Below are 141,954 nucleotides of genomic sequence, written 5' to 3' on the forward strand. Positions count from 1 at the left end.
TATTATTATATATTATGATGGATAATCCATATTTAAACTAAAAATAAATATAATAATATAATTATTATCATTTGTAATTAATAATTTATTAAAAAAATTATATTATTGTTCTTTTTATAAATAAAAATAGTAATAAGTAGGAGTATATTTTTATTTGGTGTTTAAATCAAATAGTATAAAATTAAAAATCTTGATATTTTCCAAACATAGGAAAGTAAAGTTATTATGAATCATATTCCGATGATTTATTTTTTTAGGAATCATTTTCTTTGCGAACTTTACTTTCCCATTAACCAAATATGGCCAAAGGTAATCGTATATTTGCGGGAGCGATATTAAATTTAGAGGATTTCTAGTCTATTTTTTGGATTATAAACTATATTTTGTTAACAATTAACATTATAAATTAAATATTACTACCATCATATTCAATTATTCATATTGTATTATAGTAGTATGTGTTACATTGAACATTTTCTTCATTTCATTCCAATTCCATTGACGTCATCCAGCAAATATCACTGGTTTGCTTCTCTTCCAACTCGCACTCCTACCTCGTTACGCATATTTACGGGTTAATTTTCTCAACATTTTGTGATGTAAACTATTATTGCGTATGTTCTCAATATTTTATTAGGGGATCGGAATCGAGGTGGTTTAGTGGATCTATGGCGATTACTCTTTTAACTTTTACTCCATTTGTTTATTTTAACATGAGTTTATTTGGAGAAGGACCAATTTTCAGCTGAAGTTCTCGGATATTTATGGCTGTGATTTGTTATTTTGGTGCGAGTATTTGATTGTAATTGTTTTTCCCCCAATCCGCAGCGGTGTAGGGTTTCGGTTGAGATTTTGCTGACAAATCTAGCTTATTTCTGATTGAATCATAATTGGCGAATATGATGTCCTTCGAGATGAACGATCGTAAAAGTAAGTTTAATCTGCTCTTGTTGTTGCTGCTTAAATTTACACTGTTTGATTCTGATTGTGGAGTGGTTGGAATTAGCTAAGCATGGTTATGTGTTTCTAAATTCTGCCGAATATATTAACGTGTGATCGTATCTCATTGTGCATTTTTGCGGAAAAATTCTCAGCTCTAATGATTCTCTCGCTTTCCTTTGATTTCTCATTGCCAAGTGTTATACTATCAGTTTTAACTACGCTATAGGAATTGGTGTCTGGCTTTTAAGATCATCATTTGTGAACGAAATTTCTAAGCGGTTGAGCATGATCTGATCTTATTTTGGTTCTAATCAACAGAAATTGGACTTGGTTTGACGGGGTTCGGAGTGTTCTTTTCATTTCTTGGGATCATTTTCTTCTTTGATAAAGGTCTACTTGCAATGGGAAATGTAAGTACTATAGTGGTAGGTTGTCTTTCAGCTAGTAATTGATTATTTTACCCTAATCTTTCTAATATTATTTTGTTCTACTCAAACAGATCCTTTTCTTCTCAGGCGTGACATTAACCATTGGGCTCAAGTCTTCTGCCCAGTTCTTTATGAAGCGTTCGAATTTCAAGGCATATTTTCTTGCTATGATCTGTTTCCCCTAATCAGGGAGTGGTGGTTAAGTTAAGGCTTCAACAGTCCCCGTGTTGCTTCTTCATTTTAAGTTTCTCATGTTTATTGCAGGGAACAATTTCTTTTGGTGTTGGCTTCTTCTTGGTTATCATTGGATGGCCTATCTTAGGCATGATAGTTGAGGCTTATGGATTTATTGTGCTCTTCAGGTAGTGTTGATTATACTTGATGAATCTTTTACTTTAAACTTTGGTTTATTTTCCACCCTAGTGATAGAGGCTTATTAATTATTTCGTTGGTACAGTGGCTTCTGGCCGACACTGGCTGTATTTCTGCAGAAGATGCCTATTATCGGATGGTTGTTCCAGCAACCTTTTGTGAGATCGGTAATGTTGCTTTGGCATCTTTTCTTAGGAGTTTGTTGTCTTCTGTTATGATCTGTGCCATAAAACCCAGGTTCATAAAAGATGTTAAAATTCAGAAACAAGAGAAAGTTTAATTTGTTCTGCTGTCTTTCTTCAGTCACCAACCTTAACATCTGGCCAACCCTAGTAGAATATTGCAGAACAATTGCTTAAGGCTGTAGTATTTTTTTTGTTAGTGGCAAGATATTCTATGCTTTTCAGAGACCTTTGCATGATGATAGCTGTGTGTATTATGCTTTAGTTCCAGTGCTCCAGCAGTTCTACTAGTTCAGTTAGTTCGTAAGTTATGTGGAGTCTGTTTAAAATTACATTTTGAGTACTTAAAGCTGTCTTAAGATTGTCGGAAACATATTATTGCACACATCCCTTCTTTGAAGAGCCTTGACACGCATCCAAAATCGAATATAGAGTGGTATCCATTGTTCCAGTGCTGCTGCCTTGCTTAGTTCAAACCCTATTAGAGTCATATACTTAGCTCCATCAGTAACTCAAAAGTTTAACTTGCAAATTTCATCATTTACAGACATGTAACAATCGGATCAAAATTTCAAATATTTCAAAATTAGTTGCTTTCAGTACTTTATGTCTAAAGGAGAAGGGTGCTGTATGAACTATATATTTTGTCACCTGAGCTTGTGACTTCAATGGAAATTCATTCTATTGGAAAGATGAACCGACTGATCATAGGATTAGCTTTGGATTATATTTTTACATATTACATAATGCACATAAATTATGGAAGTTGTGCTTGTGTACGAAGTACTAGCCTTTTCTTTTCCATGATGACGACCAGTATTTATTACATATTCTGCACCATCCTTTCTTGGTGTGGAATAATTTTTTGGTACATATTCAGTTAATCAGTTTACAGTATATAATGTCTCAGTAGCGAACTGTTTCCCAATGCAGTTTGTTGATCGTTACCGTGGAAAGCGAGTACCTGTCTGAATCTCTTTTTCACAAGAATTGTCACTCACCTATGGCCGGCCTTGTAAGTTTTGTAAAAATGTTTTCCGACAAGCATGTCAGGATATAACCGATACCGCGTGGTACATTTCAATAGATGATATGGGTTTGATTTTGTGTATGGTTCTTGTTACATCACTGGGAAATGAAAGTCCATTCTTTTGAGGTTGATGCAGCTTCTATCATTTTGTGTACCAATTTCATTGATTTTTTACTCTTAGTTCTCTTCTCTGATCTTTTAGACATGGTTATAAGAAAAAAAACCAATTTTTGTAGAGAACTGTTTTTCCATGGATTGATTCAGTCACATTTTGATACTATTGCATTATTGTCGCCAAAAATATATACTCCCCCGTCCCAAAAATAGATGTAACACTTGAATAATGCCATGATATTTTAGGAAATATTATTTTATATGCCAAGTGGAAAGAAAAAATAGTATATTTATATAACGTGAGAGATAACCTTTTCTAAAAAAATAAAAAAATGTGACATTTTTTGCCGGACAAACTAAAAAGAAAAGTGTGACAACTATTATGGGACATAAAGAATATGTATTAGTAAGTCTTTATGTATTAGTAAGTCAGAAGCTGTGAGTGTAAAACACTTGGTATATACTGCATTAGGTTATTTGTATAGGCTGTTATACTTAATTTTACAGTTGAAGCTTAATTTCATTGGAGATTTCATAATATTTTTGAAGGCATATAGATGGAATTTGAAGGTTTTTATTGATTTAGTACTGAAAGTTAGCAGATTTTATTTTTCAGTGAGATCCTTATATCTGTATTTACTTTAAATAATTATTACAAATCAAAACACCTTTAAAGTTTAAACAATACACTCGCGATAGAAATTTGCTCGAAATTTTCTGTAGAGATTAAATTCTACTGTGCGGCAGAAGCTCCTTCTTCAATTGATCTCTCAACACTCTCCGCATCAGTTTATTCGATGCTGTACGAGGAAATTCCGGTAAGATCTTAACGAAGCTCACCTGCTCAGACCAAAAATTAGCTAAGCAACCAACAAAATACAACCCAAACATTCACAACTTATTTTGCAGCAAACCTTAAACAAAGGGTTGAGATTGGTCTGAATGGCCTTTGAGAATTTCAACCTCAGTTCATCTGGTTTGATGTCCAGACCATTCTTGAGCACAACAAAGATAGACAACTGCTCTGGCCCGCCATTTGCCGGTGCAACGCTGATCGCAGCAGTTTCCAGCACTCCCTCGTGGGCCCGGTCACAGATACACTCGATCTCAACTGAACTCGTCTGCACACAAAGCCCTTGGTCGTAAGTGGAAGGCCGACAAAGGAGTGGTTTTCCTAAACCTAAACCTTATACCTTGATGCCTCCGAGGTTCATGGTGTCATCAGCTCTTCCCTGCACCGTGTAATATCCGCCAACGCTTCTCTTCAGGACATCGCCATGTCTCCTAAGTTGCTGAAAACACAACGTTCGATTCATTTGTTGATTCTACTAAAAGCATTGAAAAACTAGTAAGAAAACCATACCCTTCCTTTGTACATAGGCATACCCTTGAAGTAAACCTCTTCATGATCAGCATTCAGCAGCCTATCAGATGCACCCATGTGAAGAGGAAATATGCCCACTTCACCAACACAAGGCTCATCGTCGGGCTGTCAAAGAAAAAGCACTGGAAATTCTCCAACTGCAACGAGTAAAACATGATCGATCCAAATGGAAAGAGTTACTTACATAAGGGGTTCCATTTTCATCCAGTATGACAAAGCCAGCACCCATTGCAGCGGAGCTAAACGCTCCAAAAGCCTGGGGTTGCACAAGGTTTCCATAGATATAGCATGATGCAAGCTCGGTGCCTCCACAACATTCGATAACAGGCTTATAAAATGCCCTTGAGGAGAGCCAGAGGTCATCATCAATGCTGGAGGTTTCTCCGGTGGAACCAAATGACCTGCAGAGTTCGTTATTGTAGAAAGTCTTTGCCTTTCTATAGATTATACATACATGTTGAAAGGGTAAAAGTGGAAATTACTTTATCTTTGTCCAGTCTATGCCTTCCATACAATTTGTACTCTTCCATGTCTTTACTAAGCTCGGAACAGTTCCTAAAACAGTTACTCCAGCATCCTTTTTGATAAAAAAATGTGCATGTATAAGAATAAAAGCTTTTAGAAGCTACATATACAGAATGACACGGTAGCTTAAAATGTTGGCAAGAAGTTACCTGGAAAAATTTTCCGAAAGGGCGGCCTAAAGGAGAACCATGATAGAGAGCTAGACTTGCACCGGTTAGAAAGCACGAATAGAGTAAAATAGGACCCATAACCCATCCTAGATTTGTAGGCCAGCAAACAATATCCCCACTTTGAACATCGAGATGTGTCCATGAATCAGTAGCGCAACGGATTGGAGAAAGGTGAGTCCATGGTATGGCTTTTGGCTCTCCTGTGGTGCCCGATGAAAACAAGATATTGGTGACAGCATCGATGGGCTGGTGAACTGGTTTATAATAGTTCCATCTGCCAAAAGAAGAGTTTTTGATACTGCAATCTTAGGAAAAGAAAGTCTTGTTGATTCTTGAGCAGTTGCATACCTTGGTAGGGCATATGCATTTGAAAGAAAAGTTTTCCAAGACGAGTCTTGGCTTCTCAACTGAACGCCTATATCTTCTCCAGATGCAGGGATGACGATCACTCTTTCTGGGCCGGCTTCTACTACACGACTGCACCATGAGATCAATGCATACAAGATTATCTAAGAAAGTGACTAGCTTAGATATAATTAAAGAACACAAAAGGATCCCCAAATGGAATTTAAACATGATTGGCCAAGTTAATTTCCACTACAGATATTCTCTGTTACTGGAAACGCATGTATTACCTGTACAATGGAAACCTCCGCCCCCCTCTTAAGATGAAATCCTGAATATCTTTAAGTTAGCAATTTCCAAACAAAGAATAACAAAATGCAACACACCAAAGTCTCAGAGACCTAGTGCCTGAGCTGAAGCATCATTAAATTTATTCATAAAATTGACTACTTTCCCTCATCTTTTATCGTCAGTTATACTTCTTATAAGATACGAAGTTTATTTACACACATATTTCTTCTCTTCACATATAAAATGATTGATTCTGCATTTCAACAAATCCTAAAACGCTAGACTAAAAAAATAAACAATCTACGCCTTTCTTTAAGGGGGATTCTAGCAGAAAGGGCATAATTTTGTGATAAATTTCAAATATCTCACTTGTCATGTTGATATAAAGAAACCAAATTAAGATTTATGACCACCTGAGTGAAAACAGCCCTTGTCTTTGATACACGTAAGCGCGTTGCAATTTCCTTAGGGGCAAAGCTGTCGGCAATTGACACGACTACTAGTCCAGCAAGTACAACTGCTAGATATATGATGACCGCAATATTGGTCATGGGCATGTCAATGGCAATAGCATCTCCCTTGCAGAATTCTAAATCCAGTGCATTTGCTACCAACCTGCTCAAAATCGAGGAAAAAATACTTTAGCAAGCTAGAATAATGACCGCCATAACACGCCCCTAAACACACTCACCCCAACACCACTCCTATGCAATACATAACATCACGGAGAGTTATTCATATAACAATTTAATAATGAAGAATGATATTTGTAAAGCCAGATGGCTCAAACCATACATCACTTGTTCACGGAGCTCCTTTAGTGTCATCCTCTCGACATCGTGCTCATCACGACCTTCCTGCCGCCATATAATCGCTAAGCTGTCATCATGCTTCTTATGGTAAGTGCTTGATTGCAGACAGCAGTCGGCTATATTGAGCACCGCACCAGGCAGCCACGTCCCACCATGCTTAGTCTTGTCGGATAAATCAAGAATACATCTCGGTGGCACAGAAAACTGAACAGATAGCTCATTGAGTATAAATTGCCAGTACACCTGCAAACACTCACCAGAAAAGTCGTTCATCGCGAATACACAAACACATTTGCTTGAAAGAGAAATGCAAACAGGCTCTTGCCTCGGGATGATTCACCGAGAAGCGATGGAAGTTTCTGAAGCTCGTGATGGGGTCCTTGTATAACTTCCCTAACGCGAGAGGACCGTGAGCCTCCATAAGCCTCCCCAAGTTTGTACATTTTGCCTTGGATCTTGTAACCAAAAACAATTTGTTCACACGAAGAAAATTGAAGTTCTATGCTGAAATCCTTCAAATTCCATTTTTGAAATCATGTACTAATAGAGATAGAAGCTTACAAGTTACAACCCCTCACATTTGCTCAATCCAACAAGCAATACACTCTTTTAATGAATTCAATAATCAATTTGGGACTTGAGTTGAATCAATTGAAGCAGACTTCCCAAATTTATAATCAATTTGGGGCTTGAATCAAGGTTTTGCAGTAAATGAGAATACAAATTAAGCAACAAGAGAGAGAGGGAGTTACAGAGAGGGAAACCAGTAGGGAGGAGGGCCATGGATGGATGGATCGTGATGGCGGTAGATGGAGTAGTAGATAAGCTGGTGCAGGGCATGTGGATGCCATGGCTTCAGCAGCCTAGCAGCCGTGATCCGAGCCCACACCTCAACTGCTCCGCCGCCAATTGTGCTTACATTATTGAGCTGTTGCTCCAAATCTCTCGCTTCTTCAAGTGGAAGCCCACTTCGCAACAAATCTTCCATTCTCACTTCCCTCATGCTCAACTCTCACTTCCTCCAATTTAGATTTCTATAATAATAAAAGAGTTTAATTCATATAAATTGAAATATAAGCAGCAATTCAAATAGCTGTTGGAGTAAATCGAAGGCCTGAATTTGATTATATAATCACTTCTTTCGTTGTTTATTTTCAAAAGTGAGGTGTAGTTTTGGGTTTAGATCATTAATTTTTAGACTTGGGGAGTAGTTAGGTAAATCGTGAGGTGCATACGATGCCTCGTTATTCCATCGATCAAAAACATGTCACTCCACCTACCATTTATAATCCCATTTTAATTCGGTATACATTTTAAAAAATTATTTGATTTTATGAAGAAAAAAATGAGGAAATAAGTCGGAGTGAGAATTGCACTTTAAGAACATCTCAAAATGAAAAAATGTGATTTTTTCACATACTAAAGGAGTATAATTAATAAAAGAAATATTGGTCGCAAATGTTATTAATTTTGAGTAAAATTTAGTATTTCCTGCAAAGTTAAAATTGGTCTTTAATTGAAACCAACGTGGCATGCCAGTTTATATACGTGTTCACAACGGACTATCCACCTCACCAATTTTATTTTTTATTTAGATTTTTTAAAATTTTAAAATATCAGTCTCGTCTTTCTCACTCCACTCCATCGGGCATCGTCGATTGCCATATCGCTGGACCCAATACACCACCCGCAGCAAACCACTACCGACGACCGTCGACCACCTCTGAACAGAGAGGGAGTTGTAGGTTCATGAATTTTAAAAAGGGAGGCTTCAAAACACATATGTACTGGGAAAGAGAGGACAAGCTTCAAATAAATCTTATTTCATCCGCCCCATAAAAATAAGGACATTTTACTTTTTGGTTCGTTCTCATAAAAATATTTCATTTCCTTTTGTGAAAATTTCTCCCCATTTGTAAAAAAGGGAGATGTAGGTTCATGATTTATCAAGAGTCTCTTGCTGGTAAGAGCATCCACAATTGGGCACTCTATCCTCTGCCACATCAACATTTTATCCTCCACCTCATCCATTTACAGTGGGGGCGCCCTATATCCCGCCCTATAGTTTAAACTACTACTATTTTGTATTTTTTTTTTCTGTTTGTAAATATGTCAATTAGCAAAATAAATACAAAAACACCACAAATTAAAGGCAAACCCTATCGTTAGTATTTATTTATTTTATTTTATATTTTATGTTTGAAAATATGGAAAATCGTCGGAATTTATTCTTGAATTTAGCCAAAAATTGAGATGGGGGAAGAGAGTGGAGTGAATGATGTGAAATGAATTAAAAAGATGGTGATATATATTGAAGAAAATATATAAAAAAATAAAATAGGAATATGTGTTGCATCGTCCAGACCTATCGTCCGGACCCCCGCAATGGGGCGGAGGATAGGCCGGAGGACATGAAAATTAGCTGATAGTGCGCGGATGATGGATAGGGCGCGGAGGATGGGGGGAGCATCACCCGCCCACCTATAGTGGCGGACGATAAGGCGGAGGATGCATTGGGCGGGCTATCCTCCGCCCCACTGTAGATGCTCTATATCTTGTAAGTCCTTACCAAAGCCTCGGCGAATGAACCCGAAACCTTCCGCATAGCGCCAAAGCCTCGGGGATGAATCAGATCTGCCGTTAGGCGTCGCTGCTAGGCCTATCAAATCGGATACCCGTGGATATCCGATCCAAAATTTTCGGGTACCCGATCCCTAAATTCCCAAAAATCAATACCCGATACCCAATCTGAATTTGATTTCGGATACCCAGATACCCGACTCGGGTATCCAGTCCCGAAAAATCGGATATCTAGTCCCAATTGTGATTTTGACCTTTTTTTCAGAAAATTAATTACAAACTTTTAGAATTTATTTAATACTCTTATTTATCCCGAATGGCAAATTTAATACAAAGTTGAATCCTCACCCTATTCCATCTACATATAGATTATTTTTACTGTTAGTTGGATATTAGAATATATGTACAAGAAATTAAACTATACAGAATCAAGACACCTTTTTCTTCAATTTTTCAAAATCCAGACACCATTTTTCTTCTGTTTTAGAATCAAGATCCCATTTTCTTGTGTTTTTAGAATCAATACACTATTTTTAGTTTGTGTTTTTGAATCAAGGCTTTGAATTATAAACTTATTTAATTCTCAAGACATTAAATTTTCCCTTCAAACATAATCTAAGAAACCCAACTAAAATAAGGTGGAGGTGGCAGCAACTTTAATTTGACCTGAGGATTTTATACAATGTTAATAAGAGCCTAAGAGGCAGTGACGGGACTACTATTCCGGCGTCTTCGATGGATTTGGCAGTTGCGGGTGGCGGAAGAAAGGGAGGGCGGCGACCGGGAGGAGAGCACGCGGCGTTGGGAGAGGAGACAACACGGCGGCGGGCGGCGGCGGCGGAGGTAGGAGTAGGCGAGAGAGCAGAGCAGGAGAGGGGAACGGGAGGGAGGCGCTATGAATTTTGGGATATACCTTGATCACTAATAGCCTACGCTAATTATTTACTAAAATGTAATTAAGAATGATAATTACATTTAATTAGAATAAAACCATAGTTTATTAATTTAAAAAAAATCGAATAATTCGGGTATACCCGATCGGTTATCGGATAACTCGATACTCGACAATCCAAATTCTCACTACCCGATCCAGATCCGAAACTCGAAAAATCGGGTTTCGGGTTTGGATATCGGGTATCCAATATCCGATATCCATTTTGACAGGCCTAGTCGCTGCCATCCTCTTGCTCGCATTTCCCTATTCATCTTCGTTGGTGCTGTCGAAAATGGCTCTGTCAAAAATTGCGATGAAAACCTAAAAGAGTGATGACTGGTTGTTATTCTAAGAGTTTTTATATATGAAAATGATTTAATTAGTAGAATGTATTAATATGAAAATATTATACTCCATATGTTTTAAAACTCATGTAGAGTTATAAGAGTGTTCACTATAAGACAGACACTCCAATAGCATGCCCTCTTTTTTATTCATAGCTCCAATTTTTTTGCCCACAGTCCCAAAAATTTGTTTCCGCCACTATAGTGGACACTTCCAATAGCCCCAAATTTTTATAACCAATTATAATCAATTATAATAAAAAAACGTGTATTAAAAAAATTCCTTCTTCCTTCTCCCATCATCTCTCAAAAAATTGTCAAAAATTATATAAAAAAAATCAAGGGGGCAGCCGGCGCGCCGACCGCAGCCCCACTATAGATAGCCCCGCCCCGGACCGGACTGGCGCATCCTCGCCCCGGTTTCGCCGATCGACCGTCCGCCCCGTTTTTTTCGTCTGCCGAGGGGCGGAAGTCCCACCCACTATAACCCGCCCAGCCGTCGCCCCAACCCGCGGCTATAGCCGCGCCAAACCATAGTGGATACCCTAACATGACAAATTTTGTGGGATGAAGTCAGTATTATTATAGGGCAGCTCAAAATGGAAAGAATGTTAATTTTTATGGAACTGAAAAGTATTGATATTTTGTTAATATTTAATTTTTCTTATTAAAAAATAAATTTATCATATTCGTAATATTCGTATGGAGCAAAGATACGAATTACGATATGGAGCAAAGATATGGACTATACGACGACAACAGCCACGATCGCTCTATCAACATTATTGCATTTATTTATTTCGATGGAATGATATAATTAAAGAAAATAGACTTTTCAGTTAGGTGGATTAGTTGAAAAATGATATGATTGGACAATGAAATACGATCGCTTGCGATTCATATGGTTTGATAATATATCAAATTATCAAACTTGATTAAATCTATTTTGGTTTGGTCTTTGCATATACTATGACATGATAAATATTATCTTAATTTAATAAAGAACAAAAGAGTACGAGTACTGATAATTTAATAGTAGTAAATTATTATTCATAAGTAATTATCTCCAGTTAGGATGCAACAGGATTATAAGATACATTTTCTTATTAATATTATAGGATACATCTTTTTATTATTAGTAGGATACAATTTGTCTAGGAGGATAGTGGTATAATATATTGATCACTGCACAAGTTGCGAATAAATATTTTATTGTCTTTTCTAGAGATCCCATATTTTGTCAATTTATTTAACTTGCCATCGACTTTGTGGATAGATCACTGCATAAGTTGCGAACAAATATATTGGTACAATTACTTGTCATTTCTAAAGATCCCATATTTGGACAATTTATTTAACTTGTCATCGCTTTCTTTTACTCCGGATTATATTTTATTTTTTTTCCAAATATAGGTCAATATATGCAGTATTTATTTTCTCACTTTCACATTCATAAATTTTAGTAAATGTAAAAAAAGTGAGTAGTATAAAATTATATGTATATACTATATGAAGTAGAAAAATATGAGTGATAGTATGGGTGTAGAATGTAAAGTTTATATATTAAAATAATAAAAGGAAAATAAGAATATTTAATATTATACATTCCAAAATATATTATTATCTTCGTTTCAATTAATGATAATAGTACATTTTATTTTTAGTTTGTCCCAAATAAAATTACACATTTTTTTAAACAATAAAGTACTTCCTCCGTCCCATTCAAGATATCCATATTCTTGAATGACACAAGATTTTAGGTATAGTAGTTGAATACGGTAAAGTAGAGTGATAAAACTGATTGAATATTTTAACGAAGAGAGAGAAATTTATTTCAAAATATGTAAAGTGGATATTTTTTAGTGTGACTTAAAAAGGAAATTGACATCTTGAGTGAGATGAAAGGAGGGAGTAGTAACCTTTTTTTTCAATTACTACACTCAACTACTTTCAATGTTGACTAACACGTTAACCAATACTCATTCCGTCTCATAATAGATGTCACACTTGGATAATGACACGGGATTTTATGAGAGGTTGTTTTGTGTGTTGAGTGGAGTGAGAAAATAGTAGTATATTTTTAATAATGTGAAAGAGAACTTTTTCCATAAAAAGAAAGTGTGAAATCTTTTATGGGACAAACTAAAAAGGAAAGTATGACATCTATTATGGGATAGAGGGAGTACCTCCTAAAATCTCGTGCAGACTAAGAAATGTGTAAATTTAGCTGGGACGGAAGGAGTACATTGAATAGCGGATAAAGGGATTGATAATTAATGAGTATATATGCTATGATTGTTATCGCATTAAATCGTGTATTGACTTATTTCATATTGATTATATCCCCTTAGGTGTTCGGTTTGCAAGATTGCATCCAGAATTAAATATGTAGTGTGTTTGGTTCATGAGATTAAATCTCACAACTTAATCCTACATGGATAATCATGGGATAATTAGTCATAATTAACCCATATGACTAAAATAATCTCAAAACTCAATCCTAAATTATATATTGATATTATTTTATTTTGGAAACCGAACATCATCCTAAGGTGCTTCAAAACTTAGACCATTAGCAGTGGGGCGCCCTAAGGCGCGTCCTATGGCGCGTCACGTCATCAGTTTTATCCTCCTACCCTCCACCTGCAGTGGAGCGCCCTAAGGCGCACCCTATGGCGCGCCACGTCATCAGTTGTACTATTGTTTTGTTTAATTAATTTAAATGTTTTCAAATATAGTATGCAAACGAAAATTAACAAAAAAAGAACGAGTAATTAAAAACCGGCGAATATTGATTACATAAGAAGTAACACGATTCAAGTTACACTAAAAACCGGCTAATCTACCCAGTTCCTAACTTTCGGCGCAGCTCATCGATCAACGCCCGGAGATATTCGGCTTCGTCGGAGTCCGTCGGGGTCCATTTCGTAGTAATAAAAAATGTGAGTTTCGAGAGTGGAATTGCGAAATGAAATGTTAAAAATGAAGTGTATTTATAAAAAAAATGAAACCGCGTGTCATCGTCCGCGACCATCTTCCGCGGAGCCCACAATGCGGCGGACGATGGCGCGGACGATAGCCTATCGTCCGCGCCATCGTCCGCCGCTCCCACAATGGCGCGGACGATGTGCTATCGTCCGCGCTATACGCCGCGGACGATGTATCGGCCGTGAGCATCGGGCGCGCCCGATGCCAGGCATCCACAATGGTGTTAGGTTTAGTATACTGAAAAACATGTTTCGAGCGAGTTCGCACGAATAGAATCTTGCTTGTGTACGGAAAAACTCTACAATCCACTTTTGACCTGATTCAGTATCATTCGAGCAGTTTGCACGAATAGAATCAATATATTATTACATTGTGTTTGCTTGTGCGTTTATTAGATGTTTTATAAATATTTAAAAGCATAAGAAGTAAACAAAGCCTAAGTCTTTTGCTTAGTAGACCGGTCGTGGGCTGCGCTCACTTTAAGGTACTACAGTCGGTTCTAAGCAATGATTTGCAAAAGAAAAGAAGAATTTCACAACCTAGATAGGCTTTGGCTACCTATCGTGAAAGGTTGCAATGTCAGTCCGATTATTTCTAAGCCTTATTGAAATAAGATGACGTTGGTGTGGTATAGCACTGAATGGATCTAACAGCAAGACGAGTCTTTATGCTATCTACTGAAAGACGAGGTCTTGATAATTAATTTTTTAATCTACATACGTTAGCATTGAGCATACGACATTGAGTATCTACTACTGACTTACCAAAGGTGCGGGTTTTTCGTCACCCAACGATCCAGATATATTGGGTAGTGGTGATCATTATCTAGCGGTGCTAGGATTGCTATTATGTTGAATCGTGCACGAGGTGAGTCTCGTTTGATAATGTCCTCAAGAGGAGCTTGAACAAGGTTTTATTATTCGGAAACTTGCCAGTTGGAATTTAATTATTCCATGAATAATAAATAAGTGTTTCTTGCTAAGTCCACTCTTTGAATTAATAAGATGTTAATTAATTAAGTCCATAGTAGACTTTAATTAATTAATGGACATTTATATCTTAAGCGCGGGAAATAAATAATAAACAAGTACTTGTAATTTCGGATTTGGATGGGGAGGTCAATATTACGTCTGTAGTGGCTGCTCGTAATATTCCAATATAAGCTTGTATAAAATTGTGAGTTCAATTTAATTAGTAAAAAGCTAATTGAGGGAGCCCATATCCAAAACCTTCCATAGATCTCTGACTGGGCCCAATATGAACTATTATAAATAGGAGAATAAAGGAGACAGAAAATTGATTGATTTCATAATGAAATTTTCGTCCCTCTCTAATTAGTAGATGAGATTGAAATTTTCAGCTCTCCTCCGTGAGAAAGTTCTGTCTTCTTTATTCGAGTCCTAGTGTTTCGATAAGATTAGCCCACCCTGATGTTGAGATACAGTTCGGGACACCAGTCAGAAGATCAGTGGTCTAGTATTGAAGATCTTCGTGGAGAAGGCGCGAGCAATCAACGATTCTTTAGAGAATCAAATCGGTAACTCTAAACCGTAGAATTCATGTTTAGGATTTATATTCTATGAGCATGAATTATTTGCGTTTTAGCATGCAATTCTGTGTTAACATGTGAATAGATTAATCTCGTAATCGGTCAAACAGATCACACGTCTGATTTATTTGTTTTGTACAAGTCTTCCGCTGTGCAAGGGGCTTCAAACCCAACAATTGGTATTAGAGTCAATTTTTGGCTCTGATTATGTGGATTAATTTCATGTTATGTGAGTTGCTTGAATGCATGTTTTTGACCGTTGCGTGGTTGGATGAATTGCATTGTCTTTTTCCGTGATTGTTGAAGACATGACATGTGGAATTTAATTCCTACTATTTGTAATCATAACATAATAATTATGTGGTAATGATTAGTTTGACTCCAATGGTATTGAATACATGCATGAGCGAAAACAAATTTCGTGAATTGTGAGTCAATTCAAACGTCGGTTCGACTCCAGAATTGAAGACACCGCAGCAGCGGTGAACGGGCAGCGCCGGCGGAGTGACATCGACGCAGCAGCGTCGGAGACGTCGAGCTGGGAGAGCCCGCGAGTCGAGTGGGAGTCCTTCGTGGGCAGTTCCCAGACTCGACAGTCGACGGAAGCGAGAGAGTTGGCGACGGACAGCAGCTCCGGCAGCAACTGCTTCGTCTTTGGACAGCAGCGTTGACGGACAGCAACAGCAACGAGACAGCAGGTTTCCGGCGGTGACAGCTTTTCGACTAGGAGCTTTTCTTGGGCAGTTTCCGGGCTCGAAGGAAGCTATTGTCACAGCCGTTGCGAAGGCGACGTCACGACAGTGACGACGCAGCAACAGCAGCGGCGCCGGCGAGGCACGGGCTGCCGGAAACGGAGCAGCGGCTGTGGTGCTGAGAGGGCTGTCGGAGGCTACGCGCAAGCAGCGACGAAGACGTCGAGCAGCAGCGGCATCCCTTCGTGAGCAGCCCCATCAGCGGATGAATTTAGGGATTCATCCCATACGACGACGCAAGATTAGGGTTTACCCTATGCGCGAGGTTCGCGCGGGTTCCACCCGCGCGACGTCGCATCGTCTCGTCTCGTGACTTCGCTTTCCAATTTTGATTAGGGTTTCCAAATCCTCGGATTCAATTTTGAAAATAATTTAAGATAAATATGGAAATAAGATTTGAATATATCTTTTGTGGATTTTATATATTATATGAGATTTGATTTTGTAGCAAATCATGGATTAATTAGATTCTTTCCTTATTTAATGGATTTATATGGATTTTATTTCTAGATAAATCCTAGTTATATTTGAAAAATAATAATCTAATATTTTATCTATATTCTATGGATTTATTCCTAGACAAATCCTAGTTGGATTTAGATAATGATAATATTATTTTATTCTTATCCTATGAATTTATATGAATTTATTCATAGATAAATTCTAGATGGATTTGGATAGTGGTAATATAATATTTTATTCTTATCTTATAGATTTATATGGATTTATTCCTAGGTAAATCTTAGATAGATTTGAATAATTATAATATAATATTATCTAATTCTATGGATTTATTCCAAGATAAATCCTAGATGATTATGATAAATATTTATATTAGTTTATTTTATCCTATTGATTTGAATAGATTTAATTCTATTAAGACAAATCTTAGATGAATTAAAATAAACATTAATCCAAGTTATCCTTATCTTTTGGATTTATATCCTAGATAGATTAGGATAAAGATAATATATAAGAAAATCCATATTTAATTGGATTTAGATAAACTTATTTATCTAAGAAATCCTAAGTAATATATGATATATTCTAGATGTCTATTCTAAATAGAATTAAGATTTGTATAAATCTTGGTTGATTGAATTTTATTTATCGTATGGATTATGATGGAATCGTTTCTATCTAGTAATATCCTAGAACGATTTAAATAATGATAATCCTAGATCAACGTTATCTTGAATTAAAGTATTTGATTTTATCGAAATAAAATCTAGAATGATCCTAAATGGATTTAGATAGTTGACACTATCTTGATAAATCCTAAATGAAGTTGGATAATCATTATCCAAGATAAAACATAATTATTTAGTTGATTCTCCCTTGACTAGATTAAATAATTGTCGTTAATTATCCAGTGTGTTTAAATGTCATGCATTAAATGGATTTATCTGTTTATTTGGTGTTTACCTTTATAAGTGGATTATCTGCCTTATCTGCTTATGTGATAATTATGCAAAAACCATATAAAATATCTAAGCGATAATTACAACAAGTGCGTTGTATATGGTCTCCATCAATTGATCTGCAATTTATGAAGCTTTTTTCTAATATTATCGTCACCTGCTCTGTGGGGACAATAATCCTAAGAAATAGCGAGTTCATGAGGGTGGACTTCTCAAAAATAAATAGTATGAATTAGAATGTGGTTTCAAATATTATCACCACCTGCACTGTGGGGACAATAATCCTAAGAAACTCCGAAATTCAGAAGTTCACACAGAATTTATGAGATAGCTTGATCTTGTTAGCAGCACATAAGCATTGTTATGGGAGTGTGTTGTAGAAATGAGACTCTGTAATGCTAAATTCGGTGGTCTTGCTTAGGCAACATTAGGCGGCCATGCCACACTTGTGGTCTCTGGACTATTCGTCGATGATTGTGACCAGTAAAAATGTAAGATTTTAATGCGTATTGACCTCCTCTGGAGGATACAAAATTTTAATTTTACAGTTGCAAGATACATAATCGTTTTGTGGTTATTTGCGATTATGTATCGAGCATAAGTATGTGATAATAAGTTTATTTGCCAAATCTTCATTATGTCATTCAGTATCTTGTCTGCGATCCTTAAAGAAATAAACTCAAATGCCAAAATTATGTAGACTGGAAACGTAAATGGATAAGATTCTCATTGCTAAAACTTAGAGTTTATACTCACTAATTCATGTCCTCCATTTCCTCGACATAATTCCACGGAGATTGTTCGAGAATGCATCTTGCATGTACTTGACAAGTTCTTTGAGGAATAAGGTCAAGCTATTTTTAAGTAGCACGACAAGTCTTGGTTAGTGACGATGAAAGATGGATGTCAATAGAATTTGTCAAGATGATTCGATTGGAATATCCTAGAGGGACAGAATGTTTTGAGGAATCTTTTGATCACTCAAATAGTTTTCTGACTCAAGTCATCGCCTAAAGTAATAAGAAATGACTACAAGAAGGTTTAACTGAAAAGTAGAAAACCTTCAGAATATTAGTCGTTATATTACTGTTAGAGGAAAGTAACATGATAGATGACGAATTCATGAAGGCTGCATTTTTCTTAAGTCCTAGTTCATTTGAACAAAAGACTAGATATGGAAATGGGAGAGCCTGAATTGTCATCAAAGTTTGTCTAAAGCGAGTGAAGATGTTTTGTGAGTTGGATTGACCTCTTTTAAAGATGGACAATGACTTACATGGAAATGCAACTTCTAAGTAACAGATCTTGATCCAGTTAGGTTTTTGTTGCAGTGGGAGCTATTTTTGCTCAATTATTGTTTTATGGTTGATGTTTAAGGCATCATAGTATTGAAACGATAAAAATGCAACAAGATTGAGTATGAAACAACACATCAACTTCTTAAACAATGAATGATAAAGTATTTATGGCTCTTAGTCTTAAGGCCAAGAAAATACTTAGCTATTGTTCAGACTGATCCAGACCATCAAGATTTTAACGATTTGTTTGTTAAATAGCTTGAAAGTCGAGAATGTTTGTTTGATGCACTATAAGTGAGAATCATTCGATTCGGATAGCTTACAGAAGTGCAACATAGAAAGACTAGCAAGTCTCAATGGTTTACACCATAAGGAGACAAGCAATGGGTTATGATCAGTAGTGGGAGCCTAACCTCCATTGACGAATCCAAGCGTTCTTCTGAAGAATGGGATAGTTATGTAAGAAGGAATCGAAGTGTTTCTAAGACAAGTTTGATTAAGTGATGAGCTGTACTCATGAAAATCTTATCATTGATGGGATAAACGTTATATATAACGAGATACACCTTAAAGAAACTACCATCATCAGTACCTTCTACAAAACACGGGTTGTGGATTAGAGCGACCCTAGTCTAGCACATCTCAAGGTGTAATGTTGTTCCAATGCATGTTGGAAATGTATCCAAGTAATTGGAGTTGAGTACTAATCAGGCATGTTTTAAGGTTGTCCCAAATGATGTAAGATTATAAGTTCTGTAATCTTCAAATATAGAACTCTTGTTTGAAGATCAAGAGAGGAACTAAAAGCCTAACAGCGTGATAGCTCTCAGGACAAAGAGAGATATCGAATTTTCCACATTACCAAATAGTCATACCATTAGAAACTTTTGCGCTAATAAAATCAACTTCAACACCTAAGATTGTATGAACCATGTCGTAGTGGGAGTGTTCCTAGGGGCATAACAAGTTCATGGGTCTAGGAGTGTCCTAAGACTCGGTCTTAGATTAACTTGAACATTATCCCTTTACCTACAATGTAGAATTGGTTCATTTGGATATTCGTCCTTGAAAAGGTGATAGATTCCAAACTACAATCTTAGATAGACAACATGTTTTACAAGACTTGCAATACTACCTACAGGCTGTGTCAGTCAGTGGGAGCTAGTATAATTGCAAGTGTAAATATGGATCTCAAATGGCTAGACAGTGACAATGGGCTATGCCCAAAGAGAAATATCATATTCTCGCTGTCGTTGTGCCAAGATTTGTTCGATCCTACTGTCTATCAGAACTTACATAAATTAGAATGTATGTATTATGATTGTGAAGATAGCTTTCTATTAATAGAAGTCTTGAGGAAATCATCTACATGGAACATCCTAATGGGTATGTAATAAAGGGCAAGAAACACATGATTGGAAGCTAATGAAGATCTTTATGGTCTTAGGCATGCATCTAAATCAGAGTATGTGTTTTAGCGAGATTGTCAAATGTTTGGAATTTGACATGTGCCCTTAAGCGTGTTGTAAGCACAAGGAAGTTGAAAGTGCATTGAATATGGTATTATTGGTACTCTACGATGATGAAATCTATAAAAGTTGCAAACAACTAAGATTGGCATCTAGCGTAGGAAACTGGTTGTCTACCCAGTTTAAGATAAACAATTTAAGAGAAACTAATTACATTCTAAGCATCTAATTCTTTAAGATTGCTAGAAACAATGTTGAGATTCTCTTAGGAATCCTATATCTATACATAGCTTGGAACATTTTAGCATTGGAAATTCCATGAAAAAGGTTGTTACCATTCAAGATGGAATTGTCTTGTCTCTAGTCAAGTGTCGTTTGACACTTAGTGAGAACAAGAATTATGAGACTAGTTCTGTAGATAGATGTCTCATGTATGCTATGATATGTACTAAGTTTGATATTAGTTGTGCTTTTGCATAGCAAGTATATATCATTTTAGCCATAGCAAAGGACTTTGATTGAGGTAATGGATATACCATAGTACTTGAGAAAGACTAATCGATATATTCTAGTTTACCAGTCATTCATGTAATGTCCTTGGGGTTACACTGACTAAGTCTCATGACTAATCAGTGATCGAGTAAGTCATCCTCATTATATGTGTTTACATTAGGAGTATACTCCTAGTAGCTTTGATCATAAGTTTGAGTATGCCTATGAGTAATTTTACTCTAGCAAAGGCTAACTCAAGGGACAAACAAGATCATAAGCTAAGAATTCACATAGAGAGATGAAATTAATTAAAGATCTAGTACGCAGCAAAGACATAGTAGTGGAAAAGATATTATCAGAGAACAACCAAGCATACTTTTCACAGAAAATGCCTTTGTGGCAACATGTTTCAAACATGATGTGAAATGAATGGTAGTTCGATATATCAAGCTCCAAGACCTGCTTTGTGTATAAGTGGGAGAGCTTTTGGCAGTGGGTATACTCGAAAGCATGTTTTGAGTATAAGTGGGAAATTGTTAGGTTTAGTATACGTAAAAGGATGTTTCGAGTGAGTTCGCACGAATAGAATCTTGCTTGTGTACGGAAAAACTCTACAATCCACTTTTGACCCGATTCATTATCATTCGAGTAGTTTGCACGAATAGAATCAATATATTATTACATTGTGTTTGCTTGTGCGTTTATAAGATGTTTTATAAACATTTAAATGCATAATAAGTAAACAAAGCCTAAGTCTTTTGCTTAGTAGACTGGTCGTGGGCTGCGCTCACTTTAAGGTACTACAATCGGTTCTAAGCAATGGTTTGCAAAAGAAAAGAAGAATTTCACAACCTAGATAGGCTTTGGCTACCTATCGTGAAAGGTTGCAATGTCAGTCCGATTATTTCTAAGCCTTATTGAAATAAGATGACGTTGGTGTGGTATAGCACTGAATGGATCTAACAGAAAGACGAGTCTTTATGCTATCTACTGAAAGACGAGGTCTTGATAATTAATTTTTTAATCTACATACGTTAGCATTGAGCATACGACATTGAGTATCTACTACTGACTTACCAAAGGTGCGGGTTTTTCGTCACCCAACGATCCAGGTATATTGGGTAGTGATCATTATCTAGCGGTGCTAGGATTGCTATTATGTTGAATCGTGCACGAGGTGAGTCTCGTTTGATAATGTCCTCAAGAGGAGCTTGAACAAGGTTTTATTATTCGGAAACTGGCCAGTTGGAATTTAATTATTCCATGAATAATAAATAAGTGTTTCTTGCTAAGTCCACTCTTTGAATTAATAAGATATTAATTAATTAATTAAGTCCATAGCAGACTTTAATTAATTAATAGACATTTATATCTTAAGCGCGGGAAATAAATAATAAACAAAATGGAAATCCGGATTACTTGTAATTTCGGATTTGGATGGGGGGGGTCAATATTACGTCTGTAGTGGCTGCTCGTAATATTCCAATATAAGCTTGTATTAAAATGTGGGTTCAATTTAATTAGTAAAAAACTAATTGGGGGAGCCCATATTCCAAACCTTCCATAGATCCCTGACTGGGCCCAATATGAACTATTATAAATAGGAGAATAAAGGAGACAGAAAATTGATTGATTTCATAATGAAATTTTCGTCCCTCTCTAATTAGTAGAGGAGATCGAAATTTTCAGCTCTCCTCCGTGAGAAAGCTCTGTCTTCTTTATTCGAGTCCTAGTGTTTCGATAAGATCAGCCCACCCTGATGTTGAGATATAGTTCGGGACACCAGTCAGAAGATCCGTGGTCTAGTATTGAAGATCATCGTGGAGAAGGCGCGAGCAATCGACGATTCTTTGGAGAATCAAATCGGTAACTCTAAACCGTAGAATTCGTGTTTAGGATTTATATTCTATGAGCATGAATTATTTGCGATCTAGCATGCAATTCTGTGTTAACATGTGAATAGATTAATCCCGTAATCGGTCAAATAGATCCCACGTCTGATTTATTTGTTTTGTACAAGTCTTCCGCAGTGCAAGGGGCTTCAAACCCCAACAAATGGTGCCATCGTCCGCGCCCGAGGACGATGGACGCCATCGGGTGCCCCATTGTGGGTGCTCTTAGGGCACGTTCGCTGACAGCTTATTGGCCATATATAATGTGAAATATGGGCATTTATGGCGGTTTGGTGTTGACTAAATATATATGCACAACCCATGATTTGACAGAGGGTCCACACTGTAGCGCACCGTTTTAATTATCTTCTCCGACATGGTTTTTAATTCTGTGTTCACACAGCACACCAAGAAATGAATGCACAATGACTTCGCTGCCCTTGTGAATGGACTCACCCCCAAATCCCAAAAACGAAAATATTTGCATCAAGATGAAGCATTCTTTCTCTCTCTATGCTCTCGCCGATGCACACTAGCCTCGAAGGTATTTGCAGTTGCTGCTCAAATCTTCCGGTGGTGAGATTTGTAGGGATCTGAGAGAGTGGCCTTCTTCCACGCGTGCAACGCTATGTAGGTTATCACAGAGGTGAGGGTTTTTGAAGACAAACGACGGATCGACGGTGACTGCCTCTGTCGCCGAACTCATGTAAGTAATAGACCAGCTACCGCTTCGTGATGTAGCAGACTTGAGCGTCGTTGAGCGGACCGCCGTTGCTGCCGATGTGAGCCGTGGAAGCATCAACGATTCAACGGAGGAGCATGAGGAGAAGAAAAGAGCTAGCAGCAGCAGCAGCGCGACACCGCTCCATGAAATGCAGCGATTCTTTTGCTTCATCTCACACCAGACATCTATATGCAGCAGCTGAGAATGGGGTTTGTATATACCTTATTTCAGCCTACCGCTGCGAAATGCGGCAGAGATCTGGGCGGAGAATGGGAGAGGAAGGGGGCTAGTAGGTGGAATTATGAAAATTTGGTGAGGACATTTTTGTCAAACCCACACCAAAACGTGATGTGTTGCTACTTTGGGCCAACAAAATATTAAGAGCATGTCCAGCGGTGGCGTCCGTCGCCACCGCCGTCCGCGCCGCTGGCACGGACGCCATCCGCCGCCGCTGCGCTCGCGCCGCTGGCACGGCGCTGCTCGATGTATCGAGCACGTCCGTGCCAGCGGACGCACACGTGGCGCGCTCCCATTCGTCAACGGCTCGACCGTTGCATTTAAACATTTTTTTATTTTTTTTTAAAAAAATCGGTTTTTTATTAAAAAAACCGATAAAAAATTTAAAAAAAAATTCACTTCCCCAAAAAAATATATCCGTTTATAACCGTTTTTTACACCTTTTTTATTTTTTTTCCACTTTTTTACCCCAAAAATACACACTCTCATCTATAAATACCCCCAATTTCACCCCAAAAATTCACATCAAACTACACAACTCTCATCATCATTCTCCAATATCCATTCTCATCTCCATTCTCTCATATCCATTTTCATCTTCATTCTCTCATACCCTACAACATCACTATATCCGGCCAAGACGATAACCCTTCGGGCTCCCACGGTTGGAACCCCGAATGGTTCGGTTCACAACCGTTTCCTAGTCCGGAAACGGAATATTCGGCCCTCCTCAAACCCAAGATTCAGCCGTTCCGGGTGGCTATCGTCCATACCCAATCGACGACCAAGGTGCCTCCGAAGGGCGCTACGGGTGGACACCGGAGCCTAGGCCTCGCGCCCCTTCCCAAATGCCGATTCCTCCATCTCGCGCCGGTGTCCGCACACCGTACTCACCGGCGGAGATGGAAAGATTGTTCAAGGCGTACTTGGAAATCTCCGAAGATGCGGTGGTTGGAACGAACCAATCCGGCGATCACTTTTGGTGGCGCGTCTCTAGCCGGTACAATGCAAACCGGCCGCCCGGAACGATCGAGCGCAACGAGAGTATGGTGCGCAACTGCATCGTCCGAGCCAACGAAGAAATTGGCAAGTTCAACGGATATTTCATCCAGGAGTCCCGGAATGCCGGGAGCGGCCGAAGCGAGGTCGACATCATCACCGCCGCGCTGAGCACCTACCAATCCATGAACGGTAAGTCGTTCAAATATCTTAACGTTTGGCAGGAGACGCGGACGCACCCGAAGTATAAGGGAGGCATAACATCCTCCTCTAGCGGCTCCTCCAAACAATCAAGGTAGGTAGCCCTATCCGACTCCGGCTCGGAAGAAGTGGCTAGCCAACTCGCCGGAGCTAACTTGGGTAGCCCCGACGCCGGGCCGAGCGGTTCCCAACGCCGCCCCCAAGAAAGGAAGAAGGCGGCGGCCAACCGTCGTCGCGGCTCGACTCCCGAAGCCGCTCCCGCTCCCTATGTGCCACCTCCACCCCCGAACAACTCGCTGTGGATGCTCTTAAGCCAACTCAACATGGCCGATAGGTCATCTATGACCCCCACGCAACTTGAAACACACGAGACCATGATAAAAAGGTCTCCAAAAACAATTGGGGTTGATCCCGCCGGATGCGTAGTCTTATTAGGAGTTTAATTATGTAATTTTTAATTTTTAGGATTTTAATTATGTAATTTTTAATTTTAAGGAGTTTAATTATGTAATTTTTAATTTTTAGGATTTTAATTATGTATTTTTTAATTTTATTTGTAATTTGTAATATTTATTATGGTTTTTAAATGGATTTTAATATTATGGAAATGTTATTGTTTAATTGAATTTTATATTAATTGTGGTCGTCCTTGCGGAAGAGCACAGTTGTGGGTGTTGTGCTCTTGCCAGAGAGCAGGCATGAATAGTACCGCCCGGGCCCACAACCGTGCCGCTGGCAAGAGCACGGTTGTGGATGCTCTAAACACAGTGAGTTATTAATCAGATTTGGTAGGGCCCACACGTTTCATTTCTTTTAAGATTTGTTTCCTTCCAAATTAAGGAAGACCGAACACGCCCTTAAAGGTTTACATTAATTCCGGCGAGTTGCAATCAATTTCTAGCACAATAAACAATTGTCTTTAACTATAGAACTTTTGGTAAAGCAAGTTAGTTAAATTAAATGAGTAACTTGTTTGGATATAAGTGTCTTAAACTCGAGGGAGTAATTATTAAAGAGGTGGTCCAAATTGTTCGTGATTTGATATTGGGATGAGAGATCGGTATTAATTTCAATAGTGGTATATGTTATTACTCCTATTTGTTTGAGCTTAAACTAAATTGAAACCCGATTTAATATATGGTTAGCACGATGAATAAGTTCGAGCTCAATCCTTTTTGGTCCTTAACTTAGCCGGGTATTATGAGTTAATAAAAATTATTTTGTAGTAGTGATTAATTAATGTAAATACACTGCATAACAAAAAAAAGTTGGTTTTGAAAATTATGATGATGAAAATGAAAAGTTTCAACTAATGCATATTCAATAATCAACAAACCTTCCTAAGACAAAAATCAACATTAATCTATTCATTTCTTCCTAAGATAATCAACATTAAGGCCATCCACAACGCTGTTCCTATACCGTTCCTTAAACCACTATTTGAGGGCCCCACTGTACTTTTTTACTCCATTCCTTAACTAAGGAACGGAACTTGCAACTCTCCGTTCCTTAACCGTTCCTTAAATTACTATTCATTCAATTTCATTTTTTTATTTCCAACCCAATTCAATTTAAATAAACACACTTTAATAAAAAACAAACACACTTTATTTAAAAACACACAACTTTAAAAAAAATTCAACTTAAACTTAAAAAAAATAAAAAAGCACACAATTAAAATCCTAAAAAAATAAAAAACACACAATTAAACATGGGAAAATAAAAAAACTACTCCGCCGGCGAATCATCATCCGGAGGCGGTCGAGGTTTAGGGGGAGGAGGAAGACCAAGTAGTCCTGCCATATGCACAATTCCGTTCCACCAGGCTGTGAATTGGGCGTACGAGAAGCGGGAAATGTACGCCATTGTGGCGGTTATGTACGCCACCATAAGTGGTGTGTAGGAAGAGTAGATGTGTAGTTGTGTGTGAAATGTAATAAATTAGGTGTATTTATAGAATAAGAAAATAAAAATAAAAATAAAATTTTTTTTTAAAAAGTTTAAAAAACGGTAATATTACCGTTAAAAAATCAATTTTAAAAAATTAATTTTTTTTAAAAAAATTAATTATTGCGTCATCTGCTGACGTGTCCCACTCGCGGGCCGGCGAGTGGGAAGCACGCACAAAGCGGGGAGCGCCACGTCGCCCCAGCGCGTGGCGGCACAAGCCGTGTCGCGTTACGTGCCGTCGGCACCCGGCACGGAATGGGAACGGAATGGGAGCGGAATGGTGCGCCACAACGCGTTCCGCGGCGAAACCGTTTCGGCGGAACGGCACGCGGAACGCCGGCGGCACGCGTTGCGGGTGCTCTAACAACCTTCTACCCACATGCGCGTGGTGCAACACACGTCGCAAAACTCTCTCTCTCTCACATACACGCACACACACCCACACCCACACCCACACCCATATATGCAACGTGCATACAACAATAAACCATCAATATTTGGATGGAAAAATCTCAAATTTCAATATATAGTGGCATGAAAATCCAAGAGAGATGAGTGAGGAGAGAGGTGAGAAAAAATAAAATAAAATAAAAAAGTCAGGGGAAATGGGATTTTCTTTTTTATTTCACAATAAAAAAATAAGAGTAAGATAAAGGAAATAAAATATAAAAGGAATTTGACATTTGTATCTTTTGAAATCTTAGAGGATTGAAAAGGAAAGAAAAATAATTTCAAATGGTATTTTGTATTTTTTAGATATTTACAATAATATTCTTTTAAATTTAGAAACTTACTAAATCGCATTTTTCAGTATCAATTCACTCTAAATTAAAAGTATTTACAATAATATTCTTTTAAATTTAGAAACTTAATAAATTGCATTTTTCAGATCAATTCACTCTAAATTAAAAGTACATTTTCAATTAGATTCCCAACGGTAATTTAATTTTTTGAACTTGTTATATAAAAAGGTGCTTTTCTCGATGGATGAACAATGAATTTGTCAACATTGATTTTGATGTTTTAGTCAAATTTTATATCAAAAAGTAATTAGTAAACTGATAAACTCCATTATTCTACGTAAACATCCGACTAGGCCTGCAAATTCGGGTATTAACGGGTACCCAAACTCGAAAATTTGGGTACCCAAACCCGAAATCTCAAAAATATCATACCCAAGACCCGACCCATATGTGAATTCGAGTACCTTAATACCTGATGCGGGTACCCGAACCCAACTAGTCGGGTACCTATAAACCCGAAATCATTATATTTCAAATTTATTCTTTTATATAAATTATATTGTGATGAGAATATAAATTATTAAAATAAAACAATACTACTATTTATTGACTATTATTAAAAGTCTAAACTTCATTCTAAATTTCTAATATTTTAATTTTCTCTATGTAAAATAGATACTTGACAAATAGACACTACTTAATTTTAAAATAAAGAAATTTTTGGCATAAATTGAAACATAAAAGAGATTAAAATATTTTTTAAGACATTAAATTAACATGTAAATAAAATGGAGAAACCATAACTATATATTTTCAAAAAATAACAAGTAAGAATATAAATAATGCAACATGAACATAACACGAATGCAAAGTATTAAAGTCGAGATAATAGAACAATAAAATGTCAAAACAACCTATACTAAATAAAAATATTTATCACAAATACATAATTAATCGGGTTTAATCGGGCATTAGTCGGGTACCCTAATACGGGTTTCGGGTACCCTAAATCCGAAAAATTCTAACATTAACTACCCAAACTCGTACCCAAACCCATAATTTCGGGTTTCGGGTGCCCAAAACCCGTCGGGTATTGGGTCGGGCTCGGGTATACCCGAAACCAACGGATTAAATTTGCAGGCCTACATCCGACGTATCCTATCCTATAGTATACTCACCCCGTCTCCACAGAATATACGCTTTGGATTTGACACGAGTTTTAATGTAAAATTGGTAAAGTAAGATAGATGTAGAGAGAAAAAGTAAATAAAGTATTATTAGTGGAGAATGGATCTCACCTCATTACAGAGAAAAGAGTTTCCAAAATTAGAAAATACATATTCTTGTGGGACATATTAAAAAGGAAAGAGTACATATTTTTGTGGAACGAAGGGAGTATATTATAATTCATTTTTTTGTCGAGATTTAATTGTTAATCCATCTGTCCCGTCCAGCAATAGAAGTCATATTTAATTATAGCATGTGTTTTAAGAAATGTAAAGTAAAATAGATTAAATAAGTTAGTAAAATATAAGTCTCACATATATATATATATATATATATTAGTTTTATAATAAAATTTGAGTGAAACAAGTTGGTGGAATAAGAAGTTTATTTATCATTTATGATAAAAGTGAAATATAACTTTTATTATGGGATGGACTGAAACGATAAAATATGATTCTTAGTGTGAGACAGAGGAATAGAATATTGCTTCATGCCGGGAAATTGACACTATCAAATTCCTCGAATACTTTATGTAGAACTCCCCTCGTTCTATAGTAGTAGAGTCATTTTTTCTTTTCATTTACTTATCCATTCTCTTACTTTGTTATTTTTTCTTTTCATTTACTTATCGATTCTTTTACTTTATTCTCTCTACTTTTTTATTATCTTTTTATTTAATACATTACACACATTTTTCTTAATTTTCGTGCCAGAAAGAAATGCATCTACTATTATAGAACGGAGGGAGTAATAATTTTATTTTGTTATGTGACAAATATTTAAAATAAAAATGACAATTTCCTTATAATCAAGTCTATCAAGTCATATAGTAGTACTGTCTTTAGCTCATATATAAAGGTTCCATTTCAACTCACATGTAGTTTAAAAATTTAAAATGATTTAAGTGAAAAAAATTTAGTAGAATGTAAATATAAAATAAATAAATTAATTTTAGATCTTTTAAAATAGCAATATACTAAGTAAGAAGTGGATAAGTATTTCACAATTCAAAAGATGAAAACATTGAGTTAGTTCATTGTTGAACCAGAAAATGCAACATCATTCTATGTATACTTGCATGAAAAAATACAGAGTTAAAGCATATCGATCGTCATTCCTCTTCTTCATGTTCCTCTTCCCCCAACACTCTCTCAAACTTAAACCACCCCTTCGACTGGCAAAGCCTCATCAGAAAAAACCACGCCACCGCCGCCGCCGTCATCCCCGCGCTCACTATAAACACCGTCTTCTTCGCTATCACCATTATGTACACCAGAAACCCCGACGGCACCACGCACATCACCACCAGTACCCACAGCCCAAACGGCACCTTATACGGCCGCTTAAGCTTCGGCATCTTCACCCTCAGATACAGAAACGCCCCGAATTCCAGAAGCATCCCCAAACTATACAGAAAATTCGCCGACGCCACAATATCCGTGTAGCTCATGAACGAAACCCCCACCGCTATCGCCGTCGACACCGCAATCCCCACCCACGGCGTGCCAAACCACTCCGACCTCACGCCGCACCACCGCGGCAGGAAACCTAATTCCGCCATTCCTAAAACCTGATACGCGCTGCTGCTCAGCTGCGCCTCGAACAGCCCGATCGCGGATAAAACCGCTCCGATCTCGATCCAGAGCTTCAGCCACTGCCCGGAGATCGCCCTCGCCGCGTCAGCCATGAATCCGGTGTCCCAGAGGCTCTGATCGGCTTCGATTGCGCCGGTGACGGCGACGAGAGGGATGATGTAGCCTAAACAAGTGAAAATCACCGCGCAGAATAGCGCTAACGGAAAGGTTTTCCGCGGATTCTCAACCTCCCCTGCCATGGTGCTAACGTTATCCCAAAAATTGAGGTTCCAGAACAGAGTATTGAAGAACAAATTCCAATCCTTATCCACTCCTTTCTGCCCTAGGCTGATCCACCGCCGTGGCTGGATCTGCGGGATCGCGATCCCCGACATGATCAGAAACGGAGCGAGGGAGATCGCGCCTAATCCGACGGCGACATAGCCGACGATTGCTAGGCCGGTGTAGTTTAAAAAGGAGAGAATCGCGGTGGAGATCAAAATCGCGAGGGTTCTAGGTTTTCCAGATCCGAAAATGGGGAAAATCCGCTTTAAATAGTCGATGCAGAGGGCGGGGAAGGCGGCAATGTTGATAACGCCGCTGAGGAATTTCCAAGAGCCCATTAAGGAGCCGAAGAATGGGCCGAAGGCGCGGTCGGCCCAAATGACGAAGCCGCCGTTGCCGGGGAAGGCGGTGGAGAGCTCGGCCGTGATGAGGGCTTCGGGGATGCTCCAGATGAAGGGGAAGATGAGGAAGCCGAGGATGGCGAAGAGGGGGCCGGCGGCTTTCACGGCCGGCTCCTCGCCGTAGGGCCCGCCGGCGACTTCGAAGTAGATGAGGAAGATGAGGGGGATGAGGGTCAGCTTTTTTGACTTGGTTTTGGCGGCCGCGGCGGTTGTTGTTGGGAGCTCGGTTGCGGTGGTGTGAGGCGGCGGCGCCGCTAATGGTTGATTGGTCATGGGAATCTTCGGGATTTGGTAAATTAAATGGGACTTTGATATGGAGTGGATATATATAGATATATACTACTACTATTGATTTTAATTAGAGAGTTTTCACATGGTGATTTGTCATGGTTGAGTATCTATTTGTGGAGAAATTTAGGAAAAAAGGGTTAAATTCGATGACCTTTTAGAATATGGGATCGGGGCATGCGATTTTTTTAGAATAAAGGATTTTTGTATTTTTCTCTTTTTTCTATGCTTTTCTCTTATTATATCTCTTATAACATTTATGAATTGACCAAATTATCCACATAAAATTTATATTTCAAATTCTAAAACTCTTCTCTGCTCGTTTGAAAGTTTTCCAGACAATTGATATAAGAATTCTTTAAAACTAAAAAAAGAATACCCATTTTTTCAAACAAACAGATAAAGAAAAATTGAAAACAGAAACATAATCGAATTAAAGGAAGGAAAATGTCCTTCTTTCTCTCCCTGTCACATAAAGAAGAAATCGGCCAACAATTTCAGGAATTAAAAGAACCAACTATTGTTAGCATTTAAAAAAATACAATTTCAGGAATTAAAAGAACCAACTATTGTTAGCATTTAAAAACATTTAGAGTGTGCAGTAGAACATGTATTTGGGATCTTGTCATAGAAAAATATGAAAATCTGCTCAAAAGAAAAAAGAAAAAAATATATAGACAAAAAGTAATTAAAACTGAATGCAGACATAGACTCCATAGGAAAACGGTAGCAAAAACTAGGGGAGAAGGGGAACAGAACTCTTTTAGTTTTAGATTGTTAGCTCTTCTTCAGAATTACGAAGTACAGAAACATGATCGGTAGAAAAGTTTCAGAATTTGAGATTCAATTTTTAGGTGGGTAATTTGGTCAATTCATAAATGTTATAAGAGATATAATAAGAGAAAAGCATAGAAAAAAGAGAAAAATAAAAAAATCCCTTATTCTAAAAAATCCGCATACCCCGATCCCATATTCTGAAAAGGCAGCGAATTAAATGTCAAATTTCAAAATGTCAACGAATTTAACCCCTTTTTTCCGAAATTTCTCCTATTTGTGCTAGATTCAGTAGTTCTATTTCTAGAAATAGTATCTATATTTTAGTAAGTATTTTTACAAGGAGTATTGATTTTATTCTCAATGTGCATCTAGTTGTGAAAAAAGAAGTCTATTTTGAATGGTTGATTGTGGGGTTTTTAATGAAAGTTTAGTAATTATAATTTCAAGATGGTTTTTCTTGAGCACAAAGTTGATTTGTTTTTAAATGGAATTTTGTTAGTTGGCAAATAACAAAATAAAATAATATAGTACTATGTGGTAAAAGATTGCACATACGCAATTAATTTGAGTATCTATGCCTTTCTGTTATATATGATCTGTAAATGGAAAATGACCAAATATGACGTCATGTCGGAAAGGATTTTTTTTCCGAAAAAGTCGCTATAAAATATAGTAGCACTCCATATTAGAGTTTGCACATTACATTACTCATAATTTAATTTTAAGGATTCACACATGTTACTCGGCGTTGGTAAATGGATCGAGATTCTAGGAACTTTAGATATGACCGTTAACAATACTAAACAAGAGAAATTTATAATTCATAATTTATAATTTAATTTTGAGGGTTCGAGTCATAATTGAATTAGTGACTGAGTTAGTACTTAATACTTGTACTATTTCATATTTAAAGCATATTTACGATTGTTTTTTGATTTAATACTATAAGTTAATATATTACAAATTAATCCTTTGAATGATTGAATATCATTTAGGAAAAGATTCAGTTTTCCAAATTTATTGCTACTGTATATATAGTATATAGACTAATATTTCCTTGTAATTTAAAATTGAAAATATCCACACATTTAATTTTGGATATTTAATGAAGGAAAAATAATAAGAAAGAAAAATATTACAAAAATAAAAAGATAACACAAAAAATGCTTCATCGTTACGATTATATTATTTTATAATGTAGTAATTCACATTTCAATAACAAAAATGTTTACTTATTTTTATTATTTTTAGCATGTTAAGATAAATGATTTTATTGTTGTCGCATTGATAATTTATGTACCTCACCTAAATTTATTTTAGAAAGTTTACCGAAAAAATGAAACAAACTACAGGAGGGTGTGGTTATATGAAATAACTAAATAAAAATTTATTTGAAAATATAAGTTATAAAATTATTTTAGTTTTAAATATATAAATTATTTGAGAATATATAATGCTATCATAAATTCATAGTCTAAATCAATGATTTTTTTCCCATGATAGTGTTACAAACTATACTAAATTATCTTAATTAAGATAGTATAAATAAGGAAAATAATTATGATAACCAAATTTTAGAGGGTAATAATGTACTTATATTATTAATATTTTTTAGGTTTAATATCCAAGACAAGATTTGTACCGTGGCCAAATTGGAAGTTAGAGCATCCACAACCGTGCTCTTGCCAGCGAGCACGGTTGTGGGTCTGACGCCACTATTCCTGCCTGCTCTCTGGCAAGAGCACAACACCCACAGCTGTGCTCTTCCGCAAGGACGAACACAATTCAATTTAAAATTCAATTAAACAAAAACATTTCCATAATATTAAAATTCATTAAAAAACCACAATAAATATTACAAATTACAAATAAAATAAAAAAGACATAATTAAAATCCTAAAAATTAAAAATTACATAATTAAAATACTAAAAATTAAAAATTACATAATTAAACTCCTAAAAATTAAAAATTACATAATTAAAATACTAAAAATTAAAAATTACATAATTAAACTCCTAAAAATTAAAAATTACATAATTAAACTCCTAAAAATAAAAAATTACATAATTATTGGCTAATATTACCCGTGGAAGACTATTGATCAAGCGGCACTAACCCCAATTGTTTTTGAAGACCCAATATCATGGCCTTGTGCGTTTGAAGTTGCGTGGGGTCATAGTTGACCTGTCGGCCATATTGAGTTGGCCTAAGAGCATCCACAGCGAGTTGTTCGGGGGTGGAGGTGGCGCATAGGGAGCGGGTTCGGGAGCGGGTTCGGCGCGACGGCGGTTGGCCGCCGCCTTCTTCCTTCCTTGCGGTCGGCGTTGGGAACCGCTCGGTCCGGCGTCGGGGCTACCCAAGTTAGCTCCGGCGAGTTGGCTAGCCACTTTTTCGGAGCCGACGTCGGATGGGGATACCGACCTTGACCGTTTGGAGGAGCCGCTAGAGGAGGATGTTATGCCTCCCATATACTTCGGGTGCGTTCGCGTATCCTGCCAAACGTTGAGGTACTTGAACGACTTGCAGTTCATGGATTGGTAGGTGCTCAGCGCGGCAGTGATTATGTCGACCTCGCTCCGGCCGCACCCGACATTCCGCTGTTCCTGGAGGAAATAGCCATTGAACCTGCCAATTTCATCGTTGGCTCGGCCGATGGCGTTGCGCACCATACTCTCGTTGCGCTTGATCGTTCCCAGCGGCCGGTTTTCATTGTACCGGCGAGCGACGCGCCACCAAAAGTGCTCGCCGGATTGGTTCGTGCCAACCACCGCATCTTCGGAGGTTTCCAACTACGCCTTGAACAATTTATCCATCTCCGCCGGAGTGTACGGTGTGCGGACACCGCGAGTAGGAGGAGTCAGAGTTTGGGAGGGGGCGGTCGGCCTAGGCTCCGGTGTCCACCCGTATCGCCCTTCGGAGGCACCTTGATCGTCGATTGGGTATGGCCGGTAGCCACCCGAAACGCCCGAACTTTGGGTTTGAGGAGGGGCCGAATATTCCGTTTCCGGACTAGGAAACGGTTGTGAACCGAACCATTCGGGGTTCCAACCGTGAGAGGACGGGTGGTCATCGCCTTGGCCGGACATTGTTATGTTGTAGGGGGGAAGAAAGATTGAGAATGGATATGAGAGAATGAAGATGAGAATGAATATGGGAGAATGAATATGAGAATTGTGTAGTTTGATGTGAATTTTTGGGTGTGAAAGTGGGGGTATTTATAGATGAAAGTGTGTATTTTTGGGGGAAAAAAATAAAAAAAATAAAAAAAAATGGTAAAAAACTGTAATAAACGGATATATTTTTTTTGGGAAGTGAATTTTTTTTAATTTTTAATCGATTTTTTAATTAAAAAACCGATTTTTAATAAAAAATATATATTCAAAGGCAACGGCTATGCCGTTGCCCAATCGCCGTTCGCCACGTGTCCTGCTCGCTGGCACGGCGCTGCTCAATGGCGGCGAGCCTCGTCCTTGACAGCGGCACGGACGGACGTGGGGCCCGGCGCCACCGTTGTGCATGCTCTTAGTTTTCTTGTTAATACATATGTTTTTCATTGCTCTTCGTATTGACCGGATAAAGGACACGGGCTACATAATTACTAAACAGAGTAGTTCAGTTTGGATAAATATCGTTATCTTGCTCTAACATAGCCACCAAATAATGCTTACAGGGTTTAATCTCTATCAATTTTTAATAATTTATCCTTTGTACAATATCATTGATTTTTTTTAATATTATGCAAAATTCCTTACTATAACAAAAAATTTATATGAACATAGATCTTACTAAAATAACTTTATGGACTAGCCTGTCTCCATTTGCAAATACTTAAATACTAGTACTACTATAACTTAATAATTTATCCTTTGTACAATATCATTGAATTTTTTTTTATTATGCAAAATTCCTTACTATTACAAAAAATTTATATGAACATAGATCTTACTAAAACAACTTTATGGACTAGCCTGTCTCCATTTGCAAATACTTAAATACTAGTACTACTATAACTTTTATGGTTAACCATTATGATTTGAATCATGCGACAATCATTTCCACTCCAAATTATATACCAGTATAAAAGTGATGGATTAAATAATTTATTAGACAAATGGGGATAAGTACAAGAGTGTAAAGTGTAAACACAATGAAATATGCGCGCCAAAATCCAAACGAATAAAGAAGAGGCAATGAAAACGAGTAATTTAACTCTATTTATTAAGTGATTATTCGCTACATCACCTTTTCTCAACGCAGACAATAATAGTATGATAATTATGGTGAATAAATAAATAAATGCTACTCCATTAACATGATTAATGTCTGTAATTATTTGCGCGGTGAATAAATAAATAAATGCTACTCCATTAACATGATTAATGCCTGTAATTATTTGCGCGTTTATGAGACGCTTCTTGTTTGCGAGTACTACATATGGTTTTGATATACTTTTCGTTTATATTTTTATGAAAGCTTGTTGAATGGCCAACTATGAAAAATGAACTTATGATAATCAAGACTAGTGCAATAAAATATTTTGGTCATAATTAAAATAAAAAAATGCGTTTGCCGGGAGTCGAACCCGGGTCTATTGCTTGGAAGGCAATTATCCTAACCGTTGGACTACAAACGCTAGTTGAGATATCTTGAAAACTAAGTTATTTTATTCGTATGAGAATGATATGACAAAAATAAAAATTCACATAACTTATGATTGAATATGGTGTGATAATTTATGATTAAAAAGTAGAATTCGGTGAAACGAGAATTTGCTTCTTCGAGTTATTAAGATGATTATGTTGTGTGATTGAAAAAAATACTGAGTATATGAATGATTGAAGGATAATAAGTTATAATCTTTCTTCAATAAATTCAATCAATAGTATAAATTTGAAACCAAATTGATCAAACATTGTTGTATTTACTAGACCATACTTAAATGAGTAAATTAGGGGTGACAAATCATGCGTGTTAGGGTCGTTATCGGGTCAACTTGTTAACGACACGATCCAATAAGGACAAATATGAAAACGACCAGTTAAGAAAAGCCCAAACCCGAACACGAACACGACCTGCTACCCTCAAACCCGAACTCGACACGAACCACTTTTGGTCAACACGACACAACAACAACACGTACATGATACAGCACTATAGCAACACGATAAGAACCTATTACCAACTGCTTATTATTAACAAAAGTTACAAAACCTTGAATCTGATCATTTAAAATCCAATTAAAAATCTAAAATCTGATTACACAATTTGATTTGATGAACAATAATACCAATAAATTCATAGCAACAAAATCCAACAAAAAAAACATCATTTTTAAAATAATGTAAAAATTAATAATATAATAATATAATAATATTATTTCTTATTGGGTAACACTAACCTGTCACGAACTCGACACGACACGAAATTTTCGTGTCCTTAACGGGTTGACTCGATAAGGACACGAACCCAATAAGCTTTGACCCAAAACCATATATTTCGTGCGGATTCGTGTCGGGTTATCGTGTCGTGCCAAAAATTGCCAGCCCTAGAGTAAATCATACTACCCAGGGCTGAGAATTCGGTCATCCGTTAGTCGGTTAATCGATGATCGAACCAAAAAATTCGGTTCTCCATTAACCGAAGAACCGATTAAATATTAGTACTATATTATTATTATTATTCTTTTATTTTACTTTTTTAAAAGAATAATATTAGATCTTAAGTCAGAACCAAAGTGGAGCCCTAATTTCTTCACAGCGATGCAGGGAAGTGGAGCCAGACCAGAGTTCAAGCCACTTACAAAATTTCTTCACACCCACACGACGCCACCCATGCAGACACACCCACGAGGCCACGCTCGCAACTCTGAGTTGGTGCTCGTTCAAGCCCGATCAATAGCAATTTTAGATTTTTAGTTGGTTTTATCCAATTGTGTGAAGCTCTGTGAGAAATTTGTGTTTGTTTATATTTTAACTTTGAAAATGTGTATGTGTAAATTTGATTATGGGACAATGGGATTATATAGTTTGCATTCTTGAAACATTGTGTGAATCATATTACTACCATATAGTTGAAGTTTGCATGCACTTACATATTTAACTTGTGAACCGATTTGACAAGAGACGAGGGAAAGAAAAGAAATTGGTCTTGTTACTCAATGGACTGAACTTTACTTACTACTTCTAACTTTTAATTTTGACTGTAGAATTCCCCCATTTCTATCATAATTTACAAACAAAGTCAAATCATATTCTGTTTGTAACCGATATTGGTTCCCTATTTTGAAGGGATTTATCAACCTTCCATTTTCGCGCTAACGCCCCTAAACTATAACCTGTATCAATAAATTAATTGCTAGTCAACTATAGTCATTTAATCTCACACCACACAATATTAAATAAATCTAAAATCCTTACTCGACATGAAGAAAGAAGTAAAATATGCTTACTTAACAACCGCAAATTGTTGGTCAAAAATGAACTCCAAAGAATCTCTCTCTTTTTTTGTTGCTTTTCAGAAATTCATGTGCTATAATTAAAAATAAAATAAGAGGAACGTATAGAGATAGAGAGCCCCTAACAGCATCCGCAATGACGGATTTCTTGGCGGACGTCCGATCGGAGTGCAGGGTGTCCGCGCGGGACGTCCACCATTAAACATGAGAGGGGCGGATGCGGACGTCCGTTGCGGACACCGTATATCCACGGCCTTCCGGCGACGTCCGCGCTGGATGTCCGCCATTGCAGTGCCATGACGACGTCCCACACGGATGTCCCGATTTTTTTTTTAAAAACTCAATATATATGGCTTGTTGAACTTCATTTCATTCGCACCACTTGTTTTAACGAATTTGTCTCTCTATACTTTCATTTCTATTGAAGATAAATGGAGCACCACGATATTGATTCCCCCGCCACGAGCGAAAGTGGTTGAAATTTTGTTTGAAATAAAGTGGTTGCATTTTCTCAGTATTCGTGTCGAAATTTTAATTCCGTAAATTGTTTAATTTAGTAAATTTGTGAATTTTTATTATTATGGATGTCCGTCGGGATGTCCGCCATTGTGCAGTGGGATGTCCTTATGACGTGGCAGTGCAATGAGATGTCCTTATGACGTGACAGAAGGTGTTTTTCGGAAGTCTGTCGGGATATCTGCCGGGACATCCGCACCTTTGCGGATGCTCTAATAAATACTCCCTCCGTCCCGGATAATTCGTCTAACTTTGACCGGGTACGGGTTTTAAGAAATGTAATGAAAAGTGAGTTGAAAAAGTTAGTGGAATGTGAGTCCTACTTGTATATATTAGTTTTATAGTAAAATGTGAGTAGGAATGAGTTAGTGGAATATAGTGTCCACTATAAAAAATAATAAAAGTGAAATGAGACAAATTATGTGGGATAGATAGAAATGAAAAAATGAGACAAATTATCTGGGACGAAGGGAGTAATGGTGTAAGAGCACCCGCAACGCGGTGCCGTCGCCGTTCCTATGCCGTTCCGGAGGAACGGTTTCGCGGCGGCACGCGTTGCAGCGTGCGTTCCGTCGCCATTCCGTGCCGCCACCGTTCCCATGCCGTGCCGCGTTTCGTTCCTCCGGAACGGAACGAAACGTTCCGCCACGCGCCGAGGCGACGTGGCGGACTCCCATTCGACGCGTGAAGCCCACTCGCTGCCCCGCGAGTGGGCTTCGTCCCGATGACGCAATAATTTATTTTTTTTTAAAAAAATTTCGAATTTAATAAAAAAAAAATAAAATTTTTTTTTATTAACGGTAATGAGACCGTTAATTTTATAGCCGTTTGTTTTTTTTTTATTATTTATTTATTTACTCTATAAATACTCCTATTTCATACTCATTTCAATCACAAACACACATCTATTTCTCTCTATTTCCACCCCAATTTTCATCTCAAATCAACTCTATTTTCCTTCTCCCAAATTTAATCAAACTAATGGATCCTTATGAACAAATGCGTCAAATATTGGAACAATCACTTGAAGAAGATCGACGACGGGAGGCGGAAGAAGCCGCTCCGCCCCAACGTCGCTCCCGTACGTACATCCATCGTAACCGGGAGGAAGCCGCCGCAAGGTTAGTACGCGACTACTTCTGCGATAACCCGGTTTGGGGAGATACGTACTTCCGTCGCCGTTTCCGCATGGGGAAACCGTTATTTCTCCACATCGCGAATACTTTGGCAGCCCGGGAAGAGTTCTTCCAGGAAGGGTTCGACGCGGTCGGACGTCCCAGCCACACGACACTGCAGAAATGTACTGCAGCAATCCGCCAGCTTGCGACTGGACAAACGGCCGACATGTTCGACGAATACCTCCACATCGGAGATAGCACTGGGCGAATGTGCTTGCTCAAATTCTGCAAAGGCGTCCGGGCAGCCTTCACCGACGAATTTCTCCGGAGGCCAAGCACGGCCGATTGTCAGTTCCTTCTCGACCTTCACGAAACAGTGCACGGATTCCCAGGGATGCTCGGCAACGTCGATTGCATGCACTGGCAATGGAAGAATTGCCCGGTGGCGTGGAAGGGGTCCTACACGAGCGGCCACAAAGGTACCCACCCAACCGTTATACTCGAGGCCGTTGCCGACTACCGCCTTTGGATCTGGCACGCGTACTTCGGGGTCCCCGGGTCGAACAACGACGTAAACGTGCTCAACCAGTCCGACCTCTTGACCGAAGTTTTGGATGGTAAAGCGCCGGCCATCAACTTCGTCGCCAACAATCGGCTTTATAAAATGGGGTACTATCTCGCCGATGGCATCTACCCGAAGTGGCCTACCTTCGTGAAGACGTGCAGTGGGTCTGCGAACCCAAAGCAGGCTCTTTTTGCGCAGAAGCAGGAGGCTGCTCGCAAGGATGTGGAGAGGGCGTTCGGGGTTCTCCAAGCGCGCTTCAACATCATCAAAGCCCCGGCTCGTACGTGGTTCATGGAGAACATGGTCGACATCATGTATACGTGCATAATCTTGCACAACATGATTGTCCAAGACGAAGGACCCGAGGCGGGAAATTGGTTCGACCCCGAATCCCCCGGAAGCTCAACCGCAAGTAGTCCGCCTCGAAGTGGAGCGCATCCGTCTATACAAGAACGGTTATCTATTCGTGCAAGGACACACGACTCTAGCGCCCACACCCAACTCCAACATGATCTAATTGAGCACATTTGGGCAAACTTTGGCGGATGAAATTATTAAAATTGTGTACTTTTATTTTTTTATGATTTTAATTGTGTGCTTTTTATTTTTTTAAGTTTAAGTTGTAACTTTGTTTTAATGTTGTGTGTTTTTTAATAAAATGTGTTTGTTTTTTTAATTGAATTGAGTTGAAATTAAAAAAAAATGAAATTGAATGAATAGTAATTTAAGGAACGGTTAAGGAACGAGGGTTGCAGGTTCCGTTCCTTAGTTAAGGAATGGAGTAAAAAAGTACAGTGGGGCCCTCAAATAGTGGTTTAAGGAACGGTTTAGGAACGGTATAGGAACAGCGTTGTGGATGGCCTAATCAAGTACTAGAAGGGAATAATGGTGTAATCAAGTATAGTATTAAGCAGAAACGCAAATTTCCAAGACTATAAATACATTACAAGAAATTTTAGAGAATATCTATAGACCATTTTAGAGAGAGAAAGCGGAAATTCAACAGAGCATCGCACAAGATTTTTTACGCACCAGCGCCTCCGATCGCACATCCTCTGCCCCAAATTAGGGTTTCTTTATCATCTACCTTTAATCATATCGTATGTGCACCAACTCTCTCCGTTTATCTCTCTCTCTCTCTCTCTCTCTCTCTCTCTCTTGACTGCGTTGCTGGCCAACTAATTCTGTGAAATTTTGACGGAATAATGCTGTTTTGGAATTATGTTTTTGTGTGGCTGTTGTTGTATTTCTGTTAATTTTTTTTCTCGATTTCGGTATACGCGTGTTCTTAGGGATGAATTTTGCTTGAGAATTGGGGTTGTTTGTGTATTTTTTTTATGTTTATGAGATTGGTGATGGATTTGCTGCACTTTGCGCGGCGTTTTTTTCGCTATGAGGATTTTGAATTGAAGTTGTGAGATTTTTTTTTCGTTTGTGGTATAATATCAGTGTTTGATGATGGCGATTTTTTTTTGTTTTGTTGTATGTGCAGCGTTGAAAAATATCTCTGCCTGGATAAACCGTTGTGGCATTGGAGGTATTTTTTGACAGGGGAGAGGAATTGTGTGATTTTGCGTGCTTTTGAGTATGCCTGCTACATGGTCTGAATCTGTCGAGAAGGCTCCCACCGGTGGTGGTGTAGGGGCTACTTCTCATGCTTCTAGAAGTACTTATGTTCCCCCGCATCTTAGGAATAGGCCACCGTCAGCCTCTGCAGACCCTCCTCCCTCAGCTACAGTTTCCTATGCTGGGACTCTGGCGGGAAATGAATCCCAGGGACAAGGTGGTCCAGCTGTTGGTGGATTTCAGTCGTATGGCTCTAGAAATGATTTAAGTGGAGGTGGTCTCAGTCGTGGTGGTGGTGGGGGTGGTAGTGCTTGGAACAATAGAAATGGTGGTTGGGATCGTGGGAGGGAAAGAGAGGCTAATCCTTTTCAAAATGATGGAGTTCCAGAACCAGAATTTGCAGTACAGGAAAATTCAGGGATCAATTTTGATGCTTACGAGGATATTCCGGTGGAGACAAGTGGGAAAGATGTTCCGCCTCCTGTGAATACATTTGCAGAGATTGATTTGGGTGATGCTTTAAATATGAATATTAAGAGGTGCAAGTATGTGAAACCTACACCTGTGCAGCGGCATGCCATACCAATATCGCTCACTGGGCGGGATTTGATGGCTTGCGCTCAAACTGGTTCGGGAAAGACTGCAGCATTTTGTTTCCCAATAATTAGTGGAATCATGAAAAGTGGCCAATCTGCTCAAAGACAACCTCGTAAGCCACGTATGGCATGTCCTCTTGCTCTCATTCTTTCTCCAACTAGGGAGCTTTCCATTCAGGTTTGTTCATAGAAAGCTGTTTTTATATATTCTTTGCTTCTTTCGTTGAAAAAAGAATCTGATAGTGGATCTTGCTGTGCAGATTCATGAAGAAGCTAGGAAATTTTCTTATCAAACTGGCGTCAAGGTGGTTGTTGCTTATGGTGGTGCACCAATCAATCAACAGGTACCGTTTTTTTTTGTCACGTCCGTGTCATGGGTTGCATCCCCACTTCTATATAGTAGTCTGATCATGAAGCCTTGCCCCTACTTGTTTTTTAACCTTATGCATGCCACAATATTTACTGCTTCATTTCTGATATGTTGTTGATGATTTCTCGCAGCTTCGAGAGCTGGAAAGAGGTGTGGACATACTTGTTGCAACTCCCGGACGCTTAGTTGATTTGTTGGAAAGAGCTAGAGTCTCGTTACAAAATATTAGGTACTTGGCCCTGGATGAAGCAGATAGAATGTTGGACATGGGTTTCGAACCTCAAATAAGGAGAATTGTGCAACAGATGGACATGCCTCCACCTGGTGAAAGACAGACATTGCTATTTAGCGCCACATTTCCTAAGGAGATTCAGGTCTGTTTTCTATACAAATGACATTGTGTCACCATACTCCAAATAGTGAAATTTAGTTGGCCTTTTTGCCCCTCAAATGTTGACGTGTTGAAGATCTTTCCTAACAATTGGCATGGACATAAATATATGTCTCTCAACTTTGTTGTTAGTTACTAGCTGCCATCAATTATTACATATATGATATTATGGAAATCTCTCTTAACATGCAGAGACTAGCTGCAGATTTTCTTTCGAATTATATATTTTTGGCGGTTGGAAGAGTTGGTTCTAGCACGGAATTGATCCTCCAAAGAATTGAATATGTGCTTGAGACTGACAAAAGAAGTCACCTGATGGACCTTCTCCATGCACAAAGAGCAAATGGTGTTCAGGCCAAGGTAAATTTTTTTGCCACTGTTGCGTAAGGTGGATACTTGTGCTTCTAATTCACTTGCCCCCGACCAACCTCCCAGCTCCCACACCTAGTTTTGCTAGTGTTATTCTTGTTTGTGCATTGTACCTTATTTTGGGGGTGGGGATCGTGGAGTGGAGGGTGGGAGGGTGACATATAAAGAGGACTGGTGACTTAGAAGCTAAATGGGATGTAACTATAAGTGTTAAAGATCTTTGAGTTTTTGGCAGGGTCCCCATTCTGTGAAGCATAATTAAATACTACTACTATGTATTACTCCTAAGATTTTGAAAGGAAAAAATGTGGCTGTTTTTTCAATCAGAACAAGAGATATCCTTTTAGTACTGTATGCAGATTTATGTTTAGATTTATGTTTTGAACTTGACAAAAAGTAATTAAGCTTAGTTGTTGGAGAAATTATGCCCCATAGTATCTATATTTTGTTTTATCCATATTTCCTCACTTGGATCAACTTCCATGCTATTTTTATTCTATTTAGTTTACTAATCCAGATTTTGCTATGTGATTTGCAGCAAGCTCTAACATTGGTTTTTGTTGAGACAAAGAAGGGAGCTGATTCTCTTGAACACTGGCTTTGTATTAATGGCTTTCCTGCCACCTCCATTCATGGTGACCGGACACAACAGGTCTTACAATTTGTCTATTTTCCTAGGACTAGATCTTATCTGTCATCTTATAACAAAATGGGAACAGCATGGCTCTATTAAATTTTTGAGTTGTTTTACCCTGATTAACTGGTTCCCAAGAATTTGTAGATATTCTTGTATTTCTATTTTACCTGGGTTTGAATCGTTTGATTATACGGAGTATCAACTTATTTCTCTCTATTATCTCCCTCTTTCTTCCAATTTAATGTGTTTGTACGTAATATCCCTTGACAATGGAGATTCTATGCTCTGATTCTATGTTATTAATGCAAGCTTTTTGTTTCTGGCTGCAGGAGAGAGAATATGCATTAAGATCTTTTAAAAGTGGCAAAACTCCAATTCTGGTTGCAACGGATGTGGCAGCTCGTGGCCTTGACATCCCTCATGTTGCACATGTCATCAACTTCGATCTTCCTAATGATATCGACGACTATGTCCACCGTATAGGACGCACTGGGCGTGCTGGTAAAACAGGACTGGCCACTGCGTTTTTCAATGATAGTAATGCTTCATTAGCGAAGTCATTGGCTGATTTAATGCAAGAATCAAATCAAGAGGTTCCTGCTTGGCTGACACGCTTTGCAGCTCGGTCTAACTTTGGTGGTGGTGGTAGGAACCGCCGAGGGCAAGGTGGTGGGGGGAGATTTGGTGGTCGTGATTTCCGCAAAGATTCTTCCTACAATAGAGGTGGAATGGACATGTATGGTGGTGGAAGTAACATGAACAGTGGTTACAACCAATCTGGTGGATATGGTGGAGGCTATGGTTCTGCTGTGACTAGCGCCTGGGACTAACAACCTGGTGAGTGCATAAACGCACTTGAGACTGTATTACCGAATCATCTCACTTCCTCGTATTCTGAAACTCATCGTTTTCTATAGGAACCCTTCTGCTCCATCATCAGCTGCGGCGGTAGCTGCGGTGTGGCCATATACAATCTGGGATGTGGGACGTATGCTACACAATACTCTACTGCTGGTACTTGCGTTTACCCTTCCGATACTCGATACTGACATGCGTATTCTTTTTGAGCATGACCTTTCGGCAGATACGATTCAGTGATGAAAATCCTCAAAACATTGATGCTGTTGTTGTATTGTTCTAGGATTAGGATCTAGGTTTCTTGAGCGACCTACCAACTCATTTTTATTTACTGTCTCACTTGTAGACTTGGATTATTGTAAATATGCCTTTGACTGCCTTTCATCGAGTTTTTACCTTGTTTTTTGTTTTTGTTGTCATGCAGTTTTAATACTGATTCATGTATGTTGTGTGTGTGTGAGAGAGATTAATGTTTTAGAACAAAAATATACTACTTTTCTCTATTTTTAAAGCTACGGAATTATAGTTTTCATTGACATAGAAAAAAACTATATTCAACAAATTAAAGTTACGAAATTATCATACACTAATAACTAGATAGGGAAATGCTAGAATTGCCTGACGCTTGATGTCTATTGAAAAGAACAATAAGAACAAACAATAGAGAAAGCAAGATTAAACATTGCTGCAAATCGAAAGCTCGAGCTATTGTTTTTTTATTGATTAACTTGTAGCCAGATCCTATTACATATAGTACATATTGGAAAGATCTAGAATTTCTCCTTAATATCCATACTTTAACAATGTTAATCAAAACTAACTCTGTTAATCAAAACTAACTGTGCAACGATTCCTTCTTATTTAATCCATGCATCAACACCTCTCTCTAAGTACAAGTGTGGTCCTCCAACTTAGCTGTCTTGCTTGGCTTGTCCTTAGCTTCAGCTCGTGGCTCTCCTTGCACAACACGTGCTTCAATCTTCCTTGGCGCATTCGCATCGATGCAACGTATAATGAGGTCCAATGGCTTGGCACCTCGGTACACAGCTTGATCAACTTGGCCATTACGACCATGATTCATGGCTTGATCAAGTTGGCCGCCATTACGACCACGATCAACACGCTTGATCGATAACGTGATCAAGCCATCTCGTTCAACACACTTGATCGATGGCTTCGCCATCTCCTTCAACACAATTGATCGATGGCTTGATCAAGCCATCTCCTTCTTGGTTGATCAAGCCAATCTTGAGACTTCTAACATCTATGAGAAGTACAAACACCAATAAGACTAGAAAATTGAACGAAACCCGTTGCATGATTATTGTCATATTACACTCACAAAATTCATTATTATCATCACAGATTAAAAATAAATAAATGATGCTATACCACTGGTAGTAGTAATTGAAAGCGAACTTGTCTCTTCTGTCCTCGCTCATGCCTGCCCTTGCTTCCTTCGAGCCCGAGTTTCACTCTTACGCTTGAAGGTCTCTTCGCGCTCGAATTTAAGCCACTGCCTGAAATTCTTGATGAAATCATCAGCTTTCTTGTTCACATCCTCCACGACAGACTGCCTTCGTGATGTCTTCTCCTTGTAATCTTCTTTCCTCTCAGAATTGTCTATGTTTATTATACGTCTACCCTTGGAACAGTCTTCTTGATGATGCTCCATCTACGGTGTTCCTCTCTACTTTTCTTGGTTTCTGCTGTGAAAGCAAGTTCTAATATAGTGTAAATTTAGTTATTAAACACATTTTCCTGTGATGGGAAGCAAAGAAAGAAAGTTGAGTTGAGTATAAGGAAAACATATGCAGATGAGTACAAGGCAATTCTGGTAGGTGAGTTCCAGGAAAAAAAGCTCTCTCAAGACAAAATAACATCGCGAAGAATAGCAGTGGATGAAGAGAAATTCATTGCCTAGTTATTCTTCAAGTCAGTACATACATTGTTAAACAACTTGAACAATCTCGAATTGTATTACAGCATAACAATGCAAAGTGGGATACACAGACAGAAGGAGGGAAATGTACACGACTCATAGTTATTCAATCTTAGCCCAAGAGAGTATCTGTCCGCAATGAGTCCTGCACAATTACGCGTTCAAAATGGTGAGTCTGACGCTACTCATCTGTGGGAGTATTTGGAGCATAATAGGAAAGATAAATACACAAATGGTTTTATCTACATTGTTATAGACATTGGTGGAGAGTGTAGGTAGGCAATAAACAATGCAGTCATAACATTTTCTACTTGTATTTGCACACTGCATTGGAGGTAGCATCGAATCTACATATAAAAAACCGTTAGATACAAAGATACATGCATAGTTGACTGTGCTTCCCCTAATATGAGTTTTTGCAGAAGAAGTTCATATACCAAATCAAGGCTTCTCTTAATCAACCTTCAACTGTGGCACACACCGTAGTACTCAATCCAGAGTTCATAGTTCTCAGCCAAAGTCCCACGCATTTCACATAACTTGGAATATTCTCACCCCATTTGACTTTAGCATAATATTCCAATCCAGGGGCAAAATTATGTACTATGACCAGGCTACATATTCAGTGGTTTGGCAATAACTGAACCAATTTAGCCAGTTAACCGAATCAAATAGCAACCCTAATAGATAACTGGAACTCAATCGATTAAGAAATCAGTTAACTATATAATTGATCGGTTATCCGGTTATAAATGATTAGTTATTTAGTTGATCGATTTCTTAGTCGGTTCGGTTCCAGTTATTGAGTGGCAAGATTTTGACCTATGACAATGCATTCACCACAATGAAAAACTAAACTTCTTGGATCTCAAAACGGGCATGGTTCAACCGTATTTACCTAGCAACTATAGTAAAAGCCTTATACAGTACCATTTTGAAACCCTGTATTAGTCAATAAACCGAAATTACCAACCAACAACACATTTAGAAAATGAAATTGCAGCAGTTTCTAAGGTTAGTAAGCTTTCTTGAATGCAATCACCCTATACTTATATCAGCTTATTGTTCTCACTTTTTTAATTTTCAGCTACAGTTAACCAAGTCCTAAAACCAGTCAGTTAGAACTCAATTTGATAATTTTCTAGTGAGAGAGATAAGAAAACTAAAATGCAACAAACTCAGCTGAAAATCAGGAAAATAAGATTAATGCCTATGAAATGAAAACTAACATTCTCAACGAAATTCACACTCATCAAGCAATCGAAACAACGAATTTCAGTAAACGAATCAGATCAATTAAGGCCAAGATTCAAAAATCAAAACACCAAATTCACCTCAAATCGAAGCTGCCATCGAAAATGCATCGCGCAGCCCTGTCGATTTGCAGGTAGGAACATCCTGAAAATCCGAAGCAGGCAGCTTCTTGGACAGAGCTCCGACGTGAAATTCGATCATATCGTTTTCCTGGTCGACCTCCATGCCGGTGACGGCTACCCAGAAGAAGAATTTCTTAGCCTGGATGCCTGAAACTTGGGTGACTTTGCCGAATTCGAGTTTCCCCTTGATGATCGTGTCGTAGTAGACGAGCTGATCGTCGAATTTGACATAGCAAGGGTTTGCGCTGAGCTCGATGGTGAAGGAGCTGTCGGTGTTGGAGAGAGAATAGGACTTGATCTCCCGTGGAATTATGCCCTTGGGGATATTGAAGTGAGGGAGGAGGTCGTGGACGTCGGCCGTGGAGAGAGACAGAGAGGCTGAAGCCAGGAAGATGAGAGAGAAAATTGCTATGGTGAAGTGAGAGAAAGCCATGGCTAGAGAGAAGAGTGAGGTGGTTGAATATAACTGATTTATGAGAAGTTTATTATTTTTACACTCCGTCCATCCCGACTATGATATACAGTACATTTCTTATCTGAAGAATTGTTGATTAATGTGATTAATTATATAGAGAAATATCAAATAGTGTGTGTAACTATTAAAACTTTCTTAGAATAAACAAAAAATGAATACCCAAACCCGGCTTTAACAACTTTCATCCAAACCCCGACCCATTTGACTTTATTAATTATTCACAATTATGCTTTGAATTATTTGGTCTACAATTGAATGATTTGTTGTGTTTCTTCAAAAGTTAAGAGATGGATATTAACATGTTTAACATAGAAATTATTTATATCAAGTCAATAATAACCAATGATGTTTGAAACTATGTGCGATACGATAATTCGTAATAGTGTCAAATTTGCAGTAAATGATTTTAATGAGAGATAAATGATATTTTTTCCATTCCACAAGAATATGCACTCTTTCCTTTTTAATCTGTCTCACATGAATATGTATTTTTTAATTTTGAAAACTTTTTTTTATCTCTTTTCCTAATAAGGGGTGACACATTCCCACTAACAATACTTTAATTACTTTTTCTCTTTATCTATCTTTTATTTTACTAATTTTACATTAAAACTCATGACGAACCTAAACCCAAAGTGCATATTTTTCTAAGGAGGAGGAAGTACTAGTCACCGTCCTTTTAAAATCAGAGTGTAAATGGATGTTGGATTTATGAAGGGAATTACATGAAGATTCAGTGAAATAAAAACCCAAGAATTCTCTCTGTCTGATTAAACCTCGATATTTTTATAATATCTTTATTTAAACCTCGATATTTTTATAATGTGTAAATTGGTTATATAACTAATTTAAATCTATATGGTCTGAATAGTGTTTAAAGTTTGCTTTGCAGTACTTTAAGTCTGAATGTTACACCCTCCGTTCACCATTAATTAGGTCATTTTGCTATTTTTTTCCGTTCACCAATAAATATCTCATTTGTTTTTTTCACTACTTTTAACAATGAACCTCACGTTCCATTGACTTTAACTCACTCACATTTCACTATATAAAAATAGTTTCCACCTTACACTAACTTTTTTCACTACATTTCTTAAAACTCGTGTCCGATCAAACTTGCCCTTGTATTGGTGGACGGAGGGAATAGTATTTGTGGATACGATGGTCATATTAACCATTAGCTAAAAAATACTCCCTTCATTCCTCATTAATTATCCACTTTTACCATTTTCGTCCGTCCCCCATTAATTGTCAATTTTCAATTTTTACTCATATTCTACTAACATTTTCAATCCATTTTTCTTTATATTTCTTAAAACTTGTGTTAAAGTGGACAATTATTAGGGAACGCATGCAGTAACATTGTAAACTTGTAGTTTGTGTTGGTGCTAATAAAAAGTTCATTAAAGAGTTACTTTCATTTTCATCTCTTAAGATATGCATGAGCTTGTCATTATGTTGTAGATTGAGAGCCACAAAGTTATCCTTCTAACTTCTTTTCATTTTGGATTTGGAATTGAATTACAATTCCAATTCATTCCACAATTTTAATTCTATAGCAAAAGTAGATAATTAAAATTCTAGATAGTTATAAAATTGGATACATACTACACACACAAATACACACTACACACACTATACATACAAACACACACTACACAAACTACACACACAACACACAATTGCACATACAATGGCACACACTATAATTTTTCTTTAAGTTCAATTTCATATTAGTTACTATCTCCGTCTCTGAAAATTTGTTACTTATTTCCATTTTCGTTCGTCCCTAAAAATTTGTCACCTTTTATTTTATCATTTTTGGTAGTGGACCCCGCATTCCATTAACTTATTCACACTCACATTTTTATTAATGACAAACTATTAGGGACTAAAAGAGTATACTCCCTCCGTCCCCAAAGAATATGCATTTTGGGTTCGGCATGAGTTTTAATGCAAAATTGATAAAGTATGAGAGATGTAGAGAGAAAAAGTAAATAAAATATTGTTAATGGAGAATGAGTCTTACCTCATTAGAGAGAAAAAAGTTTCCAAAATTGGAAAGTGCGTATTCTTGAGGGACAGATTAAAAAGTAAAGAGTGCATATTCTTGTGAGAAGGAGGGGGAGTATTATTTTTAGCAAAAGGATTTCAAGTTAAATACCATACCATTCTAGTTCCAATATAGTTCAATTCAAATTAATGTACCAAAAAGACTCTTTGTAAATTTCATTCATTAAAGAAAAGTGTTCGTACTCATGCTTTTATTAACAGGATGACAATTCTGTTACAACTAAAATGCCATGTCATCGTAATGAATTAAATTTTAAAATTCTGTATACTACGTTTTCCTATTGAATTAAAAAAAATCTAATAAACATAAATGATATTTTACGCATGGGAACAAAAGATCTATGTACTCATTACAAGTATATTTTTTTTCAGAGTATAGATGAATGTTGTCATAATTTTCGGGGAATATTATTTCTCATTATGTTTTTATTTGTTTGTCGTTTATGGTCATATATTTGCTTGAGAAATGTATAGTATAATGTTCTATACTTTCTGTTCTAGGTAGTAGTACCAATTATTCACACAAGAATTAGCTTGAAAGATAAGATATAGTCTAGGCTTGCACGTTGTGGGCGGTAGCAATGATTTTGATATGGAATTTATGAATTTGCACATATTTCGTGGTGACTTCCTTTTTCTCCAAGAAATTAAAAAAACAATCATGACAAGAATTTGATTTGATATAAGGTGGTGACAATAAATACTAGTGCTAAAAAAAATATACTCCCTCCGTCACAGACAAGAGGCGTTTCTTTTCAGCACGGAATTTAAGAAAGTTGTGTTTAATGAGTTAAATAAAATAAAATAAAGTAGAAAAGAGAATAAAGTAAGAGAGATGAAAGAAAGTAAAGTAAGAGAAAAAATAAAATATGTGTGATTAGATATTTTGTTTTTAGCTAAAAAGGGAAATGACTCAAGTAACTTGGGACAACCCAAAAAGTAATACATCCCACGTTACTTGGGACGTTTTTTTCGGCACGAGAATTAAGAAAGTTGTGTTTAGTTAATTAAATAAAGTAGAGGAGAAAATAAAATAAAGAAAAAGAAAACTAAGTAAAGTAAAATAAAGAATAAAGAATAAAGTAGATGAGATTAGATGTATTATTTTTAGCCAAAAAAAGAAATGACACAAGTAGCTTGAGACAAATCAAAATAGAATACAGACTTAAGTAATTTGGATAAAATATATTTAAATTATAAAAAATACCCACTACAAATATCTCTCCCAAAAAGAGCAAAGAATTTCAAAACCTCCACCTCCTCTCAAACTCTATTTAAGCACAAACCTAGCCCATAATTTCATCAAATAACACACACTCCAAAATGAACACCTTCTCAATTCTCCTTGCTCTCTGTCTCTCTATCACCATCCTCCTCCTACACTTGGCGCAATGTCACATCATTGATGAGCGCACCGACATCAATCTGGTCGAGCTCGAGCTCGACCAGACTGCTCTGAAGCAGAAGCAAAGCCGCTTCCGCGTCTATTGGCACGACATCCCAACCGGGAACCCCCATTCATCGATACCCATCGTGAAGCCCGTTACTAAAACGGGGTTCGGGCAAGTCAACATGATCGACAACATGCTAACCCTAGGGCCCGGAATTAGCTCGAAGGCCGTGGGAAAAGCCCAAGGTTCTACGGAATGGCTTCACAAGTGTTGCATGCATAACTATAGCCATATGATCACATGCATGCAACAATATCACAATGCGCATGCATGGTAAGGAGTTAGTTGAGAAGGTGATGACGTGGAGTTAGTTAAGAAGTTGCCAGCCAATGAGTTAGGACTATGAAGTGTTACGACCAATAGGAGTGAAGCACGTGGATGTTAGTTACTTCTTTGAGGAGATTGAGCTAAGAAAACAGAGTATAAATAGTGTTGTTGCTCTTTCTTTTTCTTTGTCGATAAGATTGTTGTGTAATCGTGAGCTTAGGTCGTGGACCGAGAGTTCCCTTTGTTCTTACTTCTATCGCGTAATTCTCATTGTTCATTCAATAAAAACGTTCCTCTTTGATCATTCAAGCGTTGAAATCGCGTAATATCGCTGAGCTCGAGTGCCTGCGAGCTAAGATAGGGAAGTTGCGGGGAAAGGTCGTAACAATTGGTATTCAGAGCAATCGATCTCCGGGCGTTGGAACGGTGACTCGAGGCGCAGAAATGGAGAAGAAAATGATGGAGGCAATGGAGCAGAAAATGCAGGAGATGCGAGAAGAACATAAGATTGAAATGATGCAGCTCTCGCAATCTATTGCTGCACTTAATTTGCAGAATCAAAGGAATAAGGAAATGGAGACTGGTGAAGGTAGTAATAGAGCTAATCGGTATGAAAATGGAACCGATTGGGGAAGATCTACGCGCTATGAATTTCCAAAGTTTGACGGTGACGGCTATGAAGGATGGATGATGCGAGCTGAGTATTTCTTCCAAGTAGCTAAAGTACCAGAGGAAGAGAAGGTTAGGGTGGCTGCAATCCACCTAGAAGGAAAGGCATTACAGTGGCATCGAGGTTTTGAGAGCTTACATGGAGATATGGCGTATGCGGATTGGTCGTGCTATAGCTCCTCCTTGGCTGCTCGCTTTGGTGCTCACGCATATGAAGATCCATTGGCTGATCTCAGGAACCTCAAACAAAAAGGTACGCTACAAGATTACATGGATACTTTTGATGAATTATATCCTAGAGCTGGAATTAGAGAGGATCAAGCCTTGAACTTCTTTTTATCTGGATTAATTGATGAGCTACAAATGCCTGTGCGTATGTTTAGACCTAAGGCATTATCTGAAGCTTACTCTCTAGCTAAACTACAAGAGTTGACTGTAAGAGCTTTAGGTGTTAAGACTAAGATGAATCAGAGCCAAGTTCAGTCGAGCAGTAGCTACTACTCCAATAGTAAACCTATGTCTGTGACTGCTACTAATAAGGTTGGAACCTTGAGTAATTGGAGTGGAGGTAATAAGGATGGTAATAAGTATGGAGGAGTTAGAGCTAGTGCAAACTTAACCCCTAAAGAAATGGATGAGAAGAGAGCAAGAAAAGAATGCTTTTGGTGCACTGAGAAGTTTACTTCAAATCATCAGTGCAGCAAAAGGAAATCGTATGTGGTGCAGCTGCTTGAAGTAGGAGAGGTAGAGGAGAAGGCAGAAGAGGAAAGTGATGAAGAAGAGACAGAGGAGAAGTCTGAGCTGCAACTCTCCTTACATGCTGTGTGGGGAAAAGATGGACCTCAAGTTATGAGGATTCGAGGAAAATGTCAAAAGAAAGTCTTAAGAATATTGATAGACACTGGAAGCACTCATAATTTTTTAAGTGCTAGGGTGGCACAAAAGCTTAATTGTCAGTTGCTTCCCGTTAATTCAAGAGCTGTGGAAGTAGCTAATGGGCAGATCCTACAGTGCAATCAGAAGTGTAGTAGATTGCAGTGGGAGATGCAGGGATCAAAATTCCAAGGGGAAGTTTATCTCATAACTCTAGAAATATATGATCTCATACTAGGTGGGGAATGGTTGTCCACTTTGGGTGAGATTAAGTGGAACTTTAATAATCTCAGCATGGTTTTTAATATCAATGGTGAGTAAGTGAAGCTTCAAGGGGAAAGATGGTTACCAAAATCTGATCAATTAAACTTTATACATATATTGAATCCTGATGATGAAGATGTGAATGAGAGGAAATGGAATCAGTGGATACCCTCAGTAGGAGTGGATGCAGGCTTCTGCTATGAGATTAGTGTGGAGGAAATTTGGCCGAATCTTAATTTGATTCTTAAGGAATTTGCTGATATATTTGAGGAACCTAGAACACTGCCTCCACAAAGAAAGCAGGATCACAAAATTATTTTGAAGGAAGGTGCTGATGCAGTTAATATGAGGCCTTATAAGTATGCTGCACACCAAAAAGATATCATTGAAACTATGATAGATGAGATGCTTAAAGCTGGAATCATCAGGCACAGTGAGAGCTCCTTTGCAAGTTCTATTGTGCTAGTAAAGAAGAAGGACTCATCTTGTAGAATGTGTGTTGACTACAGAGCCTTGAATGCCATAACCGTTAAGGATAAGTATCCTATTCCTGTGATTGAAGAGCTATTAGATGAGTTGGGAAGAGCAGTCTGGTTCTCTAAAATTGACTTGAGATCAGGGTATTGGCAAGTCAGAATGAACTCTGCAGATATTCACAAGACAACATTCAAAACTCACTCTGGACATTATGAGTTCTTGGTTATGCCATTTGGCTTGACAAATGCTCCAGCTACATTTCAAAATTTGATGAATACTATCTTCAGAGCTTACTTGAGGAAATTTATATTGGTTTTCTTTGATGACATTCTCATATATAGCTGCAATCAAGAGGCTCATGAGCAGCATTTGAGAATAGTTTTGGAACTGATGAGAGAGCATAGCTTGTTAGCTAAAAGAAGTAAGTGTACTTTTGGGGGTAAAAAGGTGGAGTATCTGGGACATGTTATCACTGAGAATGGAGTTTCAACAGATGAGGGAAAAGTCGAAGCAGTTAAAAATTGGCCTCAACCAAAATCTGTTAAACAAGTGAAGAGTTTCTTGGGGTTAACTGGATATTACAGAAGATTTGTGCAACATTATGGAGTGATATCAATGCCCTTGATAGATGTAATCAAAGGAAATGTGTTCAGATGGACAGTGGAAGCACATGAAGCTTTTGAGAAGCTCAAAACTGCTATGATCACAGCTCCAGTTTTAGCCTTGCCAGATTTTTCCAAGGAATTTGTGGTAGAGACTGATGCATCTGGGGTAGGTATTGGAGCTGTGCTAATGCAAGATAAGCATCCATTGGCTTTTATAAGTAAATCCCTATCTCCTAAATATCAGAAATTATCAGTTTATGAGAAAGAATTATTGGCTATTCTAATGGCAATTAAGAAATGGTACCATTACTTACAGAGCAAGAGGTTCATTATATGGACTGATCATCAGAGTCTCAAATATTTGATAGATCAGAAGTTGACTACTCCTACTCAACAAGCTTGGATGACTAAGCTCATGCAATTCGATTATGAAATCAGGTATAGAAAAGGGAGTGAAAATTCAGTAGCTGATGCCCTATCTAGAGTGCCTGAAGTGTTGACTTGTGCTCTGACTTCGTTTGTAATTCCCTTGGAGTTAATTGCAAAAATCAAAGACTCTTGGAAGCAAGATCCTCTGATACAGAAGGTGATAACTTGAAAACAAGAAAATGCAGATCTTCATCCTAAGTTCAGCTGGAATAATGAAGAATTGAGAAGGAAAGGGAAGTTAGTAGTGGGAAATGATGTGGTTTTAAAAGCTCAGGTACTATCTCTCTTTCATGGCTCTGCTCTAGCTGGTCATTCTGGAGTTTTGGGTACCTTTAAGAGAATATCTTCTTTGATATATTGGCCCAAGTTAAGGAAGGATGTTAAGGAGTTTGTAAGAGTATGTGTTACTTGTCAGAGATACAAACCGAGCAATACTTCTCCAGCTGGATTATTGCAACCCCTTCCAATTCCTGCTGCTATTTTTACAGATATCTCCATGGATTTTATTGAAGCTTTGCCTATCTCCCAAGGGTTTGACACTATATTTGTGGTTGTAGACAGGCTGAGTAAATATGCGCATTTCATGGCTTTATCTCATCCTTTTACAGCAAAGAAAGTAGCTGAGGTATTCTTGGATACAATTTTTAAACTTCATGGGATGCCTACGAAGATTGTAAGTGATAGAGGATCTATTTTTGTGGGAAATTTCTGGAAGGAACTGATGAGTCTGTTAGGAGTGGAACTACTATACTCCACAACATATCATCCGGAAACAGATGGTCAGACTGAGATTGTGAATAGAAGCCTACAATGCTATCTAAGGTGTGCTATGGGTGAAAAACCGCATACTTGGTTTCAGTGGCTAGGTTTGGCCGAATATTGGTATAATACTACGTATCATTCGAGTATCCAAATGACACCTTTCGAAGCCTTGTATGGTTTTGAACCTCCTATACATGTTCCATACCTGCCCGGTGACTCAAGTGTTGAGGCAGTAGATATATCTTTAAGAGATAGAGAGGAGATGGTAGCTATACTCAAGAGAAATGTGCAGAAAGCGGCGAATAGGATGAAAAGGCAGGCAGATCAGCACCGTAGTGATAGAGAATTTGCGATTGGAGAATGGGTTTGGTTAAGGCTGAGGGAGTATAGACAAAAATCAGTAAGAGGGAAGCATCACAAATTCGAGCCGAAATATTTTGGACCTTATCAAATTCTGGACAAGATTGGTGCTGTTGCTTACAAGTTAAATCTGCCTTCTTCAGCTACAATTCACAACGTGTTTCATGTCTCTCTGTTGAAACCGGCGTCTCCACCAACCGAGCATATCGTGGATATTCCAGACATATCTCACATCAACGACGCCATTCCTCAAGCTATTTTAGACAGAAAAATGGTGAAAAAACATAATCATGCGGCGACAAAATGGTTGATTCATTGGGAAGGAAGATCGCCGGCTGATGCCTCTTGGGAGTTCGCTGATATGATCACGGCAAGATTTCCATGGTTCCTTGCGGACAAGGAACCCTAAGAGGGGGAATTTGTTGCATGCATAACTATAGCCATATGATCACATGCATGCAACAATATCACAGTGCGCATGCATGGTAAGGAGTCAGTTGAGAAGGTGATGACGTGGAGTTAGTTAAGAAGTTGCCAGCCAATGAGTTAGGACTATGACGTGTTACGACCAATAGGAGTGAAGCACGTGGATGTTAGTTACTTCTTTGAGGAGATTGAGCTAAGAAAACAGAGTATAAATAGTGTTGTTGCTCTTTCTTTTTCTTTGTCGATAAGATTGTTGTGTAATCGTGAGCTTAGGTCGTGGACCGAGAGTTCCCTTTGTTCTTACTTCTATCGCGTAATTCTCATTGTTCATTCAATAAAAACGTTCCTCTTTGATCATTCAAGCGTTGAAATCGCGTAATATCGCTGAGCTCGAGTGCCTGCGAGCTAAGATAGGGAAGTTGCGGGGAAAGGTCGTAACAACAAGAGAGGTTGGGTTTTTGATGGCTATGAACTTCTTCTTCACAACCGGGAAGTATAATGGAAGCTCCATTACTATTTTGGGAAGGAATGCTGCGTTTGATCATGTGAGAGAAATGCCCGTAATTGGCGGTTCCGGGCTTTTTCGGTGGGCTCGTGGCTATGTGCAGGCCCAAACCCATGATCTTGATCTTAATAGTGGGAATGCTTCGGTTGAGTACAGTATTTATGTGATGCATTATTGATTTAAGTTTTTTTTTTTACCATATTTTGGTATTTTGATTTTGAATTTTTTTTTAATTTTACGTTGTAGTAGGGGGGTGTGCTATGATTAAATTATGTGGAATTTGAAATGTTAGTATCTGGAAAATTTGTTTTTTATTGTTAGGTGTGATATGTTTGGGGTATGTTATGATTAAATTATGTGGAATTTAAAATGTTTAGTACCTTGAGAATTATGTAAATTACTCACTTCATCCGTGAAATGTTGTCCACATTTCACTAGATACGGGTTTTAAGAAATGTGAAGAAAAGTAAGTGGAAAAAGTTTGTGAAATGTTGGTTCCATATTTATATATTAGTTTTATTTATAATAGAATGTGAGTGTAATGAGTTAGTGGAAAGTGAGCTCCATTTACCAAAAATGAAAAAAAAATTGAAAACAAAGTGGAAACAAAACGCGGACCGACCAAAATGGTAAAAGTGGACAACATTTCACAGACGAGGGAGTGTATAATGCAATTAACAAAATTATTAGTACAATAATCAAAATTGTCATTAAGAACAAATTCCTGTTCGGGCTCGTCGTCGTCAATCCCGTCGGGTCGTCGGATTGGTCAATGTACGAAATCAGTGACTCACCGACTTTGTTATGCAATTCAGGACACTTCAGGCAAGTCACTAGGTTCCCGTATATGGTGTGAACTCGACGACTGACCGACTCTATTCAAAATTTTCCTCATTTTCAACTTTAGATGCTCCCTTTCACCTTTTATACCATTTTCTACACATTTTTCACAAAATTATCAAAAATCGGGGTTCCAAATTCAACGATGGCAACTAAACACGAGGGTTGCGCTAGTTGCGGGCCGTACTCAGTAATAGACAAAATATGAAATATGATCTAAGTAATGTAAGACTACCCTCTAAAATCATGCATAATCCAAGCATATCATAATCTTAAATTTGTTTCTTTTTCAATCTCTCGTAAAATGCTCCTCCTTAGAGCACCCCATCCGTGCTCTTGCAAACGAGCATGGATGTGGGCCCGGATCCACTTTTACTCCTTGCTCTTAGGCAAGAGCACAACACTCACATCCGTGCTCTTCCGCAAGGATAAGCTCAAGGGTCCCACCATTCTATTATTCAATTTAAATAAAAACATTTCCACAAAATTAAAATGCATTAAAAATATCCGGAATACTATTACAAATTACAAAAAAATTAAAAATTACATAATTAAAATCCTAAAAATTTAAAAGTACATAATTAAAATCCTAAAAATTAAAAATTACATAGATAAATTCATAAAATTAAAAAAACCCACTACTCGTGGCCGAATTTCACCCAAATGTGTTTGATTAGGTCTTCTTGTAGCCTAATGTGGGCTCGGGTATCGCGCATTGTGTTCCTTGTTTCGATCCTCTCACCCACCGTCGTATGCACACCTCGGCGTGGGGGAGACCTCGCGGTTGAGCTTCCGGCTTCATCCTCATCGTAAAAGCTAGCTACCATCGGTCCTTCGTCAGCTATAATCATGTTGTGCAAGATAATACACATGATGTCGGCGATATTTTTCACGTACCACAACCGAGACAGTGCCTTCACAATGTTGAATCGGGCTTGAAGGACCCCAAAAGCTCTTTCGACGTCTTTCGGAGCGGACTCTTGACGCTGCGCAAAAAACTCTTGCGGGTTGCTGAGCGTCTTCACGAAAGTCGACCACCTTGGGTTGATACCATCGGCGAGATAGTAACCCATGTGGTATGCATTTTCGTTGACGGTGAAGTCGATCGCCGGTGCTACATCATTCAAAACATCATTGAAGAGTGGTGAAGAATTGTCCAAGCAGTAGGACAATTCTTCCACCTTCAATGCATGCAGTCAATGCTGCCATGCATACCGGGAAAACCATGGACTGTTTCGTGAAGACAAAGCAACCGTTGGCAATCATCGGTGGTGGGTGCCCGAAGAAATTCCTCACCGAAAGCTGAACGAACGCCGTCGCAAAAATTTTTAAGGCAAAAGGATTCCAGTTGACTCACCGACATGCAAATACTCGTCGAAGTGGTCAGCCGTTTTCCCAGTAGCAAGTTGTCGGATGGCACACGTACACTTCTGCAACGCCGAGAGACTTTTCTGGCCGGTTGCGTCTGTACTTGCTTGAAAGTATTCAACACGGGCGGATAATGTGTTGACAATACGCATAAACAAGCGTTTTAACATGCGAAAACGGTGCCGAAAGTAATCTTCCGGAAACCGCGGCTGGTCGGAAAAATAGTCGGCAACGAGCCTTTCATTGGCTCCCTCCCGATCACGATGGATGTAGCGGCGAGTTGATCTAGTTGGTCGAGGAGGAGGGGCGGGAGTATTCGCGGTGACATAGGCTTCATAGGCGGCACGATATTGTTCATAGTATTCTTGTTCTTCGCGCTCCGCTTCCGCAATGAGATTGGTGAAATCCATTTGAGAGATTTTGAGTGACAGAGGAAGATGTAGATAAATTGTATGGAAAAATTTGAATGAGAGATGAATGAGAGATGATTTGATGTGAAAAATGGATGATAAATGTGTGTATTTATTGATGATTTTGGGAATAAAAAAAATAAAAAAATAAAAAAATTCCAGGAAAACGGTAAAAAAACGGACATATTTTTGGGAATCTGATTTTTTTTTAATTTTTGATATTATTTTTATTTAAAAAAATGAATTTCCAAAGGAAAATGTCGTTGGCCAATCAGAACGCGCCACGTCAGTTGCTCGCTGGCACGGACGTGCTCGATGCATCGAGCAGCGCCGCGCCAGCTGCAAGAGCGCAGCGGCGAGCAGGCTGTGCCGCGCCGCTGGCACGGACGGACGCGTGCCTACTCACCGCTGCGGATGCTCTTAAATTCTTAAAATTCATTCTTATATAAATTTGCCCCCTCACTATAAATTCCTAGTGCGACGGCGGATAATTTTCCGGGATAGGCTAACAAGAAAAATCAAATAGTCATAAACTCAACCCATTAAAAAAAAATCAATTTCTTCTATTATGTGCTTTGGTTATTGTTCCTTGCTTCCATTCAGCGTTGTCATATGCACTTGATTTCTTATGTTTGTTGCGTTTTTTATATCTAAAGGATGTAATTACTTCTATTTCTATTGAATTCTTGTGTTTACGCAAACTGCGCATAGATTTAATATTTACTACTAATATTTAAAATTTTGAGTACCACATACTCCTAATAAATTTAAAAAATCAATAAACACAAATGATATTTTACGCATGGGGGCAAAAGATCCCTGTACTCTTCACGAAATCTTTTTTTCATAGTGTAGATGAAGGTTGTCATAACTTTCGGGGAATATTATATTATAAAATATTATTACTATACCATAATACTCTATATTATTTTGTTGTATTAGCGTTAAAGAAAAGATAGGTTTAGGCTTGCACGTTGGGGGAGATTGCAGTGATTACCCCCTCCTTCGTAAATTTCTCATGATCTCATCATCACTATGTTTTGATTAGGGCCGGAAAAAATACTGAAATATCGAAATATTAGCCTTATCGTACTGAAAAAATACCAAAAATATCTAATTTTTGATATACCGTGGTTTTTGGTACGGTATAATACCTTACCGAAAGATTACGATAAAGTAACAGTATAATTTTTCAAATACCGCGTTATATCGTAGTATACCGAATATTCGGTATACAGTGGGTGAGTTCCCTTATCTCCAAGAAATTGAAAAAGTAACCGTATTGACAAGGTGATCACTTCCATTTTCTCCAAATAAGAATATCACATAACCTTCCTCAATTAGTTTTATTGTTTTGCAATTTAATTATTTTTAGCAACGAACAATATCAACATTTATAAAAAAAAATTTAAAATATAACAAAATACTAACGCTCTGTTTAGTAGTAATGTTTCATTATAATAATAACAATAATAATATTTATTCTAGTTCTATTTGATGTTTGGTATGCGAGTAAAATAGCGTATATTTGTTTTCTTGCCCACTTTGTTATTCATGTTTTGATGTGTTAAACTAATCCACCAAATTAGATGGGTTAATTTATCACATTGAAAATCCAATCACGATATAACTAACTTAAATTATCTTATTGCACTCGAATTTTTCACCTTTCCTATTTGATTGAAATTTTTACTAAATTGCATTTTGGTAAGATTACAATTTAAACTTAAATATAAACTATAAACTAATCTATTAAACGTAAGAATCCAAATATACTTGCTATATTTATCTCATATTCCAAACACTCATTCATACTTATTAATATATTCACACAAAACAAATTTTTTTTATCTCATTTATTAACTAGAAGGATCTCGAATATCGTTAAAATTTTTAAAGAGCATAAATAACTGTCAATCTCTACTTTTCAAGCATTCTCATATCAAATTCAAAAATTAAAGACAGAGAAAGACTTTGACTACATAGATTTCCAAAATGTGGTCCCTTGGATATAGGGTGTAATCATAACTTTGTAATTAAAATATCATGAGGTACAAAGACATTAATAAAATCATTTGTGTTCATTATGCAAACTCTTCATGTCGTATATTTTACGGAAACAAAATTTATCAAATACTATATCTCTTCCAAAAAAGAGCTAAGAATATTAAAATTAAAAAACCCCACATAACCACATTACTCTCAAAATCTATTTAACCATAAACCTAGCTCCAATAATTTCATCAAATTACAATTCTTCTTTCTCTCTCCATCACCATCCTCCTACGATTGGTGCAATGTCACATCTGTTGGAATCGGTTTTGGTCAATGGACTTTGATCAATAACAAATGTGACGAGACATTTAATTTTGCAATAGCGACGATCTACTTTCGGAGTAGATGAGCTTGATATATTCATTTTCTCAAAATCGATTCCCGGTGAGTGAGAAATTATGAATTAAAGTTTGTCACAATTGTGAGCTATAAAGGAGCTATGAGATAAAACCAAGGGATTAATTAAAAGATTTAATTATCCCACATTGATGGAGAGAACATTATTAAACATGTATTTAATAAGATGAATTATTGCTTGTGGACTAAGATGGGCAATAGAGCCCACGCGTGCACGCTGCCTCTTCACGAGCCGCGAGCCGTGCTCAGTGCACCGTGTCCCATGACCCATGCCCGGTGCCCCATCTGCCAGGTGCCTTGTATCAAACGTTCCACGATAGACCCCGACGCAAAGCGGGTGCCAAAAGGCCCACGATGGACCCCAACGTATATGTTATGAAAAAGAGCAAAGATCGACAATAGCAACAATCAAGCAATAAGAAAAGAACACAAAGGATTTTACGTGGTTCGATCGTAAGATCTACATCCACGGCCAAAGGAAAAATGATTCACTAAGTATGAGATGAGGAATAGAATTTTACAATCTCTCAAGAACTCACTCCAAGAACTTCAAACACCTCTAATCTAATTCTATAAGACTTTTTCCAAAAGCCACCGATCTATAATATAAAGATCTCAAGTATTCGTCTAGAATTTCAAAAAAATTGCATTTTCGACTGACAGATAATCCGACGTTAATAGCAGGTCTAATTCCGCGATAAAAGAGCTCTGTTTCCAAACAGATTTGTCCTTACTTAAATACGTTCGTATCGCCGGAAAAGCCAAAGGGTCCAAGAACTAATCAAGTGATGAACATGGAGAATCTTTTCTTGAATGTTGAGGTGACTGATTGAGCTCATTTGATGCAGCTCTTCACGATTTTATATCACTCCCTTCAAGCTTCAACAGCTTCTGATCTCGGTTGGCGAAGTTAGTTAAAACCGCTGCCAACAAACTAGCCGTTGCCTTTAAATTGAGCTACCGAATATTCTCGGCCCTTTGATCTCTCCCATTGCATCCAACGGTCTGTGATGATTCTGAGATTAATTCTAACAAACTCCACCTTAATCTCATAATCAATAACGAATCAAAATCCTCTGACAAAACCTCAACCTCATCACTCCACAAGTCCTACCAGCCCCATGCAGTATTTAAACTTCATGGCTGGCAGCGGCTTAGTTAACATATCAGCCGCATTATGCTCAGTAGATATCTTCACCACCTTGACTTCACCCCTCTGAATTTCATCCCTTATGAAGTGCATCCGCACATCTATGTGCTTACTTCTTTCGTGAAACACTTGGTGCTTGGCAAGGCATAATGCGCTGCTGCTATCACAGTTTATCTCCACTGTGTCTTGCTTCTCTCCAAAATCTTCTAGGATTCCCTTTAGCCATATTGCTTCTTTCACAGCCTCTGTCATTGCAATGTACTCGGCTTCCGTGGTAGATAGAGCAACCACATGTTGTAATCCAGATTTCCAGCTTATAGCAGTGCCATATAGGTTGAACACATATCCAGTTTGAGATCTCCTATTATCTCTATTTGAGGCATAATCAGAATCGCAAAACCCCACCAGTGCTCCACCTTGATCCTTAGCATCTGCCTTGTATAGCAGGCCATAATTTGAAGCACCTCTCAAGTATCTGAGCAACCATTCAATGCTATCCAATGCTCTCTCCCATGGTCTGAAATAAATCGGCTAGTAACACTTATAGCCTGAGCCAAATCTGGTCTTGTGCATAACATCGTGTACATTATGCTTCCTATGATGTTTGCATAAGGTATCATGCTCAGCTCTTTCCTCTGTGAGTCATCCTTTGGTTTCTGATCCATGCTCAACTTAAAGTGAACAGCCAATGGTGTAGAGACAGGTTTGAAGCCATCAGCCTGAAATTTCTTCAAAACTCTCTGGATATAATCTCTCTGGAACAACCTGAGCTCTCTCTTTGGCCTATCCCTCAGTATATCCATGCCAAGGATTCTCCTTGCATTCCCAAGATCCTTCATTTCAAACTTGGATTCTAGTTCAGCCTTGATTCTCTTAATCACTCTCAGATCTGCTCCTGCCACAAGCATATCATCAACATACAAAAGTAGAAAAGCAATTGGCACACCATTCATTTCTCTGATGTAAACACAACTATCATATTGTGATTTTCTGAATCCAATACTCATCATATGCTCATCAAACTTGAGATACCACTGCCTACTGCTTTGTTTCAATCCATATAAACTTATTTTGAGCAAGCACACTTTGTCTTCATTCCCAGCCTCCATGAACCCCTCAGGTTGATGCATATATATTGTTTCTTCAAGTTCACCATGCAAGAAGGCCGTTTTGACATCGAGTTGGTGTAATTCCCAATCATACTTTGCAACAAGAGCAAGCAATATCCTGATGGAACTGTGTTTAACAACCGGAGAGAACACATCATTATAATCAATTCCCTATTCTTGAGTGAATCCTCTAGCAACAAGCCGTGCCTTGAATCTGACACTCTCAACTTCACCAACTTCAATCTTCATCTTGAAGATCCATTTACAGCTAATAAGCTTTTGGGTCCCTGGATTCTTCACCAAAATCCAAGTATGGTTTTTGAGCAGTGACTGGATCTCTTCCCTCATGGCTGCAAGCCATTTCTCCTTCTCTTTACTGGACATAGCTTCAGCATAGGTGGATGGCTCTGAGCACTCCAATACCTCAGCAACACAGAGAGCAAAGAAGCTCATCTCATAATCACTGAACCTGGCTGGCTTTCTGATCTCTCTTCTGTTTCTGTCCCTGGCTATAATATGTGATCTCTGATCAACATCAATCTGATCATGTTGCTGGGGTTGCTGGGGACTTGAAGCTTCATGGGAACTTGAAGCTCCACCTCCATTCTGATCATCTGGATCATTGGGTGGTGGTTGGCCATACTGAACTTCCTGATCAATAGAGATTCCTTCACCCATCTGATCCTCAGTCTTTAAGAATGGCATGTGATGCTCATGGAAGACCACATCTCGGCTCACAATTATCTTCTTGTTCCCCTCTTCAGTGCACCACAGCCTGTACCCTTTCACTCCACGTTGGTACCCAACCATCACACATTTTTGAGCCCTTGCATCAAGCTTTCCCTGCTTGCAGTGGGCATATGCTCTACAACCGAACACCTTGAACTGATTGTACTCTCTATCTCCACCGTACCACCTGACATCTGGGATTTCATTCCCTATAGCCGATGATGGAGAACTGTTAATCAGCACCGCAGCAGTACACACTGCCCCCCCAGAACACCTTTGGCAAGCCGGATGACAGGAGCATACATCTGACTCTATCAAGGAGGGTCCGGTTCATTCTCTCAGCAACTCCGTTTTGTTGCGGGTTAGCCGGGACTGTCCTATGCCTTTGTATACCACTTGACTTGCAGAAAGACTCAAATTCCTCATATAAGAATTCCAGCCCGTTATCAGTCCTCAAGCATTTAAGAGTGGTGGATTTCTTCAGCCTCATCTCTGTGCACCATTCTCTGAATTTTTCAAACGCCTGTGACTTCTGCTTTAAGATGTATATCCAGACTTTTCTGCTATAATCATCTATTATTGACATGAAATATCTGCCTCCTCCCATAGAAGCAGGCTGAGCTGGACCCCATAGATCACAATGTGCATAATCAAGAGGTGATTTGGAGGTGTGCTTTCCACCCTTGTATGGTAGTTTCTTGCTTTTTCCCAGAGCACAGTGTTCACATTTCTTGAACCCCTGATCTTTACCAGCTGGAATAACCCCTTTCTTGATCAGTTCTCTCATCCCACTCTCTCCAAGATGGCCTAGCCTTTTGTGCCATAGGTCCATATCAGAGTTCTCTGCAAGATTTACTGAAGCAACAACAGTTTCTGCTACTAGATAGTATAAACTATTTCTTCTCTCAGCAATCAGCAAGATTTTCCCATTAAGTGAGACATTCATATAGCCTTTCTCAGAAGAAAATTTGAATCCACTAGATTCAAGCATGCCAAGTGAAATTAAATTCCTCTTAATCTCAGGAATGTACCTGACTTGAGTAAGCAGCTTTGTTGATCCATCATGAGCTCTCAATCTAATGTCTCCAATGCCTTTGATGTAGCACATCTGATCATTCCCCAACATTACAGACCCGGTTGCCTCAGATAGGTTCTCAAACCAAGCCTTGTTGGAACAAATATGGAAGCTGCATCCAGAGTCCATTATCCAAGAAACCTCTATCCCACCACTCACCACATTCATGATCTGGGGTGGATCAGTATCCTCTGCAAGATCAGCCTAGTTTTGGGCAGCCTTTTCTTCATTTTGTTTCCTCTTCCATGAGTGGCAATCCCTTTTGAGATGCCCGGGCTTCTTGCAATAATGACAACTCCTATTTTCTTTCACTGGGATATCAATCTGCTTCTGATAATGGGGTTCTGGTACTGAGTGAACTTCTTCTTCTTCCCTTTGAACCCCTTCACATTCAGAGCCTGATTCCCTACTTCTTGGCATGCATTGGACTTTCTTAGCTCTTTAGATTTGAGAGCACACTGCACCTCTTCCAGAGTAATGGTCTTCTCCCTGCCATACAACATAGCTTTATCATCTTGAGCGCCTTCAACCGCTGCCTTTCCAGCATCATCCTTGATGGCATCTCCAAGACCTTGCTGCACCAACAACGCGCGCATCTTAATGCGCCATAATCCGAAATCATTCTTGCCGGAGAATTTCTCAGTCTCAAATCTTGTAGTAGCCATTTCTTCAAGCGCCTGATGTGCAAGAAACACACCGCAAAATCAACCAATCTTTCCTCATTCGATTCCCACAGACGGCGCCACTTGTTATGAAAAAGAGCAAAGATCGACAATAGCAACAATCAAGCAATAAGAAAAGAACACAAAGGATTTTACGTGGTTCGATCGTAAGATCTACATCCACGGCCAAAGGCAAAATGATTCACTAAGTATGAGATGAGGAATAGAATTTTACAATCTCTCAAGAACTCACTCCAAGAACTTCAAACACCTCTAATCTAATTCTATAACCAAGAACTAATCAAGTGATGAACATGGAGAATCTTTTCTTGAATGTTGAGGTGACTGATTGAGCTCATTTAATGCAGCTCTTCATGATTTTATATCACTCCCTTCAAGCTTCAACAGCTTCTGATCTCGGTTGGTGAAGTTAGTTAAAACCGCTGCCAACAAACTAGCCGTTGCCTTTGAATTGAGCTGTCGAATATTCTCGGCCCTTTGATCTCTCCCATTGCATCCAACGGTCTGTGATGATTCTGAGATTAATTCTAACAGTATAGCGGGTCCCAAACGTTCCACGATGGACCCCGACGCATAGCGGGTGACAAAAGGTCCCCGATGGACCCCGACGGATCGTGTGCCAAAAGGTCCACGATGAATCTCGTCGTGTAGCGTGTCCAGATGCATCATGTCTCTCTAGCTCCCGTAACGGCTTGTAACCCCCGCCGGTTACAGTCAAGCCATCATGACACACATAATGGCCGTTGACTCCATCAATACCCAATGGGTGGACTTGGCCTATAAATAGGCAGTCACTCCATGCATTGCATACGACACACAACCACAAGCAAACTTAGCATATAATTTGCATAGCTCTCTCTCTCTGTGCATAGTCTTCCGTCAAAGCTCTGCCCTCGCCATCATCTAGTTCTCCGAAGCTTGTTCTGTTTGCGGTGCTGCAACCAACAAGACGAAGCCGTTCTATCTTTGGGGACGACACGCCAATCCGAGAGCACTACCGGGGCGTATCTCGTCTTGCGGAAAATTGACTCCTCGACTCGGCTTACATCTTTACGGTTTATTGTTTCGAATTCTTTTTTGTAATTTCAATTCAGTTTATTTTCGTTTAATTTCTCCATTCTGCATTGGGTTGTATTACGCCCGATTAGTGTATATTTGTATCACAGTCAATCTAAAACCAACAATCGCAAGACGAGATATACTTGTCGTTGAAGAAGGAGTTTGGACTTTAAACTGAATCTAAAACTTTCAAACTAATGCCTTAGCATGAAGATGGATCCCGTCGCTGAGTTCCCTGTCGTCGCTTTCCCCGACTCCAACACCGACGTGCCCATTGTTCCCCGTCGGGTCCCCGCCATGACCACGACTCCCATCGAGTCCATGTCATTACCCTTGATTATCCAAGCGCCATGGGCGCTTACTAACCTGTTTGGGTCGCTGGTGCATCCACCTTGGGTAGCACCGATGGTTCCACATTAAGTGGTTCCATGAGATCCTTAAAAGGATCGTGTGTTGGATCCTTCGGGGTCAACACGGTGTTGGGGCCCACGGGGCCAACACGCAAAATGACGGTTCCACTGTTAGTGGTTCCGCGAGATCTTTCAATGGATCGTGTGTTGAGTCCATAAGGATCAACACGGGTGTTGAGACCTCCGGGGCCAACACACTAAATGACAGTTCCACTGTTAGTGGTTCCGTGAGATCCTCCAATGGATCAAGTGTTGAGGCCTTCGGGATCAACACGTGTGTTGGGGCCTTAGGGGCCAACACGAGAACTAGTGGTTCCACGTTTAGTGGCTCCATAGAATCCTCTAATGGGTTGAGTATTGGGACCGTCGGGTCCAACACGAGAGTTGATGCCTTTGTGATCAACACGACTGACTCCAATGTAGGGGAGAGACCTCGTGAATGGTCAATGATTGGGAAGTCTTATAGGACATTTCCCGTTGTCCCCATGGATATGGTCGTTGGGCGTGTCCCATTTGTCTCAAGGGATGTCTCCCGTTCGTCGGGAGACATGTGAGACATTTTGCTCCAGTCCGTGCCATAGAAAATGTTGGAAGACATTTGACACACGTTGGTCCCAAGGGACGTCTCCCGTTCGTCGGGAGACATGACGGACATTTGACTCCCGTCCGTGGTATGGGAAATGTCGGGAGACATTTCTCACCCGTCCGTGTTTTCAAAACGTCGGGAGACATTTCACTCCTGTTAGTACCTTAGAATATGTCGGGAGACATTTGGCAAACGCCAGTCCCTAAGGAAATGTCGGGAGCATGTGGAATGTCGGGAGCAATTTTTGCACCCGTCGGTTTCCCTTTCGTCGGGAGATATGGCTCCCATCCGTGCCTTAGGAAATGTCAGTAGACGTTTTACACCCTCACATCCCATGTGAGATGTCGGGAGAAATTTTGCACCCGTCCGTCTCTTAGGAGATGTCGGGAGCAAATTTTGCACCCGTCGGTCTCCCGTTCGTCGGGAGACATGGGGAGACATTTGGCTTCCGTTCGTACCTTAGCAAATGTCGAGAGACATTTGGAACACGTCGGTCCCTTAGAAAATATCGGGAGACGTTTGACACCCGCCCGTGTCTTGAAACACCCGCCCATGTCAGCAGATATTTGGCACCCGCCCATTCCCTGGGAGATGTCGAGAGACATTTGGCACCCGTCCAGATGTCGGGAGAAAGATGAAGCCACCAACCAAGAAGCTTGGTGGACCCAACTTTATCAAACATGGAAAAGGCAACATAGCCGCCGTGGTAACTGAAGAAGTCAACCACGTCGAGAACAAATGTGGTTGGTATATCGACACGGGCGTCATTGTCCACGTGTGTGCTGATAGAAATAAGTTCTAAACTTACAAGACTGTTGAGGGAAGAAAGCTCAACATGGGGAACCAAGCCTCGTCCAAATGTGTCGACTTTGGAGATGTGGTCCTCAAGATGACGTCCGACGTGACAATCACTCTAAGAAAGTGCTACATGTCCCGGACATACGCAAGAACATAATTTCTGGATCAATACTTGTAAATATGGGTTTAAACTTGTATTTGAGTCCGATAAGTTCTTTGTGTATAAGTTTGGAAACCCATCGGAAAGTGTTATGTAACCGAGAGTTCTCTTTAAACTGAGTGTATTCGCCGCGTTGAAAAACCATTGGCTAATAATGGAAATGCTACTACTTTATCCTATTTGACTGAGTGTTCAAATTGGTGGCTTTATAGATTAGGACATGTAAATCCTAATGCTATAAAACGTTTAGTTAACTTGGATTTACTAAAGAAAAAGAAGTCAATACCCAAAACATATGTGAGATTTGTCTTGATGCGAAAATGACTAGATTATTGTTTCATTCTATTGAACGAAACATGAAACCCCACCCCTTGAAAATTCACATTGTTATATGTGATTTAAAATTCGTGCAAACTAGAAGTGATGTAAAGTACTTTATCACGTTCATAGATGATTGCACAAGATGTTGCTATCTTTATCTTTTAAGAAGTAAAGATGCAGCAATTGAAGTGTTAAAAAATTATAAGAACGAAGTCGAGAATCAACTTGGATTGTAAATCAAAATGATTCGAAGTGATAGAGGAGGCGAATACGTAGCCTTGTTTGACGAATTATGCAACGCATGTGGTATAACTCATCAAGCGACTGCTCCATATTCACCACAATCTAATTGTGTTGTATAACGCAAGAATCAAAATCTTAAATAGATGACGAATGCGTTACTGATAAGTTCAGGGATGCCCAGAACATGTGGGGAAGCTGTTTTGACAGCCAACTACATCCTAAACAAAATCTCACTCAAAAGTAAGGATGTCACTCCTTATGAGTTGTGGAAGGGAAGGAAGTCATCCTACAAATACCTCAAAGTGTGGGGGTGTTTGACAAGGTGATGGTTCCTCCACTGAAAGAAGTTACAATCAGTTCTAAAACGATTGATTGTATCTTTATTGTGTATGTACTTAATAATAGTGAATATCAATTTGTTGTCTAAAAGTCTGAAATACCGACTGTGACCGTAGGAACAACAATCGAGTCAAGAAATGTCATATTTTTTAAAAATACATTTCCTCACAAAGAGAGGGAAAATGTTGCATCCAATTCTGAGACGAGAATTGAGGATGAAACCACTAGTTCTAAATCAGCGGATGAAGCGCCAGAATCGCACAAGCGAACAAGTCCTGATCCAACGATACAGTAGTAAGACGTGGTAGTATGGTCAGAGGACCAAAGACCTTTGGTCCTGACTACATTGCTTTTATGTTGGATGAAAAACCAACATCAATAAAAGTAGCCTTTGATGGCCATGATGGGTTGCATTGGAGAAAATCTGTTCAAAGCGAAATTGATTCGATTTTGCTAAACCATACTTGGGTGTTGGTTGATCTACCTAATGGTGCTAAACCTTTAGGATACAAATGGATCCTTAAAAGGAAGTTTAAGGAAGATTGAACAGTTGATAAGTATAGAGTCTGACTGGTAGTCAAAGACTTTAAAGAAAAGGAAGGGTATGATTTTTTCGATATCTATTCACCAGTAACGAGGATTACATCAATTCGAGTGCTTCTCGTGATTGGTTATGTGAACAATCTTGAGATTTATCAAATGGATGTTAAAACTGCGTTTCTAAATAGTGACCTTTAAGATGAAATCTATATGGAACAACTTGAATGTTTTGTAGTACCTAGACAAGAGAGAAAGGTATGCAAACTGGTTAAGTCCCTCTATGGATTGAAACAAGCGTTATTGCAATAACACTTGAAATTTGTTAATGTGATGCTATTAAATAGATTTAAAATCAATGAATGTGACAAATGTGTCTACATTAAGAACACTGATAATGGATACGTTATAGTGTGCCTCTACGTTAATGATATGTTAATCATGGGTAGTAACACCCAAGTGATTAACGATACGAAAACCATGTTCAAGAGAAACTTTGACATGAAGGACATGGGTCTAGCCGATGTGATTTTTGGAATGAAAATTCTAAGAAAATTCGAAGGAATCATCTTGACACAATCTCATTATGTTGAGAAAGTACTAAAGAGATTCAACGCCTATAATGGCATGTTGGCTAAGACGCCTATAGAGCTCAATGTTCACTTGAGCAAGAACAAGGGCGAGTCCGTGGCACAAGAAGATTATGCACGGGTCATTGGGTGCATTGTGAATTTGACTAATTGCTAATTGCACTAGACTTGACATTGCTTGCGTTGTGAACAAGTTGAGTCGTTACACGAGCAATCCAAGCAAGGAGCATTGGAAAGCTCTTGTAAGAGTTTTGAGGTACTTGATATATACTTAAAATCATGGGCTACAATTCTCGAGATACCCCCGGTACTTGAAGGGTACTGTGATGCGAATTGGATATCCGATAACAAAGACTAACTTTGAACAAGTGGATATGTCTTTACTATTGGGGGGCACACAAAACAGACATACATAGCCCGATCAACCATGGAATCGGAATTCATAGCTTTAAATAAAGCTAGTGAGGATATTCAATGGTGGTCTAAGCCAATACCTTCAGTGTTGATTCACTGTGATAGCTAAGCTGCTATAGGAAGGGCAAATAATGGCTTTTACAATGGTAAGTCTCGACATATTCGTCGACAACATAATACCATGAGACATTTGATCACATCATAGATGATTACATTTGACTATGTGAAGTAATTGGCTAATCTAGTGGATCCGCTAGCCATATGGTTAAATCGTGATCAAAATGAATAAATTGCTAGAGGGAATGTGTTTAAAATCCACAAACTAAAGAATTGTCATAGTGGTACCCCAACCATGATGACTGGAGATCCCAAGAACTTGGTTCAATGGGAAAACTAAGCTATGAGAGTTCGTGTGAAACACTCATCTATATCTATTTCCCAGAGAGCAATAGAGTGTTGAAAAACTTGCCTAGTGGTGATGTTAAGTCTATAAATTTTAATGATTTCTAAAGAATCTCGAGGAGATTGAATTCTTAAAGGAGACCGAGTATGGCAAGAAACTCGACGAGGAATCACCTATGTAAGTGTGAAGTGGGGCCACTTCAATTAATACACTTATGAATCCAAAGTGGTATCCAAGGCCGCAATGGACACAAAACGTGAGAACGGGTGATGTTGAGGTGTTTAAGTGTTAACATCATTGTCTCGGTGCACGCCGTGGAGGAATAGTTCAAAGCATCGCGCTACTAGTCCGCCTGTGTATCCGATGGTGTTGACAATAGATGTTTCAAAGCAAAAAACTACCTATTCTTATGCTTACATACCTTTTGAAGGTTGAGCTTGTGTCTGCATACATATGCATTTGGCAATTTTCACTCATGTGGGGGATCACATCATTGATGGACGCACCGACATCAATCTAGTCGAGCTCGAGCTCGAGCTCGACCAGATTGCTCTGAAGCAGAAGCTAAGTCGCTTCCGCGTCTATTGGCACGACATCCCGAGCTGGAACCCCCCTTCATCAATACCCATCGTGAAGCCCGTTACTAAATCGGGCTTCGGGCAAGTCAACATGATCGAAAACCCGCTAACCCTAGGGCCCGAACTGAGCTCAAAGGCAGTCGGAAAAGCCCAAGGGTTCTACGGGATGGCTTCACAAGAGGAGCTCGGGCTATTGATGGCTATGAACTTCTTCTTCACAACCGGGAAATATAACGGAAGCTCAATTACTATTTTGGGAAGGAATGCTGTATTTGATCACGTGAGAGAAATGCCCGTCATTGGCGGTTCTGGGCTTTTTCGATGGGCACGTGGCTATGTTCAGGGCCGAACCCATGTTTTTGATCCCAAGAGTGGGGCTGCCACGGTTGAGTACACTATATATGTGATGAACTATTGATTAATGTGTTTTAAAATAAATTTATTTTCATCGTAGGGTGGTGTGTTATGATTGAATTATGTGGAATTTGAATTTTTAGTATGTTGAGAATTTGTTTTATATTGTTAGGGGTTGTGATATGGCTGTGGGTAAATGCTTAATGGGTTATTTTGGCCCGTTAAGCATTAATGAGAGTTTATTGGAATTTTGTGTTGTTTTTTAGTTAATTGATCTTTTTCTACATAAATTTTCTCAGCATAAATAGAAAATTATATGTGATTTACTTTTACTATCCCTAAGTATTCAATTTAAAATTGAAAATGGAAGATAGAAAAAATAAGGAATTTAACAATATTTTCGTTATGGAATTTTTATACTATAAGATAGTACAATTTATTTGTGGATAAACCACGGTTAGAGGTTAGAGTTTTGTATACTTTAAAGCATATTTAAGTGCTAGTATATTATAAAAAGTCTTTGTTTATTTTCCAATAAATGGAACAGAGTATTTTGCACAATGTGTCTGGTTTTCACATTTATAATATGTTTTGCAATATTTGAATGTATAAGAAATAAATAAGTCGAAATCTTTTGCTTAGTAGATTGTTTGTGAGTGTCATTCACAGTAAAGTAACACGGTCGGTTCTTTGCAAAAGAGAAATAAAATTTCACAATCCATATAGGCCTTGACTACATATCATGAAAGGTTGCAATGTCAGTCTGTATATTTCATAACCCTAAGAAAAAAAACGTAGATGTAGTATAGCACTGAACGAATATAACAATAATACAAGGTTTTATTGCTATTTATTAAAATTGGAGGTCCCAATGATTATTATTTCTTAATCAATACTATATTTAACTTTAAGCACAAGATATTGATTGTGCACTACTTTTGATTTGTTAGGTGCAGATTTTTCTTAATCTAAGAATCTTGATATCTTGGGCAGTGGTTATCAGTGTCTAGCGGTACTAGGATTGTTATTACACTGAATCGCGGCCTCCACGAGTCTGTCTTGGTAATATCCTAAGAGGTATTTGGAATTGATTATTATTATCCAGAAACTGAACAGTTGTAATTTATTCCATGAATAATAAATGAGACTTTTGAACAAGACCACTTTCAGAAATAGATGTTAAGTAATCAAGTCACTAGTAGACTTTATTTAACTAATGGACATTTATTATTAAATGAGGAAAATAATCAAATTAAATATGAAGCCCGTAATACACCTAATATCATATTTGGATGGACAATCAACATTATTTTACTGTAGTGCCATGATAATAATATTATGTTCGGGCTTGAATAAAATTGGAGCACAATTTAATCATTAAAAGCTAAATAGGTGTGGTTAGGATACAGACCTTCATAAAACCCTAATAAGATCCAATATAAATTTATAAATACTCTCTCAGTGTGCTATTTATAGTCTTGTTTTGACTCGGCACATGGTTTAAGAAATTGTTTGATTTTGTGAAGAAAAATGAGAAAATGAGTTAGTGGAAAGTGGACGTTGCTTTTATGTATTGGTTTTATAATAGAATATTAGTGTAATGAGTTAAGTGAATGGTGGGTCCACTTACCTAAAATGGAAAAAAGCAAATGGGACTTTAAATCACGAACATCCCAAAATAGCAAAATGGAACATTATTTCATAGACGGTGGAGTAGATGCGTAGATGAGAGACGCAGACATAAGTCTATTTGACATCAAATTTCCCTATCTCCCTCCCTTCTTCTGGCGTGGATAAAAAATTTCATTCCTATTTAAAGTAGGAACTCTGTCGCTTCTCTAGTTAAGACCAATTTATTTTGATAAGCTTTACACACTCTAAGATTAAAATGAAAGTTTGGGAAACAGTCAGAAGATCTTTGGTCGAATTCTAAAGACCATCACGTGGAAAAGTAACAAACCACTTTAATTCTATGAAAAATCATCAAAGTATCGATTTCTCTCCATAGAATTCATGTTTTAGGGTTTTATATGCCTATCACATGATTTAGTTCAAGTGCTTTAAATGTAACATTTGATATTGTACAGATAGATTTTGTCCAAATAATCACCTAAATGGATGTGTCACAAGTAACCCATGGTTGAATTTAATTATCTTTGATTTTCTTCCTTTCTATAAATTAAAATTTCCTAAAGTTCGTACATTGTTTTGATATTTATATGTTTTCCTAGTTAATTAGAAGTAGATGGAAAGTTATTGACCAATATTAACTGGTTTTGATATTCTTTCCTTCTATTATTTATAGTTTCGTTGTAGTTCATTTCCTTTCTAGTTTAATTTTCCTTTAAAAATAATTTTTCCTTATGTTTTGAATTTTCTTTGTCTATATAAAAGCTTTATTGTTGGACTACAAAGATACACTTTTGAAGATTAATACTTCCTCCGTCCCAAACTGTTTGTCACACTTCTTTTTTGCACTCGTTTTGCAAAAATAATAAATAGTTAAAGTGGAGAGAGAGTATAAAGTAAGAGAGAGAATAACGTAATTAGATTATTCTCTACATTATTCTGTCTCTTACTTTATTCTCTCCCCACTTTAACTATTTATTATTATTTTTGCAAAATGGGTGCAAAAACGAAGTGTGACAAACCTTCTGGAACGAAGGGAGTATTATGATGAGTTTTATCTCTATTGAGTTCACTCTTGAATTTTCTATTCAGTGAAGGACCAACAAAGAATCTACAAGAACATGCCGGAATACCAATTTGAAAGGCAAGGATTTGCGTGGAGTCGATCAAATAATATAAAAATATAACAACTTGATCAAGGCGCCCCTCTCTCTTTCAAAACTATTTATAACTCCCTAATATACAACCTACTTAAAACAGTAAGCGGCAAGTACAAGATCGATCCCACAGAGAAGCTGGTGCGTTGAGTGTGTGTTTAGTGAACATGGTTTTGGCTGCGGCCACGCTTTAAGTTTAGTGTTTTTTTTTCCTTTAAACCACTGGATTAAGCTAGACAGAATGTAAACTATCTACTTGATCAAATGACATATCATGCTGGAAACAGTGGACTGATCAGGTAAGCGACAAACTGAAATAAATGACTTAACTACTTAAGCATGCTACGAATCTATGAATTAGTTTGCCATTCAACATCATGCAAGTTCAAACATTGGATCTGGGAATTTAAAACTGAAACTGAGCTAGATCAGTCGACGAGATTTCCGAAAACAAATAACTTTGATTCTAAACAGTATTCAGAACAGAACTTGGAAAGTGCAGAATACAAAACAAGAACGAATTTTCAACTACGTAACAAACACAAAATTTAACTAAGTGACTAAATCTGAAATGTAAGAAAGCGATAAATTCAAAAGGTCCTCGGCCGGAAACTGAAACTGCGCCGAACAGAACTGGGTTTCTCTATCGCGCTCCCTTCTGTCGCACTCCTTCTTACTCTCTAGCTAACCATTCCTAACTCTCTAAACGAAATTGGAACGTAACTCCTAAAATGTAAAGGAAAGAAAACTAAAAAATGGAACTAAAAAGAAGATAAAAGGAACGAAGATTTTCTTCTATGGCGATGCGTCCTCTATTTATAGACTATTCATAACAACTTCCAGCTGTGATAACAATTTTGGCAGAGAATCTTAGTCCTTGCTGGAATTGCGGGTCTTATCCGTCGAGTCAGCTTATACGTGTCCCCTTTCTGTTTCGCAGTGGTCCTTGATAACCGATTGAGGATCGCTTTCCAGCGCATCGGCTATACGTGTCCTCTTCTGCAATGTAGTGGTCCCCGGCTAACTGCTTGCACATCACCTTGATCAACGCACACTGTTTTGGGCCTTTTTCGCCTTCTGCGCCAACATGATCAGTTTGGCCTTGCTGTCCTTGGTCAAGCGGCATTCCTGCACAATTAACACTCGATTTCTGCGTAAAACTGATTAAGTAGCCTACATTTTACCCTCTAAACCGATGCATGAAATAGGCCTTATCAAACTGCTCACACTTAAAACATACTTGTCCTCAAGTATAAAGAAAAAGAAAAGAAAAAGAGAATAAGGCAAATTTCAGGCATGGTTTCTCGTTTCAAGAAAGTAAAAGAAGAATCAAAACACAAGACTCAAAACATAGACACATATTCACATAGATGCATAAAACCGAATAAATTTCAAACAATCATACCCGAGGTTGAGGTCAATTCATTTGCCAACAACATTTGTTTCCACCCTTTCACGTTCACTTGATCAAGGTGTCAGTTCGTCAAGATAGCTCAAATTTAAACCAACTGTTGGATTCACTTAGTCACTCATTTCTCACCAGAGATGTTAGGACTGTTCACTCAGTAATTGCTGCACATTTAATACCTCGAGTCTGACTGCACAAGATAGTTCCTTAAGGTCTTTGTTTTGGTTGTAATGGGGCTTAGGGTAGTAAAGTGTTTAGGTAAGGTCCTAGGGGTTCTAGGTTAAAATTTAAAAATATAAACTGAAAAAAGAAAAATGAAAAGCACATGAGTCAAGCGACCGAGATCTGAACAACTTTACAGGATCAAGCTGGGTTTACTTCTTTGCCACTTGGCAGCTCACTTGGTCAAGCTACGACCTTAGCCTTTAATTTCCTGGCTTATTTCTTAACTATCGACTTACTGGGTCAGGTTACAAACTTCTTTCCTGCCCTTTTTCAACTTTTTTTAACTTGATCAACCTAACTGATTAACTTGATCAACCTGGCTACCCATTTATTTCGTCCCCTCTATCGCTATTCCCTTTCCTTTTGAAATAGTTTATCTCTCGACCCATTTTTCTCATGTGTTTATGAAATGTAAAAATGTGGGTTTTAGGTTTCAAAAGACGGGTAAAAGTATATTCAGGCTCAACTTGGTTTACTAGGGGGTGCCTTGTTTGATGAGGCGGGTTTGAGAAATGAAGAAAAAGTGGCTCAAATGGTTAAGTCCTAATATCTTTAGTCCTTACTACTTGTGCAGTTTTCATCTAAATATCAAAAGGTAGCCTCTCTATTTTAGTAAAAATAGTAGAAAGTGTTCTACTTAGGCTTATAACTAACATTTTAGAGAGGCTTTACAGAAGGATTTAAATTGAGCATTTCCATCATACTTACGTCATCCAAACTGGTCAAGTTGAGAGCAATTAAGTTTTCACATGTAAATATGTTGTATCCTTCTTCTAACTCTTCCCCAGGGATTCATATCTTTCATTTACTCAATCTCACGCATACTGCCCTAATTAATTCTATATGTTTGTTTGGTTTTTAAATCTGACATGTGTGATTTCAATTAGGCTAACCCTCCCCCTTCCCACTGCATTATAGCTCGCCCTCGACCGTCTTGATGAAGTGGAAAAAGGGTTAGGCAACGGCACAAGTATATCAAAAACTAAGTAAGACTTCTCACACTTAGACCAGACACTGAGCTAAGTGGGAGATAGTACCCAAATTAAAATCATGCCGAAAATAAGAAAAAACAAGAGAGAAACAAAAACACTCAGTCAAGAAAAAGAACAAGAAATCCATAAACTTCTCACACTTAGACCAGACACTTTGGCTAAGTGTGAAATGGATAAAAACATGGTAATTACAGACCAAAAAAAACAAAAATAAAAACAGAGATTGTTTTAAAAATTGAAACGAGCTGGGGTAAGATGTTACTTCTACTTCTTCCTTGGTAGCTGGGTAGCTTGAGTAAAGGTGGGCTTGGTTGGAGTAGTGGCAATTTTGGCTAGGGTTCTTGCGATTTGAGAGAGAAAAAATTAGAGTGAAATCTGGGTACGGTTAGCGCGTGAGGGAAAAAGTGAGTGATATTTCAGATGAAATCCCTTTTATTTGAAAGAGCAACGGTTGGCTTCCCCTCGACGCTTCATCAATTAAGCGCGCCTTTTCATCGATCCAGCCTTGAACAAGCCACTGGCATTAGACTACAATATAAACCCAGAATCCAACTGATCAAGTGGATAAGGCAGTCCAGATGAATACTCAAGGAAAAACCACTTGATCAGGTGAACTCGAGATTTCGAATATATATATATATATATATATATATATATTAAATTTTTATACTTTTTAGTTGTTTAACTTTAATAAAGAGAAAAATATATTTACACTAAGTTACCAAAGAGTCGACTGAGTGCCCTTAGGAGGTCACTTGATCTGTTTATCTATTCTGAAATCCACATTTAGCTCGATCAAGCAGACTACCCAAAGGTTCCCAGTTAACTCCTTTTACCGTCGATCAGTGGAAAGATTCAGGTATGAGTAGTGAAATTTCTTCCACCACGCACACCTCATTCCCGTCTCTGTAGGGCTTTACCCGATGACCATTTACCAAGAAGGGAGACGAATCAGGGTCGCTTCCTTGGAGTTCGATTGCTCCATTCGCGCGTATGGCAACTATGGTATAAGGGCATGCCCACTTTGATCTTAGCTTTCCCGGCATTAGTTTGAGTCTGGACTGGAAGAGTAACACTTTCTGCCCCACCTTGAGCTCTTTCCTCCGGGGATTCTTGTCGTGCCACATCTTTGTTCTCTCCTTGTACCACATGGCCGAATCATATGCATCGAGGTGAAGCTCTTCAAGCTCCTGCAGCTGTAATCTCCTCTCTCTAGTGCAAGCCTCGGTGTTCAAGTTCATCTCCTTTATAGCCCAGAAGGCTTGATGCTCAATCCCCACTGGTAGATGGCACATCTTCCCAAACACCAGTCGGTAGGGGGACATTCCAATCAGAGTTTTGAAAGCGGCCCGGTATGCCCAGAGCGCGCCCTCCAGTCGGCGGCTCTAGTCCTTCCTTGTCAGGTTTACTGTCTTCTCTAGGATCGCCTTGATCTCTCAGTTTGACACATCTGCTTGACCATTCACCTGGGGGTGGTAGGGTGTAGACAGTCAGTGGTGGACTCCATATTTTTTCATCAGCGCTTCAATGGTCTGATTGACGAAGTGAGTGCCTTGATCGGAGATGACGGCCCGCGGTACTCCGTACCGGGTAAAGATATTTGACTTCAAGAATTTGGCCACCTCCCTAGACTCACAAGTCCTGGTTGCCTTCGCCTTGATCCATTTGGACACATAGTCCACAGCCACCAAAATATATAAATTTCCCTCAGATGATGGGAATGGTCCCATGAAATCCATCCCCCAGACGTCAAAGATCTCGCAGACTATCACGGGGATCTGCGGCATTTCATCTTTCGCAGAGATTCCTCCAGTCAGTTGGCATCATGGGCATCTCTTGCAGAATTCGTAAGCGTCTTTATGAAGGGAAGACCAATAAAACCACTGTCAAGAACCTTTCTCGCCGTTTCCTTTGGACCGAAATGACCGCCACAAGATAGTGTGTGGCAGTGGACCAGTACGTCCTCTTGTTCCCACTCGGGTTTACAACGGCGGATAACTTGATCAGCTCCCATTTTCCACTAGTATGGATCGTCCCAGAAGAAGTAGTGGGAGTCGCTCTTGATTTTATGCTTCTGTGCTCTTGTGACCTCAGCATTCATGGGCAGTTTGCCCGTTACCAAATAGTTTGCCATATCAGCAAACCATGACTCTCCTTTCTGCTGGATCTCCTTCCCTTGATCAGCTCAGTTTATCCTCTCAGACTGGTTGATCAACTCAAGGCTGGACTTAGAGCTGGACTTGATCAGGTACAGATGTTCTTCAGGGAATGCGTCAGAGATGGCTTCCCCGTTATCCTCTTGCATAATTCAGCTCAGGTGATCAGCCACCTTATTCTCCGTGCCTTTCTTATCTACTGCCTCCCAGTTAAATTCTTGCAGCAGGAGCACCCATCTGATCAAGCGCGGCTTCGACTCTTTCTTGGTTAGGAGGTATTTGATAGCCGCGTGATCTGTGTAAACAATCACCCTTGAACCCAGCAAGTAGGGTCTGAATTTGTCGAAGGCATAGACCACGGATAGCATTTCTTTCTCCGTTGTATCATAGTTTTTCTGCGCTTGGTTGAGAGTCTTCGAAGCGTAGAATATGACGTAGCTTTTCCCATCGATTTTTTGGCCCAGAATCACTCCTACCGCGTAGTCGCTTGCGTCGCACATCACCTCGAAGGGGTGACTCCAGTTGGGGGCGCGAATAATCGGCGCACTAATCAATTTTTCCTTCAAGATCTGAAAGGCGGCCTTGCAGGCATCGGCAAACTCAAACTCCAATTCATTTTGGAGCAGCCTCATCAAGGACTGGGCAATCTTTGCAAAGTCTTTGATGAAGCGTCTGTAAAAGCCCGCATGGCCCAGGAAAGCCCAGATATCTTTCTGATTGGTGGGGTATGGAAGCTTCGCAATAACATCCACCTTGGCTTGATCAACTTCAATCCCCCTGCTTGATACAATATGGCCTAGTACGATGCCCTCAGTCACCATGAAATGACACTTCTCAAAATTCAAGACCAGGTCCTTCTGTTGGCATCTCTCAAGCACTCTGTTCAGGCTATGGAGCCCTTGCTCAAATGTGTCCCCATAGACGGTAAAGTCGTCCATGAAGATCTCGATGCAATCTTCTAACAAATCAGAAGATGCCCATCATGCATCTCTGGAAGTTACCCGGGGCATTGCAGAGTCCGAACGACATTCTTCTATAAGCGTAAGTGCCGAAGGGGCATGTGAATGTGGTCTTCTCTTGATCATCTGGGTTCACAGCAATTTGGAAGTAGCCACTATACCCGTCAAGGAAGCTGAAGTATTGCTTCCCGGCTAATCTCTCGAGCATTTGGTCAATGAACGACAGCGGGAAATGATCCTTCTTAGTGGCAGCATTCAGCTTTTTGTAGTCTATGCACATTCTCCATCCAGTGACGGGCCTCATTGGAATCAGCACGTTTTTCTTGTTTTTTACCACTTGGATTCCACCCTTCTTTCGCGATGGCTTGAGCATCCATCTCGCCAACTCTCATAACCTCGTACCAGTCATCGACTTCTTTCTCAATCTCTTCGTCTGCTATGGAGTCTGTGAATATTCTCTGTAGGAACTCCTCTTCTAGATACTCTTGCACCAGAGGATCGGTTATGTCCACCGAGTGCATGTTCTCACTGTCCCTCGGCCTTTTCATCGCTGCGTCGATGTTGAAAGTGAATTGTTCTCCATTGAAGTCCAGACTGATCGTCCCATTGCGGACGTCGATTATTGTGCTGGCTGTAGACAGGAACGATCTTCCCAATAGGACTCCACTGGACTTCTGCGCTGCTGGCTCTGTCATTTTGATGACGAAGAAGTCGGATGGGTACAGGAAATTGTTCACCTTTACTATCACATCTTCAAGAATTCCCTCGGGGTGAATGCAAGACCTGTCGGCTAGCTATATCATGATGTCGGTGTCGACAAGCTTAGCCTCTCCCAGTTTTTTGTATATAGAATATGGCAGTACATTGATAGAAGCCCCTAGATCGCACATTGCGTGCTCCACTTGAATGTCTCCAATTGAGTTTGGGAGTGTGAACATCCCTGGGTCGGTCTTCTTCGATGGGAGGTCACTCCGCTGGATCACTGCAGAGACATTCTCCTCTATAACCATCCTTCCTTCTTCAGTGACCTTTCCTGGCAGGTAGTCTTTGACAAATTTATTGATATGGGGCATCTTCAACGCCTTCAGTAGTGGTACTTTGACTTCCACGTCCTTGAATAAACTGGCCACATCAATAGTGGCATCTCTCCTCCTTGTAATCATGCCGCGTTGGGGTAGGGCTTGGCCTTCAATCCTTCGCCTTGACCTTCTCCTGAGGTCTCGCGGCATACTTTCGCTTTTCCCTTATCTCTTCCTCCGGCGGCTTGATCAAGGGAAATGGACTCTGCTCCTTCTTCGCGTCTCTGCCCAAATGTAGATACTGGGGAACTTGCAAATGGATGGGGGCTTTGATATACCTTCCTTGATCTCAGGGAGACCTCGCTGATGTTCTCTCGCCCAGTAGGTTGCACCGTAGCAGGGATCTTTCCTTCATTCCCTCTCAGTTCCCCTAGTAACATGGAAACTTGAGAAAGTTGCTTTGTAAGCATGTCTAGAGCTGCCCTCTGTTCCTTCTGTGCCTCCTGGATTTCGCGCATCGCATCATTTGGATGGTGCGGAGCCATAACATCTCCTGGACCTTCATTGGCGTGCCTGTTATATCTCTGATTTGAAGGTCCTCCACCGTGGTTGGGCCGAGGATAGTTCGACTGCCCATAGTGCTCAGATTGATACTGGGGCTGATGGTATGGTTGGTTCCCTTGGTGTTGTTGGTTTCCTCTTTGATGTGGCGGAATATAGCTCACCACCTGGTTGTTTGGTTGTCTCCCGGAGTTGCTTGACTGGGGGCCTTGATGTCTGTATCCCCAGTTCCCTTCTTGTTGTCTCCCCGACCAGTTGGGCTGACTTCCGCTGGACCAGTTACCATGGGGTCCACCTGACCAGTTCCCTTGACCACTCTGTCCTCTGTTTCCTCCAGTGTTCGGTCTTTCTTGAATTCGAACAGGCCAATTGGGCTGCCCTTCGGAGGGTTGTGTCTGCTGTGTAGATGGTGGAGGTGGTTGTCTTGAGTGCTGATCATTCCACTTGAAATTTGAATGATCTCTCCATGGAGCATCCCTCTGTTTCCCTTGGACCCAGTTGCTATCCGGGTTCTAATGGCAGACAACGTTTACTTGATTCGGAGCTTCTGCTTCAGGAGGAAACTCGCAGTAGTAATAATGGTGCTCCTCCGGAGGTGGTGGCACATACGTCTTTTCTTTAGGAGCTGGAGGTGGAGTCACTCTGGTCTTTTCCACTGCTTCTAGCAGCTTCTTCTACATTTGCTCAAATCGAGCCTCCAACTTCTCGTTGCTTCGTGCTTCTGCTGCGTGCACTGCTCCTCTTCTGTACTGGCCTCGAGAGGTCTCATATGATCTCTTTGCTTTGATCAATCTCTCTAGAATGCTCTTTGCTTGGCTGAATGGGGTTTTGGTGAAATCCCCTTGGGCAGCTAGATTGAGATCATTCTTGTTGTCCACCGTCAACCCACCATAAAAGGATGAATAGACCTCCCGCTCTCCCATTTTGTGATTAGGACACGCTTGCAGCAGTCCCTGGAATCTGTCCCAATACTGCCCAAGAGGCTCATCGTACTCCTACCTCGCCTCTGTAATTTCTCTCTTCAGGGCACTTGTCTTTGATGTTGGGAAGAAACGGTCCAGGAAGATCATGCGGAACTTGGCCCAGGTTCTAATCGAGCTTTCTGGCAGCCTTGACAACCTGATTCCTCCATCACCCTTCAAAACGAAGGGTATCGCCTTGAGCCTGCAATCTTCTGACGTGGATCCAGCTGGTACTGGTTGAATGTCACAATATATGCAAAATTCCTCCAAAAAGGCATAAGGGCATTACTTCGAGAGTCCGTAGAAATTTGACAACACCGCGAGCACCCCCAATTTGATTGCGATTGCCCGCATTCCTGAGGTAACTGTGATGGCATGAGTGGGCTTTTTCTCGTCATGGGCGTGTAGGGAGCCAATTCCCCAATCATTGTCTATGACGGCCATTTGTGTTTCTGCTTCCTCGAGTAGTGGTTCGTCCTGTTTAGGTGGCGTGGACAATTCTCCTTCCTCCTCACTGATCAGTTGCTCAGCAGTAGATGATGATGCGGCTACTGCTAACGCGACTCTGTAGCGAGTGGTTACTACACCGGCCTCCTGGACTCTCCACTGAGCGTTTGTATTTCTGTAAATGAGAGGTTGATTCCAGTGTCCTCCGCGGTGGTACCTTCTCATAAAGGGAAAGAAAAACAGATTAAAAAAAGAAATAAAAGTATTTACACCTATGCATTAAACACATCTTTGTAATAACACCATGCATCCCCGGTAACGACGCCATTTGGAAAGGCAGGGATTTTCGTGTAGTCGATCAAGTAATATAAAAATATAACCGATCGGGTGGATCAGTTTGCAATTTTCGTTGCAACTTGATCAAGGCGCCCCTCTCTTTTTCAAAACTATTTATAACCCCCTAACATGCAACCTACTTAAAACAGTAAGCGGCAAGTACGGGGTCGATCCCACCGAGAAGCTGGTGCGTTGAGTGTGTGTTTAGTCAACAGGGTTTTGGCTGCGGCCACGCTTTAAGTTAGGAGTTTTTTTTCCTTTTAAACCACTTGATTAAGCTAGGCAGAATGTAACCTATCTACTTGATCAAGTGACATATCATGCTGGAAACAGTGCACTGATCAGGTAAGCGACAAACTGAAATAAATGACTTAACTATTTAAGCATGCTACGAATCTACGAATTACTTTGTCATTCAACATCATGCAAATTCAAACATTGGATCTGGGAATTTAAAACTGAAACTGAGCTAGATCAGTCGACGAGATTTCCGAAAACAAATAACTTTGATTATAAACAGTATTCAGAACAGAACTTGGAAAGTGCAGAATACAAAACAAGAGCGATTTTTCAACTACGTAACAAACACGGAATTTAACTAAGTGACTAAATCTGAAATGTGAGAAAACGATAAATTCAAAAGGTCCTCGGTCGGAAACTGAAACTGCGCCGAACAAATCTGGGTTTCTCCATCGCGCTCCCTTCTGTCGCACTCCTTCTTACTCTCTAGCTAACCATTGCCAACTCTCTAAACGAAACTGGAACGTAACTCCTAAAATGTAAAGGAAAGAAAAAAAACGGAACTAAAAAGAAGATAAAAGGAACGAAGATTTTCTTCTATGGCGATGCGTCCTCTATTTATAAACTATTCATAACAACTTCCAGCTGTGATAACAACTTTGGTAGAGAATCTTAGTCCTTGCTGGAATTGCGGGTCTTATCCGTCGAGTCAGCTTATACGTGTCCCCTTTCTGTTTCGCAGTGGTCCTTGATAATCGATTGAGAATCGATTTCCAGCTCATCGGCTATACGTGTCCTCTTCTGCAATGTAGTGGTCCCCGGCTAACTGCTTGCACATCACCTTGATCAACTCACACTGTTTTGGGATTTTTTCGCCTTCTGCGCCAACATGATCAATTTGGCCTTGTTGTCCTTGGTCAAGCGGCATTCATGCACAATTAACACTCGATTTCCGCATAAAACTGATCAAGTATCCTACATTTTACCCTCTAAGCTGATGTATGAAATAGGCATTATCACCAATACTTAATACAATGTATGAGTGACGCCACAAACAGGATGGATGGACCATCTGATAAGGTGTGAGATGGAATGAATGATGTCAAACGATTGTGAAAAGTCATTTGATAAGTTGGTAGTCTCAATATATTGAAAATTTAAGAGAGATAAAACTTATCATAATATTAATCTTTAACAATGTATCTTCGCATCCAACAATGAGACATTTATATAGAAAAAGAAAACCCTAAACATAAGTAAAAACAAAACTTAAAGGAAATAAACTAGAAAGGACATAAACTAAAAAAACTCTAATTCATAATTAAAAAGAAAGAATATCAAATCCAATTAATATTAGTCAATAATTTTTCATCTATTTGTTCAGATTAACCAGGAAAGCAAAAAAATATTAAAACCGTTCCAAAACTTAAAAAAATCTAATTTATAAAATGAAAAAAAGTTAAAATTAATTATTTTCAACCATGTATTCATCACAAACCCAGCCCTTACAAGCAACAACCAGATGTAATACAGTACAAAATAAATAAAATAACCTGAAAATGAATATTTGAATTTTAATAGTGCCATTATGAGTTGCTTGTGAAACATTACATGCTTTTAAAAGGAACAAACATGCTTCATGCCATACATATGACTCATTTCGAATTAATCAACTAAAAGAACCAATGATAAGAACATTAGTAAACACAAATGATATTTTACGCATGGGGACAAAAGATATATGTACTCCTTACATAATATTTTCCATTCAGTGTGTAGATGAAGATTGTTCTAACTTTTGGGGAATATTAAGAGAAAGAATTACGTGGAGAAAGAGTCTTCTTTACATTATTTTCTCTCTTACTTTACTCTTTCTCCACCTTAATTATATATACTCCTTCCGCTTCATTACAAATAATGGACTTCCTTTGGACACGGAAATTAAGAAAATGATATGCATTGAGTTAAAGTGGAAAGAGTAAAGTATGAGAGAGGAAAAAGTAAGAGAGATAAAGAAAGAATAAAGTAAGAAAAAAAGAATAACGTGAGAAAGATGGAATAAAGTAAGAGATGGTTGAAGTTTTGTTTTTAGCTAAAAAAGGATATTGATCACTTGTGGTAGCAACGACGGACCCAGGTGCGGTCGGGCGGGGTCGGCCGACCCCACCATCGGTCCGTGAGTACTGCTTGGGAAGCTCTATAATCCGCCCTCTGACCCACGGCAGCTCCGCCTCCCGACCCCACGTACGGCAACTCCGCTTCTAACATTAAAACTAGAGAATAAATGAGAAGAGAGTAGGGAAATATAGAGAAATCATTGTTGTGGATTATAGTAGGAAGGAAATTTAGAGGAGAAGAATGAATTTAAAGATACTGTAAAAATTTAGTGAAGAGGAAGCTCCGTTGATGAATTTTGAATTTGAAGAAAACGGTAAACTAGTTGCTATTGCATAATAATTGGAAGAAGAGAGGGGGCGGCGATTTAGTAAATCTAGGAATATATTTTTATTTATGATTTTTATTTCATTATTTTTTAGTTTTATGCTGTAAACTAGTAATTATACATTTAATACTATGTACTTGTATATATTGTGTAATTAATTTAGCTTTAGTAGATCCTATGAATATGTTAAATACTAAAAAAATGTTAATTAGCATAGTTAATTGATTTAATTCTAAGTTTTATATTCTGTTTTCTATTGTAACAAAAACATAATAAGGACAACAAAAATGAAAAAAATAATTATTCAATATATATTATATAATTATTTTTAAAATATTACTCCATACTAGTATTTAATTTTTGGTCCGACCCCACGAGCTATATTTTCTTGGTCCATTATTGTGTGGTGGGACAACTCAAAATGAAAAATTGATCACTTATGATGAGACGGAGGGAGTATTATTTTTCTAAAACAGTCTGCATTAAAGTGAAATGTCTCTATTAAAGCGATATAATAAGTTTGAAATTATTAAATAAAAAGGTACTACACCATAATATTTTTTGTTAGTACATATTATTCATATATGAATTAGCGTTAAAGAAAAGATAAGTCTAGGCTTCGCACGTTGTGGGAGGTGGCAGTAAATTTTATCATGATTTAATCATTCTCTGTTTTGAATTTTGATATACTCCCTCCTTCCTCAAAGAATATGCACTTTGGGGTCAGCACAAGTTTAGTATAAAATTGGTAAAATAAGAGTGATAGAGAGAAAAAATAATTAAAGTATTATTAGTGGAGAATGAGTCCCACCTTATTAGAGAGAAATGACTTTCCAAAATTAGAAAGTGCATATTCATGTGGGACTAAAAAGGAAAAATTGCATATTCTTGTGGAACGGGGGGAGTAGAATTTATGAATTTGAACATATTTAGTGGGTGACTCCAATTTTTCGAAAAAAAAATTGATGGTGCCTTCCATTTCTCCAAGAAATTAAAAAAAAAACAACCATGACAATCGACAAAATGAATTCCTATTTTCTCTATGAAATAAATAAAATAAAATAAAAAAAAACAAAACAAAAAAACAAACCATGACGAGAATTTTGATTTGATATACTCCGTATAGTATTAATGTGGTGAAAATTAATCACTATCTGCTTTGGTGAGTTCTTTTAATAAGGGGATTCTCATTTTTCACCTTACGCGGTCGTCCTCACTGAACCAACTTGAATATGAACTACGATTCAGATCAAGGAAACGAAACTCCAATCTCTTCATGTAGTATATTTTAAGGAAACGAAATATATCAAATCTCTCTTCCAAAAAGAGCTAAGAATATTAAAACCCCCACCTTACTCTCAAACTCTATTTTTTCAGAAATTTGGGCATCCACGTGACTAATTTAATGTGTATGGCTATTTTCAGTTGTCCAATTAAAATGATCCAATAAATATTAAATTTAGGATAAAAGTGTATCTATTTGTTATGGAAATAAATGTAAACATCATATGAGATTTTCTATTTGATGAGGGGACCAAATAGAAAATAAAGGGTCTTATATTTTATATAAATATAAGCTATGGTTATGGTCCCCAAACATCAGAAGAGCATTTGATATCTCTATATTATCTGAGCAGACTATTGTGAAGAACGTCTTTGATCGTCTGGAAGATTCATAGTCGCTGCAAAGCAATTTTGCCTTTCAATTCGTTATGGATCAAGGTACGCTTTACAATTTGTACTTCTTCTCCGTCGTTCTTGGTTGATCATCATAAAGAACTTTATGTAATTGTTCATTCAATTATTCGAACATATTTAACCACAAACCTAGTCATCAAATAACACACACTACTAAGTCTACTACTCTACTTCAAAATGAGCACCTTCTCAATTCTCCTTGCTCTCTCCATCACCATCCTCCTACACTTGACACAATGTCACATCACTTATGAGCGCACCGACATCAGTCTGGTCGAGCTCGACCAGACTGAATAAATAAATAAGCTCGACCAGACTCCCAACCGGGAAATAAACAAAATAAATAAATAAAATTTGAAAATGAATATTTGCATTTTGATAGTGCCATAATGGATTGCTTGTGAAACATTTATAGTGTAGAGCCTTTTCAGTCTAATAATACATGCTTTTAAAAGGAACAAACATGCTGCATGCCATATATGACTCATTTATAATTAATCAACTAAAAGAACCAATGAAAAGAACATTAGTAAACACAAATGATATTTTACGCATGGGGACAAAAGATATATGTACTCCCTACAAAATATTTTTCATTCAGTGTGTAGATGAAGATTGTTCTAACTTTTGGGGAATATTATTTCTCATATGTTTTTATGTGTTACTTTATCATTTGTGGTCATATTTTTACTAGAGAAATATTTAATAAGTTTGAAATCATTTTATAAAAATATACTCCCTCCGTCCCGGACTACTCGCACATTTACTTTTCGGCACGGAGATTAAGGAATGAGTGTATAGCAAAGTCAACAATTGCGGTTGTAGGTGATAATTTTTACTAAAAATGGAAAGAGTGCAAATAACTTGGGACGCCCAGAAAGGAAATAAGTGCAAGTAGTCCGAGACGGAGGGAGTAATATAATGTACTACACCATATATAATATATTTTTTGTTGTGTAGTAGTACGTACCATTATTCACATACAGTAAGAATTAGCGTTAAAGAAAAGATAAGTCTAGGCTTGCACGTTGTGGGAGGTAGCAATGAATTCCATCCGCTGTAAATTTCTCATCATCACTCTCTGTTTTGATATGGAATTTATGAATTTGAACATATTTAGTGGGTGGCTCCCATTTTCTCCAAAAAATTTTAAAAAAAACAATGACGGTGCCTTCCATTGACAAGGTGAATTCCCATTTTCTATAAGATCTCAAAGAAATTTTAAAAAAAAACATGACAAGAATTTTGATTTGATATACTCCATATCGTATTAAGGTGGTGGACTGGTGGTAATATAGAGTGGTCCACATAAGAATAACACATCACCTTCCTCAACTTAATTTTTATTGTTTTTGCAATTTAATTATTTTAGTAACATTCTAGAAAACAAGATCTAAAATATTAATAAAAAAATACTGTCTCTATCTATAAATTATAGTCATATTTTTTACTAATATTTACCAAAATTAATCACTATCTATTTTTAGTAAATTTTTTAACGAGGTGAGTCTCATTTTTCACTTTTTCCAATCGCCCTCACTAAACCAACTTGAATATCAACTACGATTGAGATCAAAACTTACTGAAATTGAATTTCATTTTTGTACCACATGTACTTAGACTTTCATTTTCCCCCTATTTTCTTCCGGTCCAATATTTGTGCTTGAAGGTCTTCGTTTCTGTGTATATGATCTCCTCTGCTCTTATTAAACCTACGCACAAAATAAGAAAGCAAAAGGAAAGAAGAGAAATTTTGCCATGTTTCCTGAGAGAGGCAACCTTCTCTCTGGCCAGCAGTCTTCGACCTCTAGTCAACTGCTTTATGAAGGGTTTCCCTGTTTTCTGGGCTCTGCTCGCTTCGTCTACGCTCCGATCCTAAATAATTGAAATACAAATTAACAATACTTCAACTATTTTTTTTATCTCTCTTATATTACTAATTTTGCATTAAAACTAATGTCGTTTGACTGCTAAAACTATTTTTTTGAACGAAATGCAATAAGAATTTTGGAAGACAAATAAAAGTATCAATCTCTTTTTTCTAGCATTCCCATATCACTTTAAAATTCAAAGACAGAGAAAGAATTTGACTACATAAATTTCCAAAATGTGGTCCCTTATGTGTAGGGTGCTTAGTGGGTGGAATCATGATGCTGTAATTAAATTATCATGAGCACCAATACATTAACAAAAATCCTCATAAATTTTATTTTTCCGTTCATTATGCAAACCTTTCGTTTCGTATATTTTACACAAGCAAAATTTATCAAAACACAACAATATACATATTATACTCACTACAAATATCTCTTCCAATAAGAGCAAAGAATTTGAAAACCCCCACCTTACTCTCAAACTCTATTTAACCACAAACCTAGCTAATCAAATAACACACACTACTACACAACTTCAAAATGAACACCTTCTCAATTCTCCTAGCTCTCTCCATCACCATCCTCCTACACTTGGCGCAATGTCACATCATTGATGAACGCACCGACATCGATCTGGTCGAGCTCGAGCTCGACCAGACTGCTCTGAAGCAGAAGCAAAGCCGCTTCCGCGTCTATTGGCACGACATCCAAAGCGGGAACCACCCTTCATCGATGCCCATAGTGAAGCCCGTTACTAAAATGGGCTTCGGGCAAGTCAACATGATCGACAACCCGCTAACCCTAGGGCCCGAACTGAGCTCGTTGGCCGTGGGAAAAGCCCAAGGGTTCTACGGGATGGCTTCACAAGAGGAGCTCGGGCTATTGATGGCTATGAACTTCTTCTTCACAACCGGGAAGTATAACGGAAGCTCCATTACTATTTTTGGAATGAATGCTGTATTTGATCATGTGAGAGAAATGCCCGTCATAGGCGGTTCTGGGCTTTTTCGGTGGGCCCGTGGCTATGTGCAGGCCCGAACCCATGATCTTGATATTAAGAGTGGGGATGCCACGGTTGAGTACACTATTTATGTGATGCACTATTGATTAATTTAAATAACATCTTTTTCTGCAAATTATGATTAAATTATGTGGATTTTCAAAAGTGTATCTTGAGAATTTGATTTTTATTGTTTGGTGTGATATGGTTGGTGGGTAAATGCATAATGGAATTTTGTTGCCCGTTTTGCTTTAATGGAGTTTCTTGGAATTTTCTCCTTTCTAGTAGTCCTATGCAATTATTACGTAGTATTTTTTATTTATTTGACCTTTTTGTAAAAAAAAGTCTATATATAAAAATTAGAAAAATAAAGAACTACGCCCTCCGTCCCCCAATAATTGTCCACTGTGAATTCAACATGAGTTTTAAGAAATATAAAATAAAGTGATTTTAAAAAGTTAGTGGAATAAAGATCTCACCTTTATATATTAGTTTTATAATAAAATACGAGTGTAATGAGTTAGTGGAATGTGAGACATACTTACAATATGAAAGTGGACAATTAATGGGAGACGTACGAAAATAATAAAAGTGGACAATTATTAGGGGGCGGAGGGGGTAAATTATATTGAAGGCAGGGTGAATAAGGAATTTAGCAATATTTTTATTATGGAGTTTTGAAATAAGATGCTATTTTGAGGAGATACTCCTTTGAGAGAGATGATCAAAGTATTACTAATATTAATTGCATAACTAGAGAATAAATTTCAGTCATTAGATCAAAACGATTTAGTTCACAATATGAATTTAAAAACAATGAGTGAACAAAAATACTTTTATAGTGAAGTATTTACTCCGTTAAGGATTTAGTTCACTGTAATAGCGTTTTGGTTCACTCATTCGTAGAGTAAACTAAATCACTCTTATAATAAACTAAATCGCTCTTATAATGAACTAAATCCGTGTTATCTAATTATGCATTTAAATAGTGATTTCCCTAGATCACTACTCTACTATTTGAAATAAAATATATCTATCATCAAGCTTATGGCAAAGATTTAAGAATGCAATGTATATATTACAAAAGTTGATTAGGAGAAAGACTTAATTATTCATCATAGCGTAACAATTACTTTTTCTTTAAGAATGCAATGTACCACAATTAATATATTACAAAAGTTGATTAGGAGAAAGACTTAATTATTCATCATAGCTTAACAATTACTTTTTCGTTAAAATTGACGTGTGTCGGCCTAAATATTGGTAATAGGCTCCAAAGTAGCGATTCAATTTACATTCCGTCCATCAAATTAACTAACAAAAATAAATGATAAAGTTAAAATACCATTTGCGTTATAATATTGGGTTATCACTGTGAATCAGAGAACTATTGTTTGGAAATTGCAATTAATATGAATGGTAGGACCTGGTCACATAATTGTAATTATTGAATATTCTCTTTGTAAAGATTAAAGAATAAAGGATATAAGTGATAGTATGAGACGGAGTAAATTTTCATTACTAATACTATAGTTGTGGTTATTGTTTTTATATGTGGATCTTGACGCAAAGCTCTTCATTTCTAGAATCCAGTAATGCCTCTTGAAATTGTGACATGATATATAAATGGGAGAAAATTCATGAGTTCCTTTTAAAAGTGTTGTATTGTATTGGATTGGATTTACACATGGCTTGGCATGTAAACATGAGTCAAATTAAGCCTAATAAAAGCAAAGCCTACAAACTTTGTACCACAAATGCTGTTAACATTCTCCCTAATGAACTGTCGGAGACGAGAACCTCACCTTCTTCTGGAGCTTCCTCTGCCCACTCCCTCCCTTTCTCAGGCAAGGCAACGCTCTCTGCGCCAACACCACCTCGTTGTTTGTTGGCCTCGGACTCTCCAACGGGGAATCCCCTCTCTCATGCTCGAGTCGTCTCCTCATCTCTTCCCACGACTCATAGAACGTCTCCTTGTACAAGCTTCCTTGCTCAGAATGTTGATCAGAAGTAATGTTGTTGTTGTGTTTGTGCTCATACGCTGTTTGTCTCCCGTGGTTCCTCTCTTGGTGTTGCTTACTACAATGATCGTTATGATTGTGGCATTGCCCTACCGGAGCCCCTGCCCTTACACCGGGAGTTGGCTCAGCCGGAGGGGGGAGAGGAGATTCTGATGATTGTTGAAACCGGTGCATATTGTCCTTCATGACTTTGTCGACCGTGTAGTGAGGCACGAGGAAAAACACCTCCCCGGGCTTCAGGACCGAGTCAGGTCGGACTACGATCCACGGGTAGTCGAAGAAGTCGGGTCGGGTAATGCAGTACCTAGGGTACCTCCTCATGATCTCCCCAGCCGGGATCGGGTCCCGGAATAGCTCAACCTGGCCGCCCGGCCGCACAATCTTAAGAAAGACACTCTTGTTTTGAGAATCTTGTTTTTCTTGTCTCTTGAGTTTTGCTAGAACCCCCATTTTTTCTTGAATGTCGATTGGGGTAGAGGGGGGCAATGAGCCCCCTCAATGCTCCTCCTTATAGCAAAATGATTATCATGTTGTGACAAATTTCTAATTATGGCATGGTATCTAAGGGCACTCTTCTTGGGATATTTTGTATGTATTTCTTAGTTTTATTCAATTTGATTTTGAAAGGGAAAAGTCAGGTTGGTTTTGTTTCTATTGCTTCATGTTGATATGGATCGACTGAAATATGTGCTATATTATATGATGTATAGTTTTTATCTTACTATGCTTGTAAGATTTTCATTTTCCACTATTTTTTAATATGGAATTTGATATTTGGGTCTCTGCAAGGGTGATCTATCTATATTGTCTCTAGTCCCACATTCATCAAGTGACAAAAATACACCTCAGTAGTTTGAGGATTAGGTCAAATCACCACAAATGGCAAGAAATGACAAATTCATGAATAACTAAGAATATAATAGAAAGTACAAAACAAAACCTCAAACACCACAAAAGTTGAAATGAAAAAACACTCATGCTATATGTAGAGTAATCTCCAGATATGGATTTCTTAAACCCTAAATTTAGGCCGATGATTTGTCCGGGTTCAGCTGCGCCTGCTTGGGGCCTTGCTGGGAATGGCCGAGGAATCAATGTCGCCCACATAGTACTCGTCCAACAATGCCCCCTCAGTTGAGCTGAGCCCGACATCCTCAAAATCATCAGTTGTGTCCTTAACTACAAGAGGCCTAAAGTTTGTGATTAAAGAAAAGTAGGAGAGAATAGTTTTCGTTGTAAAACACAATAAAACAATAACAAGATTCACAACCACGAGAAAAGTTTGTAATTGAATTGACTAACAAATGTTGGGGACTGAAAACATAAAATCTTAATATGGAATAAAAATGGACCAATGTAAAATATTAAGGAACTAAAACTATCAAACATAATATTTTGAACCAAAATTGAAAAATGGTTCGAATTTTAGCTTGTTTAGTTAATAATACCAATTAAGATTGCTTATTCCACAACAATTTTAATAACTTTAAAATAAGAAATTTGATATTGAAACACCAGAATATTAGGACTATATACAGATATACTAATGGGTTGAAAGTCGGAGTCTTTTCTTTTTCAAGTTCACAATAATTTAAGAACCTGTTTGGTGTGTGTGTGTGTGTGAGAGAGAGAGAGAGATGATTTCCAAGACAAGGTGCAATCAACAAATAAGAGTGAGTAAAAAGAGCATGTGCATATTTTTTGATTTCTCATTTGTTCAAATCTAGGACAGGATACAACAGCAATATACAGGGAATGGCATGGACCACTATTTAAAGGAATGTTGCCTAGAGTGTGTTTTATGCACAACACTAATCAATATTCCCATAGCCTTTGGCCACAACAATGACAACGGCCTACGGGCAAACAATTACGGCCCCTACCCTACCTCACCACAATAACATTAGAGGGGGCATAAGACAAAAAGGTAACAAAACGAGAGAAGAAACTCTGTACACCTACCTCTACTCTCCGTCTCTATCCTCCCGATGCCCTCGGGGCACTCCTCGTATACAATGTTCCCAAAAATTTGAGCACCCTGGGATCTGTTTGTAGAGCTCTTAGATTTCATTAAATTGTTAGATTCTCCTCATGCCCTTACAGAACCACGGGGGCAAGCTTCACTGAAGAAATTGCAGGTCCAAATTAGCACTCGTATTAACATGCCAACTAAATATAAAAGTCATTCAGAAAAATAAATAGGCAATTGAAAAAGAGAAAAGTTCCCAACCAAGTAACATTTTATAAATATATTCCCACATTAGTCATTTGGTTCTGTCTCCATGTGTTTATTATAATTAGACATTTTATAGACCAGTAAAAACAGAAGATTTCATATTCAATAGCCAATTCTCAAATTATGGATTACTAAAGCATTGAAAAGAACCTACTCAACAATTAACTTACACTCCACTAATATTAGTTAATTGGCACATAGCTAAACATAATAGGCCACGACTGACCTTTACACTGGTGTGTAAGAGTAAGCCGACCAAACATGAGCAGCACTATCACCACCGCACATTAGGTTGGCTCATCTTCATTCCAAACTGTGGTCACTGGGCCGACCATACAAATCACCTTCACCAGCTTGAACAAGCTGTCCCTGCTGAGAATGTAGAGATGGTAGAGGCCACTGGGGCGCCGGTGAATTAGGATGGGGAAGTTGTGACAACTGCTGATGCTGCTGGAAGTGTGCACTAACATCGTGTTTACTAGATGGCAAGCTGGTCACTGGCCTCTGGTCCAGCTCTTCGCCTACCTGAGTGACAGAATCACAAGCATTTGCTGGCATTGACACCGTGCGACACATATTTGTAGTATGTCCATCCAATGATTGCTCTGTTGCATGTCCATCCAATAATTGTTCTGAAGCATGCCATGGATGAGTATTGGCCGAAGAGGCAATCGTTGCAAAGTTAGTTCCATTACTTGTGGTCTGAGGTAACGTTGCCATGGCAAGCATCTTACTAGAGCTACTCGTCAAGTGCTGGTCAGCATCAGAATTTACTGTTTGTGGTTTTGCTGGATCAGTATTTGTCGGGCGATTTGGCTGCAGTCTTTGAAGAGCTAATTGGTTTTGATTCACTAGCTTCTGGTGGGATATTGTCTGTTGGTGGTTTGAACTAGACATGGCTGAAGGCACAGCTGGAACATGACCTTGACTACTGCTATCAGGCTGAGAAGGAATTTTATATAGGTGCTTGGTTGATGAAGCAGCGTGGCCAGAATAATTCGTTTGCTGAGTATGGGACTTGTTAGGTGGCCGTGGAGACGCATATTGCCCTGTTGGGCCTGGCTGCACAGTATTTAGTGCAGAACTGGCAAATGAGCCCTGATTGGACATTAAATGAGTGGATGTATCTCCTTTATCGGAACTCTGATTCCCGGGAATTGTGGAAACCCCATTTCCTAACGAAGGATCAACTGGGACGTTCTGATGCATCACAAGGCTACCTCTCCCAATTCCTTTTGCAATCTTAGCTGGCTGTTGAGCTTGTGACTGCTGTCGCTGCTGAGGATGTTGTCTGTTAGCTTGCGAAAGCTTTTGTTGCTGCCTTTGCCGTTGCTTGGCAGTCATATCAGCTAGCCCGCTCCCAACAGCTTGAGCATTCCGTAAACCTACTTGACTTAGTACTTGATGCTTTTGCTGATGCTGGGGCATTGAAGAAACTGCTGCCGATGGAGAAAGTGATACAAGTTGTGTAGCTGTTTGGGGTTGAACTTGTGAACTATTTTGTACTGTAGGTGATATAGGGAGTTGAGACTGTGAATGTACATGTGGCATCATAGAACTAGATGCAGCAAACTGTGGCTGCTGTGGCGGTACTGGGTGCTGCGTCTGCTGCTTCTGTTGCAGAAGACGATGTTGTCTCTCTTTAGCCATGCGAATTGCATAGGCTTGCTGTTGGGGATTTGGGGCATGATTAGTGGGTCCTTGAAAATGTGGGTGATGAGGACTAAGGACTTGAGGCTGAGGTGATATTGGATGGGACGGCTGATGAAGGAGAGGGTATGATGATACTGGTGGAGACACAGTCTGATTAGGGAAGGCTGAACTCAATCCACCAAAGTGAGGCACTTGGCTGTTTCCTGGTGTGGCCTGCATTTGAAGCTCAGGTGCCATCATTTGCCTCTGTGAATCCTGACTCAGGCCAGGCTACAAGATAGCATAATTATCTGTTATTGGAAGTACAGACACATGCAACTAAAACATAAGAACACCAAAAAGGTTGAGCTCCACTTAAAAAGAAAAAATAATATGAGAATGATTGTCATTCATGATTAGACAAGAGAATGAAGTTAGTTCAATTGGAAATATACATCAAGAAGAAACTCTACTCACACAAATTTTGCACTTCAAAACCAACAACACATGAAACTCATGCTGGATGAGAATGTTCTTTTTCGATGGGTATGTGCAGACTGTTTTGGAAATAAGAAGTGGGTTGCAGGAGTTGTTAGCCAGAAAAGCTAGAATGTGATAGAAGGCTGCTTGCCTGACTAGGTGAAATAGTAAAGATTATGGTATTTTTATTCATAAAATTAATCTAGAAATATGTACCACAAGATAAGAAAGGAATATTATTGCATACCCGCATCATGTGCATAGGTTCACGAGGTCTCAACATGGAATTTCCTTGACCAGTGCCCACTCCAGAGTGCACATTTGCTGATGATATACCAGGGGAAACCATACACCCAGAGTTAACCATGGAGGATGAAGCAATGGCTTGGAACCCAGGCCTTGCCATTGCCATGCTTCTATTAGTACCTAAACCCATACCATTGCCACCAGGAAGTAAATGGGCACCACGATCAGCTCCTGGAACAACTCCAGAAGGAGAGAGATTAGGCTGAGGCACATTCCTATTAGTCATCATATGGTTATACTGCTGCATTCTCTGCTGTTCATCGGCTAAAGCAGGTCTAGGAACAACAGATCTACCATCCCTACATGATACCATATAACTGATGCGCAATCAAAGTTAACTGCAAAATCAGAAAAAAATCAGCCCTCAACACATTACCTCACAGAGCCTGGTGAAGATGAAAAGTTATTGCCATGCGTCATATTTGGTGATCCTTGCAATGCAGAAGCGGCACCAGATGAAGGATGCAACGGGGTTACAGGGCCCTGATTTGCAATGGGTAATCCACCAGGATGTGGCCCTTGATATCCAATAGGAAGTATGTCTGGGCCAGTAATAGTGGCATCACAGATATCCAGAGGGCTTCAAAGGTTCAAGAGTTATCAGATTTAAAGAATAGAAAAAAACATTTACAGAAAATAAGGAAATGTTTCAGCAGTTTGAAAGAGCCAAAAAAACTACAAGAATTTTGATCAGAAGAAAAAATAGAATCTTGATTAAAAACAACTAAAAAAAAACTTACGTGAGAACAGGGGCTCCATTCAGGTTGTTTGGACAGACTTGGGACAGTGCAACTGCATGAGAGCCATGAGGTTGCTGGAGTTGTTTGGGATCCTGATAGTTATTCTTAAAAGAAATCAAGTAAAAAAATAAAACACAATCATGACCAAAGTTGAAGCATAAAATAAATATTAACAATGAAGTTAGGGAAATGACAGAAATAATAGATATCCAGTATCTTAAACCCTAAAAGTACAAACAAGAGAAGATAACACGTTCGAACAGGCATTGCAAACAAATAGGAGCTTCAATAACAGAATCTCCATATATAATATCTGACATCCTATTCAATGGCAATCTCTTTTAGCAGTATTAACAATTAAACATCTCATTCAATACCCGAGTCTCAACATATTTATCATATCAAAAATTGCTAAGAGTCAAAACACACACAATGATAGATCTTGACATTAAGTGTAAGGTCAAGTCATATGAGATGATGTCACATTGGATTAACTTGGTTTAAGTACCTGGTTTTTACAGTATTGTTGTTTCTTCCCAATTACGATGATTTTCTCAAAGTGAGATTTGAGGGTTTCTTCTTCCATTGGCCCCTGCAAACGTTGAAACAGCTGTCTGGCGCTTCCCTATATTAAACAGAAAGAACATGTATTGTAAAAAGCAACCATATAGCACCAAGAATACAAGGAATTAAAAGAGGGCATTGTACCTTGGGAATGCCAGGCAATGTAGAAGGATAAGGTTGAGAAGACCCTGAGTCTTCAGCACTATCTGCTCCATCAACAGAAGTTCTATCCATCAAAACATTGTGGCGCTCCTTGCATTCTTTAGCTTTGCGAAATATGCACTTTACATGAAAAGAAAGATAGAACTTAGTATGTTAGAAACTAGAAAGTACTAACTTTGTCAAAAAAAAGTCACAATCAAAATAGTCACAAGATCCTCCTACTTTTAACAACTTACCTTGAACTGTAGAGTACTGTTTATAGCATCGCTAACAAGCTCCCAGTTTGGGCCCAAGTCATGTGCCAGGACAACAAGTGCCTAAAATTTTCATTACAATCTTTAAATGATAATACCCATTCAAGTAAGCACTAAAAGACAGCCGTATATTAAGTCTTAAAAGCATGATGAGTATTTTCTCATGTAATATGCATGCAAAGTGTATATGAAATCAACCTGGTCCTCGAAGAGCGTCCACGGGCTTCCTGAACCCAACTGCCCAGTAGGCACCTGAGAAGAATCAAGATGCATAACCAGAGTTAATCCAACACTAACAGCAGAAAAAAATGAAGGAGGGGAAGCTCCCAATGGTAAATGTACCTTCAGAATCTTTGCCTTTCTACCCCGATCCCGACCACCAAGCAGTTTAATAAATTTATTTGGATTAGACATGTTACTCATATGGGAGGCTGCTGGGGAAGGAGCAGAACCAGCACCAGGAGCAATATTCTCAAAAGAGTTCTCTTGTGATGGATGCATAATCTTTGGTTTCTTTATCACAGGTTGACCATATAAACCTTCAGAGATGATATATAATTACATCAGTAGAAACAAACAAAATGAATACTGAAATCATTAATGAGTTGAGGAGGACAAGTTTTACCACTGTTACCATTAGACTCCAGTTGATGCCTTTTCTTTAAGTTATCCCTCTGAAACTGCAAAGAGAGAAGCAGCATACAACATCAAGCGGACACATCAACACAATTACAAGGAATAAGAGAAACATCACTCTCTAAACTGAAACTCCAAAAAAGAGAATGAATTATTTTAATTTTGTCTCCTTATATTATGTATCAATTCAAATAGACATTTCATTTTCATCAAAATAACAATTTAAATCACTTAGACAGCAAAATACAAAACCAAACTCCAGTATATCTTATATGAAATGATAATCAGCAAGTTCTGCAACAACACAAGGCCTATTACTCAAAAACTTCGTAACTTTACCTTTAAAACTGTAGTATAAGTTTAAGCAGGGTTAAGAAGAATAACTGAAGACTGACAAAAACCCTCAGAAACCTTATATGCATCTACAATGCATCTCTTATCAATCTACAACATCTAGCAACAAACACACAATAAAACAAAAAAGAAAAGAAGATTATAAATTCACCTGCTCCATTTGGAAGGTACTATCAACCTGCCATCTTGGTTCGTAAGAAGCATTCTGTGTCAGAACACCAAAGGGAAATAAGACAAGGGCGAATTACAACAATTGATGCAAATATATTCAAAATCGTATGGTATTGGTTACCAGATGATTGGGTTTCTTCTTTTTCCTATGTTTTTTCAGGACTGCTGCCGAGTGAAATGGTAATTGCTTATTGAAGTCCCCACTGGACTCAACTTCCAAGCTACTTGGAACAAATGATCCGTCACGCAGAGTTGACTGTTCATCCTGAAATGAATCTGTATCACCACTCGAAGCATCTGTTCTATTAGGTATCTGAATGCATCCAGAGGTTCCAGCACTAAATGGGCTGATAACTCTCCTGGAAGCAGTCCGGACACGTTTTGTTGGGATTGAAACATTAAGACTGCCACCTGGATGCTTCACCATCAAAGCAGTTGGTTGATCGACAAGTTTATTTTCAGCATATTGCATTGGCAAAATGTCAGAGCTTACTTCATACGATCTCACCCCATAAGCATGTATCAAGTGTTTACGCTTCTTTTGGCCAAATCGTGAGGACTTGCTACTGTGAAAGGTCATTGGCATGTCATATAGGCTTATGTCCCCCTCATCGTCATCATATGGAATATGGTGAGACTCAAAGTCTGCAGTTCAATTGAATATACACAACAAATATTTTAATAATGTAATATGGCAAAGAGAACCAAGCAATACCTATCAGATTTACCTGCATTGGCATCATATGCAGATGTTTCCACTTCCTCTTGAGCAATTTTTACTATGTTCTGGGCAAGAATATGATCAGTTTTAGAGACTAGATAGAAGGTTACATTACTTACATACCAAAAGGCTAACAAATGATACAAAAGAACTCACATAGCAATGATATGCTTGCAAAGAAAGTAAAACAGGGTTCTCCAAAAGAGAGATGACTTTCATGAATTCTTTGGTTAGTATAGAAATCTTATTATGATTGGTTATATTGGGACCACAATCAAACCCTTTAATCCAGGAAAAGGTTCCACTGCGCTTAAACAGATATTTATATATATGCCAATTCCCATGGAAAAACATTTTAATGGGGAATGGGGGCTGGGCACATATTTAACTAAGTCAATATATTTGGCTTTCTAAAGGCAAAGCATGTGTTCTCAAAAGCTAACATGTCAGTAGCATTGGCTCATCTAAACCCACCCAACAGCATCAACTTTACTTCTTACGGACACGGGACATGTAACATTAGTTCTTTGTAATTATTCTTTTCTTAAGAAAAAGATATTGCAAAATATGATGCAGGAAATATAGTTGATTCTTACTGCATAAGAGTGAGCCAGAGAAAGCATTTACCTCACACCGTGCAAACTGTGATACTATTGAGAGTCTATAGGTCTCCATGGCCCCAACGGGGACTGTATAGAAGAGATTCGCCTGAAAGTCAGAATTAATATATAAGTCAACCAGACGTTGATCATTTCAAGAGAAATTCTTGATGGCATCCACGTGCATAGCTTAGAACGCCATTACAATCATGTTACATGCAGAACTAAAATGAGGGATAGATAAAAACAGTAGGGAAAGAAGTAAGAAGGAATGGTGAAGAGAGCATCATGATATTCTGTTACGATTTCATACTTCTGTTAAACTATCCTCCCCAAGAATCCCCATGTCAGATACTCTATCTGGAATCAGTGGTTCCTCAGCTTTGTTATCAATAACGTTGAAATTGTTATATTTCAAAAATCTCACTGCATAAGCCTTAACAGGAAGGGTATCATCCCTTTTATTTTCCTTCCCGGGTATCACGGTCTTTGCCTGTCAAACCAAAAATAATCATAATCAAAACCATAATTTCTGCCCATCTTTCAATCTACAAAATATTTACTAGCAATAACTTTAACAACTTTATCTCTAAAACACCCAAGCCTAGCAGATAAAAAACATTACTCGCAATAAATAGCAAGCCAGAGTAAAGTTAACTTGTTAGTTCAGCTCGACAAAGAACTCCCAGCTGGAAATCATACATTGTTGTGACTATATAAAACAGTGGTTTAAAAAAATCCCTGGAGAGTCTGTTTATGCATCCATTGACCATTTACCAAGCAAAGACATACATACATGAAACATCCTATACAATCCTTGGAATCTTAGCAAGAAAAAGACCTATTAACAAAATTAAAGAAAAATTATTACAACTCACTACGCATAGCTCATAGTTCAAAAGTACACCTTCCTTCTTAACCTTTTACCAAATAAATAAGAACTCGAACACAGTCCACACATATTAAATTTGCTGGGTTGTACATTTCAATCAGATTATATTATTTGAAAGAAGTACAGAAAAGAGACATAAAGAAACCCAAATCACACAGAAGAAAATAGTTTGACCTATAAACAAACACCTCTTAATGGAACTAGACACAGCAAAGAATAGTCACCACACCAACTTAAAGAACCTATACATACCTCAACCGAATGCCAGAACTCCATGATAGATTTTGCCAAGGTATGAGCAACTTTTTTTGCCTCCATACCAAAATTGTTCTCATGTTTTCTCAACCGACTAGCAAAAGCAGCTTGAGAAGTTATTTGAGCTGCAGCAGCTATTTTCCAAGCACGCTCCTAAATAACCAAGAAACTCTCTACGTAAGCATAGCGATATATATCATCTCCAGCAAAGAAAAACACTATAATTCTTATTCCCAATAAATTATGTACAAAAAAATATAAACAGCACGTAAAAATCTGAACTCAAAACAATGGTGTTGGGAGAACTTTTAAGATCAAACCTGAGCAAAATCATTAGCTAACCATGCCATCTCTTCAAGCACATAACCCCAATGAGATTTTGGACTTATTTTTCTCACAGAAGTCACATCAGATAACTGTGCTATCCTCTTCCGTTTTGCCTACATTGTATCAGATATTTGGTACAAAAGTTCATGGAAACATGCTGAACCGTAACAAAGTTAGACAAATGAAATGCAAACACAACAATCTAACCTCGATAATCTGTGCTTCTTTCAAGATAGAATCTTCATCAATTTCTGGCTGTAGTTTTGAAATTGAACAGGGAGATGTTTGAGCCTCAAGGGAAATAGTAGAATTCTTAGTCAAAGATCCACCATTTAGGCAATCAGAAGCTGAAATATCAACAGAATGTTGATTCTTAACCGAACATGGAATCTCATCACCCAGTCCAAGATTTCCATCCAAAGCAGGATCAGGTTTTTTTTCTGATTCTGGCCCCCTTGGTTCAGAAGGTTCCGTTGATTCATTAACAATTTGATTTTTCACATCATTCTTCATAGTAGTTTCACTTTCATTCAAATCTTCATGTTTCCATTTAAAGCCATTCTCTTGCTGGATTAAACATGCTGAGGAGCTCTCTGGGTTGTCAAGAGCACAACCACCAACACCTCCTGTCTGTTGCTTTCCAACAAGCTCATCACTTTCTACCAATGTTGTTCCGTCTGGGAGTAAGGTCTGATCTTTGATCAGCCCATTCACATTGGCATTTGTAATTTTCTTACATATATCACCATCATTGTTTCCATCAATACTTTTGTTGGATTGTGCATAAGATAACGAAGAATCCAAAACCTTCATGTTGCACGAGTCAGTTGTGTTTTGAGGATCAGATTTTGTTTCATCCTTTTCACTGCTGCTACCATTGATTTGACAGGAACTAGGTTCATTTTCAGTTTTATTGGCAGACTCAATTTGCTGGAATTCAATAACTGCAGAACGCATCTCTCCCATTGTATGTAAGGCCAGAGATCCATCAAAAGTTATTTGAATGCGAGTTTCTAGAGCACCCGAGTGTGATTGATAATTACATTGATCATCCAGAGGGACCTTAGAAGCAATATTCTCTGATGCAGACTCCTCCACAAGAACACATTCAAGTGGCTTTTTAGATGAGTCTTCAGCCTTTCTATCCCCTAACTCCATATCCTGTTGTGTGTCAACCAGTCCAGCTTTGCCACCGTCTTTAGCACATATAGGCTTTGAATCACAATTTTTTGACGTATTCCGAATTTCTGCTTCAGATATTTTTCCTTTAAGCTCCTTTCCATGGCAAGAAGGTAGAGAAGAACCATCACTACCATGACTTGTATTTACATCATTTGAACTCAACCTAACTCCATCACGATTTGGACGAGACCTATTCCTTCTCTTATATGCTTTCCTGGGTACACTAAAAGCAGCTGGTTCACCATGTTCCCGAGTCCTACTCCCATCTAAGTGAGATAAATTTTCTGGTAGAACAATTTTATTACTACTAGGATGTAATGAAATCTTATCACACTCATGCTCACCATCAAATAGCATGAGATTATCAGCACTATTGGGTTCACAAGAATTAGCCCCGAGTCTACCACTACTCTCCACAGAGTTTCCATGGGGTGATGCAGTAATCGCAAAACTGCCTTTTGCTTCACTGTAACTCCAAACAAATAAATAAGCATAAACTATTCACAAAATCTGCTTAGAAGAGATACTATTAACTGATATATGGTCCATCTTATACCTGGTAACAAAGTGATCCTGATGTTGATTGGTCAATGAAGTTGACTGGACACTAACTGAAGCAGCATCTCCAGGCTTAAGTAAATCTAATGGATTCCCACCCTGCCAACAAAATGGAATCAAGTGCTGCAACATGTTTGATATACATTGAGAAAAAGATCAAGTTACAGCTCCATACTTTTTCAAGAAATTCCAATTCTCTTTTTGTTTCATCCCGGACATTATACTCTTGCCTGTGGTCACAAGGAAAATGTTCACGACTATGAAATGAATGATGAATCCTTGAGAGTTTTGTGCAGCTGCATAAATAAAAGCTATGCATCATGGCTATATTACCTGAGCTCTCCTTGGATCCTTTCAATTGCTAACCGTCGGGGAGAAGTTTTGTGAGCAATAGCAACTCCACCTTCCACAACTCCTCCCATAGACTCAACTTCGGCATTTACCAAAAGAACAGACGGTGAGCCACATCCATGCATCCCCCAGTTCAAAGCTACAGATTACTGCCTCCATGAACTCAAGACCAAAAGCAAAATCCTAAGGAACAACGATGCAGCTTATTATCCACTAAAGAGTGCTGCATAGTATATATGATAATAAAAAAAACTCGAGTTTGTTTATGAAATACATAGGATGTAGTAATAGTAAAAGGGAGGTTCCTTTTGCTCTGTCCCCTGCATTGTGGTGGATGTGATGGTCTAGCAGAGTTAAGGATAACGAGGTCAGATATATAGTCTCGCAATCGCTAGTTTACTAATAATGTAAGTATGTAACATAATATCACTTGAAGCCTAAGAACCTTGGCTTTGGTAATAAAACCATTTAGAAGGAAATTGAATAATTCAAATTGACAATGTGCCGTCAATATATCGCTCTTTTATCAATCATAGGAACAAGCGTAAAACATGCTTTATTCTGAATTTCAAGAGAAATTAGGTACACTAAATCTTGCTGTGATTGGCCAAAGATGAAGTCACAATAAAGACAAAATTTCCTTTTATCCAAATCAAGCAACCTTGTTTAGTTATACCACACAAGCACAATATTATAAATCGTCAAAATAAGTACACATTCTATATTCACCACATATCAAAATTCATATCCACATGCAATAACAATTCCATACATTTTAAGTCAAACGAGTTATGTCTCTCTACCACCCTAAGGCTAAAAGGCTGGCAACAATGGCAAAAGGTTCTAAAACATAGCAGATATGAAACAGCTAACATAAATATGAAGCACGGAGTGCATGCATAACATATGCATCTTAACTGTCCATTTGCTACTCAGAGACATATTAGTTCGTATTGCCATGCCCGCCCATCTGATTCATAGGATTACTATGGTAAAAGTACAATAAAGAATAAAACTCCGCCAAACTAAGCAGAAAGATTCACAACTAAGCAGATAGAATTTTAAGGAAACATGCACTTCCCTCCACCTCCTCTCAAGTTCAAACTGTCATAAGTGATCAACTTAGAGCTTCAGACAAGTACCGCAGACTCAAAACGCAGAACTCAACTCATTCAGCATGCAAAACCATGTAAAATAATACAATCATGCGCCCATGTTTGCAACCTCACATGCAGCAAACTCGAAATCCACACAGCACTTCAACGAAATGCACGACAAGAAACACGTAGACATCGACTCCACATCAATTCCCCAAATTCCAAACCCCTAATTCAACTACGAGCTTGCAGAAGAATCCCAATGTCGTGACAAACTCGGTCTGAGCTCAAAATTCTAGGGTTTCCAGAGCTAGGAACGCGAGGATAATACCTCAATTGCGATTGAACATGATCGAATTGCAGCTTGGGTCTTGCAAAATAGGCCCCCTCGGCTCCTAGGGTTTTGCCTCTGATGGCACAAGGTACCTCAACTCAAAGGCAATGATTGCATATTTTGCCCTATAGCACCCGACTCTGTCAGAGGCATTCCTGCTACAGCATGGCAATGAAGATGAACGTATACATACAAACACGTGTATGTATAGGTCAGTGCGTGTAACAGCGTGTGATTTTGATTTGAAATGATGCTGCGATTCGTCCCCCTCGTTGGTTCCCCGAAACTTTCTCTCTCTAAAATTGTATTCCAATCAATTTCTCTCTCTAAAATACGGGCCGGGCATATCGACTTCTTCAGCCTGGGCCTCCTATTTGGTCCTTTTTCGAACTTAATATTTAAGTGATCCAATATTCAAAAATAAGTTGGTTATAATATAGTTGCATTAAAATCTAGAAAATTTTGGTTTTTTTGGAAAAATAATCTTTTGGTGAATACGAGCAGTTATTTCTCGTTTATCATGCTAAATTTCGTTTGCCGGACATGTCTCTATCTTTATTTCTCCATTGCTTCTCCATTGCTCTATGTGTGTATGATACGAGCATATCTCCTAAAATATTCTCATATCATATTATTTAGTTATTGATTTATCATATTTTTTCATATTTATTAGGATTATTTTCTTATTCTGTATCCACTATTATAAATAGTGAACATTGTTCTTCAGTTCGATCATTCAAGAAATAAAATATTTTTTACGCAATTTACCTTTTACTCTCATGCACAAAAGCACGAACCCTAGAATTCGACGCTGGATTGATCGACGGGCAAAGCTCCCGCGACGTTCGACGCGATTTCCTATCGTTGAGGAACTATATCCTTAACAAGTAGTGCTTTCATTTGGTTCTCATCCTCCGAATTACTGCCATCATATCACGTTATGTGAGTAATCACAAATTAGGCATGCCGGCTTTGGACACCGCTCGCACGGCGGAGTTCCAACATGTTTATCATCAGCAACACTCAAATTGGAGTGACTATGAACTTAGTGGTCAGCCACGGTCATCTCAAATTGAGTATTATCATTGGCAGCCATGCCATCCACCCTCGCAATTGGAGTTGCACGTGAGGGAACTTCCGGCGCAGCCGCGACCTCCACCGGATCCACCAAATGGACAACTGCCGTATGCGCCGTCCTACCAGGCCCGACAACCCACTTCCTGGGACCCGCCATGGTTGCGCCAAACCACCTTCTCCTTGCCACTGTCCATGCCGAGCCCCACATCGTGTTGGTACCCCCAGAGACAAGACGTGCAATTTGGATACCCCTATCCAGATCCGGCGTGCCCGATTCCAGCGCTATCCTTTAGCGCGCCAAGGCCCTCTTCAGTGTTCTATCTGTGCCCCCGAACCTGACCCTCCTGATGGGAACCCGCTGTACACCCCTGCACAACCGCCTAACCAGCTCTTCCAGCCGACATCGTCTCCATATCAGCCGTCGTACAACAGTGTAGGCCATATGGAGCCTCTCGGCATGGCACGTGATCCGGTGACGCCGAATTTGGAACCGAACCTACAGTTGGATGCCTTGGTTTCACAGCTTGAGCACTTGACCGCAACTGTCAAGCTATTGGCGTCTCGGATGGATGCAAACAAACTTTGCTTGGGCGATCCACACGTCGCAATGAGGCCGACGAGCCATCTCCGCACAGCCGCCCCACTGGCCGCTACAACTGCTGTCTCGTCCATGAATCTGCTCCTGCCAGCTCCTCCGTGCAGCCCCGATATCAATGGAGATGAGGGCGAATTGTTAGACGATGACCCACTCCCACTAGCCGTGATCTCTTAGTCGGGCGACTCCAATACCATTCCAACATCGGTCCCTCATTTTGTACTTGTTGTTTTCCCCGGTTCTATAAAATTGGGGATTTCAGAGGGTGTGAAACGCGACTGCTTTAGTTCTTCTATCGGCAAGAGTAGAGTTACAGAGAAATTTCACAATTTGGATGATATATGTTTTAATGATGACGCGAATCCAATAGATGGTGATGTTGCAAGAATGAATCATCGACCAACATCGCTTGACGGTGATAAACGGTGGATTCCTCCGCGCAAGGACAAGTCGTGTTTGAGCATTCTGGGACGCGTGGACAAGCTTCCCATTTTAACGATGAATTTTGGCAACCACAATAGTCATCCTTTGATGATTTTTTATGGAGGTGATGAAGGGAGATGCTCTACTGTTCGGTGTGCATTTGATCCGGGAGGAGATACCTCGCCAAAGCTTCGGCTTTTAACTCTCGTTGTGGCTTCATGGTTTCCACCTTGAGGAAAAGGTGACTTTTAACCGTGGGAGAGTTGATACGAGCATATCTCCTAAAATATTCCCATATCTTATTATTTAGTTAGTTATTGATTTATCATATCTTTTCATATTTATTAGGATTATTTTCTTGTTCCGTATCCACTATTATAAAGAGTGGACATTGTTCTTCAGTTCGATCATTCAAGAAATAAAATACTTTTTACGCAATTTATCTTTTTCTCTCGTGCACAAAATCACGAGCCCTAGAATTCGACGCCGGATTGATCGCAAAACTCCCGCGACGTTCGACGTGATTTCCTATCGTTGAGGAACTATATCCTTAACAGTGTATAACTAAACTGTCGCTACATCAAATGTTGCACTTCATTGACGATGATGCCTACAATCCCAGACACTCCCACCAAACAACGACATTCGAATGATCAACTGTTGTATGCACTATGTCAGAGTTGTCGCCTTTAAAGCCAAACAATTATGAACCAAAACAAAATGTCGTTTGTTGATGTCTACAAACCCATACACTTTTGAGTTAATTGCAGAACGAATGTTGTCGATAGTGTTACTGCCTATAAACCTTAACTTTTTCCAAAGAAGCTGCGTAATGTAATCCATCGACGGTGTTGCGCTTGCTCAAGAGCATTACATTAGTTTCTAAAACTTGCTCAAAATATGTTTAAGTTTAGCACATGCAAGATTAGAAAATAAAGTTATGGTATCTCTGAGGAGAATTACATGTTACTCATATTCTCCCTAGATAACCTTTTTTAAGACTAAAGTCTATTTCATGTCAGTTAAATTGGAGTGATTGAGGTATCTTCAACCCTAGAAATATGAAAGTTTGCTATTATGAGATATAAAAAATATGAAATCAACGGGTTCAAACCCAGTTATTTGTTGGGAGACTTTCGGCCTTAACCCGCAAGTTCGGTCAAACAGGACGCAAAAGCGGTTTGGTACATCTGTTGTCAAACCAAAAAAATGAAGAAAAAGAGTACATGAAGAATAAAAAAACTATTCCCTCCATCCACAAAAAATAATTTCATTTATAGACGGCACGAGTTTTAATGAAAAATTGGTAAAGTAAAAGAGATGGAGTGTTGTCAAGGCCTTTCTTACGAATGGAGCACGACTTGAAGTGGGAAGGTTGATGCACTATTTTTTAGCACTACAACTAATTGCAGGTATACAAGATAGGAATAGTATAACTAAGGGTAAGCACATGATATCGAACACATGGAATACGGTCATGGACTGGCTATCTAAGTGTAACGCCCCACTTTTCAAAAGACGATTGCTTTAATTTCTTTTAATGTCGCGAATTAAATGACGGATTGTTATGTGATTTCTTTGGTGACCTAATTTTGATTTGACTAGGTCAACTTCGCTGATTTTTATGACGTGGCTTTTAAATAATTGATGCGCGATGAAATATATTGCGGTGAATTATTTTCCTAAGGGTGAGTGAGATTAAATAGGATCATCAATTTTTCATCTTGCCCTTTTTATTTAAAATTTTCGACCATTATTAATTATTGGAGAGGAATTCTATTTTTTTGGATTTAATTATTTGTTTGGGATAATCATCCAAATTAAATCCAAAGCCCAATTACTTTATTTCTTCATGAGAAAAAAAATCGATCCCTATGCTACTCCAAGGGAGGTTTCGAAATTTCCCTAACTATGGGAGGAGGAAATTATTCCACTATATTAATTGATCCCCTAATTATTTCTTTCCATGAATGAATTGGAATATCCTAGCAAATCTTGCCTTACCTTATTCTATTAAAGATTTAGAAATTTTTCCTTGTGGGAGGAACCCAATTACACGCCTACTTCCCTATGGTTTGGAAGGATTATTATTAATTTTCTGCTCCGTATTATTTTATTCTACTCGGTGAAATATAAAATTTAATCATAGGCTAATTAAATAGCCTATGATTTTCGAAAATTTAACCTTATTCCTCCCCATAGTTCACGCCAATCTCCCCCTCAAATCTCTTTCAAATCTTCATTTAATTAATTCTCCAAATCTCCTTTAATTAATTGGGATACCATTGCACTCTATAAATAAAGGGGGAGAGAAAAACCCTAAACCTAAACTACACGCCTCCCGCTCCCTCCTCATCCCACACGCCCATCTCCTCCCCACACCTCTCCCACTTGTTCTTCTACTCCACTCAAGATCTTTTCATCCTTGCCAAGAGTTGTTGAATAATCAAGATTTATATTTGTTCTACCGATCGTTTCAATCAAGAAAGGTACAATCGAACTTTTTCTTCATCCTCTCCATTCAAACATTGTTTTGACTCCCTCATGCATATAGTGAGTGCAGGGATTTCAAATCTAGGAATTTATCAGTGGGAATTTGTGTCTGAATGAGAACAAATTGTGAATATGCTTTTTGAATGAATTTGTGTGAAGTCTAAATGAATCATGGGTGAATGATGTGTGACTATATGAGAACATGATTGTGAGAACCTTTTAAGCATGGTTGTGTGCTAGAAGCATAAAAAGGTTGTGTTTGGATGAATGAGGATAAAACCCTAATTCGAATTTTGAAGCATGAAATCTGTAGTGTTCAGACAGTAGGTTCCGACGCATGTTTGACTAACCAAACGAACTCCTTTTTGTACAATTCTTTTTTCTGAGTAACGATCAAGGTGTCTTCTGTGTTGTGTGTGAATTTTAACCTATTTGGACGAAAGATTAAATTTTGGTGAATTTTTGAACTTGACTGCGCAGTTCTGCCAGAATTTTTTTTTCTCGACCAGTGAGTTACGTTTTCGATTTGACAGACCTAAAAAGATTATTTTAATGTGAAATTTTAACTGAATGATATTCGATGTGTCTACTGTATTGTGGGAAAGTTTCAGCCCCAACGGAGTCTGGATGAATTTTAAATGATTTTTACAAAATGACCGCGCTTTTCTGCCAGATTTCTATTCTTGCGAAAATAACGATGTTGTTGTGTTTAAACGATATACATGATATCTATGTGTTAAGGAACCCACTCTATGATGAAGTGATGTGTTATTCGATGATGCATACTACGGTGTGTTTCCTTTTGTTGTTGGGGAAAAAGGAAACGTTGGGGACATGCATAATTATGAGTCAATGTTTGTGACTGATTGGTAACATATATTATCTAAAGGTGATAACTCGTGCACGAAGCGTGATAACAAAGGGAAAGAAGTACTTAAGGTCTAAACGGTCGAGGTGGGCATTCTTTTAACTAAGGACAATGTCCTAAATACTTTATCGGTGGAAATTACTATGTTTATCATGTCGTGTTTTGTTTTAACGTGCCTATCTGATGTGGCTTTTGCCACTATTATTTAAATTGAATTTGGGTCCTCGTAGAGCCGCAAACCCTACTTGGATTAGTGTACACCTATGGTAGATCGTGTGCTAGAGTACGGGCTGGCCGGTCTAGTGACCTGGTTTGCGGCCGCATTCCTTGTCATGTATTGGCAGATATGGCTAACGTCTATGGGAAAATGACTGATCAGTCGACTTTTACTATGGGAAATGATTTTGAGTGCCTCGGGCCTTTCTAAAGCTAAACCCCGATGGTTACTTACGCATGGCATGATAAATTATATTTTTACTTAAAAATGTTTTCGGCATGAGCCACTGAGTATTATTTTTATAGTACTCAGCCCTGCATGTGTTTTCCCTATGTGCAGGTTGAGCAGCGACGAGCGGTTGGTGGTGTTGAGCAAATATCAATAAAAACTATGGTTGTCTTGAAATACCGAGTGTCGTTGTGTCTTCACACATGACTTCACTCTTCTCTTGGATGCTTCCGCTGTGACATTTCCTTAACTTGTCTTTTATTAAACTTTGAAGCTGTCTATTTGAATGTTTGAAAACTTGGTATCTTTTGAACAATGTCAAACCCTTGGTCGTTTTATTAATTCTGGGTCAAACCTTTATTGAAACCCTAGTTTTCTATGTCTGTTCTTTAAGTTCTTTAATCACGATCGCCCGCATTTATTAACCCTAAAGGGCGGTCGTGACAGTTTGGTATCAGAGCCTCAGTTCTTTCCGCTCTGGACCAAAGAGCCTTGTTGAGTCAAAGTCTATTCATGTGTAAATTTACTAATTGATAATCGTCAAAGGCTCAACACCGCAGCTCGCCCCGCCCAACCACGAAGAAAGAGGTAAAAATATTTTTGTGAGTTTTGGATTGAATTACTAAAGCTTGGAAATTTTCGATGGGAATCAAAGATAATATGACGTCTTTGAAAATGTTGCTTGGAAGTGTGGGATGATGAAAATACATGGATATGAAATTGCTTAATACGACTATGCCAAAAATGATGAATATTGTTGTGCACACCCCGATAAGAAAAATCGGTGAATATGTGATTGGACTTCTATGAGTTTGGATAGATGAAATTCTAAATGATTGAAATTACATGAATTGTGAAACGTGACGTATGAGTGTGATTACTTAATTATACTATGAAACAACACCTGTGGGAAATAAGTAGACACTATGGCTTCTGGAAAATGTTGTGAAGATATGAACCGGGAGACACTATGACAATATACAATTGCTTTTGTTTAACAGTGAGGTATGATGGCGTTGAATGTGCTGGATATTGAAGTATGATTGTGAACTTGTATTGGTTGATGTTGAGATTTGCTATTACGTCCACGAAACTGCAAAATTTACTGGAAGAAAATACATGTTGCTTCCATGAACGACAAAATTTTATGCCTAGGCGGTTGAAATTTCATGACCATGAAACTGTGAGCATGATACGCGTGTAGTTGCGAGTTGTGTTTGTGATACAGATGAGCATGAACTGCATGATTTATGAAATGCGATTCCATGGATGATTGATTGACTGAGTGTTGCTATTCACATATATTAATGTACGATGTTTGTTATGCTATGGAACACCAAATGACTTATACGGATAAATGTGTTGATTGTGCAATATATGGATGACGTTTATGTGGTGAAAATTCATGACCGATGAATTACGAGGTATTGTATAGAACCACTATTAAAGTGAAATGTTGAACTTTTGAACTTTGTTGCGAACGTAGGAGCCATATGAAACTTGAGTTAAGTAATGATCAAATATACGTTGAAGTACGAGACTTCAAGCTATGCTTGAAATTATAGAGTGCCTAAGAGGTAGGCCAGACTGAAGTGCTAGAACTTAGTTGTAAGTTGACAACTGCAATATCACTTTCCTGAGTGATAAAACCAACGAAAATATATACTTCGAACTTTGGTGTATCCTCACAATGGCGAGATCATACCTAAGATCTAATAAAACTATGCAGTCTTGCATACCATGCCAAAGTGGCGATGCGACACAAATACGACGACGTTTACGACACTTTAAGACCACGTGTACAATGGCAATGCATTTCGAAAACTACGTGGCATGGCAAGGAGACTTTGAAGATACGACCATCAAAAATAGTTATTAATTTCGACGATACGATGAATCTCAACTTGGAATCCACAATTTCATAGAACGATGTTACCATGTTCAGACTCACGAAAAATGTGCGAGGGAGTGCGACCCTCGTAGCTAGAATGAACGATTTTTAAATCAAAAGTACTTACTTGGATTCTAAGAAAAAAAAATTTACTTTCAATTAACGGTGAGCCCTTGTCTATTTAAGGCCTTGTTCGACTCACAATTCGCAAGTAATGCCCATTATTTCTTTTCCTATACTGAGTCATGACTCACTTTCAGTTCTTGGAAATTTGTGCTTGCCTATGTAACTTTGGACATCTTGATTAGTAGTCTTCTTTGATTCATTTTTCGTAAGGACAATATTTTGACTGATAAGGCTAATTTCATGCATCGGTCTAGGGATTTTATTTCGTGAAAACTCTGGGTCTAACGCAGGTTTAAAGCCAGGTGTGTGAAGGTTTTCGCTAGATCTTGGAAAGGAAGAGGACGCTTGCATGGTCCTAGGAAACTGGCGAAAGAGTGGACATTATGAAGAAAATTGCTTGACGGAGGAAGCCTCGGAGTTGAAGGGTAGAATACAGATTTCTACGAAGACTCTAGAAGGCTATGTCCGCATCTATAAAAGGAAGAAGTATGCAAGCTGGAGGAACTTTCTCGGTTGGAGGCCTCGCTAACAGCCTGTAGCTTAAGTTCACTTTTCACACACTTGGGTTCTAATTCGCGGAGGATCTCGGGTTCGCACTGGGGTTCACGTTTAGTTTTCTCGGAAGTATTTGTGGGTTGTAACACTGTCCTTCTGTGGGGCGAAGAAACAATTTTAATTTCCATTTTCGTACTTTGCTGATTTTTCCGAGCTCCGCTGTTCGAAGCTCGGTCCTCTGTTTCTTTGCTGAATATTTCTCTTATCTTAATGCAAGTTTCGTTTTCACTTATGTTGATTGTGTTGATTTCTGTTTGTTGATTGTGTTTACTTGAATTCTGGAGTTGGAATTGTTGGAGTTGGTTGTTTTCGTGGATTATTACAGGTTCGTGGTTGGATCTGGGAGAATGGAGTTTGTTTGTTGATGAATCGGGGTTTTGTCTTGCTGATATTGTAGGATTGTCTGTGATTGTTGGAATTCGGAGTTGATCGGAGCAGATCTGTAAGAATCGGAGTTATGGAGTTGATCTTGATGGTTGTTGAGTTCGGATGGCTTGGATCCGGAGTGGATTAAGCACTCGACGTGAATCTGAGCAGTGTTGATTTAATTTCATGCCTAGTTTACGTGTTTTCATTTCGCTTCGCCTAGTTTATGTCGATCTGATGTATTTTCGATTCGTAGCAAGTTTCCGGCGTCCTGATTTCTATATTCTGTTTGAATCTAGGTATGTGCTCTGTTTCCTCCATTTACGTATTTGAGTCGGTTAGGAAAATGCATGTCATTATTAGTCAGGGCATGAGTTGGTTGTTTGCAGCTTTTACCGTACTTGCTATATTTGGAGTCATGGTCCCCACTGTTTTTATTCTCTCTGTCTAGTCTTAATTAGTGAATCGTTTACACGGTCTAGGAAGTAATTTTAATACCTCGCGGTCATGACGATGTTTGCTGTCAGTGTGTTTACAGTTTCCTAGATCTAGCATTTACATTTCGTGCCTAGGACTAGAGTTAGGTAAAATTCTCAACCCTTTGCGTGGCAGCATCCGCTTGTTTCCATAGTCTCTAAGCACTACTTTACGAATCCATCTTCGTGGGATCGACCCCGCTTCCCTATACTAATCCATAGTATTTGGGGTTGAGGGATTTAATTGTTGAAGGGGAGTCGAGTGTGTCCAACGACAGAAACACTCTGTGTTCCTTGAGTTTCTGGACCTAGTGATCCAGTGGATTTAAGAAGCACGGTGTCTTGACCGAGCATCTGCATTAACTTTTTCTGTGCACACTTGCTCACTCCGCTCCTGAGTCATATCTTAGCGAGAGCGACACTTCATTGACCTTATGAGCTTCAGCCATTGAACTTCATTCCTAAAGTTGTTTGCAGTTTTGACCTCCAGTATGATCACATCTCCCATACATGTTTCTTCAAAGGATGAAATATTCCTCTTGGAACTTTTGTACACCTTTTTATTTCGTAACTATGCATGTAGCAAGTTCTTTCTTGCAGAAGTGAAATTTTTTTTAGCTCGGTTTCACTACATATATTGTTTCATACTCAATGATTTTTCTTTCTACAACACCAAGTTAAGGCTATCATGTTCTCTTCTTCCCTAACGGGTTGATCGTGTTAAATTTCTGAAAAGTTCTATTCACTTTGAGCTGTCTTTAACAAAACCGCGAACCCATTGATGTGATTTCATCTTTTCCAATAACATGATGTTGTTGAACCATCATTTGTACTACTTCATGACATTTGTCCATGTTTCTAAATCCTGCCGCGACTGATTATTTTAGGTCTTGACATGTTTGAACGATATCCTTCATTGCTGTCCGGAATTTTGCAAATTGTGATCTAGCAGTCGGCTATGGAATTTGAGAATTTTTGCAGTTTCATCTTGTTTCCATGACCTATCTCATGTTCTTCCGAGCTCTCATCAGAAGTAAATTCTCAAAGCTCTATGGTTTTATTTGATACCTCTAAACCATTTAATTCTCAGAATGGACGGGTTGAGTCCAATGAAACTCAATCATTGCATTGTTGTCCTTGTTTCCTTGATTAATTTTGGAGCCTTCTCGACTAAAGACATCCTTAGCAATGTTGCAACAATTTGAAATCTGTTCATATCCAAGTAAAACTGTTGGGTCAAATTTTGAATCCTTGATACTAGACGGTAGGGAAATGCAGTAGTTAACTCGGATTTACACAAGGAATAAGTTTCTATAGTCAGACATGCTCAAAAATGGCACAGCAACCAGAAGCGTCGACATAACTGACGAGATACATTTATGAGTGAACGATCGATCGAACGACAAGCGAATAATGAATATGAGAAGATGTATCTACGGTCACCATCGTGCGAGGAAATTATAGAGGGAGTACAATTCCCTTCATAGAGTTCATTGCACAAATTAAATATCGTCAACAAGAGAGAACATATGAAAGGTGATGAGAAAGAGCCACGGGACGATGAGACGATTGAGAAAAGAAATGTGTGATAATACCATGAATATTAGAAAACTGTGTGGGAGTTGGAAGACAAAACGAGGAGAGTTAATAGAAATTTTTCATGGGAGGACCGGCCAAGGCCGAATCATGGATACGCTCACTGGAGTGAATTTTCGCAATCCTAGGATGCAATGATCGAGAACGGTTAAGTTGTGTGAACTACTAACTGACCGACGCTGCCGACTTCTGGTGGGACACCAGGATGAAGACAATGCCCCGAGACCAAGCAGAAGGAATGACTTGGGAAGACTTCAAGGAAGAAGTGTATAGCAAGTACGTGCCGAAGAGCTACCGGAAGGCAAAGGCGTCTGAATTCTACAATCTGACCCAAGGACGTATGACCGTGCACTCAACAGCATGACACGATATGCACCTGATCAAGTAGATACTGACGAGAAGCTGTCTGATAAGTTCCGCGAGGGACTAAGGCACGAGATAAAGATGTCATTGGCGAGCCGTGGGAGACTTCCCTACGCGGAAGCACTAGCTCTAGCACTGGATATTGAGGCAGCGATGCCTAAGAAGAGAGCTAAGGAAATCACTACCTCGTCATTACACCACTCCCGGGAGAAAAGGAAGTGGGATGATTCTAGGACTCCATATGACGGAAAACGATACCAGTCGAGTCAGCATCGATCTCAACACGGAGAGAAGATGGAGGAAAGGAAAGTGGAAGACGTCGTTGTTGTGCGAGGATTTCCAGACGTTTTTCCGAAGTGTTACCTGGACCGCCGCCAGATCGACAAGTGGAGTTTACGATCGACCTCGAACTAGGAGCCGCACCTGTGTCTAAGGCACCGTATCGAATAGCGCCTAAAGAGTGGGAGGAACTCAAGATACAACTTCAAGAGCTCATGGACCTAAGATTCGTTAGGCCTAGTGTCTCACCGTGGGGCACACCGGTGCTTTTCGTCATGAAAAAGGATGGGTCGATGAGAATGTGTATCGACTTAGAGAGTTGAATAAATTGACTCTCAAGAACGAGTATCCACTGCCGAGGATAGATGACCTGTTTGACCAACTCCGAGGAGCCGGCGTGTTTTCAAAGATGGACTTAAGGTCTGGATATCACCAACTGAGAGTTCGAAGGGAGGACATACCGAAGACCGCATTTCGTACAAGATATGGTCACTATGAGCTCGTTGTGATGCCGTTCGGTCTAACGAATGCACATGCGGTATTCATGGACTTGATGAACCGAGTATTCCATCCGTACCTGGATAAATTCATTTTGGTCTTCATAGATGACGTCCTGGTCTAGTCAAAGAACGGGAAGGAGCACGAGGAGTATCTATGAATCGCTTTGGAGACGTTGAGGACCGAGAAGCTATACGTCAAATTTAGCAAGTGTGAATTTTGGCTTAAATAAGTAAACTTTCTTGGACACATTGTATCGGCAAAAGGAATCCAAGTGGATCCCGCCAAAGTTGAGACTGTACAACAATGGAAGTCACCGTCGACACCGAACGAGATTCGGAGTTTCCCGGGGATTGGCAGGATACTGCCGAAGGTTCATAGAAGAGTTCTCCAAGATAGCGAGACCAATGACCCAACAACTCAAGAAAGGAGTCAAAGTCAATTGGACCCCCGAGTGTGAGGCAAGTTTTCAACTCTTGAAGGAAAAGCTAACTAGTGCACCGATCTTAGCTGTGCCAGAACCTGGAGTAAACTACGTGGTATACACGGACGCTTCGAAGGTGGGACTTGGATGTGTGTTGATGCAAAACAACAAGGTGATTGCTTACGCATCCCGACAATTGAGGCCACACGAGTTGAACTACCCAACCCACGACTTGGGGCTAGCAGCAGTAGTGCATGCCCTAAAGATTTGGAGGCACCATCTCTACGGAGTTCGATGTGAAATCTTTACGGACCATAAGAGCCTGAAATATTTCTTCGAGCAGAAAGATTTGAACATGCGATAACGAAGATGGCTCGAATTAGTAAAGGACTACGATTGTGGCATCAACTACCACCCTGGCAAAGCAAATGTAGTGACAGATGCTTTGAGCCGAAGGAACCATTCGCAACTAGCTGTTTTTTTTCTGACGGAAGAGGAAAGTCTATTACGAGAGTTTAGTAAAATGCAATTGGAAGTGGTAAGGGCACTTGAAACAGTGGAAGGCCGAATTGCCACTTTAGTGGTTGAACCTAATCTAAGAACGAGAATCGTTGCAGCCCAACGGATGGATGCGAAACTTGAAGAAATTCGAATTAAAGTGAGAACTAGCAAATCTGGAAGTTTTAGTGAGGAGTCCGACAACGCCCTAACTTTTGAAGGGAGACTGTGCGTACCAAACGATGTGGAACTCAAGAACGAGATCATGAGTGAAGCTCATAAGACTCCATACACCGCTCACCTGGGAAGCACAAAGATGTATCAAGACTTGAAAAAGTCCTTTTGGTGGAATGGTATGAAGAGGGATATAGTGGCATTTGTGGAGCGCTGCTTAGCCTGTCAACAGATGAAGGCTCTACATCAACGACCGTACGGAAAGTTGCAACCACTAGAAATTCCCGAGTGGAAATGGGAGCACATCGCCATGGATTTTGTGACGGCATTGCCAAAGACGCAAAAAGGGAATACTGCTATATGGGTAATTATAGACTGACTCACCAAGAGTGCACACTTCATACTGATCCCCATAACCTATGGATCAAACAAGCTAGCTCAAGTGTATATAAAGGAAATAGTGCGACTGCATGGAGTCCCAGTGACGATCACGTCTGACCGTGACCCGAAATTCACATCAAGATTTTGGATCAGCCTACAACGTGAGCTAGGCACTCGACTGAACTTCAGCACAGCATTTCACCCGCAGACGGACGGGCAATCCGAAAGAACGATCCAAACCCTCGAGGATATGTTGAGAGCCGTGGTGTTAGACCAAGGAGGAAGTTGGGAGTCCGCACTACCACTAATTGAGTTCACCTACAACAACAGTTTCCAGGCAACGATAAACATGGCGTCGTACGAAGCCTTGTATGGGAGAAAGTGTAGATCCCCGCTCTACTGGGACGAAGTTGGTGAGAGAAGAGTACTTGGGCCCGATGCAGTTGAAGAGATGGTTGGAATCGTTCGACAAATTCGTGCAAGGATAAAAGAAGCTCAAGACAGACAGAAGTCATATGCGGATGCACGACGAACCGACTTACAATTTCAAGCGGGCGACAAGGTCCTTCTCAAAGTATCCCCGTCGAAAGGGATAACACGCTTTGGTGTCAAGGGAAATTTGAAACCGCGATTTATTGGGCCTTATAAAATCCTTGAAGGAGTGGGTCCTGTTGCATACCGTTTGGCGCTACCCCCAAGCCTTGGAAACGTGCACAACGTCTTTCATGTATCGCAATTGCGGAAATACGTGTTTGACCCAAAGCACGTGATCCACTACAAAGAAGTCGTTTTGAACCCAGACTTTAGCTACGAAGAGAGATCCCAAATGATTTTGGACGAAAGATCCAGAATGTGAGGAATAAACCGGTTGCTTGTATGAAAGTACTTTGGAGAAATCATGGGCACGAAGAAGCCACGTGGGAGAATAAGGAAATAATGATAGAGTTGTACCCTGAACTCTTTCCTTGAGGATACCAAATTTCAGGACGAAATTTCTTTTAAGAGTGGTAGGATGTAACGCCCCACTTTTTGAACACTAAGACGATTGCTTTAATTTCTTTTAATGTCGCGAATTAAATGACGGATCGTTATGTGATTTCTTTGGTGACCTAATTTTTATTTGAGTGAGTCAACTTCGTTGATTTTTATGACGTGGCTTTTAAATAATTGATGTGGGATGAAATATATTGCAGTGAATTATTTTCCTAAGGGTGAGTGAGATTAAATAGGATCATCAATTTTTCATCTTGCCCCTTTTATTTAGAATTTTCGACCACTATTAATTATTGGAGAGGAATTCTATTTTCTTCGATTAATTATTTATTTGGGATAATCATCCAAATTAAATCCAAAGCCCAATTACTTTATTTCTTCATGAGAAAAAAAAATCGATCCCTATGCTACTCCAAGGGAAGTTTCAAAATTTCCCTAACTATGGGAGGAGGAAATTATTCCACTATATTAATTGATCCCCTAATTATTTCTTTCCATGAATAAATTGGAATATCCTAGCAAATCTTGCCTTACCTTATTCTATTAAAGATTTAGAAATTTTTCCTTGTGGGAGGAACCCAATTACACGCCTACTTCCCTATGTTTTGGAAGGATTATTATTAATTTTCTACCCCGTATTATTTTAGTCTACTCCGTGAAATACAAAATTTAATCATAGGCTAATTAAATAGCCCATGATTTTCAAAAATTTCCCCTTATTCCTCCCCATAGTTCACGCCAATCTCCCCCTCAAATCTCCTTCAAATCTTCATTTAATTAATTCTCCAAATCTCCTTTAATTAATTGGGATTTCATTGCACTCTATAAATAAAGGGGGAGAGAAAAACCCTAAACCTAAACTACACGCCTCCCTCCCTCCTCATTCCACACGCCCATCTCCTCCCCACACCTCTCCCACTTGTTCTTCTATTCCACTCAAGATATTTTCATCCTTGCCAAGAGTTATTAAAGAATCAAGATTTATATTTGTTCTACTGATCGTTTCAATCAAGAAAGGTACAATCGAACTTTTTCTTCATCCTCTCCATTCAAACATTGTTTTGACTCCCTCATGCATATAGTGAGTGTAGGGATTTCAAATCTAGGAATTTAATATGTGGGAATTCGTGTCTGAAGGAGAACAAATTGTGAATATGCGTTTTGAATGAATTTGTGTGAAGTCTAAATGAATCATGGGTGAATGATGTGTGACTATATAAGAACATGATTGTGAGAACCTTTATAAGCATGGTTGTGTGCTGGAAGCATAAAAAGGTTGTGTTTGGATGAATGAGGATAAAACCCTAATTCGAATTTTGAAGCATGAAATCTGTAGTGTTCGGACAGTAGGTTCCGACGCATGTTTGACCGACCAAACGAATTCCTTTTTGTACGGAATCGCATGGGTTGTCTGACATGGAGCCGTCTCTGCACTGCCCAACCGCAGCGGCCGATCCCGACCCCGCCGCGACCGCTTCCGCCCCAGCCAGAAAGAAGCGGAACCGGCAGCGGGCGCAGAAGTTGCCGCCTCCCGGTGATTACGAAGAGTACGCCCTCGGCCGTACGAACTACAACGACGACGAAACTCTCACTTTGGCCCGGTGTTGGGTAGATATATCGGAAGATCCGATATTCGTGAACAACCAGCGATAGATCGCGTACTGGGAACGCATCGCGTACCTCTACAATTCGGTCAAGCTGCCGACCGCGTACAAGCGCAAGCGTGAGCAACTCCGCAAGCACTGGGATCAAGTCAAGAAGCAAGTGAACTTGTACGCGTCGGAGTTCGAGAAGTTCTCGCGGTCACAGGTGAGCGGCGAGAGCGCGAGCGACGTGCGCACTAAAGCGATGTTGTCGTACCGGTCGATGTTCGGCGATTTCAAGCACGAGGCCATCTGGGCGCTCTTGAGGGAGACGCAGAAGTTCCAAGGTGGAATTCTGCACACTGGTGCGCCGAAGAGGACGAAGGTCACCGAAGTTGGTGACTACACGAGCAGCGGCAGCGGCAGTCACCCGGTTGACCTCAACCGGACGTACGTGGATGAAGGGAGTTCCGGCACACAGGTGTCCTTCCGGCGTCCTCCCGGCGTCAAGGCTGCGAAGGCCAAGGGGAAGGAGACCGCGACCTCATCGTCGACCGCTGCAACCCAAGCTCCGGTCCCGGTAGAGCTCCCGACCCAGACGGCCACCGCGTTTGAGTCGTTAGCAACAACGCGATGGCAAGGACGATGTTGCAGACGCACAGGACCCTTAAGAAGTGTACCGACCCCGACGAAGCAGAATATCTCGGGGCGTTACTCGATGAGCTGCGTCGGAAGTTGGGAATTGGTCCGACTTAGTTTTTTTTTTATTAGTTCAATGATGTAACTTTTTTTATTAAAACTTCGTCGTTTGTTATTTAGACCGTTTTTTATTTACTCGTTACTTGTTATTTGAAAACAGTTAAATTAATTAAACAAAACAATAAAATGATGATGTGGCGCGCCATAGGGCGCACCTTAGGGCGCCCCACTGCAGGTGGGGAGGTAGGAGGATAAAACTGCTGACGTGGCGCGCCATAGGGCGTGCTTTAGGGCGCCCCATTGCTAATGCTCTTAGAAGAAAATGGGATATCCTAAACCCTAATTTCGTGGAAATAGGTTTAATGCTATCTTCTTCTCACTTCCCTATCTGCCTCTTCCTTCACCAAAGTAGGCTTCTCAGACGGCGTGCGTTGTCTAAAGAGTGATGCTAAATGGCCATAATGTGGCCGGCCATAAAGAGTTAATTTAGTCCATTTACATGTATAAAAAAATTAGAATTATCGATATAAACTTATATGTGTATGAATGGACTTGTGAGTTGATACTTATCTTTGAATTCCATTACGTAAAACACATTAATATCACGAATTACTGTATACGTTGAGCAACAATCAAGAAATGATAGTAGTAATAAGTTGAGCAAAAACTACGAAAGAGCAACACTAACATGTTGAGCAACATATAATGAAGACGATATAAAAATAAAATCAAGTAGTATTAAACTAAAAATTTGAAAATAAATCAATTTTTTTATTATTTAATTAATTTATGGCTGGCCATATTGTGGCCACATAGCTTTATTCTTGTCTCAAACCCAGCGTGTGGAGTGTGAAGTAAGGTTTTGTCTTTCTTCTAATCGAGAGAGGCGGCTCTCCTTTTAGGGTTTGTTAGGTTTTGCTTTACATGTACTTAGTAGATATATTAGATATATATATATATATATATATATATATATATATATATATAGGAAAATGATCAATACAAAACTTGATCTCAATACAAAATCCAGACCAAATCCTGACCATGAGATTTGACAATCCAATGGTCAATAATTAAACAAAAACACGGAGGGTCATTGTAAAACAGTTTTAGGTCATATCATAAACTTTGGGTTTGAGGTCATGTTAAGATCATTTCATGTCATCCTTACTATAATGACGTAAAAATAAGCTTACAATAACCTAAAAATGACTTATGTATGCTTGGTTCTGCATTTTTGTATTAAGAATGGTTTTGCATGGATCAAAACCCTATATATATATATATTATATATATATATATATAGGGAGATGATCAAAATAAGTATGTGTTTAAATCCAGAAATGCAGACCAAATCTTGGCCCTAGGATTAGATGATCTAATGGTCAATAATTAACCAAAAACACGGAAGGTCATAATTAAGCAATTTTAGGTCATATTATAATAATTGAGTTTAATGTCATGCTAAGATCGTTTTAGGTCATGCTTTGTTAGCATGACCTAAAAATTACCTAATTATGACCTAAAAGTGACCTAATTATGATAATGTTCTGCGTTTCTGTATTTAAATCTAGTTTTGCATAGATCAAAACCCTATATATATATATATATATATATATATATATATATATATATATATATATATATATTGGCAGTCCTCTCTTTTTTCACACCAACAGAGGCGGCTCAATTAGGATTTTTATAGTATTTCATTTGTTGTATTTTATTGTATTCCATTTATATTCACTTATCTCTTTGTCTCTTTATTTATTTCCCAATCATTATGTTCTTATAATTTTTTTTATTTTATTAATATTTTCTATACCTACTTCTGATTAATAGGACAAATTAATATCCATGTATATAATAGTTTAAATAGGACTTTTTTCTATCTATATCCATATATATATATATATATATATATTAGATAAATATATATAATATATCATCATTTTATATCTAATCGTGTGGTTTATAAATGACCTTAATATTTACTAAATTTATTGATGAACAGATATTCTGTTAATTTTTTAAATTTAATATATATGAAAGGTCTACTCTATTATGATGTTTTTTGGGGAAGCTCCGTTTTTTTTATACCATGAGCTTACCCATTTTTGTAATCATTTCAGCCCAAGTTTCTTCTCCTAAAAATGAAAGATCTGGTACTTGAATTAGTTCTTACCTTATTTCTCTCTTCTTGACAGAAACCTTCTTCTCTTCTCTACTTTCTTTATGCATCCCAGAAACCTTCTATTCTTCTTCACCCACATCTTCTCTCTATCTGACTTTAGTGAACTCTTCCATCTATCTTCTTATAATCATATAAGATTCAAACCTGCAAAATTTTCTTAGTTGTTATATTAATCTGTTTTCGCATACCACCGAGAATCAGTCATGCCTCTTTTTCTTACCTTGATCGACAACTTGCACCCTTTGGTGACTTCTTCAGTGATAAAAGTTCGATGCATTCGCGTGTATGATGTTGCAATGCCTGGTAAAAAGGATATAATAAGCTTAGATTGTGGTCTTCATGATCGAAAGGTATTTGTTATAACTACTTTAATTTCAGCTCTCTCTCTGTTTTTTTTCACTTGAAAATTTTAAATATTCTTATTTTACTTCTCAGAATGTTAGAATTCAAGCAACATTTCCAAGCAATTTAATTGAGAAGTTTTTCATTGTTCTTAAAGAAGGAGGATCACTGATTAGCATACGCATTTTTGTTAGGCCGAATAGGCTTCGACATCATACCACATATTGACTAATTATGTTTTCTTAAACTAAATTATTCAAGATTACTGATGTTAACTAAGATTCAAGTTGCTGATGAGAATGAGAAGTATAATATTTTTTTGTTTTTGTATTTATAATTTATTTATTTTTGTTTCTGTTTTCATTTATAATTAGTACAGCCACTTAAGTTTCTGTACTTTAAGTTAACTTTTTCTTTGTGAATCTGTTCTGCTTAGTTTTCCTTCTTTTTAATTCTCTTATTTTAATTTTTGTTGTTTATCTTTATATCTTTAATAATCTGCTTTTTTATGAAAGGTCAGTTTCATGTTTCGATATAGAATCTTCTGTACTCTTTGGGAGGATACGATTGATCGATATTTGCAAGAAATGGAGAATAATAAAGTAAAGCTTCCTATTATTATTATTCAGTATTGTAAGCCCAATCTGATAAGGAGTAATTCTCTTTAAACCTCGAAATTACTCTTTGTCATGGTGTGTTTTATATTCCTTTTTTGTATTGTAGGTGAAGTTCGTACATCTACTCACTATTGATCATTCAGTTTTTTCGAGCTATTTTTTGTGTTGTTTACTGTTAATTGACTTTTGGAAGTACTTTTTACCTTCATTCTGGAAGTAAGTTGTTGGATGTCTTTATATTTCTGGGTCAGCCATAGGTTTATGTCTTTATTCTTTTAGTTTATTAGTAGTTTATTGCAGTGCTTTACTTTAAGTTGTTTTATATTTCTGAGGCTTCCTTCAAATATGTAACTATCTCTCTTTTTTGAAGTTTTCAGCTTTTTTACTCTTTATTTTAAAGTTGCTCTACTTATTTACTTAAATATTGATAAAATAACCTAAAATTGAATTTTATTCTTTTCTTTTTATAAGGGTAATACATTTCCATGTTAACAACACAATTTAGCTCTTTACTTCTTATAATTCCCTTTAAATAATACACTTTACTTCATTTTCAGTTGAAACTTATAATCAATCTTTAGTTCAAGATCTTAATTACACTGTTTTATGTTTAGTTATAGCTTTTATATATACATTGGATCATAACTACAAGATGTATTATATTTAGATGAAACTAAAAATATATCAACCAAATATTGTTGGTTGTAGTTGAAGTAGCTGGTGTAAGGGTATGACTTAGCTAAATTTATGGCTTATAATGGTTTTACGTATATAATAATGAACTTAATGTTGGTCAGATAAAACGAATACTGTAACTTATTTTGGTCTTTAATGAATGGTTTTTCTGTAAGTGTTAATCAAAGTTATAAATTATTAAAAGTCTCTATATTGTTCAGTTTAATGAATGATTTTTTAAGTCTTTGTTTTTGTTCCGTGTTTGCTTTTTTTTAGTTTCTTAGTCCAAGCACATTAGTATTGAGGCACATGAAATCAACAAGAATTTAAGCTTTAGCACTCATTCTAATCTGAACATCTCTTAATCCACTAAATGAACACAAAGCATAATAATCCAACATAATCTCATCATACCATCATGTTTTAAGAAAAATTATCTGCAAGATGTATTCTATTTAGATGAAACCATACTCTCATACTATAGTCAGACAAGAATATGTAAATTGATTGAGTTGTACTTTCAGAACACTATGGTTTTAATTCTACAACCAACTAAGCAATTTTCTTCTCATTTTGCAGATATATAGTTTCAATTTAAGCAAATGAAGAAACTAAAGAGATGTTCTACTATAAAGAAAGAGTTATGTTCTTTATGAAAGCTCAAATAATCAATCAGGTAAGCCATCTATACCTTACATTATCCATTTTGTCTGGAATCTGCATTTAATCTTTAGCAATCCTTTCGTGATGTGTTGTTCCCTAAATGTACCTGTGGAATACATGACGGTTACCGTTTTTTTTCAAATTAAATTTCTAATAAACATTCAAATATAATGGCTTGTCTTTCAAAAATTTGATATTTGGTCCTTTGCTTTCAGTCACTTCTGGATTCGAATCTGCTATCAAGTTTTCATTTTTGAGTTATGTGTATTCATATTTTCACAACTGCAATCTTTAATTTACACATGCAGATCATAACAATCTAAATTTTTGAAGTTTATGCTGAAGTAGATAAATTCAGAAACTTTGAACAATTTAGCAATTCTAATTTTTGTACTTTCAATTCGATTTTTAAGTATTCTTCGAATTTTCTTTGGCGGTCGTTCGTGAGCTTGATCTGGCTCCAGATTTGTTTTTGATTTGCTTGGTTCAATGGTTTTTTTTGGTTGATCAAGAAGTGTTGCAGCAAGTTCCCTCCTTTCGAACTCCGATTTGCACCGTTTGGTCGCCATCGTTTTTGTGGCAGCAGACATCGGCGGTTGAAGGTCCTTCGGTTAAATCCTTCAATCGTCGGTTGATAAAAAAGGAAACTTGATATAATTTATTGATCATGTGCTACCTGTAGAATTTGGCTTCAAGAACGTGCGATGGGTGTGATTGGAAAGGAGGTGGAAGTCTGTCGAGGGTTTGTGGGTTGGTGGAGAAGACGATCTTCTCTTCCTTTTTTTTTAATTTTATATTTTCTCTTCTATATTTTTAGATAGAATATTGTACTGTATTTATTTAGTGATTTATGATATTATATTGGTGTGGCTGCGTAAATTATTTTCCAAATCATGAATAATAAATAAATATTAGTATTATTTGTTTCTCAATACTACTAATTCAAAAAATCACATTTTTTTTTCTTATAAATTAGCCAAAATCTCATTTAGTATTATCTTAATTCTAAATCACAAATGGAGTTTTATTTAATAGTATTTGATGTTATTTGAAATATATATTGCTCTATATTGTTTATGTTAGTTTATATTTGAAGAAATCTGTTTTTTGTCATACTCAATTATATGTTGTTCTTTAAAGAGTTACAAGTTGTGAATGATCGAACAGTTTAGTTTATCTTCATTATTTGAAAATCTTATGTCATGTGCATAATATTAGTAATATATGGTTTATTTATTTTATTTTATTTGACTCCACTTAGTTCATAATTTAAGTTGTGGCACTATTTGCCGAATATGAAATGTTTCATTTTGAGTGAGTTGAGAGGAGTAAATTTTTCTTTTTGTTATTGTTTATAATATTATTAATGGTTTAAAATGTTATGAATACTTATTCTAATTAGTAGGGGTGATTTCACTACAAATGTTGTTTACAAATAATTTTTTCAAAACGGATATTTATGTTTTGTTGATCACAATTGTTGAGCTATTTTTTTCCAATTATCTGATTTTTTTCTCTCTGATATCTACTCACACATATTTTCTTTATTTGTTTATCTTAGTCTAACTAGCTCATACTCCTTTATCATTAGTCACACTTCTTTTCTTTGTCATTTATTTTACTCTTTTTATATCAAACTTAAAATTATATAAATCTTTATATTATTTTGAATTCTTATTTTCTATAATTTCATTAGAATTTGTATTCATTACTTAAAAATCTTATGTCCCGTGCATAGCACGGGTGTTAACACTAGTTGTACTAAAAAGTCAAATTATGTATGAAACAAATCGCTCAGTTGTATCGATATTAATAACGATTTTAGTAATAATGTATAGTAATATATCCAATTAAAAGTCCTCGCTACGAAAATGGGACTGCAAAGCATGGAGAAAGGACATAACAGCTAGCTTATTTCGTCATAAGAAATCTCATATTTATGCCACAATCTATTATCTAATGCAGTCATATATAAATATTATTAATATAAAATATCTCCAAATAGTATAAGATCTTATACTATTCATAAGAAGACAAACAAATTCGCACTTGACGAATGTGACAATCCACCAAAAATTGAGTATGAATCTTTATCAAATGGTAAAATATTAATTAAATTTGAAGCTCGTTAAAATTGAAGATATTCAAAATAGTATGTGTACTTAATTTTGAGCCTAATTATATCCTTAATACAAAGCAAAAACGAACCGTGACGCATCAACGTGACCATATGATATGACAGTTCATTCATATAATTAGTTGATCAATAATTCCAAACCAAATTTTGCAAATGATTCTTTACCTTTTAGCCCACTCCTAAATTACGACTTCGAATTTTCTACTAAAATAAGCAGTTATTTTGCTTTTGTTTATGCAATTAGTTATGCATGATAGCATGGGTCCAAATTTAATAGCGTGAGATAACTCAATTCGAAGCTGATGATCACACAATTGCCCAGCTTGTTTTAGGCAGTCACACTTGAGAGAAAAGGCTAGCAATATTAATATATCTAGTGCCCCTCTCTCCCTATATATATACATGTCTATAATAAATTAATAGTGACACATATATACATGCATGAGATTGAAATAGAGTTAGGGTTTGTGATGCATTTTACAAAAAATGAAGTTGGCTTGTTTTATTGCAATTGTTTACGCGTTTGGATTAGTTGTAGACGGTGCATCCGTTGATATAGCGTTCGATGATATATACGAAGTTGTTTGGGGAGGCGACCATGTTAACTTCCTCAACGAACGAAGAGATGCCCAGCTCTGGATGGACCCTGCCTTGTTGAGTTATTAAACTCAATTGCTTTAATATTAAGAAATAGCTTGGTGGAAATGATAAGTAGGTGAATCACCACCTCATCTTAGTGGATGAAATTTTGTGATTTCTTCATGGCTTAAGAGAAGGCCACAATCTCTCTACATCACATGGCGGTGGAATGAGTGATCAATCTCTAATCTCTTCATGGCTAAGTAAATTTGTCTCCAAGAATGATTATGAGGAGATGACGTAGCATGTATGTGTATTATAGTTAGCCACATATAGTTGACTACTTTATTATCTTTGAAATCTATAAATAGGATAGTTGTAGTTCATTGTAATATCCATCAAGAGAAAAAAAGGAAGTAAGTGAGAGTAGAGAGAAAAGAGTCGTAGCTCATAGTTAGAAAGAGAAAAGATTTGTGTAGTGCTGAAGCACTTTTGTTTGTGTATTTTGTAATCCTTTTGTGAGAAGCCTATGAATACTTATCCTCCATATTTCATCCTTGTTGTGTGCTCATATATTTTGTGTATCAAATATCTAAAAAATCTGGTATCTAGAGCCACTCGATCCTACCTATGGCGGCAACGTTGAACATGGTTCAGCCCCAAATTCCCAAATTAGAGAAACACAATTATGGGAATTGGAGTATTCAGATGCGAGTCTTGTTGCAGTCACAAGAGTTGTGGGATATTGTTCAAGACGGCTACACCAAACCTGCCTCCCAAGAAGCCGAAGATGCCCTGACGAACAACCAGAAGAATGCCCTCAGAGACGCAAGAAAACGAGACAAGAAGGCGTTGTTCAATTTCTATCAAGGTATTGACGAAACCACATTCGAGAAAGTAAGTGCAGCCACCACGTCAAAACAAGCCTGGGAGATTTTGAAGAATTCTTTCACCGGTATTGATAAGGCGATACGAGTTCGACTGCAGATCCTACGTGGCGAGTTCGAAAGTTTGGCCATGTCTGAAACGGAGAGCATTTCAGACTATTTCACAAGAACATTAGTTATTGTGAATCAAATGAAACGGCAAGGGGAGATAATTGAAGATGTTCGTATCATTGAGAAAATTCTTCGTTCATTGACGTCGAAATTTGAGCACGTCGTCGCGGCTATCGAAGAATCAAAAGATCTCAGCACTATGTCTATCGACCTGCTGCAGAGTAGCTTGGAAGTTCACGAACAACGTATGAAGAAAAAGGCCACTACTTCAATTGAACATATGCTACAAGCGAAGATGTCAATACAAGAAGACAAGAAATTTGAGCCTGGGACATCACGTGGAGGATACAACCGAGGCCGAGGTCGAGGCTATCGTGGTCGAGGAGGACGCAACCAAAATTACCAAAATCAAGGAGGACGAGGCCAAAATTATCAAAATGAAGGAGGACGCCAAAACTCTTATGGACAACGAGGACGAGGAAGAGGACAATATAGAGGCGGTTATTCTCAAACCTACAATCAACCAGGGTTTGATAAAGCAAATATTGAGTGCTATACTTGTCACGAGTTCGGGCATTACAGCTATGAATGTCCAATAGCCGGGAGTACCAGGGCCAATCAACAAGTCAATTATGCCGATGGCGGAAACGATGATGAGCAGGTAATTTCAACCTCTCTTTTTACTTATAAAGGACTTGAAGGTGATCAGTGCAACACGTTGTACTTGGATACTGGAGCTAGTAACCACATGTGCGGGAACAATGAACTCTTCGTGGAGCTGAAGGAGACATCTTATGGGGATGTTACTTTTGGAGATTCCTCAAAAGTTGCGGTACAAGGAAAAGGTAATATCTTGATTAAGTTGAAGAATGGAAATCATGGTTTTATACATGACGTCTATTATGTGCCTGCCATGAAGAGCAATATTTTGAGTCTTGGTCAATTGCTGGAGAAAGGATTTGATGTTAATATCAAGAATTCTTATCTGTATATCAATGATGCTCGAGGTAGTTTGGTTCTCTGTGTGAAGATGTCCAAAAATAGATTATTTGCATTGAATATGAAACATGATATGTTGAAGTGCATGAATGCTATTGTTAAAAATGAATCGTGGTTATGGCATTTGCGTCTTGGACATCTGAATTTTGGTGGTTTGAAGCTTCTGTCTACAAACAATATTGTGAAAGGCTTGCCGCATATTGATCATCCTGAAGAAGTTAGCGAAGGATGTATACTGGGAAATCATCACAGGCCAAATTTCTCAAAAGAAATGAGATGGAGAGCATCACGCTCGTTGGAGATCGTTCACACAGACGTTTGTGGTGCTCTGAAGCCTATTTTTACCGGAGATAATCAGTACTTTTTTAACTTTCGTTGATGATTACTCCAGAAAGACTTGGGTGTATTTCTTGAAAAGAAAATCTGAGGTGTTTGATAATTTCAAAGAGTTCAAAATTCTTGTTCGAAAAGTTTTGCAAGGAGCACGGAATCATTCACCAGCTTACACCTCCATATACTCCTCAACTGAACGGTGTTGCTGAAAGGAAAAACCGGACAATTCTTGATATGGCGAGGAGTATGATCAAAGGGAAGGACTTACCCCGAGAATTATGGGCTGAAGCTGTCGCAACAGCAGTATATCTCCTGAACCGGTGTCCTACCAAAAGTGTTCGCAACATGACGCCCGAAGAAGCATGGAGCTCGTTCAAGCCCAGTGTTGCACACCTGAGAGTTTTTGGTTGAATTGCTTATGCCAAAATTCCTGAAGCTTGAAGAATAAAACTTGATGATAAAGGCGAAAATCGTGGGATATGGTGATCGAGTAATGGGTTACAAATTGTATAACCCACTCAAGAAGAAGGTAATCATAAGTCATGACTTGGTGTTTGAAGAAGATCAAACATGGAAATGAGAGGATAAAAAAGTTGCAAGCTCGTCAGAAATTGTACCTGATCAGCAAGAAGATGCACGTGAAGTTGAAGAACCAGATTCACCAACATCATCTCAAGGTCCAGTCGGAAGGCCAAGAAGAATGCGCAATCTGAATGATATATATGAAGCTACCGAAGAAATTGATGAAGTTGTGGAGGAAAATGTTAATCTTGTTTGTTTTCATATGAATGCTGATCCTATTGCTTATGCAGATGCTGCACAAGACAGGAAATGGAAGATTGCAATGGATGAAGAAATCAATGCGATCGAGAAAAATGATACTTGGTCGTTGACAACGCTACCAGAAGGTCGAAAAGCAATTGGTGAGAAATGGGTGTACAAAACAAAGAAAAACGCCAATGGTGAAGTGCAAGGCGAGGTTGGTGGCAAAAGGATACAAGCAGAAAATTGAAATTTATGCTCGGTGTGAAGATCTTGAAGAATTGAGCTTAAGGGAGGATGTTGAGTTATTAAACTCAATTGCTTCAATATTAAGAAATGGCTTGGTGGAAATGATAAGTAGGTGAATCACCACCTCATCTTAGTTGATGAAATTTTGTTATTTCTTCATGGCTTAAGAGAAGGCCACAATCTCTCTACGTCACATGGAGGTGGAATGAGTGATCAATCTCTAATCTCTTCATGGCTAAGTAAATTTGTCTCCAAGAATGATTATGAGGAGGTGACGTAGCATGTATGTGTATAGTTAGCCGCATATAGTTGACTACTTTATTATCTTTGAAATCTATAAATAGGATAGTTGTAGTTCATTGTAATATCCATCAAGAGAAAAAAGGAAGTGAGTGAGAGTAGAGAGAAAAGAGCCGTAGCTCATAGTTAGAAAGAGAAAAGATTTGTGTAGTGCTGAAGCACTTTTGTTTGTGTATTTTATAATCATTTTGTGAGAAGCCTATGAATACTTATCCTCCATATTTCATCCTTGTTGAGTGCTCCTATATTTTGTGTATCAAATATCCAACATGCCTATGGTTCGGTTCAATTCATATGTATATTCGATTTCATTCTATGTTATGTTATAATGTTAATTACAAGCGTACGTATAACAGGAGCTGGTTTCGGATCGAAGCTCAACTATGGATCATGATTCATTCACATGAGAATCAAGCTGCCTGACAGGCTGCCTGACAGGGACTCTGGAGGAGTTACAACATTTTATGTATGTACACTTTTATTTCCACATGAGAAATTCATTGCAAATTAATAATTTTTTATTTAAAATTTGCAGCTAACTTCAAACTCAAGTAAGCATGATGAGTTAGATTTTGAATTCTTGGGTAATAGAGAAGGTAAACCAATCACATTGCAAACAAATGTCTTTGCACAAGGGGTTGGAAATAGAGAGCAAAGGACTTTGCTTTGGTTTGATCTCACTGCTGATTTCCACACCTACAAAATCCTGTGGAACCTTCACCAAATAGTGTAAGATCAACTAACAACACACATTAAATATTGTACAAACTCCAAACTATGATCTGAATCATTAGAAAATGTCAACAGATTACAAAGTAACAGCAACAAAAAATGTTAACACTGATGAAAACGTGTTAAAATCCGGTATGTCCGATAGTGTTGACTATGAGGTTCAAAATCACAAGTTACCTCTCCAAATGCAGTATCGCTTCTCGAGAACTGAGCAAAAGAGTCTGCATGCATGCATACACGTCTTGTGTTGGTTTGAGCTTGCAGTGCTCTAACCAATGTGGGGGATTGTTGAAAACGTGTTAAAATAAGAGGCTTTTGGCCTTTCATGTGGCTAAGTCCTTTGGCCTTTCACTTTGAGTAACCCCCAAATTCTTTATGTAGTGTCTTAATGTCATGATCTTTCATGTCTCCATCTCTAGCCTATATAAGACATGGATTTGTAGATGGAAAACATACCAACAACAAATATTCTCTCTACTCTCTCTAGTCTCTACATTCTAGTGTGCATCTTAGGAGCATTGCATTGCTCAGTTCTCGCTTCCAATTCATGTTCGCCGGAGCCTACGAGTTTGAGGTGCTTTAACTCGATAAGAGGAAAGTCATTTCATCTTTGGGGACATTACGCCAATCCGTGAGCACTAGCCGGGGCGTATTTCGTCTTGCGGAGAGAGGGTCACCTCGACTCGACTTGAAGAATACTATAGTTTGCATCTCTTTACGTTCGTTGTAATTTACATTGTTACATTTACCTTCCAGTTTTGTTCTTTTGTAATAGCAAGGGTTGTCCGTGTAAAGGCTGCAATATTTCCAACAATCGCAAGACGAGATATTGTACTCTTGCTGAAATCATGTCGATGCGCTATGGAGTGGTTAATTCCTTGAGATCTATTCTCTTGAGAATGGTGTTTATCGTTTGTCATCTGACAAGCAAGACCAATTTAGACTTGGTAGTAGTAATTGGGATGCATAGGTTATTGAATATACCAATGCACATATGGTTCAATATAATTGTGTACTTATTAATGGCGACAATATTGTGCAAATTATTTGAACGTGTGGTTATAAACAACAAGGATCACGAGGTGGTCGCAATGGTCTCCGATGTGAACCATGGTAACAGTCCAAATGAATGGTTTGTTGATACGGGTGCCACATGTCATGTGTGCTCCGAGAGAAGCGTTTTTTCTACTTACAAATCTGTTGGAGGCAGAAAAGTATGCATGGGAAACCAAGCCTCTTCTAAGGTGGTTGGTGTGGGTAATGTGTTCCTAAAATTAGGATCGGGAAAGGTTCTTACCCTTAAGGATGTGCTGCATGTCCCAGACATCTGAAATAATTTGGTGTCATGTTCACTTCTAGTAAATCATGGATTTCACTAGAATTTGAGTGTAAAAAGGTTATATTGATCAAGTATGAAAAGTTCATAGGTGAAGGTCACCTAGTGAATGGGCTTTTTGAGCTGAATGTTACGGTCATTCACCGTGGAAAAGGAATAAGCAATAAAGAAGATGACACATCCTCTTATTTACTTGAAAGCTCTGATTTATGGCATAATAGATTGGGACATGTAAATCTAAATGCTATAAAAAGATTAGTGGATCTTGATTTACTAAAAGTTCACGAGTTTAACTCACATAAGAAATGTGAAGTCTGTGTTGAAGCAAAAATGACCAAGCTACAGTTTCGCTCGGTAGAACGGAGCACAAAACCTCTAGAGTTAATCCATACAGACGTATGTGATTTAAAATTTGTGCAAACTAGAGGTGGTAAAAAGTATTTCATCACATTTATAGATGATTGCATAAGGTATTGTTGTCTTTACTTATTAAGAAGTAAAGATGAGGCAATTGAAGCATTTAAAGACTTCAAAAATGAAGTCGAAAATCAACTTAATTGTCAAATTAAGTGTGTTCGAAGTGATAGAGGTGGTGAGTATGTAGCCCCATTTACAGAATTATGTCATGCAAGTGGTATAATTCACCAAACAACGGCTTCATATTCTCCCCAGTCAAATGGAGTTACTGAATGAAAAAATCGAACTTAAAGAGATGATGAATGCTCTGTTGATTAATTCTGGTTTATCCCAGAACATGTGGGGGGAGGCTGTGTTAACAGTGAATCATATCCTGAACAAAATTCCACTCAAAAATAGGGATGTGACTCCTTATGAATTGTGGAAGGGAAAGAAACCTTCATATACATACCTCAAAGTGTGGGGGTGTTTAGCAAATGTACAAGTGCCGCCTCCGAAACAAGTTGCAATAGGCCATAAAACAGTCGATTGCATCTTTATTGGCCATGCACTTAATAGTAGTGCATATCGTTTCCTAGTCCATAGGTCAGTTGTGTCTGGCGTGGCTGAAGGAACAACAATTGAGTCAAGAAATGCTATATTCTTTGAGAATGTGTACCCTTGCAAGAAGCAGGAGGATCGTTCTAGTGAAAGAATGATGGATGAATCCACTAGTTCTAATCCTCCAAAAAGGACGAGGTCAAGTCCTGAGGATATAGAACCAAGACGTGGTAAAAGAGTTAAACTTGCTAAGACTTTTGGTCCAGACTTCATAACTTTCTTGTTGGATGGTGAACCAAAGTCATTGGCGGAAGCTTTGTCTGGCCCAGACGCAGCGTGGTGGCAAGAAGCTATCAACAGTGAAATTGAATCCATCATGAGAAATAACACTTGGGTGTTAGTAGACTTGCCTGAAGGCTGTAAGGCTTTAGGGTGCAAGTGGATTCTGAAAAGGAAATATAAGACCGATGGTACTATAGATAAGTACAAAGCTCGCCTAGTTGTCCAAGGCTTTAAACAGAAAGAAGGGTATGACTTTTTTTATACCTATTCACCTGGTACGAGAATCACTTCCATTCGGGTGCTTCTTGCGATTGTTGCTTTGCACAATCTTGAGATTTATCAAATGGATGTGAAAACTGCGTTTCTAAATGGTGATGTGGAAGAAGAAATATATATGGAACAACCCGAAGGGTTTGTTGTGCCTAGGCAAGAGCGTAAAGTATGCAAACTGGTAAAGTCGTTATATAGGTTGAAGCAAGCACCGTTACAATGACATTTGAAATTTGACAACGTGATGTTGGCAAATGGATTCACTATTAATGAGTGTGATAAGTGTGTTTACATTAAGAACACATATAACGGGTTTGTTATTATGTGTCTATATGTTGATGATATGTTGATAATGGGCAGCAATAGTGCCATTATTAACGAGACAAAAAACATGTTGAAAAGAAATTTCGATATGAAAGATATGGGTCTAGCTGATGTGATTCTCAGAATCAAAATATTGAGGACTAACGAGGGAATTTCCTTAACGCAATCTCATTATGTCGAGAAAATGCTTAAGAAATTCAACTCGTTTGGAGCTCAACGTCCATCTGAGCAAGAATATGGGTGATTCTGTTGCTCAAGAAGAGTATGCAAAGGTCATTGGAAGTTTGATGTTTATCACAAACTGTACTCGACCTGATCTTGTTTGTCCTGTAAACAAGATGAGCCGATTTACGAGCAATCCAAGCAAGGAACATTGGAAAGCTCTGTGTAGAGTTTTGAGATACTTGAAGTATACTATTAACTTTGGGTTGCATTACACAAGATATCCCTAAGTACTTGAAGGGTACTGTGATGCAAATTGAATCTCTGATTCAAAAGACTCATTTTCGACAAATGGGTATGTGTTCACTGTGGGGGGTGGTCCTGTCTCGTGGAAATCAACGAAACAGACGTGTATTGCTCGTTCCACCATGGAATCTGAGTTTATCGCATTGGATAAAGCAGGGGAATAAGCCGAGTGGCTCAGAAATTTCCTAGAATGTATTCCATGTTGGAAGAAGCCAGTGCTCGCAGTATTGATACACTGTGATAGCAAAGCAGCTATAGGTAGAGCACAAAGTG

The 141,954-nt window shown here is 38.5% G+C and overlaps 9 protein-coding genes and 1 non-coding gene across 17 annotated transcripts; 4 read left to right on the forward strand and 6 right to left on the reverse strand.

The window, feature by feature from the left end:
• Window positions 1-434: 434 nt before the first annotated feature.
• On the forward strand, window positions 435-3,083 carry LOC121765905 (vesicle transport protein GOT1-like). Of its 3 annotated transcripts, none has more exons than XM_042162191.1 (7): window positions 435-574; window positions 829-930; window positions 1,261-1,352; window positions 1,442-1,522; window positions 1,635-1,732; window positions 1,828-1,909; window positions 2,858-3,083. In XM_042162191.1, the coding sequence occupies exons 2-7, from the start codon at window positions 900-902 to the stop codon at window positions 2,894-2,896; spliced, it is 423 nt and encodes a 140-aa protein (XP_042018125.1). In that variant the 5' UTR covers window positions 435-574; window positions 829-899; the 3' UTR covers window positions 2,897-3,083. The 3 variants fall into 3 exon arrangements, with proteins under 3 accessions (XP_042018125.1, XP_042018124.1, XP_042018126.1); XM_042162190.1 differs by having other exon boundaries at window positions 441-524; XM_042162192.1 differs by having other exon boundaries at window positions 535-652.
• Window positions 3,084-3,622: 539 nt separating this feature from the next.
• LOC121765936 (probable CoA ligase CCL12) lies at window positions 3,623-7,785 on the reverse strand. The gene is made up of 13 exons (XM_042162233.1): window positions 7,348-7,785; window positions 6,921-7,050; window positions 6,579-6,838; window positions 6,197-6,398; window positions 5,783-5,823; window positions 5,496-5,624; window positions 5,127-5,421; window positions 4,935-5,029; window positions 4,637-4,853; window positions 4,432-4,557; window positions 4,262-4,360; window positions 3,983-4,189; window positions 3,623-3,908 (listed from the first exon to the last, which is right to left on the reverse strand). Exons 1-13 carry the CDS (start codon window positions 7,596-7,598, stop codon window positions 3,795-3,797), a joined length of 2,166 nt encoding a protein of 721 aa, XP_042018167.1. The 5' UTR covers window positions 7,599-7,785; the 3' UTR covers window positions 3,623-3,794.
• A 21,519-nt stretch (window positions 7,786-29,304) lies between these two features.
• Window positions 29,305-30,956, reverse strand: LOC121763520 (probable polyamine transporter At3g13620). The gene has a single exon (XM_042159550.1). It carries the CDS (start codon window positions 30,926-30,928, stop codon window positions 29,507-29,509), a length of 1,422 nt encoding a protein of 473 aa, XP_042015484.1. The 5' UTR covers window positions 30,929-30,956; the 3' UTR covers window positions 29,305-29,506.
• Window positions 30,957-36,282: 5,326 nt separating this feature from the next.
• TRNAG-UCC lies at window positions 36,283-36,354 on the reverse strand. The gene has a single exon. It is a non-coding gene; the product is annotated as a tRNA-Gly (tRNA).
• A 4,983-nt stretch (window positions 36,355-41,337) lies between these two features.
• Window positions 41,338-45,545, forward strand: LOC121764732 (DEAD-box ATP-dependent RNA helicase 37-like). Its single transcript, XM_042160741.1, has 8 exons — window positions 41,338-41,474; window positions 41,867-42,714; window positions 42,797-42,880; window positions 43,038-43,280; window positions 43,490-43,657; window positions 44,205-44,318; window positions 44,633-45,140; window positions 45,221-45,545. Exons 2-7 carry the CDS (start codon window positions 41,962-41,964, stop codon window positions 45,131-45,133), a joined length of 1,863 nt encoding a protein of 620 aa, XP_042016675.1. The 5' UTR covers window positions 41,338-41,474; window positions 41,867-41,961; the 3' UTR covers window positions 45,134-45,140; window positions 45,221-45,545.
• Window positions 45,546-47,059: 1,514 nt separating this feature from the next.
• Window positions 47,060-48,997, reverse strand: LOC121764733. Its single transcript, XM_042160742.1, has 2 exons — window positions 48,438-48,997; window positions 47,060-47,248 (listed from the first exon to the last, which is right to left on the reverse strand). Exon 1 carries the CDS (start codon window positions 48,910-48,912, stop codon window positions 48,439-48,441), a length of 474 nt encoding a protein of 157 aa, XP_042016676.1. The 5' UTR covers window positions 48,913-48,997; the 3' UTR covers window positions 47,060-47,248; window position 48,438.
• Window positions 48,998-74,114: 25,117 nt separating this feature from the next.
• On the forward strand, window positions 74,115-74,747 carry LOC121764312 (dirigent protein 22-like). Its single transcript, XM_042160353.1, has 2 exons — window positions 74,115-74,181; window positions 74,272-74,747. Exons 1-2 carry the CDS (start codon window positions 74,115-74,117, stop codon window positions 74,745-74,747), a joined length of 543 nt encoding a protein of 180 aa, XP_042016287.1.
• Window positions 74,748-80,936: 6,189 nt separating this feature from the next.
• LOC121764313 lies at window positions 80,937-81,419 on the reverse strand. The gene has a single exon (XM_042160355.1). The coding sequence runs from the start codon at window positions 81,417-81,419 to the stop codon at window positions 80,937-80,939; it is 483 nt and encodes a 160-aa protein (XP_042016289.1).
• An 11,793-nt stretch (window positions 81,420-93,212) lies between these two features.
• Window positions 93,213-94,066, forward strand: LOC121763751 (dirigent protein 22-like). Its single transcript, XM_042159828.1, has one exon. It carries the CDS (start codon window positions 93,330-93,332, stop codon window positions 93,894-93,896), a length of 567 nt encoding a protein of 188 aa, XP_042015762.1. The 5' UTR covers window positions 93,213-93,329; the 3' UTR covers window positions 93,897-94,066.
• Window positions 94,067-97,484: 3,418 nt separating this feature from the next.
• On the reverse strand, window positions 97,485-110,008 carry LOC121765872 (chromatin modification-related protein EAF1 B-like). 6 transcript variants are annotated; one of them, XM_042162152.1, is made up of 24 exons: window positions 109,659-110,006; window positions 108,213-108,413; window positions 108,055-108,109; window positions 107,878-107,978; window positions 107,666-107,787; window positions 106,347-107,587; window positions 106,133-106,252; window positions 105,810-105,965; window positions 104,979-105,158; window positions 104,694-104,774; window positions 104,074-104,131; window positions 103,467-103,990; window positions 103,326-103,379; window positions 102,810-102,864; window positions 102,527-102,723; window positions 102,383-102,436; window positions 102,167-102,247; window positions 101,913-102,050; window positions 101,713-101,829; window positions 101,205-101,308; window positions 100,841-101,044; window positions 100,406-100,763; window positions 98,273-99,969; window positions 97,485-97,933 (listed from the first exon to the last, which is right to left on the reverse strand). In XM_042162152.1, the coding sequence occupies exons 2-23, from the start codon at window positions 108,353-108,355 to the stop codon at window positions 98,350-98,352; spliced, it is 5,763 nt and encodes a 1,920-aa protein (XP_042018086.1). In that variant the 5' UTR covers window positions 108,356-108,413; window positions 109,659-110,006; the 3' UTR covers window positions 97,485-97,933; window positions 98,273-98,349. The 6 variants fall into 6 exon arrangements, with proteins under 6 accessions (XP_042018086.1, XP_042018085.1, XP_042018083.1 ...); XM_042162151.1 differs by having other exon boundaries at window positions 103,467-103,763; window positions 103,839-103,990; window positions 106,347-107,787; XM_042162149.1 differs by having other exon boundaries at window positions 102,819-102,864; window positions 106,347-107,787.
• Between the last annotated feature and the right edge of the window lie 31,946 nt (window positions 110,009-141,954).

Source organism: Salvia splendens, chromosome 14 (assembly GCF_004379255.2).
Source record: "Salvia splendens isolate huo1 chromosome 14, SspV2, whole genome shotgun sequence".
In the NCBI taxonomy this organism is placed as follows: domain Eukaryota; kingdom Viridiplantae; phylum Streptophyta; class Magnoliopsida; order Lamiales; family Lamiaceae; genus Salvia; species Salvia splendens.

Excerpts from the sequence above, each read along its gene's own strand:
- LOC121765905 (XM_042162191.1), top strand. The coding sequence starts at position 900 with ATGATGTCCTTCGAGATGAACGATCGTAAAA. Across the intron at positions 931-1,260 it reads CGAGATGAACGATCGTAAAA|AAATTGGACTTGGTTTGACG; the intron begins GTAAGTTTAATC and ends TCTAATCAACAG. Across the intron at positions 1,910-2,857 it reads AGCAACCTTTTGTGAGATCG|TTTGTTGATCGTTACCGTGG; the intron begins GTAATGTTGCTT and ends TTCCCAATGCAG.
- LOC121765936 (XM_042162233.1), bottom strand. The coding sequence starts at position 7,598 with ATGAGGGAAGTGAGAATGGAAGATTTGTTGCGAAGTGGGCTTCCACTT. Across the intron at positions 6,399-6,578 it reads GAGCTCCGTGAACAAGTGAT|GTTGGTAGCAAATGCACTGG; the intron begins GTATGGTTTGAG and ends GATTTTGAGCAG. Across the intron at positions 3,909-3,982 it reads ATCTCAACCCTTTGTTTAAG|GTGAGCTTCGTTAAGATCTT; the intron begins GTTTGCTGCAAA and ends TGGTCTGAGCAG.
- LOC121763520 (XM_042159550.1), bottom strand. The coding sequence starts at position 30,928 with ATGACCAATCAACCATTAGCGGCGCCGCCGCCTCACACCACCGCAACC.
- LOC121764732 (XM_042160741.1), top strand. The coding sequence starts at position 41,962 with ATGCCTGCTACATGGTCTGAATCTGTCGAGAAGGCTCCCACCGGTGGT. Across the intron at positions 43,658-44,204 it reads CAAATGGTGTTCAGGCCAAG|CAAGCTCTAACATTGGTTTT; the intron begins GTAAATTTTTTT and ends TGTGATTTGCAG. Across the intron at positions 44,319-44,632 it reads ATGGTGACCGGACACAACAG|GAGAGAGAATATGCATTAAG; the intron begins GTCTTACAATTT and ends TTCTGGCTGCAG.
- LOC121764733 (XM_042160742.1), bottom strand. The coding sequence starts at position 48,912 with ATGGCTTTCTCTCACTTCACCATAGCAATTTTCTCTCTCATCTTCCTG.
- LOC121764312 (XM_042160353.1), top strand. The coding sequence starts at position 74,115 with ATGGTGTTGACAATAGATGTTTCAAAGCAAAAAACTACCTATTCTTAT. Across the intron at positions 74,182-74,271 it reads TGCTTACATACCTTTTGAAG|TCGAGCTCGAGCTCGAGCTC; the intron begins GTTGAGCTTGTG and ends ACATCAATCTAG.
- LOC121764313 (XM_042160355.1), bottom strand. The coding sequence starts at position 81,419 with ATGTCCCCCTACCGACTGGTGTTTGGGAAGATGTGCCATCTACCAGTG.
- LOC121763751 (XM_042159828.1), top strand. The coding sequence starts at position 93,330 with ATGAACACCTTCTCAATTCTCCTAGCTCTCTCCATCACCATCCTCCTA.
- LOC121765872 (XM_042162148.1), bottom strand. The coding sequence starts at position 108,355 with ATGCATGGATGTGGCTCACCGTCTGTTCTTTTGGTAAATGCCGAAGTT. Across the intron at positions 102,724-102,809 it reads GGAGTCTAATGGTAACAGTG|GTTTATATGGTCAACCTGTG; the intron begins GTAAAACTTGTC and ends TCATCTCTGAAG. Across the intron at positions 101,045-101,204 it reads AATGGAGCCCCTGTTCTCAC|CCCTCTGGATATCTGTGATG; the intron begins GTAAGTTTTTTT and ends GAACCTTTGAAG.